Source organism: Dreissena polymorpha, chromosome 3, assembly GCF_020536995.1.
Source record: "Dreissena polymorpha isolate Duluth1 chromosome 3, UMN_Dpol_1.0, whole genome shotgun sequence".
Taxonomy (NCBI): domain Eukaryota; kingdom Metazoa; phylum Mollusca; class Bivalvia; order Myida; family Dreissenidae; genus Dreissena; species Dreissena polymorpha.
The window spans coordinates 9,744,209-9,866,104 of NC_068357.1; the positions used below are offsets into that span (position 1 = coordinate 9,744,209).

The 121,896-nt window shown below is 36.2% G+C and overlaps 1 protein-coding gene and 1 long non-coding RNA gene across 2 annotated transcripts; one reads left to right on the forward strand and one right to left on the reverse strand.

The window, feature by feature from the left end:
* The first annotated feature begins 67,676 nt into the window (after positions 1 to 67,676).
* LOC127874116 (epidermal growth factor-like protein) lies at positions 67,677 to 80,545 on the forward strand. Its single transcript, XM_052418252.1, has 11 exons — positions 67,677 to 67,764; positions 71,537 to 71,606; positions 72,248 to 72,379; positions 72,648 to 72,770; positions 74,335 to 74,466; positions 74,801 to 74,920; positions 75,316 to 75,441; positions 77,936 to 78,067; positions 78,401 to 78,532; positions 78,876 to 79,004; positions 79,481 to 80,545. The coding sequence occupies exons 2-11, from the start codon at positions 71,537 to 71,539 to the stop codon at positions 79,543 to 79,545; spliced, it is 1,161 nt and encodes a 386-aa protein (XP_052274212.1). The 5' UTR covers positions 67,677 to 67,764; the 3' UTR covers positions 79,546 to 80,545.
* A 1,878-nt stretch (positions 80,546 to 82,423) lies between these two features.
* LOC127873595 (uncharacterized) lies at positions 82,424 to 100,078 on the reverse strand. Its single transcript, XR_008046277.1, has 9 exons — positions 99,988 to 100,078; positions 97,849 to 98,021; positions 91,222 to 91,340; positions 88,667 to 88,717; positions 87,977 to 88,038; positions 85,822 to 85,899; positions 85,078 to 85,183; positions 83,233 to 83,361; positions 82,424 to 82,729 (listed from the first exon to the last, which is right to left on the reverse strand). It is a non-coding gene; the product is annotated as an uncharacterized LOC127873595 (long non-coding RNA).
* Between the last annotated feature and the right edge of the window lie 21,818 nt (positions 100,079 to 121,896).

Genomic DNA, 121,896 nt, shown 5'->3' on the forward strand with positions numbered 1-121,896 from the left:
CAGCGTGCACTAGGTCTCTTCCGGGGAATAACTCTTGTTCGTCCGAAAGGGGCCCTTAAAGGGGCATACCCGCTCACTGGGAAATGAAGCATACGAGATGAAGGCTAAATATGCTGCATGCACGGGGCCGATCCTAATTAAAAGTCCCGGCCGAAACTAGTTCAGTCCGATGGGCAGTGGACGGCTGGTCAGCGTGCACTAGGTCTCTTCCGGGGGATAACTCTTGTTCGTCCGAAAGGGGCCCTTAAAGGGGCATACCCGCTCACAGGCAAAAATGTCGCGTAATACGCTAAATAGGTTGCACCTGGCTCCGATCCTAATTAAAAGTCCCGGCCGAAACTAGGTCAGCCCGACAGGCAGTCGACGGCTGGTCAGCGTGCACTAGGTCTCTTCCGGGGGATAACTCTTGTTCGTCCGAAAGGGGCCCTTAAAGGGGCATACCCGCTCACTGGGAAATGGCGCATACGAGATGAAGGCTAAAAAGGCTGCATGCACGGGGCCGATCCTAATTAAAAGTCCCGGCTAAAACTAGTTCAGTCCGATTGGCAGTCGACGGCTGGTCAGCGTGCACTAGGTCTCTTCCGGGGGATAACTCTTGTTCGTCCGAAAGGGGCCCTTAAAGGGGCATACCCGCTCACAGGCAAAAATGTCGCGTAATACGCTAAATAGGTTGCACCTGGCTCCGATCCTAATTAAAAGTCCCGGCCGAAACTAGGTCAGCCCGACAGGCAGTCGACGGCTGGTCAGCGTGCACTAGGTCTCTTCCGGGGGATAACTCTTGTTCGTCCGAAAGGGGCCCTTAAAGGGGCATACCCGCTCACTGGGAAATGACGCATACGAGATGAAGGCTAAATATGCTGCATACACGGGGCCGATCCTAATTAAAAGTCCCGGCCGAAACTAGTTCAGCCCGATGGGCAGTCGACGGCTGGTCAGCGTGCACTAGGTCTCTTCCGGGGGATAACTCTTGTTCGTCCGAAAGGGGCCCTTAAAGGGGCATACCCGCTCACAGGCAAAAATGTCGCGTAATACGCTAAATAGGTTGCACCTGGCTCCGATCCTAATTAAAAGTCCCGGCCGAAACTAGGTCAGCCCGACAGGCAGACGACGGCTGGTCAGCGTGCACTAGGTCTCTTCCGGGGGATAATTCTTGTTCGTTGTATGTTTCAACCTATGTATTAAATAAGCTAAATAGGCTGAAAATGCTATTAAATAGGCTACATAGACTAATTAGAATGCACCGTATGTTTCAACATTTGTACTACACTTTCTAAATAGGCTGAAAGGCTGTAAAATATGATAAATAGGCTAAATACGGTGTATGTTTCAAGCAATGGATAAATAGGCTGAAAAGGCTGTTAAATAGGCTAAACAGGCTAAATACGATGTATGTTTCAACCTATGTTCTGAACTTTCTAAATAGGCTGAAAAGGCTGTTAAATATGCTAAATAGGCTAAATAGGATGTATGTTTCAACCTATATACTAAATAGGCTAAATAGGCATTTAAATAGGCTAAATCGGCTAAATAGGATGCATGTTTCAACCTATGTACTAAATAGGCTAAATATGCTAAATAGGCTGAAAATGCTGTTAGCTATGTACTTAATAGGCTAAATAGGCTGAAAATGCTGTTAAATAGGCTAAATAGGATGTATGTTTCAACCTATGTACTTAATAGGCTAAAAAGGCTAAATAGGCTGAAAAGGCTGTTAAATAGGCTAAGTAGGCTAAATAGGATGTATGTTTCAACCTATATACTAAATAGGCTAAATAGGCTGAAAATGCTATCAAATAGGCTAAATAGGCTAAATATGCAAAATAGGATGTATGTTTCAACCTATATACTTAATAGGCTAAATAGGCTGTTAATTAGGCTAAATCGGCTAAATAGGATGCATGTTTCAACCTATGTACTAAATAGGCTAAATAGGGTAAATAGGCTGAAAATGCTGATAACTATGTACGTAATAGGCTAAATAGCTGAAAATGCTGTTAAATAGGCTAAATATGCTAAATAGGATGTATGTTTCAACCTATGTACTAAATAGGCTAAATAGGCTAAATAGGCTGAAAAGGCTATTACATAGGCTACATAGGCTAAAATAGGCTAAATAGGTTATATAGGATGCAAATGCTGATAACTAGGCTAAATAGGCTACATAGGATGTATGTTTCAACCTTTTTACTAAATAGGCTAAATAGGCTAAAATAGGATAAAAAGGCTGAAGAGGCTGTTAAATTGGCTAAATAGGCTAAATAGGATGTTTGTTTCAACCTATGTACTAAATAGGCTAAATATGCTGAAAAGGCTGTTAAATAGGCTAAATAGGCTAAAATCGGCTAAATAGGCTAAAATGCTGTTAAATAGGCTAAATAGGCTAAATAGGATGTATGTTTCAACCTATGTACTAAATAGGTTAAATAGGCTAAAATAGGCTAAAAAGGCTGAAGAGGCTGTTAAATTGGCTCAATAGGCTAAATAGGATGTTTGTTTCAACCTATGTACTAAATAGGCTGAATAGGCTAAATATGCTCAATAGGCTAACTTCACACACGTATAAAATAATTACTTTTGCTTTATTCTCTAACGAAGCCTTTAGACAAAAAAAATTAACCTTCATATGTTTCACTCTGTAACTGTGTTACAAAATCAAGTTAAAACTTCTTGGTATTAAGTGGGTATGTTTTACACGAATTGGGATTAATCGGTGCGCTTAAATTAGGTTTCTTTTGACCCAGATTTGAGTTAAATATGTAGCCGAGTAATTCAATAATTCGATGCCAAATGTAATTGCGCACATTGTGTGATTTTAATGAATTCACACTTATGTAAACTAATAACTGATGCATACATTTGGGGACACACATTAACATACTTGCAAAAATGTTATTGACAAGGGAACATTTGAACTGAATATAATAACGGGCACTATGTCTTAGCGTAACAAAATACTGTTATCTTTCACTTAATGAAATAGTATTGTATTTAGCCTAGACAATGACACTAAAAATAGCTATAATAACGCTCAGTTACTGGGACCTTGCCGATAGAAACGTACAAATACCAGTTGATCTCGCGGAAGATTTTCTTATAATATGAATGTTAAAATGGTAAGATTATGTTTATAAACTTACTAAGCATCTTTATTTCTAAAAGACTTATGGTTGAGAATTATTAACAATTATTTGTAATTTTCTCTTTTGTTTACTTTTCCAGTATATGCTCTCAAATCTTTCTATACAATCACATAATTGTTATAACAGAAGTAATGCTATAAAAATTCCATGTAACTATAATTTCATCTGAGTAGCAAGAATACGCTATTTTCATTCCATTTGATAAGGATGGATAATTATGTAAAACAAGTATGTGCACGGGTTGTTGGTTTACTTTTTTTTCCGAAAAAAATCGTTTAAAGGTGTGTTTTCGTTAAGTTTTAATTTTAAGGTTACTTATTGAGAAACATGGTGCTATATTCTGTCGTTCATTCCCGCTACAGATAATAATACTTTAGATAATGAAAATTTCGCTTTACGTCAGATAAGTTTTCTTAGTGTGTTCAAATAATGCATCTTCGTGGATTCCGAAAATTTTGGGATCTGCGGGTTACGTTTCTTGGTCATCATGTACTATTTAGGGAAAAAGTAACATATCAATATTTCATCGTGGTTTTGTGTTTGTAAAAGACGTGTGTTTTTTAATGTCTTACATAGATAGGTAAAAGTTCTTAGCATGTCGTTTGACTCAATCGTAATATTTTAAATAATACACTGATTAACACTTCTTAATAAACATATGTTCGCCTGTTGTTTTTTGCTTTTTCATGAAAGGAGATGTTTGGTTAAATACAGGTAAGGAGCAAACAAATTATTTACAATTCTAATTGATCCTATTCATAGACGAAATAGTTCTTTATTGTTTTGTTTCCGTTTTAAGACTGTTACTAAGATCGTACATCATCAGAGGAAGCATTGCTTGGTTAACTCTAATAGACATTTCACAATCACGTCGTGTAAATGAATTGCCCTGTCTGAATCTATTTTCGAATACCCGTCCATTTTTTTTCCTAAGAAGCCATCGTGTACCATTCTTTTTCAGTGTGGTCGTATAATCTTATCAGCACAGGGAATTCGGAATGGTCTAATTTTATTAAAAAAAGCATATGTGTGTGTCAAGAGTGTGTTTGTGTTATGTTTTGCAAATGCATGTTCAAATGATTTTAACACACGTTCATTAGCAGAAAATCATTCAAAACAATCATAGTTACTGCATAAATTCAGCAAATTTGTCTTTTTTGTCAAAGCATATACTATTTATGTTTTCTATTGGTTATCTATTCATATTTTATATTGATAACATTTTATTAGAGTTTTTTTTAATCTAGAAATGTCTTCAATAATTGATATTTTCATTTCAGTAAAAATATAGATTCATATACTTGTTCAAGTATATATTCTTTCAGCACATTTAGACCTTTAAACATATCTCCAAACATTTAAACAGTACAACTATAACCACTACGACACACAAATACTTCACATGATCATATAGGAGATTCACAAAGTTTTGGGTTACTTAAAATAAAACTCGGATATAGTAGCGCTTACTTAATTTAACAGTCGGTTTCGATTCACTGCTTTTAAATTTGAAATAATTAATTAATTAATGCAAACAACATTTCTCCAAACAGTATTGCTGTTAGTGATTAAAAAAATCACTTCATATTTGACAGAAAGATCTGTTTTGAAAAATTAAAGGACTTTTTTGTTTTTCCCTTACAATTAGTGTCTTCCTACTCAAAAATTGTACACGACATATATGTCTCTAGTAATTGATAACGTTTTCGCGCAGGATTAATTAATGGGACATAAATCCCTCTGTCTTATTTCAACACTATGAAATGTAGATAATCCGTTGTTCGATGAACATGAAATCGAGAAACTCACCTTCTTAGTGTTAACAAACTATGTAATCTAAAAAAAATGTTATTTTAGCAAAACCGCATTCGCTTAACGGCAGTCAAGCGGTTTTTCTTACCAGTGCTATATTGCATAATTTATTTAAAAACAATATCATACGATCACTTTTTCTTAAATTCAAGATTTTGTATGTACGTTTTGAAGAGGTTATGGTGTTTTGAGTGAGTCTAGGTGTATGCACAGTCCATAAGACAAAATAATATAATATTTAAAAATTTACAGAACAAAGAGTCTGACGACGTATGAAGCAAACATCTGTCAGTACCTTTCCAAGATCGAACGATCCTCTCTAGTTAATAGTTAACAACGAAAAAACCGAAAAGGTATTCCTCGTCTGGGTCTTAACTACTGGAAGAGTGGTGTCAGATGCTCAAACTATTGTGGTGTCAGATGCTCAAACTATTAATCCAATTTGTCCTGAGACAACCAAATGCAATTTCGGATTCATGTATTGGGAACTTATCTACTCCACATGTATTAATTTCTCTAAGCTGGAAGATGCGGTGGAGAAATATATACAAACCAGCCAATGGTGTAACCGTTTGCCGCTTCACTTGGAAGTTAAATATATATTGTATCTAGACAAATATTACTGGCTTTTCCGAGTGCGACATTTACACCTACAGACGTGTGATAAAGTTATGTATAGCGACAGCAAATATATAGGGGCAGCTTTCATAAAAAAATATTGTAACGATCTGTATAGCAAGACTGGAATAATATGTTTCTGATCAACAAACAAACACGCAACATATGACAGATGTGTTGTTAAGATCCTGATATTTCGGTTGTACTGGTGCATTAAAGATATACATGTAATCAAATTATCTATACAAATTCCAAACATTTGGACGAACGTGTGAGCTATCTTGTTATCACATTCTTGATTCTTCTTTTTGGCCCAGTGACTTTTACCTCGCTTGTCACAGTTTACGAAAAGTGGACGAACTATTTTTGGAATAAATGAATTGACATTTTTGTATTTACTTTGTTTATTAGTGTAAACATATTTATTCAATAAAGTATTTTACAAACGAAACAAATGCATCTAAATTGTGTAGGATTGGAACGATAGCTTGGCTAGTAGGATTCTTTCCTCAGTAGTATATTTACAAACATAGTGGCGGAATTTGAATTTCAAGCAAAAAACATTTGAATAATCATTCGAGTTTAAAAAATTTTGTTAGTAAGATTGGAATCAAAATTGTTTAAAAATGTTGAAACAGTGTAGTCATAAAAAAATTGCTGGTGTAATTATAATCAAGGAAATTATTTGTAAAAAAAAAGAATGATGCAACATGGCAAACCGGTCGTTATACTACTCTGAACCTTCCTGAGCCTTCGATGAAACTATGAACTGCATGAAACATTACAAAATTATCTCTGATGGAAAGATTATCATCTCCATACAGTAATGTGTGGATTGATATATCTGTGTATTGTTCTATAGTTCTAACTAGAGTTCTATAACGTCATATTACTTCGACATTAAATGAAATTGTACCCGCCGCGCATGCGCATCAGTGTGCTTCCGACGCATGTCGTAGACGTCGCCATTTTGTATGGGTCCTTTAAATCGTTCGTTTTATTTATCATTTTCACGCGTGCATACTTAGTTTTTTTGTACAATAACGTATTTAGTACATCGATTAACGCATCGTAGCAAATATGGACAATAAAGCTACTTTCTCTGGGAAGGTTACCCCACCCACTACGGCATGTACGGGTGATAGTGCGATGGATGAAAATAAGAAAGCTAAACCATCCTCCACGAAGGGAAAGGCACTTGCGTCTTCCTCTAAAAAAGACGGTTCACCCAAACCCTCTTCTGAAATAGCGGGTCCACCAAAAACCCCGGATGAAACTAACATTGATTTGAAATTGATTTGTAGGGAAATGAAGGAATTTATGACAATCCTACAGGGGGCGATTGCTAAGCATGACGGTGTTTTAGAATCCGTCTGCGGTCGACTGTCTTCTTTAGAAGAATCTGGAAATTGCCATGGGAATTTTGATGAAGGGGAATTATATGATGACTGTGAAGATGGTGAGGTTTTGGAACTTGCATCTGACAAAACAACTGACACACCAGTCGTAGTTGACAAACATATTAGTGAACGGGAATCACGATTTTTGGCCCTGTCCAGTCAGTTTAAAAATCAAGAGACAACATGCTCTGATATTGAAGAAGAGTTAGCCCAAATGTCACGTTTATGTTCAGAAATGGTATCGAGGATGAAAAGTAGGCAGAAATGATTAAGGATGAGAGAAACCCCAGGCCAGGGAATTGTGAAGGACTTGTCACAGTGAAAATGAATTCATTAGTGTTTGACGCTATGTCCTCTGCTGCAAAATCTAATAATCGTAGACTCATGTACATTAACACTTCCATTGTGAAAGCAACAACTATTCTTGTCAAGACAGTAGATAACATGTCTAAGATGGAAACTGAAAATCCAAAATACAAGGAAGTCGTAGACAATTGTTTCTCAAGTCTTGCTCTACTTGGACATGCAAACCGTCAAATCAATGGGCCAGGCGCGACATAGTGAAGCCTGAGTTAAAAGAAGAATATGCCCACCTGTGCAATCACACTCTGCCCTTCACAAGTTACTGATTCGGGGATATTGTCAGTTAGACGGCAAAGGAGATTGAAAAAACTGCCAAAATCTCTAATAAAATTAACCGCAACTACCGTGGCGGATTTCGAGGCAGGCCTTACCCTCGAGGGTCAAGGTTCCGAGGCAGAGGCAGGGGTGCATACAGAGGCACATTGACTGGTAGATACCATCCATATGGATTCCAAGAACGTTCATACCAGGAGCCAAAAAACTTCACCAGACGGGGATTAAGGCAAATGAATCCCAAACAGTAAAAGAGGTGAGTGCTGACACTTTTGTGTTTGCTGGTAGATTAAAACATTATGTACATGAATGGGAAAAATTGACTAGTGACCCCAACATGTATATATATATAAAATATTGCTGGTGTAATTATAATCAATGACATTATTTGTAAAAAAAGAATGATGAAACATGGCAAATCGATAGTTATATCACACTGAACCTTCCTGAGCCTTCGATGAAACTATGAACTGCATCAAACATTGCAAAATTATCTCTGATGGAAAGATTATCATCTCCATACAGTAATGTGCGGCGTGATTCATCCGTGTATTGTTCTGTAGTTCTAACTAGAGTTAATCTTAAAGTTGCATATAATAGACAGATCAGTAAAAAGTGAGTAGTTTCCTCTATTTTTTTGACAAAGTGGCGATAAGAGAACTACAGTTAGTTCTTAGACGTGTGTGCAGAACTTGCAATCTTCGCTTACCATAATAGAACAATGGATTACTTCGAGGTTTGTCAATATCCAAGGCCTTCTTAAAATCAGATATGTTGTCAGCAAACTTTGCTCCGTCTGGGAGTGAGTTCCAATCAGCAATTGTTGAGGGCAAAAAGGAATGTTGGTACAGAGAAGTTCTATTCCAAGCACCATCTTAGTGGGTTGAATTACGTAATGATCTTGCAGTTCGCTCGCCAAATAATTGGGGGGACAGTGAGCACAAATATTCTGGAGTAAGACCTTTGACCATTTTAAGAAAAGAATGAGTTTGTGTTTGGTCCTTTTTGTGCCAAGAGTTTCCCAACCAATTTCGTTATAAAGTAGTCTTAAGGACACAAGTCGGGTACAGCCGGAGACAATGCGGGCAGTTCAGTTTGAATTTTATCTAACTCATTTTGTTCATACATCGTACAATTATCCCATAAAACATCTGCATATTCTATAATAGGTCGTGAGGTAAGTTATTTTTTAAGTGATGTTCGGTCGAGGAGAAAACGTAGCTTTTTTAAAAGGTTGACTCGCGACCAGGCCTATAATTTAAAACACTCCAGGTTTTGATGCCAACTTCCATCATTTGCCAGAATAACGCCTAAATGTGTATGACTATTCACTGCGGGAATCAGATTATCGTACATATGAATAGGAGAATGATAGGGTTTGTCCCGCGTACGTGATATAACAAGTGATCCTGACTTCAATGGATTGAATTTTACCAACCATTTATCGGCCCATTTTGCAATTTTGTCTATATCGCGTTCTTAAACGGCGGCTGCAGAATTTGGACTCTCGGCAACCACGAATAAACTAGTATCGTCTGCAAATAAGTTTATATGAGCTTGAATATCATTTACAATGTCATTAATATATACAAGAAATAATAGGGGACCAAGAATGGAGCCCTGTGGAACTCCAGCCTTGATTTCGGCTAAGGAAGATGAGGCCTCGGGAACCACTGCCCTTTGATGCCTTTGATACAGATAGTTAGAAAACCAGTTCACAAGTTTGTCTTTGATACCGGCGCGTTTCAGTTTCATCAAAAAGCCACTAAGCCATACTTTATCAAATGCTTTGCTTATATCGAAAAACACCACCCTTACTTCCAATCCATTATCTAGTGCTTTACAAAACGTGTTGTACAGGTATGTGAGTTGGTTGACAGTCGAGTAACCAGGCATAAATCCGGATTGAATTCTTGTGAAAAATCTAGTATCACGAAAAAAGTTAAAATAATGTTTAAAGATATTCCGTTCTAGTACTTTTTCCATGGTATTCAGAAATGAAATTAGGCGATAATTCGAGGGAATGGAAACGTCCCCTTTTTGAATATTGCACAAACGTTTGAAGTTTTCCAATCGTGTGGTACTGTTGACGATGACAAAGACATATTAAAGAGATCACAAAGTGGTTGACTTAGTTCATTTTATTTCCGGTGAGAGCCATGGTGGTTCGGCTGGGCGGACGGTGAAGACTTTGTTTAGTATACAATTAGCTGCAACAACAAGTAAAACGTTAGTAAGATTTTTAGTAAACGTATCGATATTGTCATTATATACATTCATTGCGGGGAATCACGTGATCACAAAAGTACATTGTACGCACAAAATGGCGTAAAAGCTCTCGCTTAGTGACGAAAATCAAGGTATTCTGATATTTTATATTATCAAAATATGAATGATAACTATGCGCAGAGTACCTGCTTAGTCGCCTTATGTACTATGGGATTGTCGTTTTTCTTAAATTTCTGTAGTTTTCTCAAACATTCAGGAACAATAAACAAGGAAAAGTGAACATCGTCTGAACATACTTTATTTTTACATGTTTGCTATTCAAGACGACCAACAACGAAATAAATACAACATTTTTTGCTTGATAACATGCTTAGAATATTTCGTACAAGGTTTTGCACGTTGTTTAAGCTTTTTTAGATCTGTGGCGACGAATTTGGAAAATAGTACATCGTCTAAACATTTTTTCTTTGTGACATCGTCTGAACGGTTTAGAGTACATCATCTGAACTGCTTCTGTTTTTACTTTTACTGCGATGTTTATCATAATACAATGGTAATAACATCTGTGATCAGCCAAGCGATTTTTCGTCGAAATGACGTTCCGTTCTATGATCAGAAAACACAAAATCCTGTGTCATTTTACATGTTTACATAGTGTTTAATTTTATTAAATTACATTTATCAAATTGAATACAAGTCATTCTCGAAAAAAGGTTGTTATTTATATATATAAAGGCATGACAATAATGTATAAGAGGCATGTCATTTGGACGAAAGATCCTTGGCTTTTCACATATTTATATTTAAAAAGACCAAATGTAGTTTGCAGTAAAACTAAACTGAACTTAACATTTCTTTTTATATACTTGGCATATGTGAGTGCATATTAAAATAATAATGCTCGGCTCAAAACAGTGGCTGCTCTGAGCTTGCGGTGATTTTTGTCAAGCTTCAATAATATATGTAGTATATAATATTAAATGTAAATCTTAGTCTGAATTACATATATTTGGTAATCGATATATAACTATTTTTGTGAAGCTAAAATATTGATGTCATCAAATAAGTTGATATAATTAGATGTCTGTTACATACAGCTGTTTTTTTTATTTTAGAATGCGCAAAAAGTCAAGTCGATCGCCTCATCGTTTGAAGAGAAAGCGCTTGAAAACATCGCATACAATACGATTAGTTACACCAAAATGCATTTCGTCAACTGCATGTGACATAAGAGGTTGTCTGCAACAAATTACACCTGTGCTAACGCCTAATAAATCACCCTTTCGTTCACCAGTGTATAAAGTATATCAACCCAAAAAGCGAGCAAAGAAAAGCATTTCTGCAAGAGCTTTTTTTGAGCAGCAGCCATCTTGTGAAAAAATATGCCGTTGCATTCATGACGCTAATGAATCAGATTATCTTCTGAACATTAACAATGAATCAGTCAAAACGAAAAGCAAACAGTTACGTGGAATCGATATCGTGTGAATCTCAAAGCTATGAGAATACTACGACACAAGCAGACAATTTAACGAGATACATATTCATAAAATAGTTTGTAATAATGTATCTAAGATATAAAATAGTTGTTTATCTACATCTCATATTATTAACTCTTGTCAGATTCTACCACCTCCTTTTAATATTAATTAAATTAATTGTTATAGACTTTCCGAATGCTTAAAAGCGGGTATATACGATTTTTATATGTGTTTAATTGTAATATATTGATAAAACATGTTACAATAACACAAAATAGGCAAGAAAAATTATACATTAAAGCCGAATTTCATAAAATGCAGCAAAGACAAATTAGCGCCCCGAGCCGATAGTGACGTACATATTTTCCTACAATAACCGAAGCATTCGTCTTTGTATTATAAACCGTTAAACTACGTAAGTTTAGATGCACATCGTACATGTATGGTATACATGCTGGCGAATTCGGCTGTACAGCCGTTTTAAATTTCAGAATTAAATATCTGGCTTATTTCGCATTTTTCGACACATGTTCTTCTTAACTTTTATTTTAATTTATATTGAAATATATATATAATAATTTTTTACACAGTTTATATAAATTCATAAATATTTGACAAAATCGTATATACCCGCTTTAAGAATGCTTTGTGCTATTTTATGCCAAATACAAATTATGTTAATGTTATGTCATGAAATAAAATTTAATGTTAATAACGAAGTCATTATGACCTTGTGTTATATTTTATATGAAGCATCATAAAGAGGCCCTCGAATACATGTATGTGTTATTTAATCTTGATTGGGGTCAGAAGTGGCCACACGCAGGAAGTAAAATATTTTATTGACTCGAATAGCTAAATAACTGATAAAATAACTTCTACCGGACATGTGCCCAATTTGATGGGGGGTGGGGCAGATTTTAGACATTAGCAAAAAACAGCAAATACTCCTTACACAAGTATACTTGATACTCAAGAGGAATTTACTGGATTTAAGCATTTTGAGGACTTTTATATCGATTATCTATTGTGTATCTATTATACTTGGTACATGAATGTCTTCCTATCAGAATATACTGCCTAATAATATGTTGAAATTATACATTTGTACACTTCAGCATATGGTGCATTGCAACTAGTGCTTAGGGTATTTTCTACATTGTCAGATATAAGTACCAATAGACAACATCATTGCAGCAAGTGTTTTTATAAACGATAGTGTAAACAAGGTTTTGCTATAGCCATACAAGGTTAACTGCCCCGCTCCCTAGTGGCCATGTTTTTCAACGGACCGTAATAATTTTTGAATTCAGCCGAGGTATCATAACAACAAATGTTCGGACAAAGTTTCATGAAGATTGAAGTATCAATGTGACTTGTAGAGTGTTTAAAAGGTTCTACTATAGCCATGTGAGCAAATATGCCCCCCTGGCGGCCATTTTTTTCAACGAACCTGAACCATTTTCAAAGAGAGCTGATTTATCATTAAGACATACGTGTTGACCAAGTTTCAAGAAGATTGAACTATAAATGTGAATTGTAGTGCCAGCGATCGTTTTCTTTACTTTGATCCAGTGACCTAGGTTTTGACCTGGTGTGACTCAGTTTCGAACACGAAAAAAATATATCATTGGGGCAACTTTTATTACCAATTTTCATGAAAATCAAGCAATAAATGTTACCTTTAGAGTGTTAACAAGGAAAAATATTGACGACGCATTAAGGACAAATGGTGATCCTTAAAGCACACCATAAGCACCTTGTGCTCAGGTGAGCTAAAATAAGAAACTAAACGTTATATGCTTTACGAAACAAATGCAATTTTAATTTGCACTTTTTATTTGCACTAAACTAAATGTCCAGTACTTTATATTGGTTATGTCTTAGTCAGAGAGACAAATAGCAGCACATATACAGTATATAGATGTTCACAAATTCAAATATATGACTGTTAGTTTAAATAAATTCTTTATCACAGTCATTCTCAAGATTTATTAAAGTCATATCACGGTGATAATTTTCTCATCAATCCCTTGACCGGTTCGGCTGTTGGGGGGAAATGAGGGACAGCAATACAGAAATCCTCCTCCAGTCAAGTCAGTTGTGTGCTGCTTAGATGAAATTCATCCATGGGAAGGGATGTCCACTCTTACATTATTCATCCAGCTTTTACTCTGACGGCCTCGGTGTCGACCTCCCTCTAACGTGCAATGGAGAAAAGTCTTGCACAGAGATTCATACCTGGTGACGTGTCAAAACCAAGCCAGCTGTACCTTAGCACAAATATTCGTGGTCAAGGTAGTGCAGTTATAAAATTGCCCTTACTGAAGCTTGTTTCATTCCGTTCACTGTTGTTTATTTCTCAATATGTAACAATCAAAAGCAATAAAGTGTAATGTGTACTTTTCATATTGATGGCTTAATTTATTTGCCCATCAATATGTAGAACATTACTGAATTCAATTTGCTGTTGGCATATATGGTAAAGCTTTTGTGGACCTTGTGTGGTACAATCTGATCTCAGTTCTGAAATTTAAAGATAAAATAGCATACAGTTGACACTATAACAGCAAATACGTTTTTAACACATTGAATAAACACACATTTACAGATGTGCAGTAAGGATTTCTTTGTCTTTTAATTTGTGTAGTAAAATTAAAAGAATACTAGCGTCATAAATAAAGTTATTGGCTGATCACATATGTTTTTACAATTTTATTATGATAAACATCGCAGTAAAAGTAAAAACAGAAGCAGTTCAAATGATGTACTCAAAACCGTTCAGACGATGTACTCAAACAAAAACGTTCAGAGGATGTACTATTTTCCAAATTCGTCGCCACAGATCTAAAAAAGCTTAAACAACGTGCAAAACCTTGTACGAAATACTCTTAAACATGTTATCAAGCAAAAATTTGTATTTATTTCGTGTTTGTCGTCATGAATAGCAAACACGTCAAAATAAAGTATGTTCAGACGATGTACAATTTTCATTGTTTATTGTTCTTGAATGTTTGAGAAAACTAAAGAAATCTAAGAACAACGACAATTACCAGAGTACATAATGCGACTAAGCGGGTACTCTGCGCAAAGTTATCATTTATTTTGATATTATAAAATATGAGAATACTTTGATTTTCGTCATTAAGCGAGAGCTTTTTCCGCCATTTTGTGCGTACGATGTACTTTTGTGATCACATGATTCCCCGCAGTGACATTATTCTACTCAATATTTCATAGATTGCTTCAAAACGAGTCGTAGTTTCCTGAGTCGTACTTCCAAATTTTATGTTTATAACATAGAAATGATGGTCTTTTAAATTTAAGAATAAGGAATACGGGACAGTGATATCTTTAAGTTTGATCAAGGAATGTTTCATCAACACCAGAGAAAATGACAGACTCTTTGTTTGAAACAAATATGAGATCAATAATAGATGACGAGGTTTGAGTAAAGTGGGTGGGATCCTGTATACATTTGTCGAATGCAAACTGCTGCGAGATGGTGGCGATTTTACGTTTAGCTGGATCAAGTTCGGTGTTTAAATTAAAGTCGCCCAAAACTATAATGTCGTTTATTCCAGTATCTATTGTCAGCCCGATTGAGTCTTCAATTTTACTAAAATAATTGTTATCTGAGTTGGGTGGTCTGTAAAAGGTTCCGATTAAAATGCGTTTGTTAGAATGAGGCCGAACCTCCAACCAAATTGCTTCAAGATTAGTTTTCTCTACATCTGGTCTTCGAGTAAAATTAAATTAATACCATCTTTGGCATATACAGCAACTCCGCCGTGTGAATTTTGAGTTCGATCGCGACGGACAGGTAGGCTAAAACCTGGTATGAATAATTGGTCGTTATTAATGGATTCTGACAGCCAAGTTTCTGAGAAAGTGATGATATCAAATGGTGTTAATTCTGCAGATAGCAAATCCAGCTTATGAAGAAGACTTTGCACATTATAGTGTTCTATCGACAATTTGTGAGAAGAATTGAGAAAATTGGACATATCTAGTGATGAGTCTCTGTGGGATTCTAGTGATGATGAAGAAAACACTAGCTGATGGCACAGGGTTTGGATGGACGTCACTGGACAAGTAGAAGACAGTGTAGCCATAGGCAGAGTGTTGACACGAGAACTGTTGTATTAAATCGAAAAAAGAACATGATATTTTGCTTTACTTTTTGACTGATTGGACTGATACGTATATGGGTCTGTATTGTCAGATGGCACTCGGACGTGGAATCAATATTAACAGCTAAAGATTTTACACACACGGGAATATTAAAGACAGCGACGACATAAAATAAAGTTACTGCTAGCGATAAAAAGTAGTTGATGCGCATGTTGGGCATGACAGCCATTCTTGTCTGACCTTTACTCATGATACACGAAGCAGGAACAGGATAAACATGTAAACAGCCGTCATACAAACAAAGTAAACAAGAGCAGAGAGTAACTCTGGGAAGGCTCAATATGGTCAAATTACCGGTTCCATGTAGAGAAAAACATAATGAAAGTGTAACGGTTAGAAGAAATACAAGCAATATGTAAACAATGCAATAGAAAAAAATATGAACACGTAGATGAGAGTGTAAGGCATTATGCAAAAGGCTGGTCATTCAAAATAATTCTTAAGTGCTGTACAAATTAAAGGAATAGCTTCTTGAGAAGCTAATAGATGTGGTTAATTAAAGGCATATGTAAATTTATGTATGAATTTTGATATATAGTGAATTGTAAAAAGTGATAGTAATTATGTTTTGTACAAACAAACAAGATCATTATCAACAGTATATAGAAATAAATGATGAGTTTTCTTCTTAAAAGTTGCAATAATTATACTAATTTATTATTGTTGGCAAAGCACAACTGACGCTTATTTAAAAGAAAGACATGTGTTTACAACATACATTACACCTGTGTAATACGAACCTACCGATAATACATAAATGAGGTGTCGACTGTTTAAATAAAGATATTGCAGTTGTTGCAACATGCTAGACAACAATTAAGGAAAAACTAACCGTTCAGACACACACATGATTACAAAAACGCTAACAGAACTGTTCACCCTTCACACCCTTCATGTGTTTAAAACATACAGTACACCTGTGTAATACGAACCTACCGATAATACATAAATTAGGTGTCGACTGTTATAATAAAGATATTGCAGTTGTTGCAACATGCTAGACAACAATTTTGGAAGAACTAACCGTTCAGACATACACATGATTACAAAAACGCTAACAAAACTGTTCACATGAATAGACAGATATAATAGGTTCTAGAAGATTTTAATCCATTAACAAAGCAGATGGTATAAGCCCGTTCCATTTAGCATTATTATTATTAGGGATTAATTATGCAATCAATACAAAAAGTAACAGCAGTTACAAGCAGTATTGTATATGGTATTATAAATTTCCAGTTTTACAGACCCTACCAAATAAAATGTAGAGTCCGTATAAGGAAGCGATGGAGTGTTCAACAATTAATTGTCATACCAATTCATTCAACAATTAATTGTCATACCAATTCATTGTGATTTATATACTTTGACAATCCAAACATAGCAGCCCTTCAGAAACGTAATGAAGGGTCCGCATTTGGAACAAACTTAGGAAATGTGAAATTCGATTAGAGTCTTCATTTTTCCCAACTCAAGACAGAATCATATATAAATGAAAGGTTAGTGATCGTTTTAGTTCGCGTGGCCCAATCATTAAAAAATTTATAATAATTGGAGCATCATAATTTTACTTATGCATTTGATAAAGGTAGAAAACTAATTTCTAAATAACATCATTCTATAAAAACGTGCACATAACGCACAGTGCACTGTTTTATAAAGTCAAACCGTTCAAACATTAATAATATAATAACAATTAAACAAATAAAACGCTTTACAAACTAGATTGATTGTATATGTTTGATGAGATGGATTTATTAACAAAACAGACCCTATATGTCCGTTAGAATTAAACATACATGTTAGTCGGAATAGGTCATTAAGTAAGAAAAAAAAACAAAGACAACGACAAAACAGAATTGGATATGCATATATGTTTCCAGTTGCACAGACCCTACAATAAGTGAATATAGAGCCCGTATAAGGAACCGACAAAGTAAAGTAATACCAATTCGTTATATGTTGTTTTCATGTGTTATTCGTGTCCAAACAGCCCTTTAGAAACGAAATGGAGGGTCCGAATTTAGAAATTTATTTTTAACAATGTGAAATTCGAATAACGCTTATATATTGAACGTCACTGAAAAACAAAAAAGATGGTAATGAAAAGTAAGTGAACGTTACAATTTAAACGAGATTAGGAATAAAACAACAACATGTATATAGGAATAAAACTACAACATGTATATAAATGTTTAAGGCCAGGAGCAACTTAATGTCAGTTGTGTATGTTATTAAGCGAGAGAATTAATTTCTGAATTATATAAAGTCAATAAGAGCTGTAAAAAGTAATTTTTACTTTTTATAGCTGCAAAATGTGTATCATGTTTATGTCCACAGACATCACAATGTCCGTTGGGCATGTTATTATGCGAGAGAATACATATCTAAATGACAAGACTCGATGAGAGCTTATATATTTCACACAAGAAAAAAGAAACAGATAGGGATGAAATATTGTGAGTGTTATAATTCAAATAAGAGTGACTATATAGCTACATAATGTATAAAAATGTTTACAATCGAAAACATCTTATTTACATTTAAGAAGAAAATAAAGACTATATAGCTACACAATGCATACGAATGTTTTCAATTGAAATCACCTAATTACAGTTAAGCAGAAAATAGATAATTCAGCAGTTTTAGTTAGATTATGTATACTGTTCGTCATAGAAACAGTGGAGAAGTTAACATCTACTCGCTAGCTGCAGCATTCGCATACGATTTGGATTTGGTGCGGAGCTCTGTGATCTGCTCGTGCTTGTCTATTCGGTGGATTACCCGCTTATGATCACGGACTAAAACTTGCCCATCATGCGTCCACGCGCTCTCTACGCATTTGTCGGAAACCAGTTTGCGAGCATCGTAAAATATCTCGCTGCGGTGTCTCGTCAGCGCCTCGTTTACATAAACTCGCCTGTAATGGTCAGACGCCTTTGTTCTAGCGTTGTAGAGCTTCTGTCGGGCTCTGTAGGATATCGATTTGACGATAATGTCCCTTCGTTTTGATCCAACATGTTTGTGAGCTCCTTGGCGATGAGTGCGATCGATTTCATCAATAGATAGCATTGCACCTAAGTGATTAGCCATCTTAAAGATTGTGTCGTCCGTGTCCTCCTCTTCAGTTTCAGGGATCCCCCTGACCCGAAGACAGTTGCGACGGCTATATTGTTCCGCCCGATCTGCTTGAACTTGTAACTCAATTATCTGATCTTTAAGGGCATAGTTCTCGTGTTCAAGGGATGCAATCTTGGTATTTAGAGACTCATTTATGATACTGACAATCTGTGGTATGAATGTTTGTACCACTGAGCTTACAATTGCTTCCACATCCGCTTGTAATAGGTCACGCATTTTCCTGGAAATGACATAAATGTCAGTATCGCTTAGGTGAAATTGGTTTGTCGTTTCACTATTATCCATGAGGTCAGAATCTGAAATTTTATTCTTTTTGTTGCCAACGATTATGTCGATGCTCGATGTGGATAAATCACGTTTGTCCGGCCGTTTCCCTTGTACAGGTGTTGAATGACTGTTCATGATGACGCTATATATGTTGACCAGTATAGATGTGCGTAGCGGTAAAGGTACGTGGATCTCGAGGATCTCGAGAGTTATGAGTATTACAGGTAAACGGCAATAGTAGAGTATACTGGTCAAAAATTATCAACAGGTGGTATCTAGTTGCAAGCGATAAATATATGCTATTTATCGATATAAATACCTTTTACAAACAGGAGAAAGTGTTTGACCACAAAGATATCCATATTAACATATTCACATCACAAATAAATACACTGTTGCCGATATATAGCACTATTATTTGCACATATCACTTTCTAGACCTGCGAATATACGAACTGAGCCACATATCCCGATTAATCCAGCAGACATAAAAAGAATCACGTCTACACTCACTATTACCGGAAGTTCCGGAAGTGTTGTTTTTTTCGAACATTCGAGGAACAATTTACTGCAAGCAATCGATGCTTCACAATAACAGCATCTCATGGCGAGCACGAATTTTTGAAATTGAAGTCAACACTATATGGGTAAACAAAATAACGGACCACACGTAATAATAACCATGGCCCATTTGTCTCAGAAATTTCGTGATCGCATATGTAGACATTGTACATTTGATATTAATAGGCTCGAATTGCTAAGTGTTAGAATTTAACAAAGTGTCGTTCGTGTATATCAATATTCTATTTTATTGACCTTATTTAATCTTATCTTAGAAAATAGACAGATATTAGGACCTTTGAATAGAACAGTATAGAGTAATGAAATTTTAATTTAATCGAACATAATTTTATATTCTCCTTTAAGGCTTTCCCATTTGAATGCGATGTTGTGATACTGATACGTTTTTTAAACTCATGTGTTTTGTGGCAATTTCTTGGCTAATTTGTCAGATTTTTTTAAACCGTTTAAACCTCCAGTTGATACCAAGTGCATTGAATTGACCATTCAAGGGAGGTGACCACAGCTTTCATCATTCTTTTATGTTTTGGTTACATTGTGCATTGTCTTGTGTTGCAAATACCATGTCGAGTGGTGAAAATGACAATACATTAGCAGACCAATTTGCTGATCATTTCATGATCAAAATTAACAACATACGAGATTCACTGAAAAATTATCGCCATTTTAATCCTGATTTTAAACATATACCATCTCGAAATTTTTAAACGGAAACTGAAAACATGGTATTTCAGAGACTTCTATGCACTATTCTAAACGATAATGTAAAATATATTAGTATGTCTACGCACAAAACATGAAAGTGATTACCTTTTTAGCTTTTAGATTATAAATACTATCATTAAAGTTTTAGATATAATAATAACTATTATACTACAATAATTGTATAATATCTTTAATATAATATCTTTTATATATCCTTTAATATAATATTGTATAGTATCTTTAATATGGTGTCTTTTATATATCCTTTAATATAATATCTTTTTTATCTAAGTCGTTGTCAATTGATTTTTAGAAATTATTATCTATTTGAAAATGTTATTTGTTCTAATCATATCAGTTGAACTTTGTTTTAATTATCCTGACGATCTTTCATTTAACATCGCTAGTTGTTGAAATAAGTTTTTTTAGTGTTAGTATTGTTATTATGTGCTGTATTGAATATTTTTTATAGAAATAGGCGTTTAATCAAATACAAAGTTTCAAGCTGCATAGCAAATTGGTCGTTAGCCTTAAATCAAAGATTAGCGGAAAATAAATTTTCTCCTGACACAGTTTTTGGAGTTTCATTATTCCAATCTATCGACAATGGCAACTTTCTTCAATTTCAATCTTTGCCAACACGGAACTACAGCGCTTTAGTTTTACTTCGGGCATTATATTAGTCTTGTTTTCAAACATGCGTTGAAATGTTTGATGAACAGTATCACACTAAACATATTAAGGAACGCAAACAACATTTTCCCAAAAACAAAGATGTTTGTGGTTCAAATATTTTCACTTTATACTTTAATGCTGAAATAATTGTTTTGAAAATCTAATGCAGTTTTTTGTTTCGCCATCACAATTATTGTCTACCTACTCAAAAGTGTACACAAAAGATATGTCTCTGGTCATTTAAAACGTTTTTGCGCAGTATTAATTCATGGGACGTAAATCCCACTGTCTTATTTCAACACTATGAAAGGTAGATAATGCGTTGGTCGGTAAACAAAAAATCCGAAAACTCGCATTCTAAGTGTAAACAAATTATGTAATCTGTAAAAAAAATTAGTTTTTTTAGCAAAACCACATTCGTTAAATGGAAGTCAATCGGATTTCCTTACCAGTACGATAGTGTTTAATTAATATACAAAACTTTGATTCCAATCCTTTTTGTACGTTTTATTATGGTATGGTGTTTTTAGTGAGTCTGGGTGTATGCACAGTCTATTTGACAAATTAATATAATGTTTTAAACTTCACAGAACAAAGGATGTGACGACGTAAGAAACACAAATATGTCAATATCTTTCCTAGATCGAACGATCTCTCTCGGGTCCAGAGCTATTAACAACGACAAAACGAAGTTTATTACTTGGCTTGGTATTTACCACTGGAAGAGCGGTGTCAGTTGCTCAAACCATTAATCCCACATTTCCGGAGACAACCAAATGCAATTTCTGATTCTTGTATTGGGAACTGATCTCCTCCACATGTATTAATTTCTCTTAGCTTGAAAATGCAGTGGAAAATTATATATACCAACTAATGGTGTTATTGTTTGTCGTTTCAAATGGAAGTTTCATATTCATTTTTATCCAGACAAATATGACTGGCTTGTCACAGTGTGACATTTATACTTATTGACGTGCGATAAAGTTATGTATAGCGAAAGCGAGTATATAGGGTCAGCTTTCATAAAACAAATATTGTAAAGATTTTTGAAGCAAGCCTGAAATTATCTGTAACTAATCAACGAACAACCACGCAACATATAACAGATGTGTTGTTAAGATCCTGATAGTTCGGTTGTACTGGTGCATTAAAGATATAATCAAAATTATCTATACAAATTCCAAACATTTGGACGAACATGTGAGCTATATTGTTATCACATTCTTGTTTCTTCTAGTTTGCCCAATTTCATTTTTTAACCTCGCTGGACACAGTTTTTTGGAAAGTGGACGAACTATTTTTGGAATAAATGTATTGACATGTTTTATGTACTTTGTTCATTAAATGTAGCTTTGTGTGCGTTGAACATTTTAGGAACAATTTACTGCAAACAATCGATGCTACACAATCACAGCATCTCATGGCGAGCACGAATTTTGCAGGTGAACTCAACACTACATTGGTATACAAAATAACGGACCACACGTAATAATAACTATGGCCCATTTGTCTCAGAAATTTCGTGATCGTATATGTTGACCTTGTACATTTGAGATTTAATAGGCTCAAATTGCTAAGTGCTAGAATTTCACAAAGTGTCGTTCATGTATATCAATATTATCTTAACTGAACAAGACGTGATTACTGATATTAAAATCTATTTACTATGAAATTAAGTTAACATTTTCATATATCTGATATAAGAGATTTTAACTTTACTAGGCGGTTCCATTGCAATTATTATTCTCAGATATAGTTTACAGGGTACTTTAATGATTTGTTCATACATTTAATATATTGCCTTTTTAAGGGCTGAGTTTGTGTGAGTTTCTTTTTATAAAGAGATACAAACCCTGGCAAGACGTACTTACATCTATACTTTCTAACATGTCGTGTCTAATTATCTTTCTGTGGGACAACTGTGGGAACACAAATGATTTTTTTTACGTTTTGAATAACTGTATTGCAGTAACCATATCATATCACTGACCCATGACTATGTTAATGTGATTCCCCGTTAACGTGGGAAGCTTCAATGAGATTAAAATGAGATATTGTAATACTTCGGTATGATATTTAGTGTCAATATACTAAAACAAAATGTTGTTTTAACATGCTTACTCATGTTACAACTTCAACGTTAATCAACAAAGGACAAAAGGCTACCCAAACTATCAACCAAAATTCTGTCGCAGTTAGATAATCGTGTAAAGACTTGACGTTATATTTTTTCTTTGTTTGCGCCGTGTGAGCACTTATCACACGTTGATTAATCTGAGCACTGATCACACGTTTATTTATCTGAATCTAAAAAAGCATGAGTCACAAGATCATGTATGTTTCTTAGTGCTTTCTTTAAACCTTTTTAAGTACAAACACATTAAACCGGTCTATTATAAAGTCAGGATTAGGCATGCTGAACAAAAACAGTAAAACAATCTGCTGTCTCAACAAAACTAAATGCGCTTGTAATTAAACCAGCGAACGCTTTGCATACTTTTACGCTGAACCTACGACGTTCTAAAAAAGCTGCTTATTACTAAAGAAGACAATATTTACAAACACAGCAAGATTAACATTAATCGTTGCAAATCATGCATGGGTATTTAATACCATGTCATAATAAAATTACGGTTTAGTTTTTCTTTTTGTTTATACTTAATTATTTTCTAAGTAGAAACAGCAGTACGTGTTGTATTACTTCCTTCCCTAAGCGGTACGGATAAAAATGCATTGTATCAGAGGGTGCAAAACTGAAATGACATAAGGTATGCTCTGTTTCCACCTTCCTCTTATACAAATCTGATCCGAGCAAGTTCTTAGGTTCCAAGATCGGAAAGTTCTTAATGATGCATGGCGCATAAGTTATCCGCCTTCGTACCTTTCACCTAACTCGAAATATCTTTGCTTTACTGTTGTCAATATTTGAACAACACGGCAAACAGCCATATTATTTATAGTCTTAGTGTAATACGCTCAAGTATTTTTTAATCAAGTGTATCGGCAGAATACTGCTTTAGTTTTAAATAATTGTATTAACCCAGTGATCTTCTCTTCATCTTGACATCTTTCAGCTACCAGATGCGTGGCTAGGTGGTCTTACAGCGTACTGACTGGAACCCCGTTTAGGCGCTTCAGTTACGCGACGAACGTCAAAAAACGTAGTTTAGACGTACTTTTTACGACTTGGAAACGCAAATGGTTTGGGTCAGGTTTGTAAAGTAGGATGTTGTATTTCATACCCTACAGTAAAGTAAACATCTGTATTAAAGTGGTTGGTACATAATTAAATAATTGTCTTACAGGAATCTGTCAACATTGTGGCCGCATTTTATAACAAATACAAATATAAACAAAGTAAATTAAATCAACACCAGCAGGTAACAATGCTTATTAAAAATCTGGGTCCTTTGTTTGCTGCAAGTGAATTATTTCCAAACAGTAGGACGCAGCAAACTATTCACATAACACATGAATACAACCAAAACTACCTTGGTATCATCTATCCAATGAACTGATGGTTCAAAATGGTTTTATTTAACTTGATTATCTTTGTTGCTGACATGAACAAAAATGCCAGGGTTATCTATTATAGCAATTTAAAACATTATTTGTGTGGTACCTTCTTAAATATCGCCTTAATGACTTATAGAGACTTATAGTCCGAGGTATAACGGTAATTCTATACGAGGCGAAATTATATCTTTCGAATTCATTCAATTAGATCTTTTTGAAATTTCGGCAATATGTCAGGGCTAAAGTATTTGCATTCAACATGATTAATTAATATTTCATTGTAAAATTATTCCATGCCATTTAATTGGTTGTGTTTTTTTTACTAACCTTAATACGCACTTGTTAGGTTTCGCACCTCGGGTATTCTTAAGAAGTAGAACGATAGCAGAACAACTAGTTTTACTTCGAAATCACATTCCTAATTATTGTAACATTTTAGTTTAAACCTAATTATTTTAGCTGTATTGCATAACAAACCTTCTGCTAATTTGAAACGCTCTCGAGACCATTTGCTGGGAGTAGAACCAGTACTTGGTGTCTATGGGGGAATAGATCATTATGTTGCTGTTGCTTCCTGATGGTGTAAATGGTGATTACGATGTTTCTCCTAATGTTTATATTTCAAACTTTGTCTTCTTTACATCTCATGCAAATTGTTCCAAATTTGCAACTTATAAATTAGAGTACACTAGGCAAAATTACGATCCCCTATCGAACTGCTTTCGCATTCTTTCCACCGGTAGAATCCACGGATGGCTGTAGATCAATATGGTGTTCACTATAAAGTAAACAAGTAATCTGCATAGCAGAACATCCATCCAAACTAAAAGTACCAGAATGTGGAAAAACGCACGCCTTAAAGAACACAATTTTTTATAACATTTTTAAAAATAAAACATGATTAGCTGTTAACAAATATAAAAAATATAAGTTTCTTGTGGTTGTGTTCGATATATTGCTTGTCATAAAATTATCCGTGAAAACCTTAATTCGTTTCCTTCTTTTGCCAGACGTGATGGACCATAATTAATGATACCAAAAATGAATGGATACATGCTGGTTTACATTTAATGGTGCCACTTGTCGTAACTTTTTCATTCCAAAGATCCTTTTTTAACATTACTGTATATTCCAAAAGGGCCCAAAGAAATTCAATTAAGAACACTGCCATAAATAACGAGCAAAATAAATGCATCCCTTCTCCGCTCAGATTTTATAATCATTGCAATTTTTGGAGTGTACTACAGCAGATTCTGTGGTATGTTGACGGCGGGTTGCAAACATGTCTGACGACAGTATCTTATCTTTTAGAAGAAAACCCATTTGCACTGAAATTATGTTAATGTCATGCAAAAAACATGTGAATTGTCTTTTTGTATAATCAATTCGTATCTCGCCGTCAGTGAATGACTGCTCATTAGAAAAATAACTACTCATAATCTTTCTGGAGGTTTAGTGTTGCTTTATATCTGTTTGAGCAATGCAGGCTGTGAACTGAATAGCGTTCCTAAATTACATAGTCATCTGTTGCATTGCCCTTAAGGGATAGGGATACAAATCATGTATGTATTGTCACATAAATAGTGCTATAACACCGCATATCATGCGAAATATTTGATCTTATAGTGCACTTTGAAATATTAAAATGTCAATTAACGTTCTTAGTGTGTTGTCATAACACATTGATTATATCAACAGCCAACTAAAACTAACGAAAAATAAGTTTGACTTATTTAAATGTTATTTCAATCCTAAGTATGTGGTTCAATTGACATTTTAAGTGGGCCGTCATAACAGATTAATCATATCAACAGCGTTACTTATATAAAGGAAAAACAGCTACAAAGGCAGTTTAATTAGACTGCGTTGGTCTCTTATAATTAGACTGCGTTGGTCTCTTACCAAAGCAATCAGCAATAACTTTGAAATTCTAACCTTTAAAGCATGATCTGGTTCTCCCCGCGACGGTAAACATGAATTAACTACGAATTGAACTCATTTAAAGACACCTGCTGAGATCATACTTGAGCAACCAATATCCGACGAGACTAAACTATATTGGACAAAACGTTGGGGCATTAAGATAGTTTTAGTTCAATAATGTTTTAACAGAAACAGATGTAATTTAAAGTATAAGACATACTCATGATTGAATTTTATTCCTACAAACATGCATATACAACTAACCGAAACGTGGAATAAAATAAGAATTAACTAGAAGCGGAAATTATCAATCCAACGTAAAATTCGTAAGGAATTATGCTGTAAAATTATCAACACCAATCAAATTCCTCTCAAATGGTTTGCCAAGATGTTTACATGCAGATGTTTTAGACAGAACATATGCCTTATCATAACTATAACTCAGTTTTTTGAAAGGTTGAATATCTCGTATACATAAACTCCATCATCGTGAACGACAACTCCCATATTAAATGGCCCTGTTCTTGGTTATAATCTGAACTAAAAAAGCACTTTTCATTTTTTTAATATAACGTAGTAATTATTTTTAGGCTTACATGCTACCTCAATTAATAAATGGTAAGAGTAACAATGTCGTTAAAAAAATCATATATTCACCGCATATATGTAACATGGGAGTGAAACTACCTTAGGATCCCTGGATTCATAATCACGATCTCGAGCCACTGTGTCATTTTGTTACAAAAACATCCTTTAAATGCGGGTTCGAAAACAAACATAGATATTGGCCTGAACCATGAATTGTAGCTTTATTATGTATGCGTATTCATTTATGCGCTTTGTTTTGCTTAATTGATATGGATTGTGTATTAATTTATCATAATAACATGAGCAATGAATTTGGGCCTTTTTTGGACAGTTTTCATCACAACCAATATGGAATTTGATTCGTATATCTCTGTATTGGCATATAGAAATGTATATCAATTTAGGCTTGCTGGTGAAATAGCGAACTAGTCACTACTTCTTGTAGTTCAACTTTTACTAGTCCTGAGTAAGGCAAGCCAATCTCTTGCACTTTACCCAATCCCATATGACCTTGACTAGACATAAAGATAAACTTGCCAATACTATGTAGAAGTAATACAGCATGAACCATTTCGTCTATTGACATACCTTTATCACTCTTTGTTGTGAAGAGAATGACAACATTAACGTGCGATTTGAACAATTTGAACAATTTTAGATCGTTTTATGCTGTATGGAAGCCTTAAACTGATGAGAAATGAAAGACGGAGACGCCGTTGTTTGGATGAGAAAAGGCTGCAAAGAAGACGAAAAGAAAAGCCTATTAAACCACTAAAACGGTAACGCAACACTGGCATATAGCAGTTGAACTGTCGGTCTGTCTGTCTGTCTGTCTTTCTGTCTATTTGTCTTTCTGTCTGTCTGTCTGTCTGTGTGTCTGTCTGTCTGTCTGTCTCTCAGCCTGTCTGTCTCTCAGCCTGTCTGTCTCTCAGCCTGTGCGTCCGTCAGAAAACTTTAACATTGGCAATAATTTTTGCAATATTGAAGATAGCAACTTGATATTTGGCATGCATGTGTATCTCATGGAGATGCACATTTTTAGTGGCGAAAGGTCACAGTCAACCTTCAATGTAAAAAAATCAGAGCGGTGCAGTAGGGGGCATTGTGTTTCTGATAAACACAACTCTTGTGTAAGAGATATTTTGTCATAATCATATTCATAATAATTGTATTTCTTGGCTCCTGTTATGCTTGTAATGAATGTATTCATTTTACACTTGTAGAAGTTAAGCTTTATAAACAAAATAATATTTATAATGATAGCATTATTTTACTTTTACTACACAAATAAACAGGCAAAGCAATCCTTTATGCTTATGCTTGAATGTTTGCTTATTCAATGTGTGAAAAATCTGTGCTGTTATATTGTCCAGTATATGCTATTATATCTTTAAATTTCAGAATTGAGATCAGATTGTACTACGCAAGGTCCAGGAAACTTTAACATACATGCAAACCCAAATCGATTCTGGTGATCCACTCTCTACATATCGATGGACAAATAAAACCCTCTATATGAAGTGGACAAATAACACTGGATTGGTTATCATTGTTTCATATTAAGAAATACACAACAGTAAACCAAATGAAACAAGCTTCAGTTAGGGCAATTTAATAACTGCACTACCATGACCACGAATATTTGTGCTAAGGTACAGCTGGCTTGGCTTGGACACGTCGCCATGCACGATTCTCCGTACAAGACTGTACTCCAGGGCACCTCATGGTAGTGAAGCTTCCCATAAAGTTTCATTGAATTCCGGTCATTAGTTGCTGAGAAATGGCCCGGACAAGAATTGCACTATATGTACAATTAATGGAAAACTTCAAAGGGTAATAACTCTGTGAAAAATCATCCGACCAGACCTCGCTGATAATATGCACATCTCCTCTTGGTAGTGAAGCTTCCCATTAAGTTTCATAACTTTTCATTGAATTATGGTCATTAGTTGCTGAGAAATAGCTCGGACAAGAATTGCACTATATGTACAGTTAATGGAAAATTTCAAAGGGCCAAAACTCTGTGAAAAATCATCCGACCAAAACCCACTGATCATATGCACATCTCCTCTTGGTAGTGAAGCTTCCCATAAAGTTTCATTGAATTCCGGTCATTAGTTGCTGAGAAATAGCCCACACAAAAATTGTGCACGGACGGACGGACCTAGAGCAACATACTGTTTTTCCTTTAATTTTTTTTTAACAATCAATAATACTGTGGTATTTATTATGCCCCCTTCCAAGAAGAGGGGTATATAGTTTTGCACATGTCGGTCCGTCCCTCTGTCGGTTCGTCCACCAAATGGTTTCTGGATGAAAACTCAAGAACGCTTAGGCGTAGGATTATGAAACTTCATAGGTACATTGGTCATGACTGGCAGATGACCCCTATTGATTTTCATGTCACTAGGTCAAAGATCAAGGTGACAGTGACTCGAAACAGTAAAATGGTATCTGGATGATAACACAAGAACGCTTAAGCCTGGGGTCAGGAAAGTTCATAGGGACATTGGTCATGACTGGCAGATAACCCCTATTGATGTTCAGGTCACCAGGTCAAAGTTTAAGGTCACAGTAACTGGAAACAGTAAAATGATTTCCTGATGATAACTCAAGAACGCTTAAGCCTGGGATCAGGAAAGTTCATAGGGTCATTGGTCATGACTGGCAGTTGACTACTATTGATTTTCAAGTGACTGGGTCAAATGTCAAGGTCGCAGTGACTCGAAGCAGTAAAAAGGTTTCCGGATGATAACTCAAGAACGCTTAAGTCTGGGATCAGGAAAGTTAATAGGGACATTGGTCATGTCTGACAGATGACCCCTATTGATTTTCAGTTCTCTAGGTCAAAGGTCAAGGTCACATACATAACGTATTCACACAATGGCTGCCACTACAGCTGACAGCCCATTTTGGGGGGGGGCATGCTTGTTTTACAAACAGTCCTTGTTTTATTTAAGAAAACAAATTAAGTAAAAAAGAAACAGTTTTAAGCAATTGAAACATAATGAACCTCATATAAAACAGTTGTAAGTAATTTAAACATAATAAAGCTCATATAAACATTATTATTATACACATTACTTTTTTTAATTTTATTCATTGCAAAAATCACTTTCAACAATATATACAAACAACAATTATTTATGTATCTTAAAATTGATGTGCATATTGAATGTAAGCCATACTGGTTTTTGTTAAGATAATTGTTCGCATAAAATCTAAGATATCACAGACAAAACAAATAATAATTGAAGAAGGTGTAGTTTTTTTGGTAAGGCAATAACATATTTTGCAATAAAGTGCAGCAGACAGAAACTGGATATCAACCACTATTTCGATATGTCCCTGTTTATATAAAACACATCATTTGATAGGGTTCAGGGATGCTATCCTTTAAGTGGTAACACATACCGGTACACAGTTTCCTTATAGTGGTCAGGAAGAAGAGCCTGTTAACAAGTTTCACACGGGCCAGGAAGTGGAATCTTTGACTTGTGTATAGATGGCATCAGAATGGTCAGTAGTTAGATGATTAGGGGATATATGGGTAGAGCTCTTAACTACATTAATTACAGTAAGCAAATTGAAATAGGACAGTACATTAAACCATTCAAGTTGCAGAAAGATAGTATATGTACTCAACACACATCTTCTGAAACCACATCAACACCTGTCCCAACTTTTTGCTTAAATTTTATTGGCACACTCTCTCCTCCATATTCGATTGTCTTTCAGCCAATAACGTTCTTTTTTTTCAAAAAATATAATATGATAAGGGAAATTTCTTTGCTAAATGCATCCATCTATAAAAAGCAGCCATATTCGCAAACGGGGCGGAGTGGAGAGCGCACCTCAAAAGGCACACCGCCAACAATCTGGCCACTATCATGTGATGCACGCGCTGATCACGAATCTCCCAACAAATGACAAGTTCAATATGTTACAACATGTTCTCTGTGGTGTCTCATTTAACGAACAGCATTCCCCTCAAAACAAACTATCGATAAGTGCAGCTCCCACTTCAACATATTTGTTTAAATAAATTGTTCAGTGGCCCGAACTTATAAATCGTATGGGAAGCTTCGATCAGTATTTGAAATTGTACGATGTCAATTCAGAAAAGCAAACAGTCAATAAACATTTCAATAATACATTCTCTATTTGAACAAACCCTACTAGGGATTAATCAAATATTAATTTTGACCAATGCTGTTTGCGACCATACTCAACCATAAGGAAACTCTCATGAATGGTACAAAGCTCCTTTTGTTGAAACATCGTGCTACCGATAATAAGTATTTTAATATCGTGTCAATGATTGTTAAATGTCAATACAACGCTTCTCTGGTGCCTAAACACAGACACTATGGCGTCAGTCCGTTGCTACAGACGGATAAATGGGGAAAAAATCAGTAAACATGATGAACAAGTCATATTATTCATGTTTCTTCATGTAAATATAATGCCACAACCTGAGCAACTAAATGATCGTTTCACACAGTAATTGCAATTTAAATCTTTAATAATAACTTAACGTTATAACAGCTCTTAAGATGTTTTGTATACATTTTCAATTTTAACGAAAATACGTTTTGATTTATTCAGTGTGAAAAATGCACTTTCTTTCATCGAAATATTTGATTCGTTTAAGAGATATTTGTTCTATGTAAGTTTATCAATGTGATTTTTTTTTATTTACACTCGGTCAAAGATTATGATATTAACTTATCATTAAGGTCTACATATTCTTCAATTAGTGTATTATGAACAAACTGTATTATAAAATAAAATTGATATTTCAAACCGTGAATATGGCGACTTACAACAGCCATAACACTTGTAAATGAAACAAAAGTATTCCATAAGACCGAACAAATATCATCTTTTTAACGAGTTCAATGCTGAAAATATACTTTTTATCAAACAAAACAACTTTGATATAAACAAGTTACTTATAGCGTAAGGTCGTTTTTGTGATAAACGCTACGTCTGAAAGGGACTTTAATATGAATAAGATATTTGAATTGACACTAAGAAATTATTCAATAAGCTTATATAATAAATTTACTTTAGACATTTGGCAAAAATGTTTAATGTTAAAATAGCCAACACGTTCCGAATTATTTGTAAAATGCCATTATATGTGTCGTCATTTTACAATTATTCCATTACAATTATTAACATGACATAATTCTTTCGCCGACTACCATACGTGTTTATTAGTTTTAATCAAAGTTTGTGCCATTTTCTTTAAAGCGTGTTATGCGAAGGTCATTTATCTGTATTGTTTAGGACTACATCCTTATTCATTCTCTATATTTGCTTTAAAAACATCATCAATACAATTCACAATAAGACAAGACAAAAGTCTATTTGTAATGCCCGGTCACACCGAGGTAACGCAAAATAAACGGACATAAAATCATTTAATCCGTTCTTGTCCGTTCTTATCCGTTTAATGTCCGTTTCATATCCGGTGAATCCGCTCCTTGTTCGGCGATGTCCAGTGACATCCGTTCCGTCCGTTGGGAAGGTTGAACATGTTCAAAATTTTCCACCGGATACAACGGACAGAGATCTCCGATTGATGTGCGGTCTTCATACGTTAGTTTACGGTTTGTTCGGAACTCGTGCGTTACACCTCCTGTACGTATCCGGTTTATGTCCGTAAATGTCCGGTTGTCCTGGTCCTAACGCATGTTCAACAGATAATAACGGACACCTAACGTATACAAAAGTACGAGGAGTGTGGCGGAACAAAACTGTTGACATACATTTAATTAAACCGAAATTAGCCTGCGGATCGAAGTATTATTTCATTTTGGTACGCCGTGTGAGAAGGGCATGTGCAATGGAGTGTCGTGCTCGCAATCAATTAGAGTGTCAAGCCACCCTCGTGCAGGCCCAGATTGACCTTTTGGATGCTAATCTGGCCATGCATCGTCTTGCTCTAAAAAGGATACGAAGGCAGCGCAGATGGTGGATCAGGGCTTGGCTGGGTCCCGAGCGGAGGCGTCAGTTCGGTCTCTATGACCAACTTATGGTCAAACTACGACGAGAGGACCAACACGCATTCATCAACATCATGAGAATGCCAACCGAGATATTCGATGAGATTCTCGCACGAGTGGGCCAAAGTATAACGAAAAAGCGCAATAACTACAGACTTCCAATTTAACCAGGGATGAAGCTAACAATTGCGCTGCGGCATCTGTGTCTGGTTCAAAGTACCGTGATATGCGATTCGGCTGGAGGGTACCCCATAACACTATTTCTCTACTCGTGCCAGAATTACATGATTATATTTTTATCACACAAAAACTGTCTTTCTTAATTTAAGGCACAATAAAAACAAGTTCAGACTCAAACATTAACGAGGACGGAAAGTTTCCTCCTTCAAATTGATGAAAAACAAACAAGTTCAAACCTACACTTGCTTAGCTCAGTGGAAAATAAAACTTAATACCTTTGAGTAAAGAAATTGCTATTCATTTGTCATGACGGCGATTCATGTCGCCACTCAGATTTTTTTCAAATAAAGAACATCAAAACGTATTTGAACATAATGCAAATATAGTTTGAAGATTTATTTTATTTTATTTTTAAGTTCGCGTTATTCAATACTGTGCGCAACATAACACTATGTAAACAAGTTTGAGTGATTACAGCTATTTTTGCTTCGGACTTTGATTAACGCAGACACATGCGATCATCGCTTTCGTTTATTAAGACGGGGGAACTTTGTTATTAACTTATAATTATTAATATTTACAGGCTGATTATGAAGTGTCACTACGCGTCGTTCTTAACGCATAATTACCATACGTTAATTAAAAACCCTTATTTGAAATAGCATGAAATTCAGTTAATGCCACATTGGAGGAAACATCGGCAAATTGATATTTTAATGTCCGCATTTTCAAATAAATATCGTTGACACTTTACTTAAGTAAAATGTGAAATGATCGCCTCTGATATAATAATAACGAGTTCAATTCATCACGAGTTCCTTTGTTTAAATTTATTTGAATAATTTGACTATTGTTTACCTTTAAAATATATTTCAATGTTCAAATGGAACTATTGTTTCAGTTAATTACGAATCGTTTAAAAATCATTATAAACTTCATACAATTACTCAGAAATCCATTCATTAAATAAACATGTAATTCAAGTAGCAAAAGAAACTAAGCAATCACGTTATAATTTTTATGATTAATGACAAGGCTTGAATCACTTCAATGTCATATCATGGCGACAAACGTGATTGACTCAACATAAACTAGGACTGTGAAATGTACGCCGTCACAACGAAAATTTTTCATAACACCATATACAAAAACATGTATTTTTCAGCTGACGTTCTATCGCCTTTTCCATACGCACTATCCGTGTACTATCAGACATCGTGAATTTAAGGCATCGTTAAAGTAGCATCTATCCGTAGACCTTTGTTTGTACGTACCATGTTCGTTGTACAAGTATTAAACATGCCATATGTCATCGTACCATCGTAATTGTACCATATGCCAACGTTCATTCGTGAATGTGTGTCATGGGCCTTGTACCAGTCGTCGAAGAGCCTTTGTGGCGACTAAACTTCATTAAACAGTAAGGAATCATGCCTTGTTATCATCGTCAATGGTGACCTAATGTTAAGTTATAATGCTCCTTGTATCATCCTCAGCCATGTCTTTGTGTCAATATGCCTGTGTTGCAGCGTAATTTACTAGCATGTGTCATCGTTACATCATGTGTGTACCATTTGTCAGATTACCGTCATGTCATCGTCACCGTTCTACGCATCCGTGAAAACGTATTTTTGACACGGTTGGGGTTCGGGTATATTTCTTCGATAACTGGAGCTTTACCGAAACATCATTATTTATATCGGATCAATTCGTCTATAATGTTGCCATTTTATTCATCTTACGAAGAATGCGCACAATATGATACCGTTTTATTAATATGACTGACGTGTATGCGCAATTAATGTCAGACCTGATGGAAACTGATAAAATGTAATGTAGATGATATCAAATCATAGTAACGGATGGTGCTTTGGCGATGACATAAACGTACGAAGGTTGACATTGAATGGGGTTTGTTACGATGAAAATAACTAAGGGTGAACTTCGGACAAGGACAATGGTAAGATGACGAGTTTTAAAATTAATATCTTTTGGCAACGACAAAGGTGGGTTGACAGGAATTAAAGGTGACATTTTTTTTGGACAATGAAGATAGTACAAAGACACGACGCAGTAGTTTCATAAACATGTTAGTCTTATTAGTAACGACCCGGCACGCAACACTCCGGCTCCAGGTAATATAAACGGACACTATTATTGTACTTGAGTGACACATAATGTTGTTTATTTTATTTTAAGAGCTTTATCACTATCTTTCCATTGGATAATGAGCCGACAACTTTTGACCGCGAATTTGATCCGATACAACCAAATATATCGAGAAAGTTCCCCTATAAACCGACGGAGTCCCAAGATGTTTTATACCATACTTTACTGTCTGGAGAACATGGCCAATCACGCCGAACAAGTTCCGATTAAACCTCAAGCTCGTCACACTGTCCCGAAAGAGTAAACGCAGCAAACCGTTTCGATTGCGTCGCAATTCTTTAGTTTGTTGTCGTTGCACAATATTCCGATGCTGTCTGTGATCAAGAACGGGAATGTGTTAGGCGTTTCATATACAAAAAGAACAATGATATTTATACAAGTCGATAGAAGTGATACGTTGTGAGTAAGGTACGCACAATAGGGCTAATAATTAAGCTGTGATTATCTCAGATTCTAAACTGGCGATTGAAAAAAACTACCACGAAAACAACCTAACATATAAAATTCAGACAATAGCGTTATGTTACTCCGCATCTATATAAACTCATAAAATCCGTGATGATTTAGCATACGTATTAAAAAAGAAGACATAACAGGTACACGCTATTATATGTGGACTCAAATTTACTTCGTGCATGACATTATTTGAAGTCGCAGTTAAGTGGAACAAAACAGCAAATTCGTTATCATTGAAAGCAGTGGCTATGAAATGCACCAAGTGGAGAGATATTCACTATCTCGACCAATATGTTAACAATTTTATAAATTATAGTGCGGTGTTGGGACTTTGGTTAACCAATATAAATGACAATCCCCATTATGTAACATTCAACTCAACAAAATGCGAAACTTGTTATGCGCACGTCGAGAAAAATTTATAATGCTTTTTCGAGATAAAGTGGCCTTGTTCTATTAAGAAAAAAGTCATTATTTTAAGTATAAAACGCTGACATATTTGGTTTTCGAACTCATGTCAATAATTCAACAATTTGATATCAATGTAAACACAATATTGTTTGACATGTGTTGACATTGAAGGTCCTCAACCAAACACAACACCGGCATCCCTTCCTGTCCATAAAAGAAACATCCAGGTACCTGCAAACAGACAATTTTAAAAACAAACAAGACATGGATCACAATACAGGACTTACCAGCTGATCATGAGTACTTAAACGAATTAATACTTACAACTTTACCAAGATATAACACTTAAACCATACATATATTGGGGATACCATCCTACTTCGCTAACATACCTTTATGCTCCATTCAGATACCCCACCCTCATGCTCCACAAACTTCTCCAACCTCATGCTACATCCAAACCAGAACCCCACGAGTTGGATGTGTCGCCTGATGGTAGCATACCTGCGTTTATATTTTACTATGCCCGGGGCATTAACAACAAGAGCTGTCAGAGGACAGCGCGCTCGACAATTCGAGTGCTTGACAGTATAACGTAAGCCATCATGAAGAGGGATGGGGGTTATAATGTGGGTGTGTGGTTATTTAATAGATGATCTTTCAAAAATAAGGAAAAAAAACATTTTTTTTTTGGGGGGGGATTCTGGGGTGGGGCATGGGGGATGGTTTGGGTGGAGTGCATTGTGGTATGTCAGGTAAGTGTTGTTTTGTCAAAGTATGAATCAAATGTGATAGATAATTGAACATTTTGCTTAAATTGCCATAACTTCGATAATTCAACATTTTGCTTAAACTGCCATAACTTCTTTATTTATTAAGTATAAAAGAGGTCATAATTCTGTCAAAATGCTCGATACAGTTGTCTGCTCTTGTTTATAGATTGGGGTCATATGTCGGTAAAGAAGTATGCAAAATATAAAAGCAATATCTCAAAGGACATAAAAAGTATTTGGGGTAGTACGCAAACTTTACTATTTGCACGCTTACGGGAACGGGAACGTTAACGCCAACGCTGGGGTGAATAGGATAGCTCCACTATATATATTTCATATATAATAGTCGAGCTAAAAATCTAAAAAAAAAATAATGTTTAAAGTAAAGCTCAAGACATAGTAGTTAGGATCCTTTTTTGTGTCACAGTTGCAGATTTCGAAATCTAAGCACTGACCCTAAGTTCAAGGTCAAGGTAACAGGGGTCAAAACTAATTTATGCGCATGGAAAGGTCTTGTCCAGATACACACGCAAAAGGTTCAATGGTTTAATGGTTGTATGAGTGATAGTATAACATTTGTCAGGTTTCTGTTAATTACATGTATTTAAATACTGGTACATGACTGTCACCAGTTATTAATATGTTATTAAGGGGTACGGACATTAGCCATCTGGGACATTAGCCCCTTCAAAAAAGTGCACTCTAGGACATTAGCCCCCAGGTATTTTAAAACGTTCATAACTTTTTTTTAAGTAAGTATTTTTATTCCATTTTTTTCATTTCATATGTAAAAACATACAATTATTTATATGTTGAAGTCTTATATATTTTCTTTTCAATATATAGCTGGTACCACACACGCAAATAATAGTGGTTTTTTTACAATTTCTTTACTATTTTATATGGATGGCAAATCTAAGCAAATTTGTAACCGGTCAACCCATTTCGATATTCGTGCGTAAAAACTACAAAAAACTCGTTGATGCCTTTTCTTTAAATAAATTTAAAGTAATTACATGTGCTTACACATACAGCCATTAATAAAGGAGTGAATGAATAATGATGTTAAATTCATAATCATTTTTCAACAAACACCAATAATTCATTAATTAATTGGTAAACTGTAATACCAATTAACTACTTGAATTAGTGGAAGTCAAACATATAGCACAGTAGATTCAATACTCTTGTGGTTTATTCAGTTGTTAAAAACTTAAATCACTTTTTCTTAAGTTTTATTCACTCTTAAAATAAACACAATTTTAAAGTAAAACATGGTTTTATACATATACTAAGTGCTATGTTTGTTACTAAAAATCTTATCAAAGATATGTTATCTTGAAATTTATATCATTTTCTACCCTTTAATTGCATTTAATTGAAAAAAAAGATGAAATTAAATACCTAACAAATGAATTTACAAATAGGTAGGGGCTAACGTCCTAATGGGCAAATGTCTTAGGTGGCTAACGTCCTTAGGGGCTAATGTCCTGCACTTATTATTAATTTATTTAAAATTTTATAAATTTTGAGATTCTTATCGTATATAATTAGTTTATTCTGTCCTCTCACTTTTGCATTATATTGTATTGTATTAGGACTAATGACACTAAAAATGTTATTCTTTTGCATTAAAATGTTGCATGATAGCTGGAGTGACTAAAATAAGAAAAATGATTTCAATTCATAAGTTTTATGTCTTTCATTTATACATAATCAAAAATTATTTTCAATGTATTTGCATGATGCTTTGGTTGAGTTTAAGGATAAAGTAAAGCAAATAAAATCATTTGTCCCAAAATGCATCTCCTCTGAAGCCAATGCTGGGATTTGAACCCAAACCTCTTTCCTCTGGCTTGGAAAGTATTCTTTCTTGAAATAAAAGGGCATGTCTTAGAAAAATGAGCAATTTGAAGACTATTAACTTACAACAAAATTTCATCTGTGGTATTATTTACAAATTCCATGAAGAATTTTTTTCACAGCATCTATCTTACACAACATCAGATAACACATCTGTGAATCTCCAACACATTACAACTTATGTTCCTTTTTATATTAATTTGCATGGTTCATGTATTTTTAATTATTGAAATTATCCTAATTAAATGGTTATGGATTATTATGCCCTAAAACATGTGTAAAATACTGGTATTAAAATCTAAAATCTAACAATATAGTACAGTATATGGTTTGGTTATCCTCTGTTAATATCCCCAGAAATATGATACCATTTTAAGGGGCATGTTCTCATTTAATTTGTTTTTGTATTTGAAAAATGTCATTTTTGTTTGAATCCAAAAAATAAAAGATCAATATACTAAAACACCAATGTAATAATATGAATCTTATAAGAAGAAAGGAAATTGTTATAAAATTTCAGTCTGTGAACAATTCGGATTAAAAATATACATAAGCTAGTATCAAACTTGTTCAGTAAAAGTACAACATAATAAACTAGAAATGTCCCGGCAGAGGCCGACGCGTATCCCCCGCCGCATGTTTGACCCAGGGGCGCCACGGGGTTGGTAATGGGGCAATGCATAGGTTAGATTGACCGTATTGTCATAAGAGAATTTCAGTATCAATTAGAAGTGAATCGGTGTAGAAATGAAGAAATTATAGTAAAAGGCAATTTTGGGTGGGCTAGGCCTATGTGGGCGGGGCGCCCTAGTGTTGGTAATGGGGCCATACATAGTTCAGATTGACCGTTTTGTTAAAAGAGAGGTTCAGTATCAATTTGAAGTAAATCGTTGTAGAAATTAAGAAATTATAGTAAAAAGCAATTTTGAATGGCCGTGGCCTATGTGGGCGGGTTGCCCCAGGGTTGGTAATGGGGTCATGCATAGTTGAGGTTGACTGTATTGTCTAAAAAGAGGTTCAGTATCAATTTGAAGTGCATCAGTGTAGAAATGAAGAAATTATAGTAAAAGGCAATTTTGGGTGGGCGTGGCCTATGTGGGCGGGTCACCCCAGAGTTGGTAATGGGGCCATGCGTGGTTGAGATAAACTGTTTTGACATAAGATACATTCAATATCAATTTGAAGAGAATCGGTGAAGAAATGTAGTAAAAGGCAATTTTAGGTGGGCGTGGCCTATGTGGGCGAGGCGCCCCAGGGTTGGTTATGGGGCCATGCATAATTGAGATTAACCGTATTGTCATAAGAGAGGTTCAGTATCAATTTGAAGACAATCGGTGTAGAAATGAAGAACTTATAGTACAATTACCTAAAAATAAATGAGTAAAAATCTCTGACCCGGCCCCACCCAAACCCCCATAACTTTTGACCCATGGGTCAGATCAAAATTCCAAATAGTACAGGGTCGCACATATGCTCATAGCTACCATTTTTGTAAGTTTCAAGGTTCTAGTGCTTATAGTGTAGGAAGAGATAGTGGCCAGGACGGACGGACAGACAGACGGAAAGACGCAGGAGATTACCACAATATCCCCAAGCTTTTCAAAAAGTGTGGGGGTAATAATTCAAGAGAGGAATTTCCTGTTACATGTAGATCAGACAATGATTGGACATAAATGAAGGGATCAAAGGTTCCCTACAAACATGGGTGGTGGTGATTCATTGTTAAATTTTGTTCTATCCTATTTCAAATTAAAGTTCTTGTTCTAGTAGCTGCTGAGCCCGTTGCCGAGGTGTATGTGAGAGCAAGGAACAACTCTGCATGGAGATTGATACACTCTCTTAACATATAACACTAGAATAACATTAAAAATATGTCAAATTTACTGATATTAACAGATTATTGCTTATGCATAATATCATAACCATACTAACAATCATTTATCATAATAATTATTATTATCAGTATAAAGAAAGTTATCCCCGATGGAATAATTTTGACATACTTTCTACCATTCCTTGGATAACCATTCATTTAAAAAAAACACAAAACAACTGCAACAAAAAAATAATATAAGGTTTTAATTTTTTAGAATGATTGGGCAATGCATTTTCATCTTTTATGAAAGATTTGCATGTATCTAGTCCTTTACTGCGGCATAATTTGTTTTAAATTTCTTAGATACATTTATAAATTAGTTATGGTTTTTTCACAGACCAAATACGCAATGGAAAAAAGGCCAGCAACTACTTACTTTGGGTAGGCCCAGTTTTCTGGCTCGCACTTGTTGGAAAGTGACCACACTGGATTACATATGGCAGAGCGTTGAACATACTGTTCCCATGATCATATGTCTGCCTATGCCTAAAATATGTAAAGCTTTCTTTTTTCCCCCATAAATTGCAAAGCTCCTCTGGAGCAATGGCACACTGCGACTATACTTGGAGTCTGTCTCACATTGATTAAAAAAATATGTGTACTGTATGTTTTTAAGCATCCCTAGTAGTGAATGTTGACACATTCTTTGAACAAATTCTGTCTGAACATTTGCAAAATAAACAGCACGCCTGCATGTGAACATCTTGGTACACCAAGTAAAACGACGCTTTAATAATAAACGACCCAGATTATATCCCCAATAAATAGCCGAAGTTACTTGGGGCCGAATCAATCTGCTATTATAACAATAACAATATTATTTTTGTGTTCACGCAATAAGAAAACTAACGAGAAAAAATCATGACAATATTGTTCGGGGTTTTTGAGTAGACTTTCAGCATCTAAATCATTTGCCATTTGCAATAATCATTAAAATAGGGTAAAAATCGTTGATATAATACAAGGATACGGTCTTGCATTCCTCACGAGCATGTTAAAATCGTACTGCGCATGCGCAAAACCTGTTGTTTTCCTGCAAATCTTAACTTTCTCACGGTCTTGCAATTCTCACGCGACACCGGCCTTCCCTTGCACGCAGACATTGTTTTTGACGGGTTTACGAGTTACCGGAAACCATGCGACAGAATAGACAATAATACCGGAACCCAGTCTTCAATTTTTCGGTAATTTAAATTCACGAAAAGCGCCGTTAGGTTAGAGACCAACAAATCACGCCGCGCTTACGCGGACGAATCAGTACGGCCTGATTTTTTTTTTCGAAAATGCGTAAAAGGGATATTAAAGTCGTAATTGTACATCCAGTTTAAAAAATAAATGCGTAAACCTTCATGGAAAAAAAGACGTATTTACGGCTGTACGGCCCTTATATGGAGTTCTGTATAAAATACATCTCTCATTGTATAAGCACGGATGGCCGAGTAATCTAAACGATAGACTTTTATTTCAGGGGTCAGTGGTTCGAGCACAGTTGAGGGTAACTTTTTTGTTTCTTTAATGTTATTGTTTTTTTTAATGGAGCTTTTAAGATCAAAAGTTTACATTTATCAATATTAAGCATTTAATGACAAATTGTGAAAAGGTCCTTTTTAGATGTTTAATTAAAAAAATGCCAAAAGGTAAAAATTTAGAACTCGATGGTTATTTATTTGATTTAAAAGTGATTTTGTTTATTTGCATTGTCAGCGAGGTTACTTTGAAGTTATCATCACCCTTATCTTTTTTTCAAATCATTTATAGAAAAGATAATTTAAGCTTCATTTTTGGATTAATGCATATGCATTAATTGTCATCCCAGTACCAGAAACTCTCTTTAAACGAAACACACCATACAATCAGAAAGTGTCGTCCTCGATTAGCTTGTGCGCATTGCACAGGCTAATCATTGTACACAGGCTAATATGGAACACCACTTATTTAACATGCATTAAGCCACGTTGTCCCTGAAAGAAGCCAATATGTACAGATTTCAATGACAAACTTGCCAATGTCGTCGCACAAGCTGTTAAACACTTGATTTCATACACACACTCACTGCTTGCAGTGTACCAGTGGTGAAGTATAAACAGGCAGATGCAGTGGTTATCGTTCCTAGCGTAGTTAAGAGCAACTGACTTGCAACGCATACTCATAACCTTAGTTGTAAGCAAGCGAACAACTAAAAATAACTCAACAGCAGCAGGTAAAAAAGTTACTAAAAAATCGAGGTCCTTTGTTTGTGACTAATGACTTATTTTTAAACAGTACGAAGCATTAATAAAAAACACAAGAAACACACCAGAAAAGTCTATAACAAATACATAATTACAACTAAAACCACCTTGGTACGGTCAATTCAAGGTTCTAGAGGTTGAAACCGGGTTTATTCAAATCGATCATCTTTGTAAGATGAAAATCTTGTTGACAAGAACAAACATTCCAGGGATAACTAGGCAAGCAATTTAAAACATTCTTTGTGGGGTACCTTCTTAAATATCGGCTTAATAACTTTGTCCGAGATATAACGGTAATTTTATACTATGCTAGAATGCTATCAATTGAATTCATACTATTTGACCTTGAAGTTTGGCAATATGTCAAGGGTAAGGTTTGTGCATTCAATATGATTTCTTAATTTTTAATTGTTTAATCAATCCAATGTCATGCAGGTGGTTGTGTTTTTTTATTAACCTTTATACGTACATGTTATTTTTTTTTAATACGGGTATCCTGAAGTAGTAGATGGATTGCATTATATCTACATGTAGTTTTACTTCATACTCCGGCTCTAGTTATCCTTACTTCTCCTGATTGCTAGTGCTTTATGTCATCGTCAATATAACAACCGATGTTTCTCTTGTGCTTTGTGCAACTTCGGCCTATATACATATCCTGCATCTTGTTCCACATTATGAAACATGTGAACAGCAGAGTACAGTATGTCTGTAGTATGAAAGGTTTGAAAGGTTGTGTAACTTAATGTTGTGGTTTCATCTGCAAAAATCTCCTATCAAACTATTCGCATTCTCGCTTCCGCTAGAGTCAACGGATGGCTCTAGATCAGTACGAAGTTTACATCATAGTATACAATTAATTTGTAGAACAGAACATTTCCAGCCAAAGTTACCAGAATATGAAAAAGCGCACGCCAGAGAGTCTACACTGATGGTAACATTTTTGAAGTTAAAACATTTTTGCATTTTAACAAATATAATTATGTATAAGTAACTCAAGGTAATGTGAAATGTGTGCGATATAAAACGTATCATACAGCTATAATTGAAATCCCTTTTTGTTCACATTTTTATTTGCGGCGCGACGTGATGAACCATAAATAAAGATAGCAATTATGAATAAATACTTGTTTGTTTATATAACATTATGACACGTGTCGTAACCTTGGAATTTTAATGTCCAATTTTTACGTCGATTGAAGGCCCCAAATAGACCCCAAAGAAATTATAATATTAACACTACCATAAAATAATGAGCAAATACGTGTGCGACACTTTCCTCGGCTTAGTTTTAATAAACAATGTTATGTATGTCGTGCATGACTGCAGATTGTTATTGTGAGATATCAAATTATTTTGACGACAGGTTGCAAACATGCCTGACCTCGGCCTCAAATATATTAGCAATAATATCCCTTCTGCCCTGAAATGTGTTTATATATTATCCATGAAACATTGTATATTGTCCATTATTGTTTATGCAATTTGCATTTTGCGTTCAATAAAACACTGATGATTACCATCATAGCCCCTGATGATATTTATGTAGTTTCATTATTTCTGTATTTTAGGTGACTAAAAGCTGTGGGATCCGACAGCCAGAGTGCAGAAATATCCTTTAACGTATCCTTTTAGTTAATGAAAAACAGTGTCTTTATGTTGCCAAATATTTGCTCATAAAATCATTATAATTATTGTCTTAACCCTAGTTATATCAATTTATTACATAATATTTTACTTTTACTGTGTTGTAATAGTTTAGCCGGTATTGTTTTATTGCTTAAGTTTCTTACAGCATTATTATTTATATCACACATATTAAGATCATTAATCCTTTAATTAATGCTGCATAATAATATCAATACCTCTGTTTTTTATCAATATGATGTACATATATATGTTTTGTACATCGCCATTGAATATAATCATATAAATAGGAGTTTCATCAAATTAGCAAGTTTCAAGTTCAAGTTGCCCGGAAGAGATCGAACTTAAGACCAATCAAAGGATTCATAATCCGGCTCTCAACCAACTGTATCATTTACTTTCGAAAACATCTTATCAATGCACGTTCGAACAAAATACCACAGGTATTTTCTTAAAATGTGAAATACAGGAACTTCAGCGGTTGTGCATCCATGTATGCGCCTACTTATGAACTAAGTGGGTTGGACTTTCTATTATACATGTATAATCAAAATGTGCTGTTAATGTGGTACTTTGATATATACTCATCACATCAAATTTTATTTGTAATGCTCATAACTCTTGGTTGACTTGTATACCTGTTGTTATTACATATGACATATAGACGTGTGTGAAGTTAGTCTATTTAACCCATTTAGCCTATTTAGCCTATTTAGTACATAGGTTGAAATATTCATCCTATTTAGCCTATTTAGCCTATTTAAAAGCCTCTTCAGCCTTTTTAGCCTATTTAGAAATTTTAGTACATAGGTCAAAACATACATCCTATTCAGCCTATTTAGCCTATTTAACAGCCTTTTTAGCCTATTTAGCAAGTTTAGTACATACGTAGACATACACATCCTATTTAGCCTATTCATTCCCTGGAAGCGACGTAGTGCACGCTGACCAGCCGTCGACTGCCTATCGGGCTGAACTAGTTTCGGCCGGGACTTTTAATTAGGGTCGGCCCCTTGCATGCAGCCTATTAGGCTATTTCTCGTATGCGTCATTTCCCAGTGAACGGGCATGCCCATTTAAGGGCCCCTTTCGGACGAACAAGAGTTATACCCCGGAAGCGACCTAGTGCACGCTGACCAGCCGTCGACTGCATATCGGGCTGAAATAGATTCGACCGGGACTTCTAATTAGGATCGGAGTCAGGTGCAGCCTATTTAGCGTATTCCGCGACATTTTGCCTGTGAGTGGGCATGCCCCTTTAAGGGCCCCTTTCGGACGAACAAGAGTTATCCCCCGGAAGAGACCTAGTGCACGCTGACCAGCCGTCGACTGCCTATCGGGCTGAACTAGTTTCGGCCTGGACTTTTAATAAGGATCGGAGTCAGGTGCAGCCTATTTAGCGTATTACGCGACATTTTGCTAGTGAGTGGGCATGCCCCTTTAAGGGCCCCTTTCGGACGAACAAGAGTTATCCCCCGGAAGCGACCTAGTGCACGCTGACCAGCCGTCGACTGCCTATCAGGCTGAACTAGTTTCGGCCGGGACTTTAATTAGGATCGGAGTCAGGTGCAGCTTATTTAGCGTATTACGCGACATTTTGCCTGTGAGTGGGCATGCCTCTTTAAGGGCCCCTTTTGGACGAACAAGAGTTATCCCCCGGAAGCGACCTAGTGCACGCTGGCCAGCCGTCGACTGCCTATCGGGCTGAACTAGTTTCGGCCGGGACTTTTAATTAGGATCGGAGTCAGGTGCAGCCTATTTAGCGTATTACGCGACATTTTGCATGTGAGTGGGCATGCCCCATTAAGGGCGCCTTTCGGACAAACAAGAGTTATCTCCTGGAAGCGACCTAGTGCACGCTGACCAGCCGTCGACTGCCTATCAGGCTGAACTAGTTTCGGCCAGGACTTTTAATTAGGATCGGAGTCAGTCGCAGCCTATTTCGCGTATTACGCGACATTTTGCCTGTGAGTGGACATGCCCCTTTAAGGGCCCCTTTCAGACGAACAAGAGTTATCCCCCGGAAGCGACCTAGTGCACGCTGACCAGCCGTCGACTGCATATCGGGCTGAACTAGTTTCGGCCTGGACTTTTAATTAGGATCGGAGTCAGGTGCAGACTATTCAGCGTATTACGCGACATTTTGCCTGTGAGTGGGCATGCCCCTTTAAGGGCACCTTTCGGACGAACTAGAGTTATTCCCCGGGAGCGACCTAAGGCACGCTGACCAGCCGTATACTGCCTATCGGGCTGAACTAGTTTCGGCCGGGACTTTTTAATTATGATCGGAGTCAGGTGCAGCCTATTTAACGTATTACGCGACATTTTGCCTGTGAGTGGGCATGCCCCTTTAAGGGCCCTTTCGGACAAACAAGAGTTATCCCCCGGATGCGACCTAGTGCATGCTGACCAGCCGTCGACTGCCTATCGGGCTGAACTAGTTTCGGCCGGGACTTTTAATTAGGATCGGAGTCAGGTGCAGTCTATTTAGCGTATTACGCGACATCTTGCCTGTGAGTGGGAATGCCCCTTTAAGGGCCCATTTCGGACGAACAAGAGTTATCCCCCGGAAGCGACCTAGTGCACGCTGACCAGCCGTCGACTGCCTATCAGGCTGAAACGTGTGTGAAGAAAGCCTATTTAGCCTATTTATCAAGTTTAGTTCATAGCTTAAAACGTTCATCCTATTTAGCCGATTTAGCCTATTTAACACCCTTTTCAGCCTATTTGGACTAATTAACCAGTTAAGTACATACGTTGACACATGCACCCTATTTAGCGTATTTAGCAAGGTGAGTACATATGTTATAACATACATCATATTAAGCCTATTTAGCCTATTTAGCACCCTGTTCAGCCTATTTAGCCTTTTGAACAAGTTAAGTACATAGGTTGACACATGAATCCTATTTAGCCTATTGAGCACCCTCTTCAGCATATTTAGCAAGTTTAGTACATGGGTTGAAACATGCATCCTATTTAGCTTACTAGTATTTAGGACCCTTTTCAGCCTATTTAGCCTAGTTAACAAGTTTAGTACATGTACATAGGTTGACACATGCATCCTTTTTAGCCCAATTAGTACCCTTTTCAGCCTTTTTAGCCTATTTAACAAGTTAAGTACATAGGTTGACACATGCATCCTATTTAGCATACTTAGCCTATTTAGCACCCTATTTAGCCAATTAAGCCTATTTGACAAGTTTAGTACATAGGTTTAAACATACATTCTATTTAGCCTATTTAGTTTATTAAGCACCTTTTTCAGCATATATAGCCTATTTAACAAGTTAAGTAAATAGGTTGACACATGCATCATATGTGTCCTATTTAACACCTTCTCCAGCTTATTCAGCCTATTTAGCAAATAAAGAACATGGGTTGAACCATGCATCCTATTTAACCTACATAGCCTATTTAACACCCTTTTCAGCCTATTTAGCCTATTTAACAAGTTAAGTACATAGAATGACACATGCATCTATTTAGCCTATTTAGCACCCTTTTCTGCCTATTTAGCATATTTAACAAGTTTAGTACATAGGTTGACACATGCATCCTATTTAGCCTATCTAGCGTATTTAGCACCCTTTTCAGCCTATTTAGCTTATTTAAAAAGTTTAGTACATAGATTTACATATGCATCCTATTAAGGCTTTTTAGCATATCTAGCAGCCTTTTCTTCCTATTTAGCCCTTTTACAAGTCTAAACATAGGTTTAAAACATGCATATTATTTAGCCTGTTTAGCCTATTTAGCACCATTTTCGGCCTTTTTAGCCTTTTTAACAAAACTAGTACATAGTTTGACACAGGCATCCTATTTAGCCTATTTAGTACCATTTTCAGCCTATATAGCCTATTTAGCAAGTTAAGTGCAAAAAAAAGGTTGACACATGCACCATATTGAGCCTGTTCAGCTTATTTGGCATCCTTTTCAGCCTATTTAGCCTATTTAACAAGTTAAGTACATACCGGTAGGTTGGAACATGCATCCTATTTAGCCTATTTAGTGCCCTTTTCAGCATATTTAGGCTATTTAGCAAGATAAGAACAAAGGTTGACACATGCATCATAATGAGCCTATTTAGCTTATTTGGCACCCTATTTAGCCTATTTAGCCTATTTAACAAGTTTAGTACATAGGTTGAAACATGAATGCTATTTAGCCTGTTTAGCCTATTTAACACCATTTTCAGCCTATTTGCCTATTTAACAAGTCTAGAACAGGTTGAAACATGCATCCTATTTAGTCTACAATTTAGAGGCGTTTTCAGCCTATTTAGCCTATTTAACAAGTTCAGTACATAGGTTGGAAAATACATCATACTAAGCATATTTAGCATACTAAGCAGCCTTTTCAGCCTATTTAGCCTATTTAGCAAGTTTGGTACATATGCTGAAAAATTCGTTCTTATTAGCATATTTAGCAGTATGTTCCGCCTATAAAGCCAATATTGCAAGTTAAGTATATGTATTTAAACATACATCCTTTTTAGCCTCTTAAGCCTATTAAGCAGCCTTTCCTGCTAATTAAGTCTATTTAATAATTATATGAAATAGGTTGAAACATACCTCATATTTAGGCTATTAAGAAAACCTATTCAGTCTATTTAGCTTTAAAGAAGTCTTATAAATAGGTGGAGACAAACATCCTATTATTCACTTTAAGCCTATTGAGCAGCCTATTCAGTCTACCTAGCGAGTTAATTAAATAGATTGAACAATTATTATTTAGCCTTATAAGAAGCCTATTTGCCTTAATACGCCTGTTTCGAAAGTTTATTAAATAGGTTGAAAAATATATAAGAGTAAGCCTTTTCAGACTAAATAGCATCATACTAAATGCTCAACCTATTTTGCATTTTTAGCAAAATTTAAATAGGATAAAATATACAGCCTGTTTAGCAGGCTATTGACAAGCCATTTCCACAACGAATTTGTATGCACCTTTAAGAGCCCCTTTAAGACAACCAAGAGTTATACACCGGAAGCGACCTTGTTAAAGCTGACCTCCCGTTGGCTGCCTTTCGGACTGATCTAATTTCGGCCCGGGGGTTTAATAAGGGTCGGTGTCACATATAGACTATTTAGCGTATTATGCGCTATTTATATTAAGAGTTGGCATGCTCATTTAAGGGCCCTTGCGGACAAACAAGAGTTTTCCCACGGAAGCGAACTAGTGCACGCTGAACTCACGTCGGCTGCCTATCGGGATAAACTAGTTGCGGCCCGAGGTTTTGATTAGGGTCGGCGTCACATACAGCCTATTATGCGTATAATGAGCGTACATTGTGAGTGGATATGCACCTATAACGGCAGCTTTCGGACAAACAAGAGCTATACCCCGGATCCGACCTAGTGCACGCTGAACTCCCGAAGACTGAAAGTCGGTCTGATCTAGTTTCGGCTGTTATCCCCCGGAAGCGACCTAGTGCAAGCTTTACACTCGATGGCTGCCTGTCGGGCTGATCTAGTTTGGGCCGGGGGTTATTAGTAGTGTCGGCCTCACCTACAGCCTATTAAGCGTATCATGCTCTATTTACATGGCGAGTAGGTATGCACATTTTAGGGCCCCTTTCGGACAAACAGGAGTTATCCCCCGGAAGCGACCTTGTGCACACTGAACTCCCGTTAGCTGCCTGTCGGGCTGATCTAGTTTCGGCCCTGTGATTTAATTAGGGTCGAAGTTACCTCAAGCCAAAAAAGAGCATTATGAACTATTTACATGGCGAGTGGGTATGGACCTTTAAGGGTCGCATTCGGACAAATAAGAATTATCACCCGCAAGCGACCTAGTGCAAGCTGAACTCCCGTCGGCTGCATGTCGGGCTGATCTAATTTCAGCCCTTGATTTTAATTAGGGTCGGCGTCACCTACAGCCTATTTTGCGTATTATGCATTATTTACATGGCGAGTGGGTATGCACCTTTAAGGGCCCCTTTCGGACAAACAAGAGTTTTCCCCCGGAAGCGACATAGTGCACGTTGAACTCCCGTCGGCTACCTGTCGGACTGATCTAGCTTCGGCCCGGGGTTTTAATTACGGTCGGCGTCACCTACAGCCTATTTAGTGTATTATGCACTATTTACATGGCAAGTGTGTTTGCATTTTTAAGGTCCCCTTTCGGAAAAAAAAGAGTTATTCCCCGGAAGCGACCTATTGCACGCTGAACTCCTGTCGGCTTTCTTTCGGGCTAATCTAGTTTCGGCCCGGGGTTTTAATTAGGGTCGGCGCCATCTCCAGCCTATTAAGCGTATGTATTATGCTCTATTTATATAGCGAGCGTGTATGCATCTTTAAGGGCCCCTTTCGTTCAAATAAGATTTATTTACCGGAAGCGACCTAGTGCACGCTGAACTCCCGTTGGCTTTCTGTCGGGCTGATCTAGTTGCGGCCCGGGGTTTAAATTAGGCGTCACCTGCGGCCAGTTTAGCGTATGTATTATGCTCTAGTTACTTGGCAAGTGGGTATATACCTATAATGGTTCCTTTTGGACAAACAAGAGTTATCCCCCGGAAGCGACCTTGTGCACGCTGAAATCCCGTCGGCTTTCTACGGGGCTGATCTAGTTGCGGCCCGAGGTTTCAGTTAGGGTTTGCGTCAACTTCAGCCTATTTTGTGAATTAGGCGCTATTTACATGGTGAGTGGGTATGCACCTATAATAGCCCCGTTCAACAAACAAGAGTTATTCCCCGAAAGGGATCTAGTGCTCGCTAAACTCCCGTCGGCTGCCTGTCGGGCTGATCTAGTTTCGGCCCGAGATTTTAATTAGGGACGGCCTCATCTGCAGCCTTTTAGCGTATTTGTTATGCTCTTTTTTACATGGCGAGTTGGTATGCACCTTTAAGGGCCCCTTTCGGACAAAAAAGACTTATTTTCCTGAAGCGACCTAATGTAAGCTAAACTTCGGTCGGCTGCCTGTTTAGCTGACCTTGTTTTGGCCCGTGGTCTTAATAGGGTCGGCGTCACAAACTGCATATTTAGCGTATTATGCGCTACTTTCATGACGAGTTGTCATGAACCTTTAAGGGCCTTTTTTCGGACAAACATGAGTTATACCCCGGAAGTGACCTAGTGCATGCTGAACTCACGCCGGCTCCCTGTCGGGCTGATCCAGTTTTTAACCTGGGTTTTATAAGGGTCGGCGTCACAGACAGGCTTTTTAGTCTATAAGATGTAATTAACATGGCGAGTGGGTATGCACCTTTACGGGCCGCTTTCGGACAAACAAGAGCAATCTCCCGGAGGCGACCTAGTGCCCGCTAAACTCCCGTCGGCTTCCTGTCGGGCTGATCCAGTTTCGGCCCGAGGTTTTAAAAAGGGTTGGCGTCGTATAAAACCTACAACGTATACAACGTCGTATTTAGCGCATGAGGCGCTTTTTACATGGCGAGTTGGTATGCACCTTTAAGGGCTGCTCTCGGACAAACAAGAGTTATCCCACCGGAAGCTACCTAGTGCACGCTGAACTCACTTCGGCTGCATGTCGGGCTGATCTATTTTCGGCCCGAGTTTTAATTAAGGTCGGCGTCACAAACAACCTATTTTGCGAGTTAGGCGCTATGTACATGACGAGTGTGAATAAGAGCCGCTTTCGGACAAACAAGAGTTATCCCTGGAAAGCGACATAGTGCACGCTGAACTGGCGTCGGCTGCCTGTCGGGCTAACCTAGTTTTGACCCGGGGGTTTAAATAGGGTCGGCGACACATACAGCCTATTTAGCGTATAAGGAGCTATTGAGATGGCGAGCGAATATGAACCTATAAGGGCCGCTTTCGGACAAAAAAAGAGTTATTCGCCGGAAACGACCTATTGCACGCTGAACTCTCGACGGCGGCATGTCGGGCCAATGTAGTTGCGGCCGGGGGTTTAATTAGGTCCGGCGTCACCTACAGCATATTTAGCATATTATGCGCTATTGACATTGCGAGTTGGTATACAGCTTTAAGGTCAGTGTTCGGACAAACAAGTTATCCCCCGGAAGCGCCATAGTGCACGCTGAACTTATGTCGGCTGCCTGTCGGGATGACCTAGTTTCGATCCGAGGTTTTAATTATGGTGTGCGTCACATACAGCATATATAGCGTAATAGGCGCTATTTACATTACGATGTTTAGGGCCGCTTTCGGACTTAAAAGAGTTATCACCCGGAAGCGACATAGTGCACGCTGAACTACCGTCGGCTGCCTGTCGGGTTGATCTGATTTCGGCCCGGGGTTTGAAGTTGTCTCTTCTTCACATAAGCCTACTTCGCGTAGTATGCTCTATTTACATCTCGAATGGGTATGCACTTTTAAGGGGCGCTTTCAGACAAAAAAGAGTTATCCCGAGGAAGCGACCTAGTGCACACTAAAATCCCTACGGCTGCCTTCCGGGCTGATCTAGTTTTGGCCCGGGGTTTTAATTATGGTCCGCGTCACCTACAGTCTATTTAGCCTATAATGCGCTATTTACATTGCGAGTTGGTATGCACCTTAAAGGGCCGCTTCAGGACTAACAAGGTTTTTATTTTATCTTAAGGGACTAGCAATCATGATACATCAACTATCTCCGGAATCAACCGTGAGATTTAAGCAATAAAACGTCAACTGATCCAGAGTGCGGGACTAGTTTACATATTAACATTTTGACAATAGTCCGAACGCGTGTCACACATTTGAATGGAATAGAAAAAAAAAAGTGTAAATAAAGAAGAGGATAAAAACTATCGAAAATAAGTAACAGATAAATGTGGTCATGGTTATTCTTATTAATCATGACAACACCTTATTCATGCAAGACTTTTTAAAATTGAATTGACTTTTATCATTATAATTGGTGCCACTTGTGGTATTTGGTTACCTATGTTAAGGGTAACTTACTGATGCTCGATTGGTTATGTCGGCTCGGGTACTACTAAAATGTACGCCGGGTACTCTTAAATAAACTTAAATGTATCTCTGGTACGAAAAATATACTGAAAGTAACCCGGAAATTTTTACGCGAAATTGGCCGTTGTCGGCGAATTATTTTCAAATTAAGTATGTTTATATATATGTCAATATTCTGTAAAATTACCGCTATATTATCGCAACTCCTACTTAAAAAAGCATGATGAGGCTGGATTTGTTCAAAGAAAATTTTGTTTAGTTTTCCGTAGCGCGTTTTACGTCATCGGATTTTGGGCGGGAATAAAACTCAGTTCAAGTCTAAATTGGCTGGGTACGTGTAAGTATATTTTCTGTACCCGGAGTACATTACGGTTTAAATGTTTTGTTGCGTGATATCTTGTTAATTAGTTTTTAATTTTTTTTTGTTGAGGCATGCACCGTGTTTGGATTGTGTGCTGTATGTATAATACCTTTAGGGATTGAATCTTGAGTGTTGCAAGCAATTAAAAGCAATCAAAGCAACGGAGATAAAAGATTAGATCGCATACATAGTGCGGATAAATATGACATGTTTGTTCAGGGTTATGAATGCAAAAGATATAATTCAATACCGTTTCAATTATTCGTAATTCTAAAGACTTCGTGCGATCATGACAAACGTTTTGGTCTTTATTTGAAGAGGCGATGAATCTCAAAAAAGTTTGTTTACAAGGCTATTGCAGTCGTAAATTAGTGATATATGCAGATCGTGTGTCAATAAGCACGATTAAAAGCTTTATTTGGTTATGATTCTGAGTGCGATTCCATTTGTAGTCTTCTTCATTCAGTGTCAATATTGAGTGGTTGCTAGAAAGCACATAATAGGTCCAATAGAAATACTTTGGTACATTTGATCATTAAATTTAAATGAAATGAAACACTCGTCGCTTTTAAAACAACTTTAACACAAAATTGAAAAACAATATCTGTTAATACAGTACTCGAGCACATGCCGTGTGAGACAGTAATTTGGAGAGAACGCCATATATATTAGTTACTCTTAGCTCTCGCTTTATACTCTTGCTTTGGTGCTTTGTTACAATGTTTGGAAATATGTTCAGTGTTGTTGTTTTTGCCAAAGAAGAAATATTAAAACCGGGTTTCTCCCTTACTGAATTAAACTGGTTTAAGTAAAAGGTCACAATATACTAAAAGATTTCCTACACAAATTCAATGTGAAAGCAATAACTTTAACAAAAAATAAAGCCAAACTTTTGCGCATAGACATCCCCATAACCATACCTTTTCTTAAAGAGCATTCCAAGCCGCAATGATTTAAACAATAAAAAGGGGGGTCATACGTTATGCAAGAAAGAACTCGACGCGAATCAGCGGTCACTGTTTTATGGCCATCTATTTACCGGCTTCGTACCAGTTGAGAAGGGTTTCCCGCCATCTGTCAAAGTCTCATGTAGTCTCCATCCTTCAAGCAAAAGAGTGAATTTTTGTTAAACATCAATGCTTTCCCTACCATATGCACAAAGAAACATTCTAAAATAAAGCCATGGCAAGTGCCCCTACAGAGAATTGTGTCTTCTCATAAATGATGTTCATGTTTTTAGAGAGTATAGCATTGCACTCCAAAATATTTTAGTATATTGTAACCTTAAGGAGAAATTTATTCTGATTAAAATGTGTTTGTCTTGCATATTATTATCTTCCTATGCATATTGCAGCAAAATATTAAGTTTGGCTGGATTATCTGTTCATTTGGCCATTTTATATCATATTTTCACACGCGGGTGTTTTCGGTCCGAAGAAGGCAATTTTAGGCCTGTTCAAGCTTAAATGTCCCTTTAAGATTTAAAGTTGTTGTGTTCAATATATGCAACAAAATACCAAAACAAACCAAATGGACAGGCATGTGGGGCTTATGCGGGGTGGGGAAAGAATGAATTTGTTAGATATTTTCACTCAAAACAATTTTGATAATGCCTTTTTTATTCTTTTTTTTTAAATCACCCCAAAAATGTCCATTTCAAAGCAAAAAAAATCCAATTTCATCACAGACAATAAGCAAATTGGTGAAAATGAGAGATCAAAGATACTTTGAAGTGTAGAAATCAATAAGCTTCCAATAACTTGTTGTTTCGCACCAATAAAAGTGTGAAATCTTGAAAGCGCCTTGTTGCTTGGAGCCAATTTGTTTACCAGCTGCAATGATATATTCTAGCATATAATGTCATGGGTGCCTTTAAACTGCAGAAGATGGTCAATATTCTCTGCCAGCTCTCATTAAGAGGTTAAAGAGAATACAAAATGTCATGTTTTGGGCACAAAATAAGTACTTTTGACTATTTTTATGGTGGCAATCTGGTCAAAATGGGGCTTCATAACCGAGCCAAAGACAAAAATGCTCATTTTGGGGTCTAGAATGGAAGGAAAGGTTAAAATGAACAAGACACACGCATGTAGGTAAGCATTATAAGCTTAGAAATGAGGTTTCATGTTGTAACAGGGGCAGAAAGGCAGCTCAGATCAATGCAAGTTTCCTGAAAGGGGTTTCTGGTACTTCTTCTGGGGACACAGCTTCCCGCAGAATTCTCAACACAACAAATATCATTGATCCATGTCACCTTTGTATACAAAGACAAGCGAATAAGGTCAATACTTCCCTTAAATCACTGAATGAGAGAAGCATGTACCAAATAAAAAACAAAACTGGTTGCTGAAATGCCAAATTTTGGCAAAAAGATCCCTCTAAGTTTAATAATGAAGGGGAAACTTGCTACAACAATCCTATGTTTAAGTCGGACGCCACATCCTTTCAAGCCGGAACCATGACTGTAAGCATATTGTGAGAAAACAATACCAAACACAAGCTAATTGTAGGGTTACAAGTAGCGTATCAACTCAGATGTACTGCATACATGCTTAGGAACAAGGATAAACCTGTTAAGTGCCAACTTCCGCTGCCAACAAAGCACGAGCTTAACGTGTCAGGACGCGGAGCTATCAATACAAACTGCACGGGGAATTGCACGACGGCAAGGATTTGAGTGACCACAAACCTTATTATGACAGTATTTCACACCTTAAGCATCATAACTATGCGTATTTGCTTGTGTACATGATAATAATCTAGTATTATTACCTGTTTTGCCATCAACAACCCTTCTCCAGTTGCCCTCAGCTAAGTCCCAGACATTTCTCTACATGAAAAGGTCAAAATACCCAATAGACATAGGTATAAAATGAAAAAAGAAAATGCATTTATGTATTGTATGTGTATTCCTATGAATAATAGCAAGTGATAAAGCTTGTTATGTTCATGATTGAACTAAATATGAAAGCTGGCTCAGTTAAGTGTCTGCTGCACTGTTTAAACTGTAAAAATGTCCGCCATTCCATGTCGGTGAAATGGGGCTCTGTTTGAATGTTCATGCTTTACGCACAAGCTATTGTTGCGTTACTGGATCACGGAGTCCCTGGCGTTAAATTCTGACTTCATGTTGCACATTAACGCTACACGGTCAACTAAAATCCCTTTGAATTTAAGTCGGAAAGCAATTTAGCCCTTATTCGCCTACATAAGGGTGGGGGTCAACTTGAAAAACAACTGTTCCAGATCAAATAATCTGAATTCATGCATTTAATGCACTTGTATTCTTCTCTTTTGCTAAGAAATGACCAAAAATCAGCTTTCCCAGTCATATTTTGCACTTGCAGATGATATTTCATTTTAACCAAAAGTTAGTTTAGGTCACAATATACTAAAAGATTTTCTACACAAATTCAATGTGAAAGCAATAACAAAAAATAAAGTCAAACTTTTTCGCATAGACATCCCCATAACCATACCTTTTCTTAAAGAGCATTCCAAGCCGCAATGATTTAAACAATAAAAAAGGGGGGTCATACGTTATGCAAGAACTCGACGCGAATCAGCGGTCACTGTTTTATGGCCATCTATTTACCGTCTTCGTACCAGTTGAGAAGGGTTTCCCGCCATCTGTCAAAGTCTCATGTAGTCTCCATCCTTCAAGCAAAAGAGTGATTTTTGTTAAACATCAATGCTTTCCCTACCACATGCACAAAGGAACATTCTAAAATAAAGCCATGGCAAGTGCCCCTACAGAGAATTGTGTCTTCTCATAAATGATGTTCATGTTTTTAGAGAGTATAGCATTGCACTCCAAAATATTTTAGTATATTGTAATCTAAAACTAGTATTCCCTAGACCCGAGGGTTTATTAATTTAACTTAAACTGATAAACTTAAACCGCAATGCACATGACTTACACAGTTAGTATATAGAATATAAAAAAAATCTACCGAACTATTTAACATTACGCCCCTGATGTCAAAACATGCCTAACGCTGGAGGTCACTTGTTTTACATAAACATATAAGGATGATAACCCTTTGTTCTGTCCTGTAAATTACCAATACAAATGAATACAAAATCTGCAATATTAAGATAAAGTAAGCCAAACATGTCACATAATTATAACATGTTGGGTATTTTTAACTGAAATTGAGAGGATTGTAAATCTTCGTATATTGAAAGGCTCCGAAGACGGGAGTTAAGCTTGCACTAGGTCGCTTCTGGGGGATAACTCTTGTTTTTCCGAAAAGGGCCCTTAAAGGTGCATACCAACTTGCCATGTAAATAAAGCCTCATTCGCTAAATAGGCTGTAGATGACGCAGACCCTTATTAAAACACCGGGCCGAAACTACATCAGCCCGACAGAAAGCCAACGGGAGTTCAGCTTGCGCTAGTTCGCTTCCGGGGGATAACTCTTGTTTGTCCTAAAAGAACCCTTTAAGGTGCACACACACTCGCCATATAAATAAAGCTTAATATATACGCTCGAAAGGCTGTAGTTTACGCCGACCCAAATTAAAACCCAGGGCCGAAACTAGGTCAGCCCGACAGGCAGTCGACGGCTGGTCAGCGTGCACTAGGTCTCTTCCGGGGTATATCTCTTGTTCGTCCGAAAGGGGCCCTTAAAGGGGCATACCCACTCACAGGCAAAAATGTCGCGTAATACGCTAAATAGGTTGCACCTGGCTCCGATCCTAATTTAAAGTCCCGGCCGAAACTAGGTCAGCCCGACAGGAAGTCGACGGCTGGTCAGCGTGCACTACGGGGGATACCTCTTGTTCGTCCGAAAGGGGCCCTTAAAGGGGCATACCCGCTCACTGGGAAATGACGCATACGAGAAGAAGGCTAAAGAGGTTGCATGCACGGGGCCGATCCTAATTAAAAGTCCCGGCCGAAACTAGTTCAGCCCGATGGGCAGTCGACGGCTGGTCAGCGTGCACTGGGTCTCTTCCGGGGGATAACTCTTGTGAGTCCGAAAGGGGCCCTTAAAGGGGCATACCCACTCACAGGCAAAAATGTCGCGTAATACGCTAAATAGGTTGCACCTGGCTCCGATCCTAATTAAAAGTCCTTGCCGAAACTAGGTCAGCCCGACAGGCAGTCGACGGCTGGTCAGCGTGCACTAGGTCTCTTCCGGGTGATAACTCTTGTTCGTCCAAAAGGGGCCCTTAAAGGGGCATACCCGCTCACTGGGAAATGACGCATACGAGATGAAGGCTAAATAGGCTGCATGCACGGGGCCGATCATAATTAAAAGACCCGGCCGAAACTAGTTCAGCCCGATGGGCAGTCGACGGCTGGTCGACGTGCACTAGGTCTCTTCCGGGGGATAACTCTTGTTCGTCCGAAAGGGGCCCTTCGAGGGGCATGCCCACTCACAGGCAAAAATGTCGCGTAATACGCTAAATAGGTTGCACCTGGCTCCGATCCTAATTTAAAGTCCCGGCCGAAACTAGGTCAGCCCGACAGGCAGTCGACGGCTGGTCAGCGTGCACTAGGTCTCTTCCGGGGGATAACTCTTGTTCGTCCGAAAGGGGCCCTTAAAGGGGCATACCCGCTCACTGGGAAATGACGCATACGAGATGAAGGCTAAATAGGCTGCATGCACGGGGCCGATCATAAATAAAAGTCCCGGCCGAAACTAGTTCAGCCCGATGGGCTGTCGTCGGCTGGTCAGCGTGCACTAGGTCTCGTCCGGGGGAAAACTCTTATTCGTCCGAAAGGGGCCCTTAAATGGGCATACCCACTCACAGGCAAAAATGTCGCTTAATACGCTAAATATGTTGCACCTGGCTCCGATCCTAATTAAAAGTCCCGGCCGAAACTAGGTCAGCCCGACAGGCAGTCGACGGCTGGTTAGCGTGCACTAGATCTCTTCCGGGGGATTACTTTTGTTCGTCCGAAAGGGGCCCTTAAAGGGGCATACCCGCTCACTTGGAAATGAGGCATACGAGATGAAGGCTAAATAGGCTGCATGCACGGGGCCGATCATAATTAAAAGTCTCGGCCGAAACTAGTTCAGCCCGATGGGCAGTCGACGGCTGGTCAGCGTGCACTAGGTCTCTTCTGGGGGATAACTCTTGTTCGTCCGAAAGGGGCCCTTAAAGGGGCATACCCACTCACGGGCAAAATGTCGCGTAATACGCTAAATATGTTGCACCTGGCTCCGATCCTAATTAAAAGTCCCGGCCGAAACTAGATCAGCCCGACAAGCAGTCGACGGCTGGTCAGCATGCACTAGGTCTCTTCCGGGGGATAACTCTTGTTCGTCCGAAAGGGGCCCTTAAAGGGGCATACCCGCTCACTGGGAAATGACGCAAACGAGATGAACGCTTAATAGGCTGCATGCACGGGGCTGATCCTAATTAAAAGTCCCGGCCGAAACTAGTTCAGCCCGATGGGCAGTCGACGGCTGGTCAGCGTGCACTAGGTCTCTTCCGGGGAATAACTCTTGTTCGTTCGAAAGGGGCCCTTAAAGGGGCATACCCACTTACTGGGAAATGACGTATACGAGATGAAGGCTAAATAGGCTACATGCACGGGGCCGATCCTTATTTAAAGTCCCGGCCGAAACTAGGTCAGCCCGACGGCTGGTCAGCGTGCACTATGTCACTTTCGGTGGATAATCCTTGTTTGTCCGAAAGGGGCCCTTAAGGTTCATACTCACTCACTGGAAATTGTTTCATCCTATTTAATAAACTTGCTTAGTAGGCTAAAAAGATTGAATATGCTACTAAATATGCTTAACGAGATGTTTGTTTCAGGTTTCATTTGATATACTTGCTAAAAAGGCTAAATAGCACGTATATTTCTGCCTATTTGATATTTTTATTAAATAGGCAAAAGGGGATCAAATGGATGCTTAAAAGGCTTACTGGCTTAATAGCATGTATATTTCCGCCTACTTACTTATCTTGCTAAATAGGCTGAAAAGGCTATTAAATAGGCTAAAAAGGAATGTACTAAACTTGCTATCTGGGTTGAAAACATGTAGACTGAAAAGGCTTTTAAATAGGCTAAATAGAATGTATAAAACTTGCTAAATGGGCTAAATAGCCTGAAAAGGTTGTTAAATAGGCTTACTAGGATGTTTGTTTCAACCTATGTACTAATCTTTTTAAATATGCTAAACAGACTGAACAGGCTGTTAAATAAGCTAAAAACTCTGAATAGGATGTATGTTTAAATCTATGTACTAAATGGCTAAATAGGCTAAAGAGGCTGTTAAATAGGCTAAACAGGCTAAATATGATGTATGTTTCAACCTATGTTTTTAACTTTCTAAATAGGCTGAAAAGGCTGTTAAATAGGCTAAATTGGCGAAATATGATGTATGTTTCAACCTATGTACTTAATAGGCTTAATAGGCTAAATAGGCTAAAAAGGCTGAAGAGGCTGTTAAATTGGCTTTATAGGCTAAATAGGATGTTTGTTTCAACCTATGTTCTAAATATGCTAAATAGGCTGAAAAGACTGTGAAATCGGCTAAATAGGCATGTGCTAAATAGGCTGAAAGGCTGTTAAATAGGCTAAATAGGCTAAATACAATGTATGTTTCAACCTATGTACTAAACTTTCTAAATAGGCTGTTTTATATGCTAAGTAGTCTAAATAGGATGTTTGTTTTAACATATGTACTAAATAGGCTAAATAGGCTGAAAATGCTTTTGGTTAGGCTAAATAGGATGTATGTTTCAACCGTTTTACTAAATAGGCTAAAAAGGGCTGAAGAGGCTGTTAAATTGGATAATTATGCTAAATTGTATGTATGTTTGTAAGTAATGCACTAAATAGGCTGAAAATGCTGTAAAATAGGCTACATAGGCTAAATAGGATGTATGTTTCAATCTTTTTACTAAATAGGCTAAATAGTCTAAAATAGGCTAAACAGACTGAAGAGGCTGAACAATTGGATAAATAGGCTAAATAGGATATTTGTTTCAACCTATGTTCTAAATATGCTTCATAGGCTGAAAAGGATGTTTAATAGGCTAAATAGGCATGTGCTAAATAGGCTGAAAAGGCTATTAAATAGGCAAAATAGGATAAATACAATGTATGTGCCAATATATGTACTAAACTTTCTAAATAGGCTGTTTTATATGCTAAATACGCTAAATAGGAAAATGTTTCAACGTATGTACTAAATAAGCTTAAAAGAATGACAATGCTGTTAAATAGGCTAAATATGCTTAATAGGACGTATATTTCAACCTTTTTACTAAATTGGCTAAAAAGGCTGAAGAGGCTGTTAAATTGGCTAAAAAGGCTTAATAGGATGTATGTTTCAAGAAATGTACTCAATAGGTTAAATAGGCTGAAAATGCTGTTAAATAGGCTAAATAGGTTAAATAGGATGTATTTTTCAACCTATTTACTAAATAGGCTAAATAGGCTTAAATAGGCTAAAAAGGCTGAAAGGCTGTGAAATTGGCTAAATAGGCAAAATAGGATGTCTGTTTCGACCTATTTACTAAATAGGCTAAAAAGGCTAAAATAAGCTAAACAGGCTGTCAAATTGGTTAAGTAGGCAAAATAGGATGTCTGTTTCAACCTATTTACTAAATAGGCTTAATAGGCTAAAATAGGCTAAACAGGCTGAAGAGGCTGTTAAATTGGCTAAATAGGCTAAATAGGATGTTGGTTTCAACCTATATACTAAATAGGCTAAATAGGCTAAACAGGCTGAAGAGGCTGTCAAATTGGTTAAATAGGCTAAATAGGATGTCTGTTTCAACCTATTTACTAAATATGCTAAATAAGGTAAAATAGGCTAAACAGGCTGAATAGGCTGTTAAATTGGCTAAATAGGCTAAATAGGATGTTGGTTTCAACCTATGTACGAAAAAGGCTAAATAGGCTAACTTCACACACGTGACATATAGTACGAGTCTACAGTAATTGATAGTACGAGTCTACAGTAATTTGATTTTTATTTGTACTTAGCCATTTTTTATCGAAAAAATAAAATAAAATTATGTGTAATGGAATCAAACAGTGTTGTCTAAAGAGAGAGGCGAACCAACCATGTACATTTTGACAGAAAGCGCTTTGACCTTAACCTGAAGTTAAGATGAACTTGTCAAACCTTATACGAAGTTAAACAAATTAAAACAATTCGTCTATTGTCACGCCGTCTAACATACGTGACCCCCTTTTTGAATATACGCATAAACAAATAATACTTTTTGAACATTTTAACATCGTTTTAATCTGTATAAAAATCTAAAACAGATCAGACATGAACGTTGGGACCGCCGTTGTTTGAATGTGAAAAGACACAATGGCAAATGAGTGAATTGGCATATTAAACAGATAAAACGGCTACATAGCACCATTTATTCCAGCGAAATAATCAGACTGCTTTTCAACATGTTTTTAATTAAAGATACACTTTGCACTTATGATCGTGAACCACCTTCATAAAATGCCTACTGCAAAGTACTGATTAAGTACAGGGCCGTGTCGTTAAGTAGTTTCCACTACTAGATGCTTTACAACGGGGACCAAAAGACCAATTATTAGCACTTGCAACTTACACTGGCTACAAAAAAACAAACATATAAAAGTTAAAAGTTTCTCCCGGCATACGGGAGAGACTTGTTTGGGTACCGAAGAGACTAAACAAAGATCATTCTATCTGCATTAAATTCATGTTTGGACAAACCATGCGTTATTATTATTTATTAACATTTAGTTAACTCTTGGAAAAATTTAGATTTAATATAGACCTGACCTGTTTCGATTGCATACTAAAATGTAACCCTACAATTGAATATAACTGAGCGCATTTTTTTTATTTAATATATTTTTTGTACAAATGCTCTCTAAATTTACCCCAAAAAATCTTTAAGCACTTAAGTAGAACTTATTTCAAACGTAGACTTAAGTTAATTATATATGATATGTTTTACATGTACATTAATTGATTGACATCCATGTATGCGAATATTGCATTACTTTACGCTTACGACTTAGCGCCTTCACAAAGCCATAAGAGATAAATAAATTTTAATATGCGTGTGATTTATTTTATTATAATAATAAGTAATTTTCGCTAAAACATGTTTATGCATACCGTATGTTGTTGTATCGTGTAAATGTCACAAAGATGATGCTCAGAAATCATAACTAGATGTTCGTTTAAATGTCGATAAAGATGTGCTGAATAGTTGCTGTGGCCAAGCAGAATCGCAGAATACTCTTCGCTCATAGCAGTTGACGTAGAGCTAAGCAATACTTGTGGGGTGGTTTTAAGGCCAAACGCAGCAAGAAAGCAGCCACAGACGGGTAACCCAGAGTCGGTCAGAACATAAACTTTGGTTCGTTGTGTATGTATGGAGCTTAATTATAATTATACTCTCACAAAGTTTAAGGGATGGCGTGGTGTACTTGTATGGTCGTACGGCCTTACGTCCAGTAACCTTCTCCGGGCTGTGCCACGAATGATCACTATTTGGCGTTAACATTTCGCGCATAACAAATGTGGGTTTTGGTCTTAAGGTCAGGGTCACACCGTTTAATGTCCATAATTACCATTATACAGCTTATCAGGACTGTTTCGTGAGTTGTTCCATTTTTTTTCTACACAACAAAAGAGATAACCGAAAGCAATCAGCGTGTTGGGTGCAGCACTTGAGTTTATAGCCCAAAATGTATGGTCTCAATCACAGGTGAAATGCTTATAATACATGACATCCGGATTGTTACATCATCAGTAATCAGGGTTAAAATAATATTTTGCTAAAAATGATCACGTGTCGAGCCTCCGGATACAATGTAATATTTTGAAATGTTTGCAGTTATTTCGTTCAAATATTGACAAAACGTTAGTCGCTTAAAAGAAGCATAAACAACAGCCGCATCGTACACGATCCGAAGACCGAAAGCCAATAAGTTAATGTGTTAGCATTGTATCCAATAGGACCAGTGTTCGAGTCCTGTTGGGCGCAATATTCTTCTGGACTTGGTTTTCATTATATTGGTATCCTGACTATCCTCTAACTTAATCTATGCTTAAATCTGTAATTGTGTGACATTGAGTGTTATTCTTCAAAACATGATCAAATCTGTGAAGACCTCCTTTGAACAACGACTAAATTCTGATTGTAAGATATATCGTAATAACTAAGATTAAACATCGAAGAGCACAATATTCTGTTTGGACTACGTTCCAAGCCGTTGGACATTAAAAGCGTCGAGCGAATAGCTGAAACTACATAACTCTGGAGAAACAAGTATCAATCAGTTTGCATCAATTGAATTACCGTTGTAAAATCAATGTGGAAGCGTTTTACATTCTTAACTCGTTCATGAAGCGTTAATTGAAGGTCGGTCTGAGGTGTTTTAATACCCCCTCTGACTGGCGAGTTATGTTTGTCATAAGACCTCACACTTCTAAATTTATGTTTAAGTATCCTTGATTTTTTTTACCTAAAACCAGTCAGGAAAAAAAACTTTAGTCGTTTGCTTGTGATTGTTTACAAATCGTAACATTTACATCACAGAGTATTGGATACAAAGTTCATCCACAAGAAAACGACAAAACATTAATATGATTAAAGTTAATTATAAAAGTTCAAACTGATTAGATCAAAGAGTTTGCTTGTACTATCCCCAAAAAACTCCTCTACGAAAGAATTGTCTAAAAGTCATCAAAAACTGTAGCATGATCACACTTATCAATAAAGCAGACTTTCCACATTCAGTTATCATAGAAAGAAAATAAATATTACGTGGTCTAATAATCCTCATAAATGTCTAGTTGCTATAAATATGTTAATTTTAAAAGCCATTAAAAGGTGTCGTTGCATCATATTCATTCTTCACTTAACTTAATGCAAATATTGTGTATATTGTATCGCCCATTTTCGGTTTGCAGAAACAAGGTTCGTTGAGGCTAGCTCATTTAATTATTTTTAATGACTCAAATGTTATTGAAGTCCCACTGTTTCCAATGTTATCCGAGGACGATCAACGTAGGCCAACTACGTTAAAGCCGATTATTTCTAAGTAAAATGTTAAAAGCTCGCATAGACGACCATTGTGCTGATAGTTATATATTTAAGATGTAGATTAATGCTTAGGATGAATGTCTTTTAAAAGCAAGATTCAACAGTCGCAATTCATCCGCTAAAGTATTCACGATGTATATCACGTCATAACATAACATTGAAATCTTGGTCATTTAACCAACCATTTGTGTGTCATCGTATGTTGGTCCTCTACTATGTTTGTTCAAATCATGTCCCTTGCGTCTAAATAGGCTCCACCCTATGGGTCGCTTTTTTTTTTATATGGGTATAGTTATTACTCAAATAGCCTGATCTCTCCCGTCCTGTTTAACCAATGTTAGACCACTACACCTTTATCTGAATTGGTGGCAGACGCATATCAAGTTTGAGATTTGATGATGACATGAGCGGCACACGCAAACAACTCACCAACATTTTTTGGAAGCAACCATTTGAAAGGATGGTTCAAGTACCGCTGAAGTCTGAATAAGAATTTTCATCTAGTACAGGCTCAACAGGTCCCTCGAAGTGTCCATCCATTAAACGGCTGGGATACATGAACGCTTCGCGTGGACATAAAACCCAGGATAAATGCCTTTGAACACAAGAGTCCCAGAGGACTGCTCCACATCTTTTACATGGAGCAAAAGACCAACGAGAACGTCCGGGAAATGTCAGCAACACGTTTTAGCCCACAAGAATCGCTCCTGACGACCGTAATACGACGAAAGCTGGCTTGGTTCACCAAGCACGACTCTCTGTTCAAGAATGCGCTCCAGGACACGCAAGAGGGAGGCCGGCAGAAGAAAAGCTGCAAGGATAATGTAAAAGAGTGGACGACCCTCCTCCTGGATGAGCTACTCTCAGCAGCCCACAACAAACTTGACCGGCGGAGGATCTCTGTGTCATTTCTTTTATTTCCACTAACCGGTCACACCGATCAAGGAAATAAAGTGATGGATTAAAAATTGCATTTATTATATAAGTGTATCAGCAATATTAAATATGTGTTACACAGAGTAAAACAGCTACAAACAAACAACAGCCATAACACGTACATCACAAGACCCGCACCTAAAAATAAATTTCGTCATGTTTCAGGTAAGCGACCTTTTTGCCTTTTAACTATTATAATTCACCTGCCTGTAACTTAGTTTTGTACACATTTAACAAGTTTCAATTTTATTTTATTTTAAATCCAACTAAAAACTCAGACTTTGTTTCATAAAGAAAATGTGGGGCCTACAGTGATGAAGAGCTATATGTTCACGGGGCACGAAACACATCAAAAGACACCGGGAATTGACTGACCACAATCGCTCAGTTTTTACTCAGGTGAGATTAATAGGACGGAAAGTATGGCTCAGTTATCAGCCTGCAGATTATGCATATTTGTGAAATACAAATGAGATAAAAAAAAATCAGTACAGAAAAAAAGGTTGTTTTTTGTTGGGGTGTTTCTGCTTGATGCTTGTACCATTATGTCTCCAAGGAAACAGTCTCTTCTGAATGCTGCAATAATAAACTTTCCTTACGATCGGATCTTTTAATGTTTAAACTCCATAAAGAAAACATACCGTATTCGTGTAAACGGCCCTCGCGTTCCCTACAATTATGTTTATGTGCATCTTAAAGAATGACAAGGGCTGGAATATAAAACACTAAAACTATATTTATTTCTTAAAGCCTACAATCCAATTATAACCAACGAGTGTGTCATTTGAGAATGTTCAAAAGCAAACAAGTTTTAATGTGCATGTCTGCAAAAAACAAGTTCGACCCAGCACATTATTTGCACACGTTGTGAGTTGTCATTCAGAACTGAAAACCGTTTGTTAATCTTTGTTGTAGTAACGCCGTAGATATCCTTGGTGATCAACTATGCAGACGCTATAAAAGGAGCTCATTAGATTTCAACAAGCACAGCGTTCTTAGTTTTCACACAGTGCATTTTTAAGATCAGTGTATTGTGGAAACGGCGGTAAGTTGCATTTTCAACTTTTTTTAAGAACATTTATTTCGTGTATGTGTTCGTCACCGTTTTAAAATCAGCAAAAAGATGACAGCAAACGTTCAAAGCAATTCAACTTTACAAGTTAAAACCAACTGACAGAAAAGCTTTGATTGCGTATTTGTAATACGGATGAATGCGGTATAAAATAAGACAAAGCACTGAACAGATTAAAATATATGATAATGCACCACAAAGTGAATTAAATTAGTATATGAACAGTATTTACAGTGTCTGGTAGCAAATGCCAAGCAAGCTGCATATATTCGTTTTGATTAGCTACAACCATATTAGCCGCGTTGTGTAAAAATGGGTCGAACGCCATATGTGGCCAGCGTTTCTCCATACCAGCCTGCGCAATCTGGAGCTACGCTTGCCGCATATAAGGAAAGCCTCCTTACCAAATACCGCTGGTCACTTGGTTTCTAATATATAGACTCCCATTTAATCCGGAGTTGAGTACAATTGCATTTTAGCATTAAATTTATCAGACGAATCAAAACGATAGTTTAATATTGTTTTACATATACTGCGTATTTCGTCTCGAAAGCACTTGAAATGCAAAATAATGCATAAATTCCAATACAATAAAATTTAGAATGATATAATATAAAAGTAATACAGTTTGTTCTAGATCCATGGATTAAGTATTTACGACTAAATATTACAACCATTTGTTTGACATTCATTAAAACACAAAACGCAATCTGAGGTATGGTTAGAGAGGCAATGTATTGCTTTTAATAGAAATACTGTTCACGTTTATTTCCGACACATTATGTTTGGTTTTTAAATCTTTAGACTTAACGAAACAAATACCGATTGCATACATGTATCCTCGACAAACATAATTTGTTCTCGAATATGTTAAAAGTTAATTAATTATAAAAATTTGCACAGTTGAAAAAAGGAAAAGTACTTGTTTGTATAGTTGGACTATTAATCAACAGGCTCTTGAAATTGTTGATGAATTCTGCTACTTGGGCCTTAAACTACACTGCACTAGTAATATATCTAAAGCTATGAAGGCAAATAATGAACAATCCTTAAAAGCTTATAATCATTTTATGTCCATTTTTAGTAAAATGAAGCTTAGCACTAAAACAAAACTCGCTCTATTTGACTCCCTAGTTCTTCCAATTATTCTATATGGATCTGAAATATGGAGAATTTACAACATGAAAGAAGTAGATAAACTTAATTTTAAAAACTATTCTTGGTGTACGCTCACAAACCTCTAATGCTGCTGTTTTGGGTGAATAAGGCAGATTTCCTCTTTATATTATATGTAAAAACGTGCCCATGTAAAAAACGTGCCCTCAGTTATTGCGTTAAAATTAAGTAAAAACCCGGAATCTTTGATGCACACTGTTTATAACGAACAATCTATTCTTCACAATGAGAATACTAATAATAACACAAATATGTGGTGAGCATTTGTAAAACAATTAGATCAACTAGGGCATGGAATATTTTACAACAATTTAAATGAAAGCTGTAATTATTCTAATGAAATTAACTAGAGAATAAAGATCAGTTTATACAAAATTGCCACGATGCAGTTTATAAACAACCGAAATTAGAATAATACAGAATGATTAAGACTGAATTCGCTTATGAAAAATATTTAGATTGCATTAATAATAGAAATAATAAACAACAGTTATCCAGATTAAGACTTAGCGCTCATGAATTAGAAATAGAGACTGATAGATATCATAACATACACAGAGATGAACGTAAGTGTAAACTAAGTAACGCAAACACCCTTGAATCGGAATATCACTTCTTTCTTACTTGCTCCATCTGCAAAGATCTACGAAATAAAATTATATTCGATCTAACTGGCCAAACTTAGTTAAATTAAAAAATATAAATAAAAATATTACAAATATGCTATCTTGTCAAAATACTTCAGTAATTAATAATGTTGCCAGATTCATTACTGATGCCATGAAACTCCGTGATGAAAAAATAGAAGTATTTGCTGCTTTTTAAATTAATATTGTATGAAACCGTCAATATATTGTGTATTTATTACTTGTTCTATTTCTCTCACAAAGCTATCAATACATTTACTTTTGTAAATGGTGTTTGAACACTTTACATTGTAATTTATTTATATAATTATGTTTTTTTGTATTGTATTATTGCACTTCGACTATAATTTGTTAACTTGTATGTAAATGATCAAAGGCATTTTGCCGATGTTGCAATACAAAAATTTGTTAACTTGTATGTAAATGATCAAAGGCATTTTGCCGATGTTGCAATACAAAAAACTTGAAACTTGAACTACATGTATTGTAAGCAACAATCTATTTTTTGTAGTAGTTTAACTTTATGTAGCCATAAGTGTGTTGCGTTTGTATTTATATATTTTATACCGTAATATTTGACAAGGCAAACATTTATTGGTGAAAATTATGCCTAGTTCACAAATTGTGGACGTAATTGTTAGTTTACTTGAAAATTATAACTTGAAAATTATAAATCTAACATGATAAACATCATATTTAATGACATTAATGGGGAAAAATAATTTAGTTCTTATTATATTACAATATTTTTACCAAGTTAAATCATCCAAATTGGTTTAACAATTACGTCAGGCATTATTTTTTACTTTTTCTTTTCGAAAAACTACAGCAAGGGAAAAGTTAACTCAGTGCTTACTTCTCTCATCGGGTTAAAGTAAAATTGTTCCAAATATGAAACGACGCAACGTTTATTTGCTTGTTTCAAATGTAATGTAAAATCACAGCATTTTGTATAAAAACAATTTAATTTAAAAATGGTTTACGATATAAAAAATATCAAAGAAAATAAGGATTTTTTTATGTTTAAAAACAATAATATGTAGATCAACCAGTCATATAGCTGTTCAAAGGATGCGACAAGGGGGGTCAGCGCAGCTGAGAGTATCAACAAACAATAATATGTGAATGAGTTGACTACATAGTCGATTCTTCCGATTCAAGAAAATATATTTTATACAGTTGTACTTTTATGTATCCATGCACCCTTCTTTGCAATATATAAATATTTACATTATTATCCAATAAACCATTGCTTAAAGTAATACATGTGAAAAAATTAAGGTCCTGCATATGCCGATTGACAGTAAAAAGTAACATTATAACAACAGCGATGATGTTTAAATAAAAATAAACGATAACTCAAACATAGCGACAATTATCACTTCTATAGAAAAATTGGAAGTTTACCAGTAAGAAGTATCGGTAATCAATTCGATATAAATCTCGATAGTATGTTTATATTTTCGAATCTTATCAATAAAAAATACCTTTATTTTACAACGTCCATCGTGTTTTTATAATATTTGACCTGATACTTCATTAAATGTGTGTGTAAAGTACTCCGCCGTGTCTTAAAAAGGCGAATTGCATCGTATGTATAGTAATTATATGTGGGCGTAAAAAGTAACGTATTAATATTATTATTACCGCTTAAGTTCACTTTGATATCGCATGTATTTTACGCAAGCGAATTTAGTCATGATCATTATCTGAAAACGTAGAAAAAAATTGAGAAAACTATTAAATACTCGATACTTAAATGGTTACATTGATGTTTTTGTAAACTTTGCGGTTTATTTGCGACCGGCGCTCTATCCCACGTACCATAGTTAAGTCATGCTTTTTTAGTTAATCGTATAACCACTTTCCAAAGCAATAAAGTCAACGTTGTAAATATTTCACAATTTTCCGTTTACTTTCAGATGGCTTTTCAGACGATTTTCGTATTTGTGGCTGCAGTTTGTCTCGTTTTATCAGTTAATGCAGCAGTCAGTAAGTTTCAAGTTTACAAATAGATTTTTAAAATATTTTCTTGTAATTGTGTACGGCATGCGCGTTCATTTGCTTTGCCTATTTTAAGAGTTGAATCATACGCTTACCGAAAATGTGTGAGTTGTTAAACGAGTCCACAGTGAGAGATACAATCCAGCATACCTCGCAGTAGACTTTTTAAAATACTTTTATACTTTAGTTTCAAAAATATCGACCAGAAGCGTTACACTTCATTTGAGGTCAAGAGTATGCGAGAGATTTCATTATAGTAATGAAAATGTTAACGCCCCACCTCCTGACGGCAATGATTTTCAATGGACCGGATACCGTTTGAACTCGGCTGTTGTTAGCAAATTGCATGGCGATTTGGCAAATATTTGGTTTCAAGAGTGTAAACAAGGTTTCAGAAAGTCATATAATGAAAGTGTCCCCCTCACGTTCCATTTGTATAATTTGTCCGAATTTGACAGAGTTCATAAATATTGGAAAATAATGCCACAATGTAATGTACGAGACTGATTTATAGTTTATAAACAACGACGATTCGCTAGATTGCTAGAATACTTGTTTCGGAAATTGTGTCGCCACCCTTAGATACACATATCTATACAAATAGTATGTATGTAATATATCTTTTCCAGCTATTGGTACAACTGCCTGTACCCTGCCTGCGGGATCTGAGTGTACCGATGGCAGCTATTGCGAAGCCGCGACACTGAAATGCAAATGTCCTGCCTACAAGACGGCGACGACTACCAGCTGTACCGATAAGGGTTCGTATCTACTTTATACATGCTAAGCTGTTTTCGCAGTGCTTGTTTTCTACTGCGAAGTAAATCTCAACCAATGGCCAAAAAAGGAAAACAATCCAAATTTATCAATTTGAAAACAAAACAGAAATTGTACAATTTAAAAAGGAGAATAATAAAGCTTTTGTATTGTATTTGTATTGAACTCGAGTGATCGATTTTATATACATGAACCAAAATACCGTTCATTGTAAATCTAGCTATAAAAAAGTTTGAATTTATTGGCTTGCAGCGTGCACAGCTGGGACGGTTGCGGCCGACTGCACGGCTCTGGACTCCAACACGGAATGTGCGTCGAGCGTATGTGCGTGCAAATCTACCCATCTGCTGGGCTTAGAAGGAAAATGCTCTCTACGTAAGTAGTTGGATTATTGTGGACGAAGCGAAAATGAAACTTACTTTGTAAAAAATGGTTCGAAAGAGGTATTCAATATATTGAACACATATATGACTTCCAGGAAAGAAAAATGTACAGTTGTCAATATATAATAAATTTTTATGAAATAGTTAACGAAGACATTATACAATTCCTAAAAATCGTCACCCTTATGTCTGTTAAATAGAAAAGTAAATTAAAAGAAAACTATATAAATTATTTCAAAAACGCAATACGTGCGTTACGAAATGACAGAATAAACAACAGATTGCGAACTAAGCTAACCAAACCTTATTTCGTCATTACAGACGTTGTAAATTGCGTTGTAGTATTATTGGCTAAATATGTTATATAAAAGGGTCCTTTTCACAGATTTTGGCATGTTTTGAAGTGTGTCATTAAATGCTTTTTATTGATAAATGTAAACATTGGGTCTAAAAATCTCCAGTAAAAAAAAACAAGAATTCAAATAAAGAATTTAAAAAAACGAAACCCTCAACGGGGCTCGAACCACTGACCCCCTGGAGCAATGCAGCAAAAGTGTACCGCTCTATCCACTAGACTAACCGCTCTCATTACATAAGCAATGTATTTTTTACTTTATATATGCAATCCTCGTAGTATCAAAAAATACAACAAAATAATTCTCCAAATTATTCAATCGTTTCGCGTTGCAACGCTTTATAATTTTCAGGTTTTTACATCGTCAAAAGATGCACATAATGGATATTTAAGAGCATGGTAAATGTTTAGTATTACTGTTTCCTCACACATATCATAACTTCAAGGAAAATTTGCGATCTGAATTTTTTTTTTCAATTTTGTCAATTTACCAAAGCGTGAAAAGGCCCCTTTAAAATGGAAACAGAAAAAAATCCACCACTAAAAGATGCCTTTGTATCCGTTTAAAAACACATAATAAAACTCGAAAAATAGTCTTGACAACGCAAAGTAACTTTAATATCATACACGCTGTGCGCATTTTATGCTTAATTTACACGCCTACCTTAGGCAGTCTTTAAATGTACTCTTTGCCATAAGAACTCATACTATAAAGCAACACTCACTTTTGTTGTATTGTTTTAAGTATTTTTGTCCATACTACCTTTACTTGCGTAATGTTATTTCATATTGGTTAATATATAAATCGTTTATGAATTTGACACGGATCTAAACATATTTTACTTACACCAACTAAAGTCTTCATAGATGTTATGTACCATAATAAATATCAAAATACTTCGTGAAACTAATTTACTAATTCTGTTTAGTTTAAACAAAATATAAACTACTTTATATGAAGCATATTATATATTTAACGATGAAAAATAACGAACTGCCAAATGTTCATACACATTTGACTAAAATGACACGTTTTAAGTTTAACAAGATTTCACTTGGAAATCACAGTCATGTTTTTGAGGAACTAGACCAATGTATACAATATGACGACTGCTCGAATACTAGTTTTTATAGAATTTCGTCATCCACTTTAGGTACACACATTTGTGTAATTGCAATGTATGTACGTTATCTGTTACAGCTCTGGGTAAAGTCTGCACCACGGCTGGATCAGAGTGTTCCTCTGTGGCAAACAGCCTTTGCGACGCCGCGGCACTAACATGCAAGTGTCCTGCGTATATGACGACATCGACCACCGCCTGTACCGCAAAAAGTTCGTATCGACTCTATAATGCTGAATTGTTTTTTATGTAATTCATACTCTCCTGCAAATTTATGCTTAAACAATGACCATAAAAGGAGAAAACCCTTTTTAATCAGAGCAAAAATAAGAAATCGTCAAATTTTAAAAGGAATATATAATAAAGCTTTTTTAAGTCATTTGTTTTTAATTTTAGTGATCGGCTGTACAGTAACCAAAAAACGTTTAATATGTAGCATTATATATAATAAAGTTGGCTTAATTGACTTGCAGCGTTCGTACAGTAACCAAGATACGGTTCATTGTAGATCTAGCTATAAGAAAGTTTGAATGTATTGGCTTGCAGCGTGCACAGTTGCGGCCGACTGCACGGCTCTGGACTCCAACTCGGAATGTGCTGGAAATCCGCTCGTATGTGCGTGCAAATCTACCCATCTGCTGGGCTTGGAAGGAAAATGCTCTCTTAGTAATTAGTTGGATTAAAACAGATAGCATTTAATATAAAGTTTACTTTTAAGTTCGCAGGATTACGTATGAAACGAAAAGTCAAAAAGGAAGCCTGAAGCATACGACTTATTTTTATGTAACGGACTTGTAATTAAGACTTTTTTTGTAAATTAAGCCGAAACAATTCGATTAAACTTGTCATACAAAGGTCAAAATTAACGAACTGTAGTAATCTGGGAATGTAATGAAAAAAATGACCAATATACACTGGATCTTGAAAGACGTGTTAAAACGTCATAATAGAGTCGAGTGCATGTTATTTTATCTCAATTCTAATTTCTTAACAAAATGCATTTACGTCATTGAATGTATTTCGAGACTACTGTTTAATAAAATTGATATTCCTTAATGAAGAATGCGCCGCCGATACAACCTGTACAGCTGCTGATGCCAACTCAATGTGTACTGGAACCACCGATGGCACAGACAGATGCAAATGTAAGACCGGGTATAGCCTCGGGAGTGACGGAAAATGTACAAGTAAGTTCTGTTTCTTAAAATGTATACTGCCAAAAACTGCCTGTGTTAATAAATAGTCAAACAGTTAAAAATGCTTCCTGTGTAATAGTTGCCGCAGTCTAGTTGCACTAATTTGCCATATTAAGAACTTTTCTCAAACAGAACTAGTTCCTACTCTCTAGGCATTAACATTTATAACAAGACGATTTCAGAGATGCATAACAATATCTAAGAATATTGAGATATCATAAGGGGCATGCTTCAAATAAGTAAAATATAAAATACAGCGAAAACTTTTTTTTTTATAGTTTATATGATTACGGTCCCACCACAGATAATATGAAATGTTCTAACAAATTGGTTATACGTATACAGATGTATCATGATCATTCTCTTCTTGGATGGGATTTTAACACTATAGATATAATTTAGATAAATTGAACCGACGATCAGATACAAATAACAAATGTTATATATGGCGTTTAAAAATCAACTTGATTGAGTTTACACATGGCATTCAGACACGTTATGTCGATTACATGTATGCAATAATTAATTTTTCATCACATTGCAAATTGTCTCGCACATTGCATCATTTCACCAAGGTTCAAGACGGACCACTAAATATTACCAATTCAAATCGATTTATATTCTAATTGCAGATGTCCGTGGTATTTTAAAATGAAAAAGCTCATATATACTATTTGAACATGAAAATGGAACCAAATTATGCCGATGGTGGTTTAAAATGTTACATGTTGACCTCTTAAAATTCTTCGGCGCAAGTTGTGTAAAAAAAATTATATTTCAACCAGATTCAAAACTAGTCAGAATATAAATATATATATATATATATATAACGACATGCTACGTAATTATGCCAAAAATGTTGATTTTTGTATTTCTTAGGCAAAAAAGAAGAAATACCAATACAAAAAAAAATTATATTGAATAATTATTGTGGACGGAGCGAAAATAAAACTTACTTTGTAAAAAATGGTTCGAAAGAGGTATTCAATATATTGAACACATATATGACGTACAGGAAAGAAAAATGTACAGTTGTCAATATATAATTATTTTTTATGAAAAAGTTAACGAAAACATTATACAATTCCTAAAAATCGTCACACTTATGTCTGTTGAAAAGAAAAGTAAATTAAAAGAAAACTATATAAATTATTTCAAAAACGCAGTACGTGCATAACGAAATGACAGAACAAACAACAGATTGCGAACTAAGCTAATCAAACCTTATTTCGTCATTACAGACGTTGTAAATTGCGTTGTAGTATTATTGGCTAAATATGTTATATTATAAGGGGTCTTTTCACAGATTTTGGCATGTTTTGAAGTTTGTCATTAAATGCTTTATATTGATAAATGTAAACATTGGGTCTTAAAAATCTCCAGTAAAAAAAAACAAGAATACAAATAAAATAAAAAAAAAACATAATCCTCAACGGGGCTCGAACCACTGACCCCCTGGAGCCATGGAGCGAAAGTCAACCGCTCTATCCACTAGACTAACAGCTATCATTACATAAGCAACGTATTTTTCACTTTATATATGCAATCCTCGTAGTATCAAAAATACAACAACAACAGAATTCTCCAAAGTATTCAATCGTTTCGCGTTGCAACGCCCGATAATTTTCAGGTTTTTAAATCGTCAAAAGATACACAATGGTTTTTTAGAGCATAGTAAATGTTCAGTATTACTGTTTCCTCACAAATATCATAACTTCAAGGAAAATTAGCGAATCTGAAACAATTTTTTTCAATTTTGTCAATTTACCAAAGCGTGAAAAGGCCCCTTTAAAATGCAAACAGAAAAAAAACCTCCACCACTAAAAGATGCCTTTGTATCCGTTTAAAAACACATAATGAAACTCGAAAAATAGTCTTGACAACGCAAAGTAACTTTAATAATATCATACACGCTGTGCGCATTTTATGCTTAATTTACACGCCTACCTTAGTCAGTCTTTAAATGTACTCTTTGCCATAAGAACTCATACTATAAAGCAACACTCACTCTTGTTGTATTGTTTTAAGTATTTTTGTCCATACTACCTTTACTTGCGTAATGTTATTTCATATTGGTTAATATATAAATCGTTTATAAATTTGACACGGATCTAAACATATTTTACTTACACCAACTAAAGTCTTAATAGATGTTATGTACCATAATAAATATTAAAATACTTCGTGAAACTAATATACTTATTTTGTGTAGTTTAAACAAAATATAAACTACTTTATATGAAGCATATTATATGTTTAACGATGAAAAATAACGAACTGCCAAAATGTTCATACAAATTTGACTAAAATGACACGTTTTAAGTTTAACAAGATTTCACTTGGAAATCACAGTCATGTTTTTGAGGAACTAGACCAATTTATAAAATATGACGACTGCTCGAAAACTAGTTTTTATAGAATTTCGTCATCCACTTTAGGTACACACATTTGTGTAATTGCAATGTATGTACGTTATCTGTTACAGCTCTGGGTAAAGTCTGCACCACGGCTGGATCGGAGTGTGCCTCTTTAACAAACAGCTATTGCGACGCCGCGGCACTAACATGCAAGTGTCCTGCGTATATGACGTCAGGGACCTCCACCTGTACCGCAAAAAGTTCGTATCGACTTTAAAATGCTGAATTGTTTTTTATGTAATTCATACTCTCTTGCAAATTTATGCTTAAACAATGACCGTAAAAGGAGAAAACCCTTTTTAATCAGAGCAAAAATAAGAAATCGTAAAATTTTAAAAGGAATATATAATAAAGCTTTTTAAGTCATTTGTTTTTAACTTTAGTGATCGGCTGTACAGTAACTAAATAACGTTTAATATGTAGCATTATATATAATAAAGTTGGCTTAATTGACTTGCAGCGTGCGTACAGTAACCAAGATACGGTTCATTGTAGATCTCGCTATAAGAAAGTTTGAATTTATTGGCTTGCAGCGTGCACAGTTGCGACGGTTGCGGCCGACTGCACGGCTCTGGACTCCAACTCGGAATGTGCTGGAACGAGCGCGCTCGCATGTGCGTGCAAATCTACCCATCTGCTGGGCAACGAAGGGAAATGCTCCCTAAGTACGTAGTTTGAAGAAAAACAGATAGCATTTAATAAAAGATATTGTATTATTAAGTTAATAATGGGTTAGGATTTCGCAGGATTACGTATGAAATGAAAGCTAAAATAGAAAGCCACATGAACACGACTTCTTTTTATGAAACTGCCATTTAAAAACGATTTTTGTAAATAAAGCCGAAATAATGCGATTCGACTTCTTATAGCATGGATCTCGAAAGTCGTGTTAGACATCATATTAGAATTGATTCAATGTTAATTTATATGTATTCTAATTTTTCTTAACACAGTACATAAATTCATTCAAGAACACTACTTAACAGCATTAATTGTTCTTTATAAAAGAATGCCAAGCCGACGCAACGTGTACAGCTAACGATGCCAACTCGAAATGTTCCGGCACCGCTACAACAGACAAATGCCAGTGCAACACTGGGTATAAACTCGGGACTGATGGAAAATGTGCTAAATCCAGTAAGTTTTGTTTCTTAGAAAGCGTTATCCAAGATCGTATTCCTTTGTAAATATGACATTATATACATCATTCATAAGGAACTAAGATAACATTTGGTATTATAGATCACTTCACTGTTGTTTCCTATTTGTTGATATAGAAACTCAACTCATGGACAAACTGTATTTCATTGGAATGTATTCTTGTGTTCCACGCATGTATCATTTACAAATTAACGATTTTAACTTATGTGTTCGTATATTGTGCTTCAAAACTGCACGATGGTAACTTTCCTTTCTACAAAATGATCGTTCTTATTTGGCATTAAAAGCACGAGCATAAAACTGCGCGTTTTCTAACCATAATATGGATCCGTCCTTGTGCCCCATATAACACACGCAAACTCTTTTTAAACCAGTTTCGTAATTGGTATGTTAATATATGAACTCACTTTGTACATTTACCGTGATCTGCTGTTTTTTCGGTAATTTTACAGACGCAGCTGGTGTTTTCGCATCGATGGCCCTTCTTCTGATCTGTTTTCTGACAACAAAGTTCTAAATGAAACGGACGCCACACACACAAAACTACTGTTACATTTCAACAGAATTGCTTCTTAAAATAATCTTCATTATTACTCCTGATCTTAAAATGAAATATTGTAACGGGTAGGCTAAATCGAGCGTATTAAAAATGTACGTATCGTTCTTAAACTAAGTGTATAACCTGTTAATTATAGAAGATTCACAAAGTATACAAACATATTAATATAAATGTATTTACTGTCAATGACTATCTTGTATTTACTGTCAATGACTATCTTAATAATAAATAACTGAATTTTTCTGTTTTGGTCCACTATATGTTTTAAACAAGTTTAATGTGTAAATATCAGATGAATGTCCGTTTAGATCAGTCATGCAAATCTATGTCGTACAAATAATATAGTGTCTTAAACTTAAAAACAAATAATCAAAATATCGTAAAGACGTTAATATATATTGTCCTGTTTGTTTGAAGTGTGTTTTATTTTGATTACTGTTTTTTGTTGCAAAGCATGTTGCCGTATAAGATGTGTAAACAATAGTTCAATGTTTAACACTGAAATGTTACAATCAAAATATCAAAGTATTGCAATTTTGTCAACAGGTTTCACATCCTTGCAAAACCACTACTTTTCATTGCAAACTGTCGAAAATGGAAAATGAATTAAAATTATAATAGTAACTACACGAGTCAACTACCAAACATTAAAATCAAATAAAATGTTTATGTGTGAGGAAACTAAACCATATCTTGCTTGGGATATTCTGTGACTAATGTACTTGATATTAGTTTTATGGCCTGAATAGTATGTTTACATCTGTAAAACAGGCCTATATGATCTTGCAAGTATGGTTTGTATGATCACATGAACATCTTTTTACGTTCAACTGAAAACTGGATGCTTAATTTGATTTTTGTTTGCATTTTACTATGTTTAACATATTGGTTAGGCAATGTCTTCTTCTTATCTTTGCTTTTTTGTTTGCTGTGTATTTAATAAACTTGTATCAATGAAGGAGTTTGCTATTTTTGTATTTGTTTTTTTTTTTCAGTTCAACTTATAAAAGTAAATAATCTTCATCTGAAACACTTTAGAATAAAACCCTCCTGAAATGTGTAACAAGGGACAAAATTGTCACAAAACCAGGTTTTCAATGTGAAAAAAAGTCAGATAAAGGGAGACAACTAAAACTGAACTGATTGTGCCACACACCGTCCCATGATGGTGAACAAATGTGCCAAATGATTTTAAAATCTCACAATGAATGACATAGATATGGCGTGAACAAGCTCATTTATGGCCATTTTTGACCATTGAACTCAATGTGTGACCTTGACCTTAGATATATCGACATAATTCTTTCGCGCGACACACCGTCTAATGATGGTGAACAAATGTGCAAAATGATTTAAAAATCTCACAATGAACGACAAAGTTATGGCCTGGACAAGCTTGTTCCGACCGCCAGCCCGCCCGCCGACATTCGCCAATCTAATAACCCGTTTTTTCCTTCAGAAAACCTGGTTAAAAATGTGAAGGTGTATTTAAATATTTAACCGAATAAGTAAATACGTTTGTGGTTATTCCGTTCCAGGAAAACATTCTGACACGATTTACAGTCAACCAGATTTTTCAACGAAGTATCGTTGCTTACCCTCCAAATTAACAATGCACACAAAACAATACAATATACTTTGTTTTGATGATTTTCAGTAAATACAAAACGCTTATGTTATATTGATGCGTAGCATTTCAACCAGTTCCTCCAAAACTATGTTAAAAAATTAATTATCACAATCCTAAATAGTTGCATACGAATCGGAAGATAAACAATATGGTTTTTTTCTAAATTGCTACACGAGACATACATTAGGTTAAATCAACAATTAATATAATCTGTGCATGGAAAACAAATGGTTGGTGTTATGAATTTTATTTTCCTATACAATTTATATGTCAAACGAAAGGTTAGTTGATAAAGGTGACTGGAGATTGGTCAACAACTGCGTTGAAACACACAGTCTTGGTGTTATATGAAACATTCATATCTTCTTCACCTGGTAAGATGATTTGAAATATTCCGAGTTGACAGTAAATCAATGTGTGGTTGGATGATACGGTTGCATAGGGAATAGTAAACAAGAACAGACTGCAGCCATAAACATGAAGTGGAATGATTTGTGTACATGAACTTATTATTTTAAATGATGACCCACAACTAGGATGGGATCCAAAGTTTTGACATCAACATATGTACTATAAACAATTGATATAACTCTAGAATGGTATATTGTTTATCATAAGTTTACATCAGACCGCTTCACCAAAATAGTCATGTCTTTAAATTCCTTAATAATAACAAGGGAGAAAACTCTTCCAGCAATACAAACAAATTTCATAAAAAATTTGATTCCAACAAAAGCTGACTGGTTCACGTTTACAGAGTTGAACAATTATCGTAGGTTGATTTTCTCTCAGATGGTATATAAGAATACTGTACACAGCTAACTTAAAAACTTTTTTCTTGTTTGACATAATATACCGGTCTCCTCTAACAACTAAAATACTTAACATTAAAGTTTTCAATCGCGGAAAGACAAGGCGGAACACAATAAGAAAAAAGCATTCAAACAATTTTAGAAAAATCCCTCCCAAGAAAATCTTTAATTGTACAGGTTTCAAAACATAACAAAGAGGGCAATTAAAAAAACAACATTAGCAATCATTATGAAAAGCACTTAAGTTTATAAACAACGACATCTGTAAGGTCTTTTGCCAAAAAAAAATCAAAGAATATTATTATCCTTCACTACTTCTTAAATATAAAACCAAAACTGCAATTAACCCTAGATACAAGATTCAGTAATTATTTTTAAAATAATAATTCCGGTTTAAAAAAAATGGTAGTTCCACCATTGACCAACTCATAAGAATACAACAAAATGTTACTGTTGCTAATACTGGTCGCTTACCTTAAGCAATATTATTTTACATGCAAGCTGCCTTCCATTTGAAAGAAACTTCATAATTAAGTCATCTCTGGGGACTGCTTCCACTAACATAGGGCTACTTTGGAAGGGCTGAAGTGCCCAGTCAAGGTACAGGATGAGGTCTCTGATGCTTAATACCCCTCTAGAAGTACCCCAGCAGGATCAATCCTTTTGTATGTGCTGATTTTTGTCATCATTAAAAGCTTGCCTGAAACATAAAAGGATACGGGAATGGTTATAAGTTTGAAAATTACTCAGAAACTTTGGGTTTATGCGTCCTAATTGATCCAAAATCAGAAACCGGCAAAAGCATTTCTTGATATTACAGTATCTTTAAGCAGAGACCAGTTTATCTAGATCGGATCTTTTGTCACTGCATCTTGATAACTAAATAATGTTCCTATCACATTTGCCTAGTATCTGGCTGATGTAGGGTTTCTGGATAGATAAGGGAGGATGGGGCATAAAAGAAAGGTCTAGTTGCCAGCGAGATAAAGGTCTCCCATATACTCTAACAGAAATTTACTCTAAGGCCTTAATTAATACAAATGGAATAGGGTAAAAAAATCGAAATTTTAACAAACATGTGAAGGAGAGCCTTAAATATTCAGGAATAATTTCTATTGATAAATGTATTACGCTTATGCGAACATCCTAAAGGTTGATCCAGTTTGTTATATATGTGGAGAACAATATACTATCATGCATCACCTGATACACTGTAGTGATCTCTGCACACACACTATGAAGTCTTCAGGATGCCATCTAACTGAATGGGGTTGTTCTTCTGCATCAATTGTTCAGTGTTGTATCCCAGTGGACAACCTGGCTTTCTACTGCCTGCAAAATAGCAATTTAACACAGAATGTATTGGTAAAATGTTACCTACCAAAGCAGCAAACTACTCATATTAAGATATTTTTAATATGTTGAAATTAATCTGGAACATTAACGCTTAAAGTTTTAAATGGCACACCTCATATTTTGTTTAGAGATTTGATGTATAATATACTATTTCATGTACAAACGCATCTTTGTGGACGTACTAAACCAAAATGAGATCTTTTTCTCAGTTGAAAGGCTCATAACAGACCAATATAAAATTGTAATAGATATTGATTGTCCTTTTTAATTGGTTTTAACAGTGTATGCAGTTAGCCATGGCTAAAAATACCAATATAATAAAAACAATTATAACTAGAGCTTTGTCACTGACATGAAGAATACCCCCACATGAAGAGTGGATGAAAAGTACTAGAAATAGGGAACACCAAGCTGAATGTGTAAAACGCACTAAGTGACCCCGTGACCTAGTTTTTGGCCCGGCATTGCCCATGTTCAAACATGGCCTAGAGATCATCTAGATAAAACTTCTGACCAAGTTTGGTGAAGAGCAGATGATAAGTACTTGAAATAGAGAGCGGAATGTGTTAAACGCGTTAAGTGACCCTGTGACCTAGTTTTTGGCCTGGCATGGCCTGTGTTCGAACATGGCCTAGAGATCATCTATAAAAAAAAATCTGACCAAGTTTGGTGAAGATCGGAATAAAACTACTTCAATTAGAGAGCAGACACCTAGTTTTTGACCTGGCAAGGTCCATGTTTGAACTTCGCGTAAAGATCATCTAGATAAAACTTCTGACCAAGTTTGGAGAGAAGATTGAAAATTACTTGAATTAGAGAGGGGACAACATGCTGAATGTTAAAAACGCACTAAGTGACAAAGAGACCTAGTTTTTGACCTGGCATGACCCATATTCAAACTTGACCTTGACATCATCTAGATACAACTTCTGACCAAATTGGCTCAAATCCTATGTACTGTAGCTACTTTAAGGCCTTGGTTTTTACCTTATTTGCATGCTCCACACATTTCTATTAGGCACTTGTGTATATAGCACAGTATATAGCACTGAAAACTTTATTCAAAGCAAAACGTGTGTATGTGTGATTTTTCATATAGCAAGAAAGACAATCCAAAAATTCTTAACAATATCCCACAAATTTTGCATTTTTCAAATGGGAAACAATTATCTGATACATTTTGGCATAAAGCACATTTTTTTTCTCTCTACTTAATGAATGAAAGGTAAATAGATACTTAAATGAAATACTACACTATAATTTGTTAAATGTACTATCAAAGCTTACAAATCATTTCTACATAAGTATCTTTAATAAATTTCATGGATAAGGTCCGAATGCAGCAATCACCTAAAATTGCTAATGGAAGGGAGATAATCAAATTTCCACACCAACTGAAAGGGGTTCACTCATTACAGAAACACCATTGAGATGACAGGATTATAATCTAAACACCTTAAAACCAAAAATGCATTGTGAGTAATCTATCAGTCTTAATTGAATGCATTAAAAGCTCACTCACACTGACCAAGTCACTCAAATGCTTTCCTTTGGAATGTCCATGTACACATAGAGCAGAGAAACTGCACACTATTGCTAGTACAAAACTTGAACTTGGTTAAAGATTTTCCAAAGAATAACAAAAGTGTGGTTTAAACCTTTTAACAAAGTTTGACAACAAGAAAGAATTACCAAGGACAACCAAAGAAGAGTCTAGCATTCTTCGATGACTACAGCCGTGCTCCTTGATGTACTCAACTGCTCGTCCATGTGAACCACCTTAAGCTGCTACCAAAGGCTGAAAAAAAGACATTCTGGACTTCAGTATTGCTGATAAGAATGTTATTGTCAACATGCCATGGGTATGGAACATCAAATAACTAGAGTGCCACAAACATTGTAAGAAATGACAGTCTTTTTGACAGTTGTGTGCAGACTCATAAGTAATAAATCTGTTTGTGCAGAAAGTAGCGGCTGCCACTAAAAAGTGAACTTATTCAGCTTTCAAATATATGAAAAACATTAAAAAGAACAAGTGCTGGTGCCCTTAATAAAATGGTGTGGTTTGGGTGATAAAGTTGAAAATGCCGATTGCTGGCGATCACTGGTTTTTATTTTGCTTTAACATTAAATCTGCAAATAACTCTCTCATGCAGAAGAAAATTAATCTTATTTCTGACAATGTTACCACAGTCAATTAACCGAAATTCTCATCAAGCAGCAGTATGTCAGCTGCGTTGATAAACTCTTTCGAGATTAAAAGGGGATGCCAAAAGAGCCAAACAAAGCTTAGCTCCCCTAATTCTGCATAATACACCAAAAAACTATGTCTTAGCAGCTTCAATTTCCAGCAAATCTGCACTAAAGGGCTGCAGCCACACAAATTGCACATAAAAAGGCAACTCAATATCCTTTATACAGAATAAAGTCACTTACATGCGGATCTGGATAGTGTTGTTTAGCTTGAAGATTCGATCTATGACTACAGACACAAGCAGTCAGGTGGCAAACACTCTGAGAAACAACAATGCAGAAAATAATTAAATATAACACATCTAAGAACATGGAAGATAAACAAATGTAATAACAAAATGAAGTCCAAACTTAAGAATAAGGCAATTTTACCGAAGTTGCTCGAAAATGGAATAACATGATATCCATTACAACAAATGAGCCTGAATCATTGAACATAACCCCTAAGGCTATGAAAACGTTGTTACCTGCTTTTTAGAAATTGATGTTCAGTGTCAAATTTTTTAACTTTTGTTAGCAAAAACAACAACACCCAAATTAAGTAAAAACTACGAAAAAAAAGCACTTTAATATGTGAAACATGCATTATTTTATATAAAGACATAGCTCCTGATTTGTGTCAGAAAAATCTAAGGCAGTGCACAAGAAATCTTATTCACATTTGCTTTCATTGTTGTACACAACACTCCTTAGACATGCATGGTCTTTTCTCCAGACCATAAAATACATGGGCAACAGCATTCAGACTGTTGTTCAATGACTTTAAAAAGTGTTTAAGCAGTTCTAACAGAAAAATAAACAGAACATCTTGACAAAAATACATTTGCCATTTGACTTTGGGTACGAGTAAATTGCGTATATGACTCATATCCCCGGATATGACTGAAAAGTGGGGATATAAACAGATAAAGGCTTTTTAAAATGTGTTTTCCATTATTTTGTATATGAAAATAATAGTATGAACAAAAATACACTCCGTTCATGCGTAATGTTAAGATCAAATAAATGTTAACGTGTTTTTCATTGGCATTTTAATTTCAGTAACACAAAATTCATATCCACGAATATGAAAGACCAGTCGGAGCACCGCTTTTAGGGTGCTCTATTTTGAGGCAATTTTAGTTAACAGATTTACCACAGGCGCTTGATGGCAATGTTTTTTATTTATTTATTTATTTTTTTCAGTTACCCGTTGATTATTATAATGCATACACATACAATAAAAATCTCCCGACAAAACGTTGTCTTAAAAAAAGATACTTTGACTATGTATATAGATATTGACAAGGTAGGTCACTCGCCATTTTCTCAACTACCGGAAGTGCATCATTACCCATAATTAAATTGCTGTCAATCTTGAAAGCGCCTTGTCGCTCGGAGCTCATTTATTTACCAGCTGCTAATGATATATTCTAGCATTTAATGTCATGAGTGCTTTTAAACTGCAGCAGATGGTCAATATGCACTGCCAGCTCTCATTTAGAGGTTCGAGAGAATACAAAATTTCATACTTTGGGCACAAACTAAGTACTTTTGACTATTTTTATGGTGGCAATCTGGTCAAAATGGGGGTTCATAACCGAGCGAACGAAAAAAATGCACATTTTGGGGGTTTAGACTAAAAGGAAAGGTTAAAATGAACAAGATACATATATGTAGGCAAGCATTATAAGCTTAGAAATGAGGTTCCATGTATTAACAGAGGCAGAAAGGCAGCTCAGATCAATGCAGGCTTCCTGAAAGGGGTTTCTAGTACTTCTTCTGAGGACACAGCTTCCCGCAGAATTCTCAACACAACAAATATCATTGATCCATGTCACCTTTGTATGCAAAGACAAGTGAATAAGGTCAATACTTCCCTTAAATCATTGAATGAGAGAAGCATGTACCAAATAAAAACAAAACTGGTTGCTGAAAGTGCCAAATTTTGGCAAAAAGATCCCTCTAAGGTAAATGATGAAGGGGACACTTGCTACAACAATCCTATGTTTAAGTTGGACGCAACATCCTTTCAAGCCGGAACCATGACTGTAAGCATATTGTGAGAAAACAATACCAAACACAAGCTTATTGTAGGGTTACAAGTAGCAAATCAACTCAGCTGTACTGCATACATGCTCAGGAACAATGATAAACCTGTTAAGTGCCAACTTCCGCTGCCAACAAAGCACGAGCTTTACATGTCAGGACGCGGAACTATCGATACAAACTGCAAGGGGAATTGCAAGACGGCAAGGGTTTGAGTGACCACAAACCTGATTATGACAGTATTTCACACCTTGAGCATCATAAATATGCTTATTTGCTTGTGTACATGATAATAATTTAGTATTATTACCTGTTTTGCCATCGACAACCCTTATCCAATGGCCCTCGGTTTAGTCGCAAACATTCCTCTACCTGAAAAAGTCAAAATACCCAATAGAAATAGATATAAAATGAAAAAAAAACATGCATTTATGTATTTTAAGTGTATTTCTATAAATAATATGAAGTGATAAAGCTTGTTATATTCATGATTGTACTTAATATGAAGACTGGCTCAGTTAAGCGTCTGCTGCACTGTCCAAACTGTAAACATGTCCACCATTCCATGTCGGTGAAATGGGGCTCTGTTTGAATGTTCATGCTTTGAGCACAAGCTATTGTTGCGTTACTGAATTACGGAGTCCCTGGCGTTGAATTCTGACTTCATGTAGCACATTAACGCTACACGGTCAACCAATATGCCTTTGAATTTAAGTCAGAAAGCAATTTAGCCCTTATTCGGCTATATAAGGGTGGGTGGTCAACTTAATAAACAACTATTCCAGGTCAAATAACCTGAATTCATGCATTTAATTCACTTATATTCTTCTCTTTTGCTAAGAAATGACCATAGACTCCCATAACCATACCTTTTCTTAAAGAGCATTCCAAGCCGCAATGATTTAAACAATAAAAAAGATAGGTCATGCATTATGCAAGAAAGAACTCGACGCGAATCAACAGTCACTGTTTTACAGCCATCTATTTACCGGCTTCGTACCAGTGGATGAGGGTTTCCCGCCATCTGTCAAAGTCTCATGTAGTCTCCAACCTTCAAGCAAAAGAGTGAATTTCTGTTAAACATCAATGTTTTCCCTACCACATACACAAAGAAACATTCTTAAATAAAGTCATGGCAAGTGCCCCTACAGAGAATTGTGTCTTCTTATAAATGATGTTCATGTTTTTAGAGAATATAGCATTGCACTCCAAAAAGATTAGTATATTGTAACCTATACATAGTCGAACTATCTTTCTTTAAGAAGACGTTTTGTTGAAAGATTTTTATTGATTAAGTATGTGTATGCATTATAATAAACAACGGGTTACTAAAAAAATATATATACAAAATTAATAAATAACAAGGGCTGTTTGTAAAACATGCATGCCCCCCATATGGGCTGTCCGTTGTAGTGGCAGCCATTGTGTGAATACGATTTTTGTCACTGTGACCTTGACCTTTGACCTAGTGACCTGAAAATCAATAGGGGTCATATGCGGGTCATGATCAATGTACCTATGAAGTGTCATGATCCTAGGCAAAAGCGTTCTTGAGTTATCATCGGAAAATCATTTTACTATTTCGGGTCACCGTGACCTTGACCTTTGACCATGTGACCTCAAAATCAATAGGGGTCATCTGAAAGTCATGATCAATCTACCTATGAAGTTTCATGATCCTAGGCGAATGCGTTCTTGAGTTATCATCCGAAAACCATTTTACTATTTCGGGTCACCGTGACCTTGACCTTTGACCTAGTGACCTCAAAATCCATAGGGGTCATCTGTGAGTCATGATCAATCTACCCATGAAGTTTCATGATCCTAGGCATATTCGTTCTTGAGTTATCATCCGGAAACCATTTTACTATTTCAGGTCACCGTGACCTTGACCTTTGACCAAGTGACCTCAAAATCAATAGGGGTCATCTGCAAGTCATGGTCAATCTACCCATGAAGTTTCTTGATCCTAGGCATATGCGTTCTTGAGTTATCATTCAAAAACCATTTTACTATTTCGGGTCACCGTGACCTTGACCTTTGACCTAGTGACCTCAAAATCAATAGGTGTCATCTGCGAGTCATGATCAATGTACCTATGAAGTTTCATGATCCTAGGCCCAAGCGTTCTTGAGTTATCGTCTGACAACCATCTGGTGGACGGACAGACCGACCGACCGACAGACCGACCGACAGACCGACATGAGCAAAGCAATATACCCCCTCTTCTTCGAAGGGGGGCATAAAAAGAAACATTGCCATCAAGTGCCTGTGACTATACAACTGTTAGTTATGCATATTTTTATTTCAATATTATTCGTAATTTTGAGAATATTTTGGTAAAATAAAGGAGACATGAAACACACTTTTTCAGTTTAGTATACTAAAGGTTAATATTGCACAATTAAACAAGTACAGGTTCATTAAAGTGCATTTCAATAAATATTGTAAATATTCAAATTATCTCCCTTTACTTTATACCAATAATAGTCTTATTATGGCATACTGACATACTCTGAGGACTTTGGCAAAGTGCTATTTTAGGTTTAAAGGAGCCTTTTCACATTTTGGTAAATTGACAAAATTTAAAAAAAATGTTTCAGATTCGCAAATTTTTGTTGCAGTTATATTTGTGCGGAAACAGTAATACTGAACATTTACCATGCTCTAAAATATTCATATGTGCATCTTTTGACTATTTAAAAACCTTAAAATTATAAAGCGTTGCAACGCAAAACGATTGAATAAAATGGAGAGTTTTGTTGTTGTTGTTATATTTTGTGATGCTACGAGGAACTGGATTGCTTATATATAGTATAAAATACAACAAGGGACAAAATTGTCACAAAACCAGGTTTTCATTGTGAAAAAAAATCTGATAAAGGGAGACAACTCAAACTGAACTTTTGAAATGAACAAACAAAATTAACCCCCTTTGTAAGTTTGTTTTAAAATAAATCTATTTTTAGTTGTGGCGACCTTGACATTGGAGATATTGACGTGATTCTTTCGTGCGACACACCGTCCCATGATGGTGAACAAATGTGCCAAACGATTTTAAACTCTCATAATGAATGACATAGTTATAGCCCAGACAAGCTCATTTATGGCTATTTTTTTAACTTTGAACTCAAAGTGTGACCTTGACCTTGGAGACATTGACGTAATTTTTTCGCGTGACACACCGTCTAATGATGGTTAACAAATGTGCCAAATGATTTTAAAATCTCACAATGAACGACAAAGTTATGGCCCGGACAAGCTTGTTCCGCCCGCCCGCCAGCCAGCCCGCCAGCCCGCCCGCATTCGCCAATCTAATAACCAGTTTTTTCCTTCGGAAAACCTGGTTAAAAATCATAGTATGAGCACGGATAGTCGAGTGGTCTAATCGGTTGACTTTTTACTCTAGGGCCCAAGGGGTCAGTGGTTCGAGCCCCATTAAGGGTTACTTTTTTCTTTCTTTAAGTTTATTCTAGTTTTTTTTAATGTAGCTTTTATGATCCAATGTTTACATTTACCAATATAAAGCATTTTATGGCAAACTTCAATAGATACCAAAATCTGTGAAAGGCCCCTTCAAGCCTTCAGGTGTGAAAACATGACATCCAACGTCTCTGCCTGTCAGGGTTTGGGACAAACTTGCATAGCTAACAGCAAAACTAAATCACCAGTACCTGAAAACAAGGAAAGCACTGTTTCAAAATAGCTTAATTCTTCGGGCTTTGAGCCAATTTAAGCCATTTTCAACAACAAATTCCACTTTGCTGAAAGTCTGAGCAATCCAAAAAAAACACTTGCATATGCAAAACATTTGAAGAACTTGACTGAAACAGAGAAAACTGGTGCTTAGATGTTTTCAAGAAATTGCAATTAATTTAAGTCCTTTTAAATTTTATCCAAAAATGACCAACAGAGCTAGAAATATCTGTCATTCTGACTTTAAGTATGTCTATAACAGTTCAGAATTTTAGAGCCAATACAAATAAACAAACCTCAAATTTTACATCAATTATCAATTAAACATGTAAAAGGGTGCTTATTTGCATTCCCTTTATTTAGGAATCTCTCATGGCCTTTTTGCCTTGGTGGCTATAAAAGTGTGGTGTGCAGCCTCACCTAGTTCACCCATATACCTGCATCAAACACAAATCAATGGCTTTTTTGCAACACCAGCTGAAGTTTGGACAAAAGTTTGGTTTACAGTTAATGCAGTTCTGAGTTTGAAGGGACAAGGAATCCGGGATCATCCATCATCTTCTGATTTTATGTGCAAAGTTTAGTATTTTTGATAACTGAAATTAATTCACTAACAAAACTGTAATGCCAGTATTTGGAAAAGTTGTAAAATAACTATAATAACAAAGAAATAGATTTAATACAAAAACAGACCTGCCCTTGGGTATGAACCCAAAAACTACAGATGCAAAATCAAACTCACCACCACTACACCAGGCAGACTTCACTCATGTATACATGGTAGCAGTAGAAACCCTATGTTTGTAATTAACCTTTATGGTTCATATGTAAATCAATGAATTGTGTTAAAAATGTATAAAAACATAACTATGATTTAGATTGATGATTATCAAACAAACATAATTATATTTTAACATTTTTCTTAAAGGGACTGTCCAACAGATTTTGGCATGTATTAAAGCTTGTCATTAACTGTTACAAATGCTTTATATTGATAAATCTTAACATTTGAACTAAAAATCTACAGTAAAAAATCAGAATACAATTTAAAAACAAAAACGTTAACCTCCACAGGACTCGAACCACTGACCCCTAGAGTCATGGAGTTTGGGAGTAAAATGTCTCCTGTTTTAACCACTCAACCATCCACCCTCCGGTCACATGCGGAGGTATTTTTTAGCTTTATAAGAAATCCTCGTAGTTCGCCAAAATATTGATTCGCGTCGAACGACGCTTTTGACTGTTGGACAGTCCCTTTAATCCGGAGTTTGATTTTTGAGTAAAGACATGAAGAAATGAAACACAGCAAACGCACCTTGTTAAAGTCAATGAATAAATAAATAAAGAAAATGGTAAAGTTTAACACAAATAAGTTCAAGCCTAAATTGTTTGTCAGACAAAAAGTGGATATGTTTCATGCTATTTCCAATGAAGAGTCCATCAGCTGGGCGTTTTCTGTCGTTGAAACTGTGCCTGTGTTGAACAACAAAGACTTACTCCTGTGGTACATACCAGAAGAATGGGTGTTGTAGATACCATAAGATAGTTTTTTGTAACTATAATTACTCTAGATGGTCTACTTGGTTACCAAAATTTAGATGAGCCACGGATTGGCAACAAAATACCACTTCCTAATCGGTTTCACACTGCTTTAACAAGAGATGGCCCTGTGTTTGTCCCTTTGGTAATGTTTAAAAAAAAATCAATAATTTAATTGTTTAAATTTATATCAACTATGTTTGCCACTGAATTTTGCCATGTTTTGCCTCAGGTGCATAGCATGTGTATTCCTACTATCGGCTCTCTTAATGAATACATCTAAATATTATTCAAAAGATTTAAAAAAAAACACACTTTTCATATGTCAATCTATAATTACATCAATATTCTTGGACAAAAACAAAAACTGTATTAAAATCAGCAATGTTTTTACAAAGTACTGGCTAGTCTTAACTCCCTGTAGTTATCCGTATCATGTGCAAAGATTCTAATATCTGCCTTTTGGACTTGTTGCTAAGTTTAGTTACTATGCCCATGTGCTTGTGCTATAAATAGTTTATATGGAAAAATGAAACACTTGCTCATGTTGTTCTTTAAACAATGAACATTTTTCACAAATAAGCGGCTTATAAAGCAATTGATAAAGCTGCTAATAAACCGTAAACGAATTAACACAATTATTAGCATCACCCTAGGGTAAACATGACCTACTTTTATCATAATTGTCATAAATAAACAGAACATATGTTTTAAACATAACTATCCTGCACTTCTTAAGGTTTTTTCCAAGTGAACTCATTGAAGTCACCATACAATGAAGAGGACCGGTACTATGAGAACAAAGGATATTTGGTTCAAACTTTGTAGAGGACCATTGCGTGTCAATAGCAATTTAAACAATCCATGGACAGAAGACAATTAGTACAAATTTTGATATAAGAATCTTTATGTCGTGAGACTCCTAAAGTGTGGCCAAATTTAACCCTTGGGCACAATATCACCTATGGTGTGATCACTCCGAGGTGTGTAATGGTCCTGCATGATGCTTAAAAAATGTGTGAGAGGAAATGTGCATGACATTTAAAGTTACACCATTAAAGTGCAAAGACCAGCATACCAGGTGAATAATCATTTCTTTAAGTGAATGATTCAGCCATTGCATTGAATGTGCTCTGTTTGTTTGACTGCATTAGTTTTTTAATTTAGGTTGCATTTACAAGGTGTTTACAGCACTGGATGATTTTTTGCCTCTGATATTTTGTCCCATATCAGAAAGTAGCAGGATGAGATAATTAAAAAATCATTTGGTAAATTTCGAAAATCGCAAAAAACAAATCTATTAATGTCATTATATGCACATTTACTAATTAGACGCAGCAAAATAGAAGACCAAACGATTCTGATAAACTTTTCAAGTCCCTTACATTAGTTCCAAGAAGTATTCTGCAAAGCGGAAAACATATTCTTCAACTTAATCTTTGAGTTTCCTCTTCTTAACAAAAAGGACTCGCCTGTTCAGGTAAAACAAACACTTGCTCTTGAAAGTACAATGGATACATCTGCACTTACCTTCTTTATGGAAACAAATCCAAACAGTTCTTCCAGCCATTTTTTTCCATCTATAAAAAGGCACGGAAGGAATGCTGCCTAAATTGTGTTCCAAAAGCATATCTGCTAACAAACAAATAAAATTAGCACTAAACCTGAACATGATTTCAGCAAAAAGGCATGTAAAAGGATATTATGATGGGGTTGTGCAGGTAATAGTTGTTCTTGAATGCTCAGAGCTTTTATGAGAACATACATACAGCTCAGAGTTCTTCCTGATAATGAACCACCTTTTTCATGTCAAAAAAGAATGTCTCACATATGCCTATAAAATGGAGTTCAATAAACCTAATAATAATGAACAAATAAAATGAGAACTAAACCTGAACATGTTAGCAAACAGGCATGTAAAAGAATATTAAGATGGGGTTGTTCAGTTAAGTACCAAGCAATAAAATAGGAATAAAAAGACCTGTAATTCCACTTCTGAAAATATTTAAGCAAATTTTTTCGTGCCAATTTTCCCAATTAAAATGGTGACTGTACTTTCCGACATTGGAAAATTTGTCAGCAGCTGGAGCGTGCACATCGCAACTGGGGAAAGCGTCAACCGCAGAAGATTTTCTTGATGACTTCTCCGTTGAATAGGGGTACTTCTGTAGGCAGCTCTGCTAATCAAGCGTGTACTGTCATCACTTGAGCCAGATGTCCTCTCTACTGCTAGGTTCGCTGTCAACCAGAACTCGAAGATCGGGGTCCCCCAAGTGGTGTTCCCATAGGGGATGAAGATACAGTGGTTTAGGGTTGGCCACTGTAATCACCAGGAGTGGAATGGGCTTCGCTGTCTCCAAGAACTCACGGACCGGGGTTCCCAAGGGAAAAGCATTTTTTTGTCTGTAGGGGATGAAGATATAGTGGTTTAGGGGTTGCCACTATAATTGCCAGGAGTGGGACAAAGATAGCTGACAGCTTATTTACCAGCATAGAAGACGGACTGGGCGGACCTGGAGCAGCAATGCAGTCCAGGACTTCGAGGGATGACCTTATGGAAGTGTCCCTGAAAAGTACGCTCGATGTACTGGGAAAGCTGTTCTTGGGATCGGATCAATGGCTGGTGATGTCAATAGTGGCCATAAACATGACGCAGCGCGCTAAGAGCAGGAAGAACATCTTTGCCAAATTGTCAGCACTCCCTTGGCAGAGTAACTTTGTCCTTTTAAGGGCAGCCAGACATGAATTGTCTTTAAATTGTCTACCACCGCACATTATAAGGTCTCATTAGCCATCATGCACTGGGCTATTTGGATCAAAATTATCATTTTGGCGAAAAACCCGGGCAGCCGGGGTAAATTTGAACTGCTTTGGCTCAAAATTAAATATTTTCCCCTCAAAGATTACATGGGCAGGTCGGTACTTAATGACTTTGAATGGGTCAAGTTCCCCCCGGGTACTACTTCCCCGTACCCCGGGTACTTGGAAGCATACTTCCAAGTACCCGGTGTACAGGGAAGTATAATTCAAAGTACCTGGGGTATGGGGAAGTAGTACCCAAAAAAAATTGTACCTAAAATTTTTCGTACCCAATTTTTTTTCGTTCCCAATTTTTTTTTCGTACCCTAATTTTTCTTTGTACCAAATTTTTTTTGGCATAATTTTTCGTACCCAAAATTTTCGTACCGACCTCCTTTTTTTTTCGTAACTGAAATTTTTGTACCTACATTTTTTTATTACCCACATGTTTCACATATGGTTACGAAAAAAAATGTGGGTACGAAAAAAAATGTGGGTACAACAATTTTGGTGAAGAAAAAAAATGTGGGTACGAAAATTTTGGGTACGAAAAAGTATGCCAAAAAAAAAATTGGGTACGAATATTTCAGTCCAAAAATAATTTGGTTACAAAAAAATTGGGTACGAAAAAAAAATGGGCATGAACAAGAGATGTGTTTGTCAGAAACACAATGCCCCCTATTGCGCCGCTTTGAAGCCATATATTTGACCTTTGACCTTGAAGGATAACCTTGACCTTTCACCACTCAAAATGTGCACCTCCATGAGATACATATGCATGCCAAATATGGAGTTTCTATGTTCAATATTGCAAAATTTGACCTTTGACCTTGACGGATGACCTTGACAGATGACCTCGACCTGTCACCACTCAAAATGTGCAGCTCCATGAGATACATATGCATGCCAAATATCTTCAATATGTAAAAAGTTATGGCCAATGTTAAAGTATTAGGATGTACAGAATATTTGACATTTGACCTTGAAGAATGACCTTGATTTTCACCTTTCACCACTCAAAATGTTAAGCTCCAGGAGATACACATGAATGCCAAATATCAAGTTGCTATTTTCAATATTTAAAAAGTAATGGCAAATGTTAAAGTTTTCAGACGATGGAATATTTGGCTTTTGACCTTGAAGGATGACCTTGACCTTCACCTTTCACCACTCAAAATGTTCAGCTCCAGGAGATACACATGAATGCCAAATATCAAGTTGCTATCTTCAATAGTGAAAAAGTTATGGCCAATGTTAAAGTTTTTGGACAGATGGAATATTTGACATTTGACCTTGAAGGATGACCTTGACCTTCACCTTTCACCAATCAAAATGTTCAGCTCCAGAGAATACACATGCATGCCAAATATCAAGTTGCTATCTTCAATAGTGAAAAAGTTATGGCCAATGTTAAAGTTTTCGGACGAACGGACAGACGCCATATATTTGACATTTGACTTTGAAAGATGACCTTGACCTTCACCTTTCACCACTCAAAATGTGCAGCTCCATGAGATGCACATGCATGCAAAATATCAAGTTGCTATGTTAAATATTGAAAAAGTTATGACCATTAAAGTTTTCGGACGGACGGATGGACTGACATAGTGACTGACGGACAGTTCAACTGCTATATTCCACCCTACCGGAGGCATAAAAATGCAAAGGACCAGACACCAAAATGTTATTCAACTATATCAACAGGAGGGAATATGCAAAAAGTTCCAAAATGTCCAGTGTAACTTTGACCACTAAGCGAGCAACATAGTTGAAGCCAACCTCTGCGCAGAGATTTGATGGGAACTCTGCGTGGAGATTGAGTTGAAGCATGTTAGAAGTGTCTTCATATCATTATCCATTTGTGCCAATTCATTTGTCCATTTATTACTTCCCAAGAAAGTTTAAATGTACTATGTAATATGAGGAACATACACACACTCCAAGTGTCAATTATGATCTCGACCTTTAAGCGAGCAACATGGTATATTTGTATGCAAAATAAAACAAAGTTAAATGGAAAATTAACAATATGTGTACATTGTTGTCAAAAATCACAAGGTAATGTATTAATTGGACATGAAAGCATGAAAAATCCACCACTTATCATGCAAACAGTACCATGTTTTCAATACAAAGTTCTGTTCTCACCTAGTCTCGTTGGGCATATGGGAAGAGATAGGATGGACAGCTGATGTCTACAAGTCGAGCATTGCCACACAGACCTGGTGCTGACAGGTTGAATGGTGCTGATGTTAGGTCAGGACACTCCACAATTGAAACATGCACGCTGGCAAAGTTTTTGGAAAGTCCTTCCTGCAAAACTAAACAAGAGATGTGTTCAGAAACACAATGCCCCCTATTGCGCCGCTTTGAAAAAAATAATTTGTTTTTGTTTTTTTGACCTTTGACCTTGAAGGATGACCTTGACCTTGAACTTCCACCACTCAAAATGTGCAGCTTCATGAGAACGCCGCTTTGAATTTTAAAAAAAACAAGAGCACTGCCTTGCAGGTGCAGACCGCTCATCTATTTTCTTTTTAAAGGTGAAGGGACTCTCAATTTCAATCACAAAGGAGGGAGGGGTGGAGTGAAGAGGGGTGTATAGTGTGGGGGTGTGGACATTTATTACATTATTTTCCAAAAATGCGGGAAAAAAATGCAAAAAAAAACAAAAACATTTCGGGGGTGGGGGGGGGAGGGGGGATTCTTGGGTGCGATGATTGGACGGTATTTCAAAAATAAAATAATAAAAATAAATATTTGTGTTTTTTAACCATTTCAAAAAAAAATTAGGGGGGGGTGGGGTGGGGGTGGGGGGGGGGGGTAAAGTGTGAGGGTGTGGTGGTCATTTTTGAGATGATCTTAAAAAAAAAAAAATTAGGGGGGGGAGGAGGGGGGGGGGGGAGGGCACGGGGGATGGTTTGGGTGGAGTCTATTGTGGTATGTCAGGTACAAGTAGTTTTGTCAAAGTATCAATCAAATCTAATCATAAATAAAGAAGTTATGGCAATTTTAGCAAAATTTAATAATTTGACCTTGAGAGTCAAGGTCATTCAATGGTCAAGGTAAAATTCAACTTGCCAGGTACAGTAACCTCATGTCAAAAAAGGGCCATAATTCCGTAAAAATGACAACCAGAGTTATGCAACTTGTCCTTTTATTGTACCCTTATGATAGTTTGCGAGTGTTCCAAGTATGAAAGCAATATCTATGATAATTTAGGGGTTAAATGGGCCAAAACACAAAACTTAACCAAATTTTCAATTTTCTAAGTATAAGGGGCCCATAATTCCGTCCAAATGCCAGTCAGAGTTACATAACTTTGCCTGCACAGTTCCCTTATGATAGTTAATAAGTGTTGCAAGTATAAAAGCAATAGCTTTGATACTGTAGGAATAAAGTGGACCTAAACACAAAACTTAACCAAATTTTCAATTTTCTAAGTATAAAAAGGGCACATAATTCTGTCAAAATGCCAGTCAGAGTTACATAACTTTGCCTGCACAGTCCCCTTATGATAGAAAGTGTTGCAAGTATGAAAGCAATAGCTTTGATACTTAAGGAATAAAATGGATCTAAACACAAAACTTAATCAAAACTTTCAATTTTCTAAGTATAAAAAGGGCACATAATTCTGTCAAAATGCACGCCAGAGTTATCTAACTTTGCCTGCCCAGTCCCCTCATGATAGTAAGTAAGTGTACCAAGTTTGAATGCAATAGCATTGATACTTTCTGAGAAAAGTGGAGGATGACCTTGACCTTCACCTTTCACCACTCAAAATGTTCAGCTCCATGAGATACACATGCATGCCAAATATCAAGTTGCTATCTTCAATAGTGAAAAAGTTATGGCCAATGTTAAAGTTTTTTTCTGATGGACGGACAGACTGGCATACACACATACTGACTGACGGACAGTTCAACTGCTTTATGCCACCCTACCCGGGGCATACAAATTGTGGGTACAATTTTTTCCAGGTACTACTTCCCTGTACCCTGGGTTCTTTGAAGTTGTACCCCGGGGTACGGGGAAGTAGTACCCAGGGGGAACTTGACCCATTCAGCCTTAATGACTTCGTGAAGATGTAGGGACGAATTGTAAATTTACTTTCGAATACAACTTACGACTTTGACAAGCAACGGTCTATAGTCAACATTTCCATGACAAAAATCAGGATTGTCAGTACACAATAATTAAATAATTAAATAAAATACTAAGAAGTCTAAATAATAAAAATATTTCTTGTACTTTAATATACGAATCAGATAACCATGTGAAACTTACCTGTACTCATTTTTACTTAATTAAAATGCGTGAATGTTTACTTTGTTTTGCTTAAAAGTATATAATGGAAATATTCAACACAAGGGAGATAATTTATTGCCAAATGTTGAGAGTCAAAGCGGCCAATACTTAAAACGGGTTTCTTCTACTTCTACTTCTACCGGTTGACGACCACAATCAACTCGTTGATTATTATGTCCAGGGACCTATACAAACAAAGGTCCCTGTTATGTCGTAGTGTGGGTGTCGAAGAAAAATTGCAGAATAAACGATTAAAAGTCTAGAATGTACAGGTTAAAAACAGAGTTCTTTACAGTTTATATAAAGTGTTTGGCCTATTGAGCTTTGAAGCACTCAATTGACCCCGCAGATACTATGTCAGGCGGCAGCTTGTTCCAATCTCTGATGGTCCTCGGGAAAAATGAGTTGAATCTGTAGTCATTTTTACATGATGGAATTTGGAAGATTTTCTTCATGCATACCGCGGGTGAGTCTTCTTGGTGGTATTAAACGATGTTCTTTATTGATGGCAACTTTTTCGTTTTCGATTTTGTATAGCATTAAAAGTCTGGCTTCCTCTTCTTCTTCCGGGTAGTGTGCTGGGCTCCTCTGGAGCATTGTCGCACAATCGTGACTATGTACATGCGTAAGGGGAAACGCGTGCAAAACGGTTAAAACCAAGATTAAAAACAAGATGCGTCAGAGTTACGGCCTTTGCATGTCCATCCTGGTCTTGAAGACGTCGAGGGATGGTGCCATTATCGTCGTTTCTGGTAGGCTGTACCAGATGCGGATGCCAGAGGGAAAGAACGAGTAGTTGTAGGCATTGACGCTTGCAAAGGGTACAAGGAACCTGTTCGAGTGGCCTTTTGTGTGAACACCAGCTGGTAGTAGGATGCTGCTGGCTTGTTTGAAGTGGCCTGTGCAGAATCGAGCAGCCCTTCTTTGCACTTTCTCAAGCTTGTCGATGTTGGTCCTAGTGTGCGGGTCCCATACTGATGCTGCATACTCCAGCTGTGGTCGGATCAAGGACTTGTAGCAAGTGGCCTTGATATCTTGTGGGCATGCGCTCAGGTTTCTTCTTTAGAATGCTGTGGTGTTATTAGCCTTCTTTCATGTTGCGTCAATATGGCTGTTCCAGGACAGAGTATTGTCAAGTGTGACGCCCAAGTACTTTGCTGTGTTGGTTTGCTTGAGTACTTGGCCATGTATGGAATATGAACCGTCTATGACTTTGCGCTTGTTGGTAATATTGATCAACTCGCACTTTTTTGGGTAAAGTCCATCTGCCAGTCCCTCTCCCACTTTTGAAGGCGATCTAGGTCCTCTTGAAGTGCCTGGGTGTCTCTGTCTGATGCTATGGTTCTGTATAGCAAGCAGTCATCTGCAAAGAGGCGTGCTGAGGAGCTAGTTCTGCTGGGGAGGTTATAAATATAGACCAGGAACAGTAGCGGACCCAGGACTGTGCCTTGGGGGACTCCCGATGTTACTGGAGCTGACTTTGATGTCGTACCGTCAAGTGCTATCAGCTGACGGCGATTTGCGAGGAAGCTGTTGATCCACCACAATGTCTTACCCCTGATGCCGTAGTGGTGTAATTTGGATGCTAGACGTTAGTGTGGGACTTTGTCGAAAGCCTTGGAAAAATCTAGCAGTATGGCATCTATCTGCTGCTTTTGGATGAGGCCTGATGCAAGGTCTTGGACAGTGCTTATGAGCTGCGACTCGCATGACCTCCTCTTACGAAAGCCATGTTGCTGGTCTGCTAAGAGGTTGCTGTCATCGAGGAACTTCATAATGTGGCTGTTCACGATGTGCTCCATTAACTTACAGCACATTGATGTTAGGGATATTGGTCTGTAGTAAGATGGTTTACTTTTGTCCCATTTCTTGGAAACTTGGCTGACTAGTGCTGTTTTCCATACATCAGGTACCTGACTCTGGCCATACGAGGCTTGGAAGATGAGAGTTAGGGCTGGGGCTATAGAGGGTGCCATTTCTTTGAGGAACTTGGGCGATATCTGGTCTGGTCCTGCTGCCTTGTGAGGTTGAGGTTACCAGCGAGTTTCTTAACACCTTGGGTGTGGATCTTGAGAGGAGGAGCTGTGCCTGGTAACTCAGGGCCCATGGATGGCATGTGAGCAGTGTCCTCAAGGGTAAACACTGAAGAGAATTGAGAGTTCAGTAAAATTCAGCCATAGCTGTGGCTTCTGAATAGCTAACTCCCTCTTTCTTCAATGGAGCAACAACAGAACTGTCGCTCTTTATGCTCTTAATGTAGCTATAGAGCTTCTTGTTCTTGGTGCCTTCCTCACAGACCATGTTCCGCACAAACTCATTTTCGGTGTTGCAACATAGTTTCTGGTTCTCCTTCTGAATGTTTCTGTAGGCGTCCAAGTCAGATTTATGTTTTCCTTCCTCCTTATCTCAAGGGATTTCCAGTTCAGTTGTTCCAACATATCTGTAACGCGGTAACCATGTTTATTTAATACATATCTGGCGCCCTTCCTTTACACCATCTCAATTTTCTCTATGTCTTATTTCGTGTATGGGTCCTAGACAGTTCCTGAATACTGAACGCATGGTCTAACTATTGATTTGAATGCCTTTTCTATCAGCGATGTTAATGCTATGTTATGTTTCTTTTTAAGAATCCAATTTGGCTGTTAGCTTTCGCACAAATGTTAGCGATGTGGCGAGTCTATCAGAGCTCTGATGTGATGGTAACACCTAGATATTTAACACTTTCGACATATTCTAGTGTATGTCCATGGAGGGTGTAATTGTATTTAATGGGGTGATGTTTTCTCGTGATAGATATAACATTGCATTTTTTCTGGATGGAAAACCATCTTCCAACGTTTTTCCCAGTCAGCAAGTAAGTTTAAGTCTCTTTGTAGTGTTTCAGCATCAGCTGTACAAGTTATTGTTAAGTATACTATTGTGTCGTCCGCGAAGAGCCTAATTTTTGACGTTAGCTTTTCTGGGAGAGTGTTTACGTAAAACAGAAATAGTGATGGGGAGATTGCTGAGCCTATGGGAATTTCGGAATCAACTGTTCCACTGTCAGATCTTTCGCCCTCCACGACTTCTGTTTGTGATCTTCCACTAAGAAAGCTTTTTATCAAGTCATTTACTTTGCCATTTATTCCATAATGTTCTAGATTTTTCAGTAAGAGACAATGATCCACCTTATCGAACGCTTTAGAAAAGTCCATCACTAACACATCCGTTTGTTTACCATCCTCCATGTTTGAAGTGATATCGTCTGTAAACTCTATGAGCTGCGTTTCACATGAAGGACCTTTTCTGAATCCGTGCTGTAGTGGATACAGGATATTGTTTTTGTCAGAGTGTTTTATTATGTGGCTGGTCACAATGTGCTCCATTATTTTACAGCAAATGCATGTGAGGCTGACTGGTCGATAGTTCTCAGCTTTATATCTTTGACCCTTTTTAGATATTGGTGACACAGTTGCTAGTTTCCAGTCTTTTGGCACAGATCCAGTTTCAATTGACCCTTTGGATATGGCGATTAGAATTGGAGATATATGATCAGCAACTTCTTTCAAAACGTTTGGCTTTATATTATCAGGTCCTGGCGCTTTAAAAGGATTTCGATTTTTCGATGCCCTTAAGTGTGATATTTAATGGTTCAATAGGGGGTATGATCCTTCCATTTTACACTGTTGTTTGAAATTCAGTATCGGAAATGTCCTCACTTTCACTGAATGCTGACTTAAACTGAGAGTTCAAGATGTTCGCTCTTTCCTTCAAGGACGAAACTCCACCGCTGTGACGTCTTTTATGTTTGATGTATGTCCAATTTTTTTTCAGTCCTGTAAATTGGTTGTTATCATCCGGAGTAACTTTATCATCAATGTAACCCCAATATGCACGTCTTAACATCCTTTGCACAAGCCGTTTACGTTCTTTGTATTTGTTCACAGTTTGGTCATCTGCTGATTTCTTTTTCAGTTTATAGTAACGGTCTCGCTTCTTAATTAGCTTTTTAATTTCAACAGTAATCCATGAAAGTTTGTCCTTTGTTCTTTCCATTTTGTGAGGAATATACTTCTCAATAGATTTTTCCAGATCATTTTTGAATTTGTTCCAAAGTTCATCGATATTCGCTTCCTTTGAATCAAGGTCTGTAATTTCCGATAGAGTGTCTTCAAGATCTAAACGGGTTTTCCCAGTCATCCTTTTATAAAGATGATTTTTTCTAGGTACTTGCTTGTGTTTCGACGGCATCAATGGCTGTATTGTGCTACAATTATGCTTTAAAATGATATTTATGTGCAACATTCAAATACAAAGCCTTCATGTTCATGTATATTTTTTTCTGGTTTGTTTACAAGTGTCGATTCCAGTTTTCCACGGTCATACCATGGCAGCCACATATTCAGGACGTCGGGAATGTGTGTCGAACTTAAAAATCAAATCTTTGTAGAATGTGTGCTGCTATGAGATAGTGGGTATTTTAAATTTGCTTTAGCAAATTAAAACTTCGTGTAATATATTCATTAAAAGGTAACGAGGTTTGAATATGTTTTAAGTAATTGCGGAAAAAGCATCTAGTGCGGTGCTTCATATCGGAACACATGGTTTGCTTACTGAGTTTATCACTCAACAACACACAAGTATTACTGCCTGCCTTAAACCTGCCTTTGGTGAAGACCTGTATTCGGAATCTTTATATACCGTTGTTCAGCTATTCTAACATTCTGGTCGTTTGCTGTACATGACATTTCTACACAAGTTGTAATCCTTTCAAGTTTTTATTTGTTAAAGAGGCATTGTTATTCCTTTTCAGGTTGTGCCACTTATTACTGGATTGGTCATTCATCATTTCTCATAGAAACCCCGTGTGCAGAAATATCTTCTGCAATTCGCAGCCTAGTTTCCGCTTTCCTTTTGTCGTTTACCATGTTTGGAAATTGATATGTTAATATAAAAACGTTTTCTCCTCTCTTTCCTTTTACTTCAGAAGAAGACGTGTTGCAACCTCCGCGCAGAGAAATGACTTAAACCAACATGGCTGGATGAAATCTCTGCCTCCATAGCCATCCACGTGATGATAGCCTAGACACCGTTGTAATTTGTTTAGGCATTTTTTTATCATGAACTTACACTTTTTTTTTGCAAATATAAAAGAAAATGCGACTACTTTTCATAATCAGAGGAAAATTACAATATGACTATCTGTATATTGTATTGCTCATTATAATCTCATTCTGTTTTCATTTCATCCTGCAATGTTTCAGTATCTCCATCATACCTGTATAACAGATAAAGATTCTGGAAACAGTAGTCATTATATACTCATTTATGATAGAGATATAGTTTACTTGCTGTCTTTAACTACGTTCCAAGATGTCGCAGGTTAAGTGTCCAATACCAGGCTGCGATTACGAGACACCTGACTACGAGGCTCCAATCGTAGCTGCATTCCTTAACACACACGCTTCTTTTCACAGCTTTTCCTCATCTACATCAGGAAAGGTTGAGCGTGTTAGACGCCCTACAATCACATCAGCATGGACCAGTGAGGAGTGGACATATTTTGAGAGCAGGTCGAATGACTACAGAGAAGCCACCAAGATAATAGACAAGGAACTCATTATTGAGCTCCTTGAATGTTGCGACGAGAACCTGCGCAAGGACCTCCGTACTCGAGATGGCTTCACTTTGGAATGTGCTCACTGTAACCACATTGTTAATTACACTGATGCTGTTTTACGTGATGCGCTAATTCGTGGACTATACGAACAGATATATAACTTGACTCACTTGGCGCAAAGAAGCAAAACATGAGTGTTGAGGAAGTGTTCAGATTTGTTGACGCTAAAGAATCTGCGAAGCGTTCTGCTTCTAAGTTACTTCATCCCCAGGGTGCTGAGGCTGTTAGCTCATATCATCGTTACAAAACTCGTTCCCACGATAAAAATCAAGAAGAACCAAAGAAACCTGATCAGCGTGACCTATGCTCATATTGCGACAAGAGTGGCCATGAAGTACGAGCCCTTACTTCTCTTCGCCAAAAGGTATGCTCAGGCTATGCTCAGGCTATGGACAAACGTGCACAAAATGCAAACGCTAACACTACCTTGCATCAATGTGCAGATTCTCCTCAAAGAGACAATCTACTGAATATGAAGGTGCCGTCTTTGATTCATTGAGCTCAGCCACTAAGTATGGTTACAACGGCAACGTTCTCGTTTTAGACCACCACGTACACGATGACCTCTCTGATAAATGGACAAGACGTGCATCAAAACCTCAACCCTAAATAAAGCTCTTTGCAGAAAGTGCGCGTGATGACTTCAAACCGCTTGGATACGAATCCAGTTTCCCATCTAAACCAAAGATGGTTTACTCATGAACGTGTACGCCATTGTCCTGTTAACAACCATCATAGTTGGTTTGAATAAAATTACCCCTGTTGGAAAACGCAAGTTCCCCGTTAGCAAACATTCCACAGTGGTTGCGCGCTTAAGTTACTCTCTTGGTAAACACAACTCTCCTGTTGGCACTCATAAAAAGTACACACACACATAGTACCCAGGCCTGTTGGTATGAATCGTTCCTCAGTTTGCACACATTCAAGTTCCACAATTGGAACGCACTAAGTACCCATGTTGGTATACACCGTTCGCCAGTTGACACGCATTGCAGTTACACAATACGCACATATTTCCCCGGTTTGCATTTACATTTTCCTTCATTTATTATCCAATTTATCATATTTTTTATGTCAAATTCGTATATTGGGTTCGAAACTACAAAAATATCATATTGGCCTATTACACAATTTTGTTTAAACTGTCATTGTCTTTAAAATCATGTAGCGCCGGACAAGAAACAGAATAGGTAGACCACCAATTTCCAAGGATCCTTAAAAACCACCAATAGAATAGCAGAAAAGTTTGCAAAGCCAAAGATCCTACTGAGGGACAAGTACAAAGGTGTGATAGAAGATAACAAAGGCAGAAGAAAAGGCAGCATTATCAGCTCACAACATTGAACGTCATTCTTTAACAGTCCATTGAGTTATCTTAATGAAGGCGATAGACAGCGAAAACGGCAGTCCCTGTGGAGATGACTGAGACACTACGGAATGCTGGAAGAAAAGCTACACATCATTATCAGGAAGTCTTATGAAGGGGATTACCTGCAGCATTGTTCCTGGCAGCGAGCTCACTGCCGCCTTCGAAGAAAGAAACGGTCTGAGGCGAGGCTGCTTAATCTCACCTTTTCTGTGCCTGTTGGCCATAGACTAGATTCTGAAGACCTCAAAAGGCAAGAAGCCGAGCGGAATCCAATGGACACTGGCTATTCTCTCGTACACCAAACTACCTTTGTAGAAAAAGACACATATGGTTGCGGGCAACGCAGCTAGACCTAGCGTCAGACGTAAACGAACAGAGAGAAGAAAAATGTGGCCACGAGCATCAACAACACAAACGACACAGACCAAGGAGAGATGCTGGAAGAGGTGGAAAGCTTTACCAATCTTGACATCCATCTTGACAACCACGAACGAACGGGTGCAGTGGTCAGAACCAGGACCGGTAAAGCGAGAGCAGCCTTCATCAGCTGAAGCATATCTGGAGATCCAGCGAGATTTGCATAACCATTAAGATCAATAGGATCGTGAGGAAAATGCTACTCTAAGGAGCAGGACTTGGAAAACAACCAAGTTTTATAAAGATCTTTGAGATCCGCTGGCCAGAATAGATAGCAAACGAAAACAGCAGCCCTCTAAAGAAGTTAACTTAAAAGGACGTTGGCGATGGATAGGTCAGAACCTTCGCAGGCATATAGCCAATACACAAAAAAATCTCTCCCTGGAGCCCCAAAGAAAAGAGGAATAAAAAGGGTCTTGAAAATCAGGGCGCCGAGACATTGATGCAGATGCAAAGCAGATGAGTAAGACGTGGGACAGCTGGAGAGACTCGAACAGAACAAAGACGCCTGGAAGAGCGAAGATGAGATCAAAGCGTCTATCTAAAACTTATACATTCAGGCAATAAAGCCGTTACACGTTTGACGTTAACACTCATGAAGACGTAATGCTAATCCCGAAAATTACTGTTAAAAGTATTTAGGTTTTTTGAACTGCATAAGGATTATCTGGGTACAGGCCGTGATCTAATTAAAATCTATTAAACAGAGAAACAATATACAATTGGGCAAAATTTCTTGTAAAACGGATTTAACGCGACGTATTTCCTAATTGATTTTATTTATAAAGTTCGTGTGTATTTGTGCAACACATGAACTACATATTCTATACAGGTAAAAGATTCACAAAAGAACACAAAATTCGCAATTAATGAAGCGAGATTTAATCAGAATTATACTTACGTGTATTATATCAATCCATTTTAATTTAGCTGATTGATGTTTTGAAAGAAGGCGTGTTGAAGCGGATATAATGAGTTTATCTTTTGTTCATGTACCACTACGCACACATATTTAAAGTTTTGATAACATCATCAATGGGGGGAATCACGTGGTCAGAATTGAGAAAACATGGCCGCCGATGCCTCGCTTAGATTGAAAAATTGAGTGTTCAAACAGGTACATCTTCCTTATTACTTACTTGTTTTTAATCGGATAACGCCTATCATAGGGCCAGCCGGAAGCGGTTTCATAGAGTATCAACCGTTTCCTTCTGGGTGGTCGGAGTGTGGAGATTACTCATGGAATATTTTGCGATTTCTTGAACCGTCAATTGCTGTTGTACACGCACTCACAATAATATCACTGTTTTCACAATAATTAGCACTGTTTAAGTACCAGTTGTGCATGTGGACGCATTGTAACTTACAAAAAATGGATACATCAATTGCTAATGGCGTTATTTTCAAGGTAAAGTTGAGTTTCGATTGGTTTTAACGATTGCTGTTGAGCACGCACATGGCTGTTATACACGGACAACTTCTAGAACAACTGTTGTTGAGCACGAAAATGTCAAGGAATACCTTTTTCTCCACCGAATAAGTCTAAAACAACGTCGCATTTGCATGTTCTGGTACATGTAGCGATACATATCTAATGTATCCAGCAAAACACATATTTTAGTTGAAAATTGCAATGTTTCTTTCATTGGAAATATTAAAATGACAAATGTTTTTTTTACATAAACTGCAAAACAAAACGAAACACACAAAACAATTTTCATGTTTGCTAAGCATATAATCAACACATATAATTATGAAATAGATTTTACTTGATTCTCTAAGTACTAACACTTTTCCAATAAAATAGTTCAGTATTAAAACTATCAACATATTTTAACTATTTTCACAGAGTCAGAAGCTCAGGAATAGTACAATACTGCTCGCATAGGCACCAGAAACAGTAGTGAAAGGGCCTTCGGGGTTTGGAAGAGAACCTTTCATGTCCTTCATGGTGAGGTATGTAAGGAAATTGTTTATATTATTAATGATAAAATTTATTAAAGAATATAAAAAATGTATTTAATCAACACAGATGGTTAATAGAAATTGACATAATCATATCTTTCTAGGCATATCAAGTCTAAGAGTTGGAAAAAAAGTTATAAATAACTTAACATTATTTTTGCATGCCATAGACACACTTCAGTTCTCAAATTCAACTTACTTATAGACGGAAAAATATGCTGAATATTCTAAATATGAATAAATGCAACTCATTTTGACATCTTGAATAAGTCAATGTAACAGCATTATACACAACTGTCTCGTATTACTGTGAAGTACTGATACATTACTGAATGCCAGCTTAAACAATTTAAACATGTTTTGATATGTTTTTGTGTATTTGTTAAAGCTCGTAAGAAATACATAAGATATTAGTTAATTGTTACACTCGGGACAAAAAGAAGTTGTTACCATTTGCTCTGCATCAAACATTGGGGACAAATTTGACAACATTTTTAACAATGAATTTTGATGTAACATTATTTGTCAATGTTATTCCTCCAACTTCTTTTTATAACAGATTAGAATGAAGCCTGCCAATGTCACCCGCATCATCATTGCCTGTGCTGTTCTTCGGTTGATGTGGGGGGAACCAGCAGTTGATCCGGAACCTTTAGAAGAGGTTGCCAAGGGAGATATGTTTCAGGCTGTATCGGATGGGAGAAGAGTTAGAGATACCATTGTCGCAAATTACTTTACTTAGGAAATTAATAGTTTAAATATAAATGTTTTCATTATATTTGTGCGTGTATATCTCTGAGTCATACACTGATAGTTTGGTTCCTTGTTTGTTTATGTGGGTTTTCCAGCATTGGAACAACCATTCAACAAGTGAACAAAATATATTATTTCAATGCCTATATAATATTTTTGAAACAATGTTTAGGTAATAACCTCATTTGTACTCGCTCATTTTTTTATTTGTGTTATGAGATATCAGTCAGTACTTTGATTATTTCGTAGAACTTTTCTTGTTTGTCTGCCAAGCTATTCTGTTTGGCATAGTACAACATCTGCATCTCGCTCAGCGACCTGTATTTTGTTTTTATTGGTTAACTCTATTTACTACATACAAAAAAGATGAGCATTTATCTGAATGATTTTGATTATTGATAGCCATCAGCTAAGTTATTACGGTTATTGTTAAACAATGATATTATTCTATTGGTTCAGTATGTGCGTTTCATTGTTAGTAAATAATTTCAATTTAAAGAATATGACATTGTCATTTTATAGTTTAAAGTTGAATTGTTAGCTTATATAAATGAAACTAGTTCCACGAATCGTTATATACATACACATATACATACTTAGTCTGAGACTCTATCTTGTTATATTGTTGCAACTTGAGTGTTCATCTGTATCTGCTGATGCACATCTTGCCTGCCTCTCTGATGAACATACGTTATAGAACACTGTTATAGATCTATTATGTTAAGATCATATTATTTGTTTCATTGAGTCAACTTTGTTAAAGCGAGAGATATTTTGAAGTTTTTATTTGTTTTATACATGCTGTATAGTAGAGATATAATATTGGAAACTGATTCTTACACTGTAAAAATCGTCAATAATCGAAGTTTAGTCTAAACAGACTAATGTAGTATAGTCTAATTGATTACTATAGCAATATATACGAATCGAAAGTGTTAGGTAAGTGTATTTTACATAACAACTTTGATCAATTTCAAGATTTTATTATTTTTTACACACTCGAATAAAACATTGAACACTTTAGTCGCGACATTCGGGTATTATTTTACTTTAATTTCGGCAATTCATTACGTAGGAAAAGATTTCCGATAACAAATGCAAACGAATTTTAAAATCATTGGTTACACCTTTTTCCTTTGGAAAAATAAACGATACATGATCAATGGGGGGAATCACGTGGTCAGAATTGAGAAAACAAAACATGGCCGCCGATGCCTCGCTTAGATTGAAAAATTGAGTGCTCAAACAGGTACATCTTCCTTATTACTTACTTTTTTTTAATCGGATAACGCCTATCATAGGGCCAGCCGGAAGCGGTTTCATAGAGTATCAACCGTTTCCCTCTGGTTGGTCGGAGTGTGGAGATTACTCATGGAATATTTTGCGATTTCTTGAACCGTCAATTGCTGTTGTACACGCACTAACAATAATATCACTGTTTTCACAATAATTAGCACTGTTTAAGTACCAATTGTGCATGTGGACGCTTTGTAACTTAAAAAAAATGGATACATCGATTGCTAATGGCGTTATTTTCAATGTAAAGTTGAGTTTCGATTGGTTTTGATGATTGCTGTTGAACACGCACATGGCTGTTATACACGGAAAACTTCTAGAACAACTGTTGTTGAGCACGCACATGTCAGGGAATACCGTTTTCTCCGCCGAATAAGTCTAAAACAACGTCGCATTGGCATGTTCTAGTGCAATTAGCGATACATAATACTGAACATTAACCATGCTCTTAAATATCCATTATATGCATCTTTTTACGATTTTAAAAACATGAAAATTATAAAGCGTTGCAACGCGAAACGATTGAATAATATGGCGAGTTCTGTGGATTGAACGTCATTTCCACATTGACCGCTGTTACCTCAGTGAAATCGTTCAATAAGAAGCGTATGTATACATCAATTAAATGATAGTAATGTTTTTACATTAGTAATTGCATTCATTTAAAGTAAAAGCTTCACAAAGCAATCATGTTTTAAAATATGTATAAAATAAAGAACGAAATGAAAGCATTTTAGTTGTCTGCAATTATTGTTAGCAACATATTTTAGACTAAGTGTTTTATTATCTAAAGCAGTATTTTCATTTTCGTTACGTTTAACGGAACTTCGAGTTGCCTTGGTCAGTGCAAGTTTGCCTTAAAAATATGTTCAAAGGCTACTTATGAACATTCAATACAGTCATGTTATCGCCAGTTAGAGAGTAAATACAGTGGCTCGCCATGGGATAATGAACCTTAATGGAGAAAGTTCCTTTTTAAAACAAAAAACTTACTGTCATTACTGTCATTATAAATTATTTAGGTGTTGTATATGTAGTTGTATTTTAAATGTAATTCGCATTCAATATTATAAATGCTTGTTTCGAGAAAGAAAAAAAAATGTAATATAAATAATAATACTTTATTTTATTTGCTAAATTATAACATATGCTCTTATTTGCAAATAAAGTGCAACGATACAAAATTGAAAATCGAAGCGTGAAGCGTACCTCGCCACAGTGTTATAATATGTTCTGTTCTCTATAATCAGTGCATGTAATGATGATAATGCTCCTACGCGTATTGAAACATTTATTATATGTAAAATGTTTTAAAACTATGCATAAATGAATTAGCTCATGTTGTAAATTACGACGTCATTTATTAATTAATCACAGTTTTAACTATATAAATCTAGTTATTTATAGATCTAGAATCTATGCTGTTATTGGATACAAATACTTGTGCTGCTGCTATTTTAAAGTAAATTCGGTAAATGAACGAATGATTGAATACAATAAATATTATTAAAATATTACTTGAATACTATAATAATTTTACTTAATACAAAATTGAATAATTTAGCGCTGAACTTCTTTCATATTTTCATTTCATGCAAAGTACATCTACCTTAGACACATTTTTTATTTCTCAGGAAAAATTCTTAATTCATAGGAAGCTTAAATAACGCGCGTGGAATCAAAAGATTCTGATTGGCTGTTATTTCTGGAAGAGCCCTGATTGGCTATATTATTCGCAGGAACAATTAATTCTTCCTTATGAAAATTTCAAAATTCATAGAAAGATATAATAGCGCGCTTGAAACGTAACGCGTATTTTGATTGGTTGTTATTTTTAGCAGAACCCTGATTGGCTATAACATTTGTAGAAAAAATTAAATCTTCTTAAGGAAGAATTCGAAATTCACAGGAAGAATAAAGATGACGCGGCTAAAAGGGTCATAAGTCACGATTCTTCCTTAAGAAGATTTAAATCTTCCTAAAGAAGATTAATATCTTCCTTAGGAAGATTTATATCTTCCATAGGAAGATTTAATTGTTCTAAAGGAAGATATACATCTTCTTAAGAGATAATTCGTGACTTTAGATCCTCATGGTACGTCATACTATATTTTTCGGTGATAAAATCACCGTAATATGATCTTTAGATTTAAAAAGGTAGACAAATCGTTTATGTACAAATTAAATATTATTGTGCTGGTTACGTCCCTTTGCCTAGTGCCGATGTTAAAATTAAAGTTTTGCGTAACGTTATTGTTATTACACATCCGAATATATATAAAAGATGGATTTTAATGCGTGTAAAAGCTTCCCTCTGACACCATTTTTACACATAGTTGTAAATAGATTATGAAGAATTAAACTATCGAATGCTTTTTGAAAATCCACGTATAGAACAGCTGTAGCGCCTCACTTATAAACCGGCACAATTATACTACCCCCGCCAAGTATTTGAAAAATGACCAGTATTAAGAATATGATTAAATATGCATCGTACTTTTATAAAATTCAGCCCCAAGGCCATCGGTCCCTTTCGATTTACCATCTTTGAGTTTTAAAATACTTTGCATTATGTCTTTGTTCGTGATTTCTGAGTTAAAAAAGTGATCTGAATCATCTACAGTTTCGTTACTCTCTTATTTTATATCAATTAGACTTGGTTAATTGTCTTTCAAAAGAAGACCTTTAAAATAATCATACCACGCGCATAGATCTATATTACAAAAATCTGTGTAGTAGTAGTAGAAGTAGTAGTAGTAGTAGTAGTAGTAGTAGTAGTAGTAGTAGTAGTAGTAGAAGTAGTAGTAGTAGTAGTAGTTGTTGCAGTTGTAGTAGTAATAGTAGTAGTAGTAGTAGTAGTAGTAGAAGTAGTAGTCGTAGTAGTAGTAGTAGTAGTAGTAGTAGTAGTAGTAGTAGTAGTAGTAGTAGTAGTAGTAGTAGTAGTATGATAACTAGTTTGATAACTACTATTATTATTGTTTATTTCCTCTATATACTTGTGTTAATATGACGTCCAACACATATCTTAAATGCATAACGAATCTTTTGTTGATTATGTTGTTCGATCCGAGAGCTTGAATTTAAAATAAATTGATTTAATTTTCAGTTGAATTTAACAGCCATATGCTTATTAAACTTGTTAGTCTTTACCATGCTCATATTAGTAAACATTTACGCTAACTACATAATGGAGGCTATAATTGTTTCTTTATTGTTCTTACCTGTTCTGTTCTGATCTGTTGTATTAAGATGCTGATTTTGCAAAGTTGTGAACAGTCGGCAAACTATACGCATTTGTATTACCTCTAGTTTATTGGCTAAGTAGTTCGTTTGAAGTCCGAAACAACATTAACTTAAATTAAACATGCGATATAGTGTGACAATACATGGAAACGAGGAAAAAAATAGTTGAAATCACGCAGTTTGTTAATTTTTTCTTTCGTATTTTGTTTTTAATGATACAATAAGGATTTGTTCTTCTGTCAACAGAAGGAAGTCGGCATATGTCGCGTGTTGTTACCAAAACAATACAAACTGGATAAAACCTGTGTTGATGTTATTAACAACATGACGAACAATCTCGATTAATTTAGTTTGTTTTAATTAAAGGATACGATATTATCTTCTGCTTCCTATTTCGAACTAAAAGATTTAATTTAAGGCAATCAACATGTGTTCGAATTACATAAAAAACTTACAACTGTAGACAAATCCTTAAGTAAAATAGAGGAACCCACGTTATATTGTTTTACATTATGTTCAGCGATAGATAAAGCACCGTCTGCATGCATGTTGCAACAGACACCTTGCAAATAACCAGTGTATATAAAAATCGGTTCACTTTTCAATTTTAATTTTAATTTTTAATTTCACTTTGTTATTACAACATGTTGGCTGCAGTTATGATAGTTTCAAACACATCAAACCTTACTATTATGCAGGTAAAATTTCAGGAATCCCAATTCCCATAGGGTCCCCATTAGAAGTAGGCACTGAATCACTAACTGATACAAAATAATTTAGTGGAATGTGAGTTTTGTGAAGATCCAGTTACTAATAATTGACGTACGTTTGCTTTCATAAATACTTTAGCGTAAATAGCGTTTTTCTGTTTCATTGTTGATTGCTTATGTAAAAGTACGATTATGTTGATGGTTGTACAAACAACATAATACAACTTGAGTTTATTCAAAAATAGCATCAGACTAACGAAGGGATCTTAAAAATATTCGAATTGTTTGTGGAGTCATTCGTCTTGACACCATCAAAGATTACATCGGTCCGTAAAACTGATACTTGCACACTATCAGTTCATTTACTTTTAAAATTAAGATGTAAAACCACTGACAAAAGTAATTCTCGTATACTGCTTCTGTTTGTAAATGAATAAATAAAGTAAATGATATGCACATTTCTACAGTGTCAAAGATGAACACTCAAGGCTTTTACTGTGTGTTCTACATCCTCTTGCTGACCATAACTGTTCCGTCGCTCTGTGCCCATGAGGCGCTTGAGGATGCACCCGATCGTGAGAAGAGATACATGGGGTTTGCTAAGGCACCTATTGCAGTATATGCTAGAGCTGCCGTGTCGCCTTGGGTGTGGGCAGCACTTGTAGCCGCATATGGACTTGCGGCACTGCACAAGGTATCGAGGACATGTATCCTTTATTCAACAGAATATAGTCATAGGATTTATACTCAATAAATATTATATTGTAAACAAAAGCATGTCATAATATTTTATACAACATCGATTTTATTATCGAGTTATGCGTTATGTATGTACATACCTTATTTTATAGATTGTCTGTTATTTTGATTTGACCAATCCAATTTCAATAAAGCTTACAAAATGTTTTTGGTTCTAACGTTGAAGACTTTATAAGCACAATCCAGAATGACACGCAAAATGAAAAAATCATGTACACTAATATAACGCAGAGTTACCTACACTAAAGGAAGTGCATGATTGTCTCTGTCTGTGATTAGAAACTCCTTGTCATGACTATAAATTATTTTCTCGCATATCAAAATACAAAATGATTGAGTAGTTATTGCATGTTTCCCTTAGTACAACACACATTTAAAAAAAAGAACATATTGTCCTAGTAGATGTGATTCCTCTTTAACTTCGTATAAAGCTTCGGACAATCACTCATGTGCTTATAACCGGGGCTGGAGCAAACCTCGTTGACGTATTCGTGGAACTTACTATATATGAATTTATCAAATAACAGAAGTGGATTCGAACAAATGTTGTGATACCGAGTAATTGTTGTTCCTGTATAATCTTTTACTGTTTGTATGTCTGAGTAGTTTTGCTCTTTTTATTTTGTATTAATAATGTAACCAATATATTGTGTAGTAAAGATGTATATATTTACATAAATATGAGTCGTGTTCTGATAAAACTGGGCATAATGCATGTGCGTTAAGTTTCATTCCAGATTAGCATGTGCAGTCCGCACAGGCTAATCAGGGACGACACTTTCCGCCTAAATTGGATTTTTGCTAAGAAGAGACTTCATTTAAACGAAAAATGTCATAAAAGCGGAAAGTGTCGTCCCTGATTAGCCTGTGCGGACTGCAGAGGCTAATCTGGCACTTTACGCAAATGCATTTTATGCCCAGTTTTCTCAGAACACGACTCATATGGTCATTCCGAAACGCCGTCGTCGTTCCTCGGACATGTCCGACGATAATTTGGAAAATACGATTTATACGAACATGATTCCAACATCGCAGGACCTCGTGTCTAGTAGTTAACTGAGACCAAAATTGGGATTTTTATAAGCTTATTTTATACCAAATTTGAAACCAAATGAATTTACAGAATCATTAACAAATTCTGTCGTAATGTATCGCCTAATTTTGTATGATTCTTGTACCTTAATATCACTGCCATGTGATGTCACAACAATAAAGAAAAATGCTTAATTATACTGGGGTACCATAACAAAATTACATATTGGGGATACTCAACAGAACGCTATTTATACAAGGGGTAAGTTTGGTATTCATTAATAGTTGTTAGATCTTAATAATATAATCGCTGTTAAGAGAAATGTTGCGGCACGGTTTCAAAGTTTCATAATGATCAAAGATATTCGTATAAAAGCATGTTAAACTCGAAAATAATCGTGCTTTATGCACTTGATGATAGACCGCTGTTAGCACTTAGGGATCAACCATAGCAGCAAACTGTTACCAATACAATTATAGTGTGATAACGCTAATTTGACACATATATTTTATATTAGAGAACCACTATCGTCATAAAATGTTTCATTAGGAGCTAATAGGTATTCATAGTGTACTGAACTAAAACCCATTTTTAATGATTTTACATACAATTATTATTGTGTATTCGAAAAGCAAAAACATTAAATTATTTAATTGAATATTCTAATATTCGTTGCTCCTAAAACGTCCATTATTTTTTTACTTTCGCCAGTAACCGTCGTGCAAGAGATTGTAAATATGCTCGAAACAATGCAAATATAGCCAAATCACCGATTGAAAACTTCACTGAACGACAAGAGAAAGAGGTTCGTTACCTAAGGAGAAGAAATTCTTAAAGTTATGTTTTTTTCTACCCATAAAATACCATTTTGCATATGTGAGTAAATAAAACAAATAGAAAATAACATTTTAAGGTAACACATTTTATTATGAACCTAAACTTGTACATTTTTTTTTTAAATACACAAGAAAATTACACTACTTTTCGATAATAATAATGACAATAACAATGATAATAATAATAATAATAATAATAATAATAAGAAGAAGAAGAAGAAGAAGAAGAAGAAGAAGAAGAAGAAGCAACAAGAAGAATACAAAATAAGAAAAAGAATACATAATAATAATACAAAAAAATCCTTCCAGATCTGGTGATGGCAGTGGTTGTCCCCATAAGCCGTTGGGAGATTGCCGCTGCGTGGAGTTTGTATTTAACATTCTCTTGCACGACTCTTACGATACATTAGCTATTATAGCGCATGTGTATGTCACAGCATGGGACGGCAGCACTGCACGGAGATTGAATAGCAGAGAAACATGAATCAATTAAATCAACAAAAAGACAAAGTTGTGTAAGAGTTGATGTCATTAATTAATTTAGTTGTCGCTTTTCCCCTAAAATATGGAAATTAGATGACAGTCCACTCCTTAATTGCAGAACCGTACCGGACGAATAAGATTTAATAAGATTTGTAATTTATACAAATAAATGTGTGCCTTATTCATCGGTCCGGCTGACACAGACTGCTTAGGGGTGATAAGGATTGACAGAAAACTCTGGTCTCTAAAGAACGAATATGGGAATTTTATGTATTATACCTTTTCGAAAACAAAACCATAGCTTTGGAGTTTGATCTATAGCTTCTACTTAGATCTTGTTGTCAATCACATGACATGGAAGACCAGACATAATGTATGGTATTAAAATACTTGTTATCAATTTTAATCTATTTCTGCATAATAGGTTATATGCAAATGTTAACAATAATGATTTATTGAGTGTTGGAAACACGCCTTTTGTCTGTGTTCTAATATGTGTTAGAGGGCTTGTAAACGTACGTAAAATCAGAGACGTAGATAACATCTACGTCTCTGGTAAAATATATGTCCTAGAATGAAAATATTATAAACAACTTATTGAAGGTCATAATAAGTATTTATTTTTGGTATTTGTATAAAATAAAAAACAAGAAGTCACCGATGACTTTCTTAATATAACCACTTCTTTTATTTTCCGTGAAATCATAAAACAATTTACATAAACACAACTATCTATTATCAGTGTCTTAGACTTTAATCGGCACTTTTTCGAGTGTAAAGATCTGTTAAAATACCTATTATATGTCATTAAATTATTATAAGATCATGTCTGGGTTGTATCGTTATAACTGTGCGAAAGCATCATGTCGTCTTAAGTTATTATATCGATGTTTAAGTTCAATGTGTGTCAAGATAGTGAGCATGATTAAATTTCAATGCTTCAATCCTTATAATGTGGATTTTGTTTCACAAAACATCTCAATACTTTGCATTAGTGTTGTGAAGCAGTATGTCATTAGATCCAAGTCTTCATAAGCACCATTTATTACGTATTGTTATTGCATGTAGAATAATGTAATTTACGTTGAAACACAACTGTAACTCAGCGCTCGGCAGTATCGCTTTCTTTAGATTGATGCTGCAACCACGATATTGGGAATGGTTATAATCGTATCGTATTGCATACAAATGGATACTAGAAAAACTATTGGTAAATACTTATTTTTTTCTTAAATAATTGAGCCATCCAAATTAATAAAAGCACGTGCATAACTCTAACGTTGACAATATAGTTTGGACTACATAGTTAACACAGTTCATAGGCGGTTCCAAGGGGGGCGGGGGCGGACGCGGCGTAGGCCCCTTAAAATCGCCAAAGTAAAGTCAATTCATTGGATGTTTCACACTTAACTAGATCTAAATCAGCTATTAAAACTTGTCAAAGCCTTCAAAATCACTAAAATCGTGGAGCTTCCAGGGGCTTAGCCCCCCCCCCCCCCTGGACCCCCAAAACTATAAACTATGCACTTTTTTGGCATTATAAGAAGGTAATTTGATGAAAGTATATAAGGCGTGACATGCTCGAGAAGTAGTTGTCAAAGCCGTCAAAATCACTAAAATCGTGGAGCTTCCAGGGGGCTTCGCCCTCTCTGGACCCCTTAAACTATAAATTATGCATTTTGTTGGCATTATAAGATGGTTCTTTGATAAAAGTATAAAGGCGTGACATGCTCGAGAAAAGGTTGTTAAAGCCTTCAAAATCACTAAAATCGTGAAGCTTCCGGGAGGCTTCGACCCCCTGGACCCCCTAAACAATAAACTATGCACTTTTTTTGGCATTATAAGAAGGTACTTTGATGAAAGTATATAAGGCGTGAGATGCTCGAGAAGTGGTTGTCAAAGCCTTCAAAATCACTAAAATCGTGGAGCTTACTGTGGGCTTCGCCACCCTGGACCCCCTAGCAGGGCTTCGCCCTGCACCCACCCGATGCCCTAGCGCTCCCCTGGACCCCCAGCAAATCTTTCAATATCCCGCCCCCTAACCAGAAATCCTGGATTCGCCTCTGCAGTTTTTCTCAACCTAGTATAAATATGGTTGAAAATACTTTTATCATGAATGCGGCTTACATTTTGAAGAGCGTTTAATTGGACAGAGATTTGGACGTGATCTTCATAAAACGGGGTGTTATGATGCGAGACCTTAGTACGTGTCGATAATTGAGTGTTTGACTCTATTTATTTAGTACTCTAGTTTATGGTAGGTACATCTACAATTACGTGATAATTCTTGAATTACGTGTTAGTGCAAATCGATGACCGTGTTCATAAAATTCTTGCGATCTGTGATTAATATTAGGTGTTAAAAAGCTGGTCGATTCTTAGTTTGCCTGAATTCGATGTAAAGGTAGAAGGTAAACGTAGGTTTCTTTTTAATGGCATGTCCTGCAATGTGTTGATGCTCTACTCGTGTTGATGCATGCACAGTCTGCGAGTGCATTTCCGGATGATAATCTCGTCCCAGTACAGTCTGGTCCAGGAGGAGAGAACAAATCAGGAATTCGAAAAGTGCGTCGTGTTCACAGGACAGACAATCAACGGCCTGAGCTTTTTCTTCCGTTCGTATTTATTACAACATGTTGTGTCGATTGTATAATGGTTCCTAACATCAGGTTGTATTCAATTATTCAACAAAATGAAACATTTACATGAACAGTTTCTGTTTTTGCTTTGCTTAATCTTTTTTGCACAACAATTCTATAAATTCATCTTAAGAAATGACGTTTTCGTATGCCACATATTTGGAAACTGTCACGTATACCTGTAAATATTGACAACACTAAACTTGGAACTTTTATATATAATTTACATTAAATATAAAAGTACACTTTAGAACTATTTATGAGGTTTCATTATTGCCATATTCAGTAATCGCATGTACACGTATTCTGTTTTGTTTGATTGATTTGTGTTCGCCGTTTTGAACAGTATTACAGTAAAATACGGCCGGTCAGATGCCATCACAAAAAATACCTTGATTAATTTTTGTACACATACTTAGTCAGCAAACTAATGTCGGTAAATAACAACTGGCTTACCTCAAACAAATGGCCTATGGGATGACTTCGATATGCCTTTGACATAAGATCACCCTGCCTTTTTATTTTTTGTCGGGGCGTTGGATAATAAACTATTTTTTAAATGAAAATAAAATGTGAACTTTGCATGCAGTTCTCCAAAAGAATATTTCGTTTTGATTGTACTTTAATTCTAGACAGAACGGTGCAAAACATATTCGTGCGAAACAGGACGAATTTAAAACCCATCTTAACAGTAAATATATACTTAGCAATGGGTATCGCTGG

Coding starts and splice junctions, on each gene's coding strand:
- LOC127874116 (XM_052418252.1), top strand. CDS start 71,537: ATGGCTTTTCAGACGATTTTCGTATTTGTGGCTGCAGTTTGTCTCGTT. Junction 71,607..72,247: donor ATCAGTTAATGCAGCAGTCA/GTAAGTTTCAAG, acceptor TATCTTTTCCAG/CTATTGGTACAACTGCCTGT. Junction 72,380..72,647: donor TACCAGCTGTACCGATAAGG/GTTCGTATCTAC, acceptor ATTGGCTTGCAG/CGTGCACAGCTGGGACGGTT.